The 112,774-nt window shown below is 42.5% G+C and overlaps 6 protein-coding genes and 1 long non-coding RNA gene across 8 annotated transcripts; 4 read left to right on the forward strand and 3 right to left on the reverse strand.

Annotated features, from left to right (window-relative positions):
* Positions 1-1,943: 1,943 nt before the first annotated feature.
* Positions 1,944-22,185, reverse strand: bin2b (bridging integrator 2b). Its single transcript, XM_079509857.1, has 14 exons — positions 21,901-22,185; positions 19,892-19,972; positions 18,179-18,233; positions 16,200-16,294; positions 15,810-15,905; positions 14,855-14,962; positions 10,999-11,084; positions 10,065-10,140; positions 9,492-9,577; positions 8,941-9,167; positions 6,929-7,148; positions 6,066-6,297; positions 5,805-5,897; positions 1,944-2,380 (listed from the first exon to the last, which is right to left on the reverse strand). The coding sequence occupies exons 1-14, from the start codon at positions 22,006-22,008 to the stop codon at positions 2,270-2,272; spliced, it is 1,674 nt and encodes a 557-aa protein (XP_079365983.1). The 5' UTR covers positions 22,009-22,185; the 3' UTR covers positions 1,944-2,269.
* Positions 22,186-35,362: 13,177 nt separating this feature from the next.
* On the forward strand, positions 35,363-53,571 carry LOC306929403 (thioredoxin reductase 1, cytoplasmic-like). Of its 2 annotated transcripts, XR_013790781.1 has the most exons (17): positions 35,363-35,733; positions 37,152-37,212; positions 37,945-38,054; positions 41,445-41,555; positions 41,793-41,865; positions 42,993-43,112; positions 43,698-43,840; positions 44,939-45,054; positions 45,636-45,861; positions 46,252-46,344; positions 46,457-46,533; positions 49,655-49,811; positions 50,284-50,391; positions 50,846-50,941; positions 51,089-51,223; positions 51,776-52,457; positions 52,513-53,571. XR_013790781.1 is itself a non-coding variant. In XM_079509927.1 (16 exons), the coding sequence occupies exons 1-16, from the start codon at positions 35,617-35,619 to the stop codon at positions 51,836-51,838; spliced, it is 1,806 nt and encodes a 601-aa protein (XP_079366053.1). In that variant the 5' UTR covers positions 35,363-35,616; the 3' UTR covers positions 51,839-53,571. The 2 variants fall into 2 exon arrangements, 1 of the variants encoding a protein (XP_079366053.1); XM_079509927.1 differs by having other exon boundaries at positions 51,776-53,571.
* Positions 53,572-60,460: 6,889 nt separating this feature from the next.
* On the forward strand, positions 60,461-69,411 carry LOC306929621 (carbohydrate sulfotransferase 11-like). Its single transcript, XM_079510232.1, has 5 exons — positions 60,461-60,512; positions 61,551-61,662; positions 64,992-65,071; positions 66,616-67,185; positions 68,979-69,411. Exons 2-5 carry the CDS (start codon positions 61,569-61,571, stop codon positions 69,252-69,254), a joined length of 1,020 nt encoding a protein of 339 aa, XP_079366358.1. The 5' UTR covers positions 60,461-60,512; positions 61,551-61,568; the 3' UTR covers positions 69,255-69,411.
* A 1,026-nt stretch (positions 69,412-70,437) lies between these two features.
* LOC306929950 (solute carrier family 41 member 3-like) lies at positions 70,438-106,832 on the reverse strand. The gene is given in 10 exon segments (XM_079510688.1): positions 70,438-71,101; positions 78,439-78,573; positions 82,331-82,410; positions 82,699-82,846; positions 83,629-83,775; positions 102,266-102,295; positions 102,298-102,403; positions 103,638-103,709; positions 103,779-103,886; positions 106,776-106,832. Coding segments are annotated over 10 exon segments (987 nt in total). The 5' UTR covers positions 106,818-106,832; the 3' UTR covers positions 70,438-70,982.
* On the forward strand, positions 74,961-75,948 carry LOC306929559. The gene is made up of 3 exons (XR_013790807.1): positions 74,961-75,021; positions 75,120-75,187; positions 75,715-75,948. It is a non-coding gene; the product is annotated as an uncharacterized lncRNA (long non-coding RNA).
* LOC306929235 (E3 ubiquitin-protein ligase TRIM35-like) lies at positions 92,789-93,853 on the forward strand (the record flags this gene model as incomplete). The annotated part of the gene is made up of 1 exon (XM_079509677.1): positions 92,789-93,853. One exon carries the CDS (start codon positions 92,789-92,791, stop codon positions 93,851-93,853), a length of 1,065 nt encoding a protein of 354 aa, XP_079365803.1.
* A 3,359-nt stretch (positions 106,833-110,191) lies between the features above and the next one.
* Positions 110,192-111,169, reverse strand: LOC306929951 (polyprenol dehydrogenase-like; the record flags this gene model as incomplete). Its single annotated transcript, XM_079510689.1, has 1 exon — positions 110,192-111,169. One exon carries the CDS (start codon positions 111,167-111,169, stop codon positions 110,192-110,194), a length of 978 nt encoding a protein of 325 aa, XP_079366815.1.
* Between the last annotated feature and the right edge of the window lie 1,605 nt (positions 111,170-112,774).

Below are 112,774 nucleotides of genomic sequence, written 5' to 3' on the forward strand. Positions count from 1 at the left end.
TCATTTTATGCTTGGTTGCATGCTGAAAATAGCAGATCTACAAGCTCACAACGCGTTGTAATGACACGTTGTGAGCTTGTCGATCTGCTATTTTCAGCCTGCAACAAAGTGTAAAATCAGGCATTATGATGCCATAAAGTCTCACCATGCAAAACACATTTTAGTAGAGTTGACTAATATCATATTGTATTTAGTCGACTAAAACTAGACAGTTCAGATGACAAAGATTTGACCAAAACTAAATTACATTTTATCCAAAGACTGTGAGAAAAACTAAATCAAAAATACAATCTGTCCATAGTGAATTGTTATTTTCCATGTCAGTTTATGAATCAATTGTCTTGAATGGAAGAAAAAAAACGTCACTATTGACGTTGCAATTGAAATCTGAATAGCCTCATCATCATGATTCATCATCGTTATTCAAAACTATAAATGTATAGCCTATCTGCCTAATATGTAACATCTGTCTGTCTGTCTGTCTGTCTAATAAACTACTGACACTGCGATCAAAATATCATCATCATAATCTGATCATATGATGATATTTCGATCTGTACAATTGATTCATAAACTGACATGGAAAATAACGTATTAGTTACGTAAGGTTTGTTCAGTGACGGCTACAAATAACACGGGAGAGGATAAATATAATCTTCAGTGAATCCACGCGATGAGGCTGGCCAAGCCATGCAAAAATATCCCCGCAACTCCTCCAGGCGAGGCGGAGGCGATCATTTTTCACGGGTTCCCTGACAAGATTTCTCTGCCCGCCAGTTCGGGGTAACGTCTGGCCTGACCGGGGATTATGGCCTCGGGGAATCCAGCGGACTATGGGGTCCCGATTTCGGGGTAATCTATCCCGATAGACCGGGGCTCGTCTAGGCAGCTTGGCGAGCCGATCACTGGGACAACTGGTTTGAACTAAGGCTACAAATACAATATAATAATACTACAGTACATGCATGAATCACATACCTGGACGAACTGGTAATTCTTCCGTCTGGGTTTTTTTTATAATCCACACTGGCGGTGGGGATCAGCATCCCTCCATCTGGCGGTGGGGATCAGCATCCCTCCATCTTCTGCTCACTGGCGGTGGGGATCAGCATTCCTCCATCTTCTGCGGTGGGGATCAGCATCCCTCCATCTCACTGGCGGTGGGGATCAGCATCCCTCCATCTTCTGCTCACTGGCGGTGGGGATCAGCATCCCTCCATCTTCTGGTGGGGATCAGCATCCCTCCATCTTCTGGTGGGGATCAGCATCCCTCCATCTTCTGCTCAATTGTTTGTCAAACTCACACTTGGGGGAGGGTGGTTTTGCGCCTCGGTTTTCTTTTTTCTTTCTTGACTGACTGGACGATCGTGCAAATTCCTTGTCTTTGTGGTGACTCTTCCGTCTGTGGGGGGACTCCTGATTATAATAATAATAATACAATAACAATACAAACTGCAGCGAGCTCACTTCCTCCATGGTGTGGAGAGTCCCTCCATGTAATCTTACTCCTGCGTGGTCGCTGTGGTGTCAACGTGGAGCCTCCTTGGGGAGAGGGGGTTCTTATTCTTTTTTTCCCCTCAAAGAAAGTCAGGACTCACACGACCGGGCACGATCAAACTTTGTATTTCTCTCTCTCTCTCTCTCTCTCAACACCACAGAGTACCCCCCCTCCCCAACAGAGAACAGGGGTGGGGTGGGGGGGTTATGGGGGCTGTTGTTTTGATCACGTGATATCTGGCTGTCCTCATATGAGCCAGTAGATGGATCTAAACGGGCCTGAAGCGCAAGAGCGCAAGAGTGGATTTTATTTGAAAAATGAAAGACAGATTTATGAAGTCTCCGTCCTGGGCATCCGACGGAACTATTTTCCAGGACGGAAGTCTACGTCCTGGGCTTTCAAGGTGTTAACCAGCCTCTGTCCCAATCATACAACACACTATACATTCCTGTTTAAATTTCAACTTTATTATGAAAATCAGTAAAAAATAAACAACATTCTTTTGTTTCACAGTGTTTCATATAAAGACGCAAACAAGACCAGAATACTGCATACCACATATAACCAAACATTCCATAAAAATTCAGACTGCCCTTACAATCCAAATGTTCCAGGACTCAATCGCCATTGTCCAACAAGTTGTGAAGTCATGTCCTGTGTCCGTGTGCGTCACCAACAGCAGGATGGAGTGTGTTGTTCCCTCAGTCTTTGTGCAGTGGCTAGGTTGAGGTGTGTGTGTGTGTGTGTGTGTGTGTGTGTGTGTGTGTGGCCTCAGTCTTGGTGCAGTGGTTGAATGAGTTTCTCCATAAGGACACCACAGTGGTTTTTAACATCTCTATGCTGCTTCCAGCTCTCCTCCCTGAGCCCCGTCACCAAGCCTTCCTAATACACCAACCAACAAAACAGCTTGATTAGTATGGTGGCTAAGTCGCATGTTGAACATCATTTAAAATAGTCTTAGTTAGGGATGTCCCGATCTGATCACATTATCGGAAATCGGGGCAAATCACGCCATTTTCAAATGATCCCGTCCCTAGTAGTATCAATATTATATCCATATCATGGATCCATTAAACTGGATATTGTCTGTGATTTTGGATATTGTACTATTGTGATATGGCACAAACATGTTATATAAAAATCTAAATATCGGATCGGGTAAAATCGGTATCGGCAGATACTGAAAATCAAATCGAATCGGATCCTGAGCAAAAAAACATGATCGGGACATCCCTAGTCTTAGTATGCATGTTGAACATCATTTATGAATAGTCTTTGTATGCATGTTGAACGAATAGTCTTTGTATGTGTAGGAGTAGTCTCTCAGAGCCTTTGCCGGATGACCAAAAGTAATATCTACCCCGGTTAACACTTTATTTGCCCGGGGTTATTTAATCCATTACATTATAGCGCCCATTCGATTTATAAACACGGACCCCTTTTCCGGACGGACTTCCGGTCCGTGTTGATGTGTGTGTAGCAGCTAACAATAGCCACTATCTAGAGTCGATCGACAACAACGGGAGACAAGAATAAATCTATCGCGACTAGCGACTGGACCGCGGTCTAACACAGGATCTTTTTTCATAATTAGACGGGTTGATTTAGATCGCGAGTTAATGAAGATTTGTTTTCATCAGCTAAACAGGGGAGGGAGTTTTTCGATGACGTCTCACTCTTGCGCGTCACCGAGGATTGCCCAACAGGCGCTCCCAGGCTGTGGAGCCATGCGATCCGTTCTCATATCAATAAACTTCGTCTTTTGGACAAGACTTCGTCTTGAGCGTCGGGCGTTACTAATAGAAAGGACAAAGAACTTCGTCCTGGGCGATGAGTGTTAAGAGGAATCCCCCTTTAGGCTGGTGGATAAGATGTCTTTCCATGCGGAATTTATACATTGATTGAAGTATTTATTAACAGATTGGAGATTTACAGTACATTTCAAGCACAACACAATACAAAACTGTTAACTGTGGACGACACCATAAAGCATTACACTTGTTTACAATAGGGTCCACCATGTTCAATTCATCATAACATTTAGAGACGTACTACAAATGTATATACTTCTATATAGCCAAAAACAAGAAATCATCATAGAGGTAAAAAGGGAAAAAAACATATACAGTGAAGGGAAAAGGGGTTGGTGGGGGATTCGGATTTTACGGGGGGCAGTTTTGAATTGCAGCCGTCCATAGGTGCCCTTTGAGAGCGGTTTTGAAGGAGTCAAGGGATTCACATGTCTTAATGACTGTTGGTAGGGCAGTCCACATAGGAGCGAAAATAATTTAGTCCCTCGTTTGTGCCGAATCTGGGTTGCACATGGTTTGTTGTTGAACATCACTCTATAGTAGCGGCCTTCAGTCTTGAGAGATAATGGCACAAGCGCACTTGGATAGGATCAGATGGTGCTGAGGGAGCAGTGCTTTGCTTGTCTGAGCAGCCCAACATGTGAGTGGCAGTCTCTTTGGCAGTGATAGCATTTGAATGCGCTGCCGTCACCTGTTGACGCTGAATGAGGTGCCTTTCGCCTAGCTCTCCTTTCTGCTGCTTTGTTCAGCTCCGCTTCGCTCTTCTGGATTCCATTCCAGACCTCCTGCCTCCAGCAGGCACGATCACACTATCCTCCCAGTTGTCCACTCCTATGCCCATGGATTTCATGTCACGCTTGCAAACGTCTTTGAACCGCAAGTTGGGGCGGCCTGGTGCCAGTGGCAAGCGGTCCATAGAGCAGGTCCTTGGGGATCCTCCAGTCTGCCATGCGGCGGACATGGCCGAGCCATCGGCGTCGCTGGCGTAACATGGTAGAAGCTGGGCATCTGAGCCTGTTTGAGGACTCCCTCATTTGTGACACGATCTTGCCATTTGATGTTAAAGATGCGTCTGAGGTTTCGCATGTGAAATGCGTTGAGTATGTGATCCAAGACTCACACCCATACAGCAGGACACTGATGATGCATGCACCGTAAACAGCCATCTTGGTGTGGGTCGATAGTATACTTTTGGTCCATACTCTCTGGTTTAGCCTAGCAAAAGTTGTTGCAGCTCGACCAATCCTCCGATCGATTACAGGGTCTAAGCAGAGGTTATCGGTGATTGTGGAGCCAAGGTAGATAAACAGGTGCACTGCTTCCAGCGTGTAGTCTGATATGGTGATTGAAGGGGGGTTCTCAACACCTTGTTTTTTTCAAGCTGATGCTTAGTCTGAAGTCTGTGCATGCATTTTAGAGCTGATCCATGAGCGTTTGCAGCTGCTCTTGTGAGTGGGCTATCAGTCCAGTGTCATCTGCAAAGAGCATGTCCCTGATGAGGACTTTCCTGACTTTAGTCTTCGCCCTCAGGCGTGAGATGCTGAACAGCTTTCCATCTGATCTTGTATGGAGGTATATGCCATCAGTTGACTGTCCAAAAGCATGTTGCAGCATTACAGCAAAGTAAATGCCAAAAAGGGTTGGAGCAAGGACACAGCCCTGCTTCACACCACTGCGGATGTTGAAAGCATCAGAGGAAGCTCCATCGAACTGGATAATGCCTCTCATATCTGTGAAGAAAGACTGGATCAGCTTTAGGAGCTTCGATGGGCATCATATGTTGTTAAAAATCTTGAAGAGGCCATCACGACTTATCAGATCAAAGTCCTTGGTCAGGTCAACAAAGACAACATACAGAGGCATCCTCTGTTCCCTGCATTTCTCTTGCAGTTGGCGTAGAGAGAAGATCATATCGATCGTGGATCGCTCCGACCTGAAGCCATACTGCGACTCTGGGTAGATTCTCTCTGCAAGCTTCTGGAGCCCGTTCAGTACAACACGGGCGAAGAGCTTCCCAACTATGCTGAGCAGAGAGATACCTCTATAATTGTTACAGTCGCTTCTATCCCCTTTGTTCTTGTAGAGGGTGACAATGCTGCAGTCCCGTATGTCTTGTGGTACTTGTTAACCAGTATGGAGTGGTTCACGGTGCCAAAAGCCTTTTGGAGGTCCAGCATGACCATGCCACAGCATTTGCCAGCATCCACCTCGTGTTTGATGTGGTCACTCAAATAGAGGAGGCTGAAGCTAGATTGGAATCAATTGTTTTGTGGTAAGATACTTTTCAACCGGTTCATAGACTATTTTTTCCCATCACTTTCGAGATGGAGCTTAGAATAGAAATAGGGCGGTAGTTGCCGGGGTCTAATTTGCTCCCTTTTGTGCAGGGGGGTTACTTTGGCCAGTTTGAAATAAAGAAGAAGACCCAGGTTCGATTCCCGGTCATTACAATTGAACATATGAATAGTGTTACTATACACGTTGAACACACCAACCTCATGAGTGTCTTTAAGCACAAGGATGACATCTCCCTCTTCAAACTGCAACAGGCCATCTTCTGATGCTGCTTGACTCTGTAGGGCCACAGCCTGGTGGTGTATACAAACTCACATCAATACAATGTCCAGCTAGAAGTGAAAATATCAACACTCATAATGACAAATGGCATCATATTATGACAAATAGCAATAACAGCATGCCCACAATAGGTTGTTCGTCAGGCTGAAAGTGGTTCAACCTGATTATTATCATTGTACCGTGTAAAGGAAGCCGGGCGGTTTCTGTAGAGAGTCGTCACAGTTACTCATCCTCGGGTCTTCCGCTGGCGTGTCTTCCTTCTCCTCCACCTGGCTGGCCTCAGCAGCAGCAGCAGGGATTACACATCGTTCTGATGGTCCGGCGGAGCGGCGTGGAGCAGGAACCGGCGGAGGCTTAGTACTCTTGGCCTGCTGGGGCGGTGGATCAGCAGCGCTCTCCTGCTGCTCCGGGCTGTGAAGGACGCATAAAGAAATAACAAAATAACGAAAAACTAATTTGACAAAAAAAATAACATTTTTGTAGAAAGTAAAAAATGTCATTTTAAGTTTTAGTCTTTGTCCAATAGTTCATACTGTACATAAGCTTAATATTTTGGGTGGCTTCCAATATTATAGCTCAAAAATGGTCAAATATCGTCCTGAACCTTTTTTGGTCTACCCCATATTACAATAAAAACAAAAACTAACACTAAAACTAATAAAAACTAAACTAAAACAAAGAAAAAAAAACACCTTGACAAACGCAAATTGAAAACAAAAAGCCTAAGCAAAATAAATAAATAAAATAAATGAATAATTGCAATACTACTAGCCTGGCATGGCCAGACTAATATCACTGCGTAGATATTAGTCTGGAAAGATTCATTTCCAAGGGGCGGTTAGTCGGTTACAAACGCATTCAAACATCACAGCAAAAAACTCTCACTTTGAATAGTGGGCTCTGATTGGTCAATGGTCACCCATAACTCTGGGGCGAAATGTAATTCAAACTGAGGAGTGCCAGACCAATCTTGCCAGAGGATTTTTTCCCTGTGGCAGATTCGTCTGGTTTCCAGGCTACAGTACATTACAACAATAATAACCTTGGTAGGACGATGCATTCCTCAGAGTCAGAAGGGCCAATGGCTTCCTGAGGTGTGCCCTCTGACCTGGGATCCCCCACCCCGGAGTCATCCGAGTGGACGGTGGTGGTCTCCTCCTCTGCGTTCTCAGGGTTCTGACTGCCCGTGCTCCGGTTGCTGCTTTCGCTGTCGCACACCGACTGCCTCTTAGGTGTGTCGGCGCCGCCGGAGCTGAGCTCCTCTGAATCAAGTATTAAAATGAAAACGATTATACTAATTAAAAACTAACTTAACCCATTTAGACCCGAGGACGATTCTACAAAGGCCTTCTAAATCAGTTTTCAGAAAAACCTACATTTCTATGTCACTGGTTCTCAAAGTTTTTCATGTCAAGGACCCCAAAAACTATATGTAATTGGCCGCCGACCCCCATCTGAAAATATGTTGTTCCAGGGACCCCCCAGAAGCAAAGATTTGAGTTAAAAACGAAAGAACACATATTCAAAGATTTGCGCCACATTTTCCCAATTTTAAAAAAATGTAATGGGTTAAACTGCATTGTGCGTTTACAAGACTAAAACAGACAAAACATCACAGAGAAAATGTCTTTAGTTATAATGTGTGTCAATATTTGATACATAAGCAAGCCTAAAATTAGGCCTATATAGCAGCTTGTAGATCTGCTATTTTAGAAATAGTGAAAAATGGCGCAAATCTTTGAATATACAGTGTATTTTTAAAGCAAACATTTTTAACTCAAATCTTTCATTTTTGAGTGGTGCAACCACTCCAAGGAACAGCAATGTCCTAACCTACCTATGTGACTATGTCCTAACCCAGTGTTTCCCAACCTTTTTTGTCCCAGGGCACACTTTTCATAGCCTAAAAATCTCAGGGCACACCTAGATATACGGTGTATAGGCCTATCTATATACATATACATACATATGTGTATGTATGTATGTATATATATATATATATATATATATATATATATATATATTCATATATTCATCATTCAATATTTTGAACTAAAGTTCATGGTTCCAAAAAATGAACAATTGTAGTTCTTTTTCGTTCTTTCTTTTTTGAATTATTATTATTACCACAGTACCACAGCCCATAGCCATATAGAACCTCAGACTTTATTGAATAAAACAAACTTTGGGGGATTTAATAATAAAAACATAATTCCTTTAAAAAAAATACATTTTGGAGAAAAAATAGCTCATATGCAATGTGAAATGCCACCTAATTCTTAATCCTTTTCCTTGTCTTTATTATGGGCCAACTTGTGAAAGCTGCATGCTTTTATTGTGAAGGGTCTCAGTTCTCACAGCCTGCATATTTCCACGTGCTGAAAATAGCTGATCGACAAGCTCACAACGCGTTGCGTCCGCAACGACGCAAAAATAGGAAGCCTGCAGCCCAGTAGCTATAATATTGCTTTCGGGGGAGGGTTAGTGTTATTTTCGGTCAAATCAGGCGGCACACCTGGACACATCAAATGGCACAGTAAAGTGCCGCGGCACACAGGTTGGGAAACACTGTCCTAACCTATAACCTATATCCTAACCTATGTTTAGAGTACCAGTAGGGGCAAAAGTGGTGCTCTGTCCAGAAACAGAGAGAGAGAGATAGTGTTGCACTGTTGCCTGCTAATAGGCCTATCTCACAGAATCTCCCCGCCCCCTTTCCACGCCCCCTTTCGGAGCTAGTGGTGATAGCGTGACGTCACTCCATAGACACTACATGTTAACAGAGGTCATTTAAGAAGTCTACAACTGGGGGCTGTGAGATAGGCCTATTACAGAGAGAGAGAGAGAGAGAGAGAGAGAGAAGCTGGGGGAGAGGGGAGTTGCACCACTCAGTTCACACAGGTGTTTTCCAAAATGTTCAAGAATAGCAGCTGTGAGCTAAGCTTGTATAGCTGCAATTTTTCAATAGCCAATGCAAAAATATAAAATGGCATAGATGCTTTCCCGGTTTAAATGGGTTAAAGATACGAATGAAAAACTAAAATCTGTAACAACCTTGCTCTGAATCGGACGTGGTGACGTCTTTGGCAGGGACTTCGGTAGTGCCGTCGACATTCTGCTGTTCCGGCTCCTCTGAGATGTGATGAGTGTGCGAGAGGGGGGCCGAGGGTCCAGACGTGTCCGTGGACGCATGCACGCTGATGTGGTCGGCTGGGAAGGCCGTGTTGCAAGGGATGGGGTTGGAGATGACCAGGGACTTCCTCTTTTTGCACTTGCTGGTGCTGTGGGAAAAAGCCAAAACATATAGCATGGAAGGTGTAACTCATACATTCTGCAGTAAGGCAAGTGATTTTCAACCTTTTTCATTTCAACGACCCTCAGTCTGACATGCATTAGCCCACGGATAATTATTCAAATACTCAAGTGTTATTTTAACTGAGAGTGTACAAATGGAACCTTGAATTTGGTTAAATTTGTACGCTCTAATTCGAGCACGGCACTGGTTGAACACACGTTGCAGGTGTTAATAAGAGTTGCATGCAAGCACTATGAACAGGATTTCCAAAGTGCTCCTCCACTCATAAAACGCTCTCTGTAATTATTACCTGCTATTAAGACCCTTGATGATGAAAGCCTTCCCTGAGTGTTGAGTCTCCAGTTTCTTCATTATGTTGTACAACTCATGGTTCAGCTGAAAATGTGCACACGCACACGCACACACACACACACACACACACACACACACACACACACACACACACACACACACACACACACACACACACACACACACACACACACACACACACACACACACACACACACACAGTTTAGCTGAGTCAGATACACAGAAATTTCAATCACAATCTCTCTACAAGCTGTATTACCACTACTGGTTCAATTTAGGTGCGTATATAGAAAGAGTCCTCTCAGGATGGTAGGAAGAACTCAACATAAAAGAAGGAGAAGTCTGTCTTCACTTACAAAAGTTTTTTTTATTGGATACAGAAAACATTTCAGTCTAACTGACCTTAACTAACTGAAACGTTCATAAGTGAAGACAGTGTGCAGGAGCCTCTTTTCAAACTAGTTATACAAACATGGTATAATAGTGTACTCATGTAATACAGTAATTTACACCAGTAACATAAACAACGTGAAGGAGGATGTTATCTTACCACACTCATTTCCTTATAGAAGACGTCTCTCAGATTTGATATGTTTTGGAACACAGTCACGTAGCAACCTATTCGACTACAGAGAGGACAGCAAATTAGTCCCTGGTAGAGAACAGAAGATGTGATGCTTCTTTTTGAGGGGCGGTAGCCCCTCCTATGCCCAGCTTTGTGTGTTTATGTGAATAATAGCGATGATGGCAGCGGTGGCCGAACGGATTGCCACCGGAGTGGTCTTGATACCGGAAGGTCGCCAGTTCGAATCAGCGGTCCGACACGTTAAAATTACCACCGCTGAAATGCCCTTGAACAAGGCATTGAACCACTACGATGAAATGTTCTATGAGCAGGGCCTGGCTGGAAACAAGTTCTTGAGCTTAGCCCAGATACCCTGGGTAAATATAGTAATCATTTCATTTCATCATTTCATTTCATTCGATTGGCTGATCACCCCATATTGATTGGCTGAGCAAAGTACGTATTGAGGATAAAAAGTGAGGGCAGAAAAGTGAAGACGCATATTGCCTAGAATGAGATGATGTATAAGAGCGCCCCTCACTTCACACGGGTGTGATTATTCTTTTTTAATTTAGTTTATTATTTTTTCCCCTTTGTCTCGCCAATGTAGTCGTTATGCCAATTGATTCCTCCCCACACACATTTCGTTCTACTCCTCCCGCCCCACAGTCCACACCCCCTACTACTACAGGTGACGCCCCATCCCGTAGGAGCATGTATGTTCAATGACCAATATCACTCTCCCCGCCCGGCTTCCATCCCCCAAACACGAGCCAATTGTGTTTGTGTAGACGCTCGACAAAGCCGGATACACCACGGTGGATTTGAACCCAGAACCTCCGAGGTGGTATGGTGGGACTTTACCACTGTGCCACCTGAGCTAGATGTGATGCTTCTAACAGAAGGAGTGAAGTTCTACCTCTGATAAAGAACCGGCAGCTCCTCTCTCAGCTCATTGTTGATTTCTTCAAAGACATTCTGGGTTGTATTGAACTCCTCCTCCGCCTGGTGGGAAGATTTCTGACGTGTTAGTCCATTTTGATGGGACAAATAAATCCCTAATGACTGACTTTTACTGTTATATTGGATGAATAAAATACACACTAAAGAGTCGCCCTCATATTTTATGCATCTGCCACAATTATAATAAACTTCATTTCGGAGTTCATTGTCCATCATCATTGTAGATTTAGAAATCTATCCATCCATCCATCCAGATGCGCACAACACCTAACAAAATCAAGTCAATACCTATTTATTAAAGTTTTTGCAACTGTAGGTCGCAGATCACTATGAAAACCTGCGAAACCTGTCAGTGACTCCGTCACGTGACCATATAGAGGGTATGCGCATGACATCATCATCATACACCAAAGTTATGCGGGAACGCCTACTGAGTGGCAAAAAACTACTTTGCTGGTCTTGATAGCCCATACAGCCAAACAGAAAAGTCCTGATTGTATTAAACGACGTTAAACGACATTAAACTAACTTTGTCAAGTGCGCATACCCTCTATATGGCCGTCAATCCGTCACGCCTTGTGACACGTCACACCACCATATACTGTATGGTTGTTAGTCCGTCATTCCTCGAGACACGCTCCATATATGGCCGTCTCCATATGTCACGATAATTGTTGACCCGTCCCCACCTGTCCTTTCCCCATGTCTCCCTTTTGACTGATACCTGTCATTCAAACTCTAGACGGTCCCACCACAAAGTTATTAGTGCAGCCGTGCACGGCAGCCGGCGATAACTAGGGTTCTCAACAGGCCCGAAAATTAACTCAATGGTCGCCAAGGACTTATTTAACTTCTTTTTCATGATGTCCTGGAGCGCCAAGGACGTGTTTTTCGTGTTTTTTAACATATATATATAAAATAAAATAAAATAAAAGATATATGGTGGCGGTCTGGGACTTTTGGCGCCCCCTGGTGGCGGTTAAGGCCCGGCCATACCTGGGCCGTCATAGAACCCTGTACACTCAAGACACTGCCCCCACTGCCACCCTTATATCTCCATATATGATCTGACCTGTTTTGACATTCCATATGTTGATCTGACCTCATCAAACCCTGTACACTCAAGACACGCTCCATATATGGCCAGACCTCATCAAACCCTGTACACTCAAGACACCTCCCCCGCTGCCACCCTTAGATCTCCATATGTGGAGGTGACCTGTACTGACATTCCATATGTTGATCTGACCTCATCAAACCCTGTACACTCAACACACGCTCCATACATGGAGCGCCCATGCCAAAGCGCTCGCTCAGCAGTCTGCTGTCACCCAGACGGATGCGTGCCCTCAGGGCATCTTACTGGTGTTATTTACTATGAATAATATAGCTATTTTCCCCCATCTTGTCTTGCTGCTCTAATGTGGAACTGAAACCTTTTACCTGTATGGCATGTAATATACTGTAGCAGGAACGGAAACGCACACCAAGGGTTTCGTAAGGTGCAGAGTCTGACCTTTGGGAACAATCAAAAAGGAGTGAAACCCCCTGCTTTAGAGACATGCAGAGTGCACAAAACCGCCTGGGTTTTAATGGGTAAGCTTAAAAAAAGAAAAAAACATCAGCACATTTTTGGAAAGTGGGTCTGTATTCAAGCATATGGGGCCCGGGCTATTTTTAAGAATTGTCACCTGTGTAAAACACCCCAAATAGTGAGGTTAAAGTGGTTAAGGTGTGTCAGCTGTCCTGGAAGAGACCACTTCCTTCACTGCAGGATCAGACTGAGCTCTCACAATGAGTTTGTTTTCATTTGTCTTGCTGTGATGAAGTGATTTTTGTTACAGTATATTACATAAAAGGGAGGGGGGAAAGTTGCACGCTACGGCTCCATATGTATGCATATAGTTTTCAGCTGGTGGTCCATGAAGCACTGGTGGTCCTTGGAGGTATTCAATGTGGTCTGGTCTGTTTTTGGAGAAACAGAGACCACAGCTGTTGGTATTTGTGTGCTATGAGAACAGTAGCATTTAATACATTAAAGAGGATGCTTGTGCTTCAATTCCCAAAGTACTTCAAGCTGAACTTCATCAGCTCATTAAGATCCACATATCACAGTCCCTTGTGAAGTTCTGGATGAGTCATCAGGCAGAATTCACAGAACTTACAGCTTGGCTAATAGTGTCCAACACAATCGGCAAGAATCGACAGAACTCTGTGCAACTCAAGAAAAAACCCAATCTTAACCCAGATCCCCACCCAACAGAACAGTGGTCCCGGGTTTACTTCTTAGTCAGGATGGTGGTCCCTGGCTCACAATGAGCGGAAAACCCCTGCTCTAAAGTCTACTCTAAAGCATTAATATAGACTTTTACAACCAAAATCTGGTTCAGATCTCTCAATGGAGAACGGGTTCGACGCAGGGCACCCAAACAAGCACCACACACACACACACCAGTCAAAGTTTTATCAAAGATAAGCATCAACACCAGCTCAGTGGCCTGACTGACTCAGTGGCCTGACTCAGATTGGGAGGTCAGGTCAGGTCAGGGTTTAATCCCTAGCCGATTCATACCAGACAACAAATCGTACCAAATGCCTCCCTGCTTGACACAATTACAAGCGTCATGTCCAGGGGCCCAGGGGGTGTACAGTACTTAACTACATGATGTGGCATACAGTAGCCTACTAGCGTCATGTCCAGGAGGTGTATATACAGTACTGTATATTGAAATGTATTTCAAGGATAGCCCCTTGAGATGCATCATCTCGTTTTAGAGGGGGTCCTCGGGCACAACACAATGAATCCAGTACATAGACAAAACAATACATCAAACATGTCAACACACAACAATACACAACATCAACAACATAGAGGCTCTCCAAACCACTCAAAACACTACATCTAAGACCAGTAGCATCTGCACTGAAACTTCTTACAAAATACTAACACTAATACTACTACTAATAATAATAATAATAATAATAATAATAAAAAGATAAAAATAATAATCAAGCATTAAAGTACACACCTCTCCCCCAAACAATAAATAAATCAAATCAAGATTTAAAAAATCTTGAATCTTGAAAAAGTACAAATGGGTTTCAGGTCTGCAAACAAAGCTTGTATTTGTAAATCATACTAACATGATGTCCAGGGGGTGAACTGGTACAGTACATCATGTGACATACTAGTGTCATGTCCAGGGGAATGTACAGTACTGTAATTGTATATCAAGCTGCTTCTACAGAAACAGGAGATAGGCTCCTGACCTATGGGCCACATAGCTCTGGAACTGTTGGTTCCCAAGGCTACTGTACTCACTGGCTGCACTCGGTGAGGACTCAGTGAGCACTCACTGAAAGAGAGGTGATTGCAATGATGTCCGAACTACAATAAAAACGGCAGTGCATCTTTGTTAAATCTAGTGTGCTGTCTGTTAAATCTAGTGTGCTGTCTTTTTCAATTAACTTCATACACACAGGGCCCTATCTTGCACGCCCCCTTACCCCTTATTCCTAAACGTATTAGCCATGTTGTACTATTTTGAAAAGAATTTTAAGATAGTTCAACTAGCCGATCTACATTGACACATTGTGAGCTTGTAGATCAGCTATTTTAACTATTTTAACTTTTTTTCAAAATGGGGAAAAACAATTGCATAAAGGTTTAGGGATAAGGGGTAAGGTAGCGGGCCGGATATGTTTCAATGGAAGAGCAGGGAGAACAGCTCCAACCCCTGCACTCAATATACCGGTACTTTATATCCTTCATTTACTAAGTTAATGTTGTTTTGTAGAGAGTAACTGAATACCTTGACTGTTTTGGCGTCATCTTTTTTCTTGGCACTCTGCAGCGCCTCCAAGTGATGACGGGCTGAATCGTAGTCCACTAGCTTGCGACCACGTTTGGCCACACGCTCCTGAAAAACAGGGCTCAATCCTTAATAAGGTGCAAATGACAATTTGTCTCTGTCAGTGTGTGTGTGTGTGTGTGTGTGTGTGTGTGTGTGTGTGTGTGCGCGCGTGTGTGTTTTTTTCCAGTGCCAATGTGTCAGGAACAGAGCATGGTAAGCGGAAAGCATTGTTTGGTTTTAGCGAGTGCACACTGCCACGTATGCACTGTGTGGAAAGAGAGAGAAAGAGAGAGAGAGTTTTTGTTGATCTTGGATGGATTAAGCTGTGAGTGAGGTCTTCCACACTGTTTAATCCATATCCAACATTTCTCCTCTTGTGTGTTTGACTTTGGAAAAAAAAGGGAAAAACACAACACACCCACCCTCTAAACTTTGAGAGTATCTGATGTCAGACTACTAGCACATTGCATATCTTTGCTGTCGGGCCTCAACCTTGCATCTCAAAAAAGTTACTTTTCAGGAAGATATTTCGGAATGAGTTAAAATAGGCAATCTACAAGCTCGTAACTTGGCTATATTTGGCAACTTTTTGCACGGCACCGTCAATTTAAAATATGGCACTACAAATAACATAAAAAGATGAAATATGGAGGTACAAGGTTTCTGGCCGATACTACCGATAGCGAGAATATGCACACTGCTTCGGTGTTTTCTCTTGTACCGAAAGCTTGACAGACCTCCCTCACCTAGTTACAGTTGCTTTAATATGTAGGATTGGACAGTGTCTTGGCAAAGCACGAAATCATTAAGGTGTTTTATTGTGTCATCATTGTTGTATCCAGTCTAAATCTATTATATTCTAAAACATACACTTCAGAATTTGTTGGACAGAAAAATGAAATGATCACGCTACCTTAACTTCTGGGAACTGACTTGTGTAGTTCTCCATGGTGCGAACAATCTGGTCAGTTAGTTTCTCCTCATAATCGTTCCATAACAAGTCCTCACTCTGCAAGTAGACATTACCAGTTAGCATCACTTTAAAAACACACACACCCTCTATTCTTAGTGAAACCGTTATACACTTAGTTTAATCAAAAGATATCACTTACACCTCCTTTGAATTGATTAGAAAATGTTGTACCATTTGACAAAATATGGGTCAAAATATGACCCATATTTTGTAGTCAATGTCTAGATCTCTACAAAAATGTGGATCAGCATCATATCCAAAAATCTGGCATTGATTTTCACCAAATACACATGCACACACGTGCACGCATATGCACAAACGTGCACGCACCTCCATGATGACAGACAGGTCTTCTCCTCCATTCCAGTCAGATTCGTAGACATCTTTCAATGTCTGTGACAGACGTTTAGATGATTCATGCATTGCTGGGGAAAAAGACAAAATATTAAATGATTAGACTTTAATCAGTAACCTACAGTAGATCAGCATTATTTGATCATCAATATCACGATCATCAATATGATTTATGATATTGCGTAGTGTACATTTTATATAGTTTCTAGAGATTTATGCATAATGCTAACCTTTGTTGCTTATGTTTAGATTGTGTGTGACAATAACTGTAAATAACCCAAATGTTTGTCTGTCCCCCACATATCTTGAGAACCGTCCAACTGATCGTCTGCAAACTGTGTGTGCATTGCCGAACACACGAGGGAGTGATGTGCGGGAGCAGTGGTTGTGCAGAAATATCTGTGCATCTGCCTGTTCTGTGATACTGGACAAAGTACTCTGACAACAGGTACAACGGTACTATGACAGCATGTACAACATAACGGGGGGGGCGGGGTGGGGGTACATGATGTTCCCAATGGGTAACGACCTAGTTCAGCATAATGCACCTTCCTCCCAGAGTCCCTGGCAATCAACATTATTGTGATTCATTTAACCCAAAAAAACTGTCAAACAATGTCAACAATCTTTAAGTAAGGGGGGGTCCAGGGTGTCCGCAGCTAAACGATTGATAGTTTATAGGAACCAAATGGGCCTCTAGTCTAAGGGTAAAGTCTCTTAGTTAAAAGAACACTGTGGATTTAATTTTGCAGTATAGATTGGGGTCCCAGAGATACAACTAATATCAAATGGAGGTCTGTGGCTTAATGCAGCCATATCAAACTGTAGCCATATCAAACAAATAGCTTGTGAGCCAGGTCAGGATTATGGTACTGATATCATGCTAGCCCAACCTCCTGTCTGCCATTTTGATTCTACAGTATGTTTATATAAATTCACCTCTCATCCATCTATGTCTCATGTCAGCCAGAAATGCAAAAGACAGCACATCTTCTAAAATTAGACACAAGCCACTTCCTTCTTCACTTTCACTCCTGAGCAGCCCGCAAGAGAGGATTTGTCACTTATCAGAAAACTCTGTGTTGTTTTTAGCGTTATACAGCAGAGAATAAATGTGTAACCGTTTGAACTTTTAAAACCAGTTTCAAGCTGACATCCCCCTTTTGGGCTAGTCATTCTAGGTGAACATTTTCAAAGCTTTTCCAAGTTTACAAAAAATACAAAATATAAACATTTTGAATTCTACAAAATACATATAGTATACAAATAGGCTATATCAGTTTCTTCCACTAATCCATCTGTAAGTGTGTGTTTTCTTTTAGAACATCGTCAGTGGAGTCAAGATATTGAGAACCTACCTTTGATTAACACTTTGACTCCTGAACACAAGTTACACAAGTTAATTGACTGTAGAACTCTTTCCCTCCTGTTTGTGAGTTACCCGAGTTATGTTTTCATTGTTTAATCCGCATTTTTTATACGTTTTAAGTCATACAGGCTTTCCGCAGGACAGTGGGATAGGTGACGCGTTTTGATGACGTCATCGCAAAAAGGTCCATCGCTCTGGCGTGCAAAGGGTTATGGGAAATTGAGGGCAATGCATTACAACGGCGGCTGTGCTGTGTGTGGTGTGGGCGCTTTCTTCCTCCGCTCTGTTGTGATCGCCACTTTGGAATATTTTTGAACACTACAACAAGCGATTACACCGTTTTAAAGTGGATTTTCATGACAAGCAACTCGGTGGTCAGCGCAGTGGCTCCTCAAAGGTTAGTGAAAACACGGCAGGGAGATCTGGAACACGATTGTTTAATCACGGCATAAAAACTGTTAAGTAGTGAGTTGAGATGATAACGTACAGTAAGTAGTGAGTTGAGAATACATTTGACTACAGTAAGTAGTGAGTTGTGTGAACCCACCTAGCGTACCTAGTAAAGTAGTGAGTTGTGTGAACATACCTTTCACTGCATTAAAGTAGGCTCTGACGTCTTTGTATAACTTGCTTCCATCGACCTGTGTGGGGAAGTATGGAGAACTAGGTTTAGACTAAATAACAAGAGTTACTGTAAGATAAATAGGATAAATAGTTAACATCAGTGTGTCGCCTTGTTCTTCTTTTTACTCTGGTCCCTTCCATCTCATTTGACATTACATTAACAACTGGCAAGTACACTGTAAAATCCTTATGCCATGTGTCCAACAAAGTGTTTTTTTGTGCTTTCGTCTGAACGCCCAGAGTTGAAAATATTTCAACTCTTGGTGACAAGATAGAAAACACCAGATGTGAACGGACAGAATAGACACAAGTGCCTCACCATGCTAGCATGGTGTAAATACACTGTGCTCTCATTGAAAACTATTTCAAACGTACGCTCAGGGGGAGAAACAAACAACAACTCAGTGGACACAGCCTTATAGTGTTAATGTAAGATTAAGGGATTGTTACTAGTAACGTCAAATGAGATGGAACCAGAGTAAAAGGACACCAAACACCATTACAGTAAAGTCTACTTTAAACTCGCTATTGTCATTTCAGCAAGTGACACCTTCATACGATGGAGTATAAATGAACAGAACGGAATTATGTACAAAAGACATAAGAAAACTGATTGAGAAGTGTCTTATGAAAACAACAACATATCCAGTTTGTCAGAGCTACATGGATTCGCTGAGCTTGCAGCTTGACCTCTAAAACCGAATAACAGTGTCAGACTAAACTTGTTTGAGAAGGGTTCTGTTTTTCTGAGGGTGAATGAGGCCAGGGCCAGGCAGATAAGAGCTTTTTAACACAATGTGACTTCAATTTGAATCCTGGTAACAAAACAGTTGCTGATAACTTTGACTGTTCATGAATACTCTTGAACCGGGACCAGTGGTTTCCAGGGACTCCCAGGGGTCCTTGAGGGGGTTCCAAATGTATTTATTAATTCTAATCATATAAGAGTGACAATTCTAAGAATGTTTTAGCATCACTGCTATGAATCTATTGCTTATTCACAATGTATGACTTTAGACAATTCAATTTAAACCCTTCTTTTCATATCAGAATCATTTGAAATGTGGGTCCATGGCCTGATAAAAGTAATAAAAATGTTTCAAAGTTGCCGGCCTAGACCTTACACTATAAAACCCTCATTGTTTATTTATCCATGTGTAACTCTTGATAGTGCACAAAGATGTAACCAAATGGGTCCATTTGGTTTAGACAGTATGTTGTTTACACAGATGCTAGGTTCACTCACTGTTCTTTGAGGTGCGACATTGTTCTCTCTGCACTCTACTTGAGTGATTATTTAGTATTTACCTCTTGTTTGCCTAGATAGAATTTCTGCTTACTCACACTTCTCGGGATCTGAGGCCCCTTTTCCGAACTGGTTCAATAATATTGAACCAGTTCAGAGTGTTTCCACCGAAGATGAATTCGTTCAGAACCCCAAAAGTTGGTTCGGAACTTAAACCCAAAAATGGTTCCCTGAAAGCACCAAAGGTTCCAAGAATCTAGAACAGAACCATTCTAGAACCAAAGTTATTTTGGTGGAAAGGGGGCCTCTGTCTGCTAAATGCCTACACTACATTGTAATTGAACGCACTTTTTCACTGTGCATCACAGGATTTCACTGTAGTGATGGAATGCTACATGAAGAAAGGCTGTCATATTTTAGTACAGATACCTGCTGTTTGTTGAGGTTGAGGAAACACTGTTCAAATTGTTCATCCTTGGTTTCCATGGTTTTTCCCAGTTTTTGGAGGACCTGTATGAGAGAGAATGTCAGCTATGAGAAGTCACGTACGTATATGTGTGTGTATAACAGGATTGATGGTTTATTGAAGTGGAGGTCCAGGGGTACTTGAAGGAGGTTCCAGGGCGTCCCTCCTCAGCATAAAGAGGTTTAAACACTTTAATCCTATTTTATACTTCAGCTATTTGAAAACAGCAGATCTGCCAGCTCACAATGCATCGCAACACGCTGTGAGCTTGTAGATCTGCTATTTTCAAAGCAATTTTTGACAAATCTTCTCTTATGGGGGTCCCTGGCACAAGACCTGTGTCCTTTACATAGGCTGCCTACTAGTGTTTGAGAAGTAATGGTTTATATGGTATGTTCTATAAGCCTGAAGAGATGGCAAACAAACAAACACTTAACAGTGGTTCTCAACATGGGGTCCAGGGACCCCCCGGGGATCCTTGAGGGGGGTCCCAGTAGATACAGTCGATGACTGCTAGTAAATCTTCACCATAATTACTAGAATGATGATAGAATGATAATGTACTAGAAGCTTGACAAATTCAAAAAAGTAGGTATTGCGCAATAATGTATTTTCATAAAAGTACGAAGTGTACGTACAGTAAATAGGACATACCAGTTGCATGGATGCAATGTAGTGCGTTGTACTTCCTATAGCATGCATTACAATTTGTGTATGGGTAGATTTGTGCAAACAGAGCGGTTTGGTAGAAGAATACAAACGGCTAAACGGGTCCCCCTTTACTACGTAAATGCAACAGTAGAGTAGATGTTATCTCCATACAGTACAGAAGAAGACAGACAGACAAGACAGACAGACCCCCACATATACTTTTATTGCTCCTAGTGTTCCTTATCTTGTATGTTATTGTAGGTCTTTAAAAGTCTTGATGAATTAAATACATAGGACCACAATGGAAACAACAAGCCCTCAGGGCTTTTTATGTCATGCTTTTATAATCATACCACTGCACTTTTTGCAAAATGTTAAAGTATTCAATCAATCAATTACAATACAAACATTTATTATATTGGGGTCCAATATATGAAAGCTGTGTCAAATGGGCGTCCATGGTCTATCTATGTGTCACACTGGGGGGTGTCCTCCTTGAAATGAAAACTGTTCCATGATTCTAGTGGACATGATTCTAGTGGATTTTCTTCAGCCAGGTTTGGTCAAGCTGACATTATCATGTTGATGACTGACTCCATGATAGAAATATGTTACCTTGGCAACCCTACAGACCAGTAAACCACAATCAGACTGCAGGAGGTGCAGCTATGATGACGGGAAGTCAAATGCAAACTCAGGAAGTTGCAACATGTGTTATATTGTGCACTGTATAGTCAGAGAAAAACTGGAAAAACAGAAAACACAATGTTATTATACTGTGTGTGTGTGTGTGTGTGTGTGTGTGTGTGTGTGTGTGTGTGTGTGTGTGTGTGTGTGGGGACAGACAGACAGACAGACATTTGGTGTCTGTCTGGTGGTGAGTGAGAACACTGATCTAGTCACAAAACACAAGTAAAAAAAAAGTGTAATCCATAAAGATGTAACAATGTTTAAAAACACACAACAAAGCAAGGGCATGTTTAGACTAGGCCTACATATTTTATCGAATCTGACTTTTACTTTCGTAAGCCGTATATGCATGCAAAAGTAAAATAGTCTTGATCCAAGGTTAGGGTGTGCTGTGCCAAATGCCAATGCAAAACAGTACAACACTAATCTGAGTTCCCAGAAGTTTAGTACAACACAAACATCCCCTAATTATCCTAGAGGCGTATAACGGTGTTAAAGCCTGTTGTTTGTGTTGTCATCATAATGATGGCAGTTTTCGCCTGTCGAAAATAGCGACCCATGTAGGGCTTGTAGATCCGTTATTTTCGGAGTTTGAGACTCTTTAAATGTAAACTGAAGTACTTAAACCTACTTTCTCCTGGGCTCGATTCAGTGATTTCTGGAAGCGTTTGGCGAAGACCCCTGCTCCCTGCTGGAGGTTCTGCCCCGAGGTCCTGCTGTTGTTGTTCTCTGATGCCATGTCGTTACTTTGTTTCCAGCGTATTGTTCTTTCTTTCTTCTGATCTCTGCTCCTTCTTGTCAAAAGGATTCGCTGCTGTTTGATTCAATTCGGTTCAATTGAACTCACAAGGCGGACAGGGCAGGGGAGGGAGGGTGGAGCCACTGGAGCGATGACACACGTGCACGCGCGCACTCATGCGCGAACACACACGGAACATTCAAAATAAAAGCTCCTATAAGTAGAGCAGTGTGGAAGACTGTGGTTCTCAAACGTTTTCATGTCATGCATGGATCATCATGGACTGCCCAAATTAACGAATTTATAATTCGGCTGCCGACCCCCATCTGAAAATATTTTATTAAAATATATTTTTAAATATACCATTACATTTATTATTTATTGTTTTTTTATTGTACATTTGTAAAATATAGCAGATCATGCTTAAAACGCATCGCGACACACATTGTTATTGTAGATCGGCAATTTTCAAATAACCAAGGGGTTAAACTGGTGGAATGGACTAGATTTTATACCGAACTAATTTAGCTGGGGGCCCCCTGCAGGAGCCACCCGTCCCCAAGTTGGGGACGGGTGGCTCCTGCAGGGGGGTAAAGGACCCCACTTTGAGAACCACTGTCATGGAGTAACCATGAATAAACAGCGACGCTGTCAAAACATGATTGAAACTCGTGCACGCACACACAACATTGTGTGGAATGCCAGTAGTGTCATAAGCAGCGCTCAGCAAAATTCTGTTCGTGTTACAGCTTGTCAGAGAGCAGTGTTGCCTAATAATTACAATGATAATGACTAGATAGTCGCTAAATTACGTTTGTGATGTGTCACAGGATAGGTGCGGCCGTGTGACTCCCGGTCCGGTCCGGGACCCCTAGGGGTTCTCAGAGTTTTGTGTGATAGATAGGAACCATTTGTATTTGTATTTTATTTTTATTTTTACATTAACCACTTGTCTTGAACCCTAGCATCCCTATTCTGGGATGCTCCGATCTACACATGAGCTTGTATATCTAAGAGATTTGGTATAGGGCTATGTATATAGGGCATGTATTAAGTATTGAGGATATAAGGGTTAAATGTCTGAAAAACAGTGTGAATCTGACATTAATTTACGATAATGTGTACATTTGTGTGTAACTTCATAGGCTATGTTGTGGGGATCCCTGCTTCCTCTTTCTCCCAGTTAAGGGCTGAAAAACATTGAAGGCCCCTGGCCCTAATAAGGTTAATTATTATATATAATCAATCTTTATAATATAAAGATTGATTGATTGATTGATTGATTGATTGATTGTACGAGGTATATACATTCAGATATTTGAGCTAAAAGGAAAACTCAAAAAGTCCATAGGGACTTGTCTTAACTGCTACCCTCCCAGTATGCAGCTGGCAGGTGAGCCTGTAGGGTACGACAGCAGTGGCAACACAGGAATGTGAGGGGTGGAATTAATTGGCATAATGACTAAATTGGGAGAAAGAAAATCGTCAAAGCTGAACAAGTTCAACTTTGACACTTCCAGACAAGCCAATCAGAAGTATAGGTGTAGAGTAGTAGGCACACACTTGACACCACAGAGACTACTGAAACATCCATCCATCCATCTTCAACCGTTTATCCGTAGTCGGGTCGCAGGAGCAACAGCTCCACCTGAGAGCTCCAGATTTCCCTCTCCAGAGCAACATTAGTAACTTCCTCCAGGGGGATCCTGAGGCGTTCCAAGGCAAGTGAGTCAAGTGAGTAATCCCTCCATCTCATCCTTGGTTTGCCCGGGGGTTTTCTCCCAGTGGGACGTGTCTCGAGGACCTCCCTAGAAACTCGAGGACCTCCCTGAAACATATTCATAACAAAGTTAAGCTGGTCGTTGTAGGTGTTAAATTAATCAAGCTTGAGCAACTATGGCCTGTTTATTATGAATCGTTTACAAATAATTTTCCAGATACAATAATCTATTGTTCTCCTACCTGTTAGTGAGCTCTGCTGCCAGGCACAGCTGCTGGCTTTAATCCACTCTCACTGGAGCACAACTCACTTATTTGTGGCTGTCAGTGTCACTCATGACCTCTGACACACCTAATTTATTGCATTGTGTTGATCTACAAGCACGTGCACAACATGTAAAGCTGTGATCCGTTGTAAGCTTGGAGATCGGCGCACAAATAAGTGTATAGGCCTACAGTAAATCAGGCAGAACTCTAACCCAAACAATAAACCTAACCTCTAAATGCTCTGACATACTGAAAGCACCAGAAGCTCACGCCATCAAACACACCCATTGCTTACAAAGGCTGCAGCCACACTGGAGGCAGGGTTCCCACTCACCTTTACCAATGAATTATTCCAAAACACTTTTCCAAAATATTTAACATGATTTCCAGGCCTATATAAAAATCACACCCGTGTGAAGTGAGGGGCGCTCTTATCATCCGACATACATCATCATCATCATCTCATTCCGGCCAATCACAATTTATGTCCTCACTTTTGTCTTCAATGTTTGTGTTTACAAAATGTTTGTTGTTTACACAAACACTCAAAACTGGCCATTCATTGTTAATGGCATTCAATGTTTGTGTTTGCAGACTTTGCACAAACACTTAAAGGAGAATTACATACTAGAAGGCTTTCTTACCTTTATTTGTAGTTGTTACGTCCCCACCAAAAAGATCAAGGTGTTATTTTGTGCAAAAGCGCATTATTGGCTATTTCCCCTACCATAAGCCCTCAATGCATTTCATTGAATTGAATGGGGCTATGGGGTGTTGTGCCATCGCTCAAAAATCATTTTTTTTAAAATATATCCTCTCTTCATAATGTAAATAGTATCCCAAGCGGCACACTTTACTACTTATTTTGATGGAAATAAGCGAATTAGGACAAAAACCCAACCCCCATTGAGGGCTTATGGTAGGGGAAATAGCCAATAATGCACTTTTGCACAAAATAACACCTGGACCTCTTTGGTGGGGATGTAACGACTACAAATAAAGGTAAGCAAGCCTTCTAGTATGGAATTCTCCTTTAAAACAGGCCATTCAAATCATTGTCAATAGCATTCAATGTTTGTGTTAGGACAATGTTTGTGTTTTCACAAATCCTCAAAGCTGGACATAGGAGGGGCTAGCGCCCCTCAATGATATTCTGCGCAATATTGAGCCTCTTACTCCAGTGTGCAATGCCCAAAGAAGCAAAAATAAGCAGGACAGTGGTCAACATAGATATAAGAAGGAGGCACTGGAGCAACTAATTGTCATCAGGACCTGACAAATATGTAATTTGCAAGAGAGTGGCTGCACACACTGATAGCCAAAGAGCCGATTATTTATTAGGATGCAGAGTACTGTACTGCCGAAACGTTGGTTTTTACTCTGCATCCTAATAAATAATCGGCTCTTTGGCTATCAGTGTGTGCAGCCACTCTTTTGTCTTTTTAAGACTCAACTCTTTAGATGTTTCTGCCGTGAGCTGGCACCACTACTAAGACTGGTGTGCGTTTAGCATCCTCCTGCAAAATATGTAATTTGCATCAAAATATTGTCCCTTTTTTATACTCTGCACCTACAAAAAGGCAGTTAAATACATAGGTTGCTCCAGTGCCTCTTTTTTACCTCTATAGAATGGTATAGAATGTTAACTAAACATGCAGTAGGTTACTAGACTGAGATAATTTAATTCCAAATTAAACCACCTATCCTAGGGGCTAGGGCAGACTCATTATGGCATTCAACCATGTTATTATTCTTTTTTACTCGAACAACGTAAACAGACATTCACTCAAACAGTACTGACTGAGACCACCTCACATTTGAGATGGTTTCGGTCAGTATTGTTCCTGATTCAGTGAGAGGGAATGAACTGCCAGTCCAGTGAGTGTCAGCGCAAATGTACTTGTTTTTTAACATGTTTTTGATTAAACAAAATCAATAGCCCAAAACAATGTATAGTCAAATATTTTTCAAGATCACTTGATAAATGCCAAAGCTTTTCCAGGACTGGAAAACAGTTTTTGTCATTTCTAAATATTTCCAGGAATTTCATGACCGTGGGAACCAAAGCTTTTCCAGGACTGGAAAACTGTTTTTCTAATTTAAAAATATTTCCAGGAATTTCATGACCGGGAACCCAGTGGAGGTATCAAGTGTTAAAACATGTTCAGAGCTCGGTTCTATTTTGGAATATCAACATGCGGCTCAGATCATCCAAAGTTAGTTGGAGCAATACAGAAAGGTAACCTCTTTTTATTTCAAACTCGTATTGCAATGCATAATGTATGTTTGTTTTCACTTTATTGACCGTTCTAGAAAAGTATATATATATTTTTTCTTTTATTAAATCGACAATTTGAACAGTCAGACTATAATGTGACTCGTGCCAATGACTCGTTCAGTGTGTCAGGGGCCAGAGCCTTAACCCCAATCCTGCATTATATTATTTTTCCTGAATTGTAAGCTTTATTCTATTTTTGAGTGGTTTAAACCACTCCTACAACTGGCTTTGTTAGTCTGTCTGTCTGTCTGTCTGTCTGTGCTCAAAAAATGAGCACGGTCCCTTTTTTATACTCTGCACCTACAAAAAGGCAGTTAAATACATAGGTTGCTCCAGTGCCTCTTTTTTACCTCTATAGAATGGTATAGAATGTTAACTAAACATGCAGTAGGTTACTAGACTGAGATAATTTAATTCCAAATTAAACCACCTATCCTAGGGGCTAGGGCAGACTCATTATGGCATTCAACCATGTTATTATTCTTTTTTACTCGAACAACGTAAACAGACATTCACTCAAACAGTACTGACTGAGACCACCTCACATTTGAGATGGTTTCGGTCAGTATTGTTCCTGATTCAGTGAGAGGGAATGAACTGCCAGTCCAGTGAGTGTCAGCGCAAATGTACTTGTTTTTTAACATGTTTTTGATTAAACAAAATCAATAGCCCAAAACAATGTATAGTCAAATATTTTTCAAGATCACTTGATAAATGCCAAAGCTTTTCCAGGACTGGAAAACAGTTTTTGTCATTTCTAAATATTTCCAGGAATTTCATGACCGTGGGAACCAAAGCTTTTCCAGGACTGGAAAACTGTTTTTCTAATTTAAAAATATTTCCAGGAATTTCATGACCGGGAACCCAGTGGAGGTATCAAGTGTTAAAACATGTTCAGAGCTCGGTTCTATTTTGGAATATCAACATGCGGCTCAGATCATCCAAAGTTAGTTGGAGCAATACAGAAAGGTAACCTCTTTTTATTTCAAACTCGTATTGCAATGCATAATGTATGTTTGTTTTCACTTTATTGACCGTTCTAGAAAAGTATATATATATTTTTTCTTTTATTAAATCGACAATTTGAACAGTCAGACTATAATGTGACTCGTGCCAATGACTCGTTCAGTGTGTCAGGGGCCAGAGCCTTAACCCCAATCCTGCATTATATTATTTTTCCTGAATTGTAAGCTTTATTCTATTTTTGAGTGGTTTAAACCACTCCTACAACTGGCTTTGTTAGTCTGTCTGTCTGTCTGTCTGTCTGTGCTCAAAAAATGAGCACGGTCCCTTTTTTATACTCTGCACCTACAAAAAGGCAGTTAAATACATAGGTTGCTCCAGTGCCTCTTTTTTACCTCTATAGAATGGTATAGAATGTTAACTAAACATGCAGTAGGTTACTAGACTGAGATAATTTAATTCCAAATTAAACCACCTATCCTAGGGGCTAGGGCAGACTCATTATGGCATTCAACCATGTTATTATTCTTTTTTACTCGAACAACGTAAACAGACATTCACTCAAACAGTACTGACTGAGACCACCTCACATTTGAGATGGTTTCGGTCAGTATTGTTCCTGATTCAGTGAGAGGGAATGAACTGCCAGTCCAGTGAGTGTCAGCGCAAATGTACTTGTTTTTTAACATGTTTTTGATTAAACAAAATCAATAGCCCAAAACAATGTATAGTCAAATATTTTTCAAGATCACTTGATAAATGCCAAAGCTTTTCCAGGACTGGAAAACAGTTTTTGTCATTTCTAAATATTTCCAGGAATTTCATGACCGTGGGAACCAAAGCTTTTCCAGGACTGGAAAACTGTTTTTCTAATTTAAAAATATTTCCAGGAATTTCATGACCGTGGGAACCCAGTGGAGGTATCAAGTGTTAAAACATGTTCAGAGCTCGGTTCTATTTTGGAATATCAACATGCGGCTCAGATCATCCAAAGTTAGTTGGAGCAATACAGAAAGGTAACCTCTTTTTATTTCAAACTCGTATTGCAATGCATAATGTATGTTTGTTTTCACTTTATTGACCGTTCTAGAAAAGTATATATATTTTTTTTCTTTTATTAAATCGACAATTTGAACAGTCAGACTATAATGTGACTCGTGCCAATGACTCGTTCAGTGTGTCAGGGGCCAGAGCCTTAACCCCAATCCTGCATTATATTATTTTTCCTGAATTGTAAGCTTTATTCTATTTTTGAGTGGTGTAAACCACTCCTACAACTGGCTTTGTTAGTCTGTCTGTCTGTCTGTCTGTGCTCAAAAAATGAGCACGGTTGCTATGGTCACCCAGTTCACACGGGTGTGATTTCATTACGTCAGACATTACGTCAGACCACAGCTGATCAGTCTATATAAGACCTTACACCACCCACGTAAATCATGATATTCTATTAGAATAGAGCAGGTGTTTTCAACTGATTATAAATATGAACCAGGGATAGGACCACCACCACCCTGACTAAGTTTTACCTGGCGACACAGTTGTGTTGGGAGGGGAAATATGGGTATATTGTTGAGGGAAAAGCTTGAAATTAAATAAAGACTGTTCAGGGTTTAATTTAATTCGTTAATTCAAGGTAAATTATATCAAGCCCTTAAACAGTCATTATTTAACTGAGATATACTAGTGGTCCAGAGCTCACAAAATATTGAGAACCATTGATCTATATGTATAACCTACTTTCCCATGGTTGCCCTTATTCTTTTTTTTTAATAATTTTTATCCCACGATTTTGTAACCCATTTTTTCACCCCTGTGTCAATTATCTAATGTGATCCTGGGCTCTACACACCCTCCGCCAACCTAGTCCCCATATATGGGGGTCATGGGGAGAGCAACGGACTTGAACTCATGCTTCCTTCATGCCTGAGTGTCCAAGTTGCTCCTTTACACCTGACAGGGGGGAGTTTCCCTGGTTGGACGTAGCGTGTGGAAGGAACACGTTATTCCAACCAGTTCCTTTCCCCTCCATCAGGCGCCCCGGCTGGCCAGGGGGAGGCAGTTTTAGAGACCAGGATTACTGCATGTTTTTTGTGAGGGTACCTACCCTAGGGGACACGGGGAGAACATGCAAACTCCACACAGAAAGGCCCTTATTCTGTTCTCTTAACCTTCCATATAACTCATGTTAACTGATTCATTGCACCTCATGTATGAGTGAACAGACACATGCAATTGATTCTATGGGCACATTACCTAACTAGAAAAAGTGCCCTTCTGGGCACAGGTCTCCACCAGGAGGATAGGACTGTGTGAGATGTTTAGGAGTAATATAAACATGTTTGCCTTTGATGGCAATTGGATGATTTGAGGCATTTTGTTCCAAAAATGTGTTTTGCAAAAATCAACCGGTTGGTGGCGCTATAACAGGCCAATGTGAAAAGGGTGGGATATATTCCTCAGCCCAGTAAGAGAATGTGTGAAAGATTTCACGTAAATTGCATGCTGCGTTCATGATTTGAGGCTTTTGTTCAAAACGGGGCAATCTTGCAAACTGTGAAAGCCAATTATAGCCAATTATGATGGAATATGAAATATCGGACAGATCCGACTTGAGCACATGACCATAGAGATACTGTGTAACGATTTGTGAGATTTTTGGACAGAATCTGGAGGAGTAATATCAAAAAATGTGTTTTACAAAAGTCGGCCTCCTGGTGGCGCTATAAAAGGCAGATGCGGAAAATGCAGGTCAAAGGTTTGTCCTTGGCCTCTAGGGAGTGTGCCTGCAACGTTTCACGCAGATCGGTGCAGTTTTAGGTAAAACATGTGAAAAGCCGGCCTGGTGGAGACAATAATGGTGACTCAACCAGGCAATCCGGTATATTTTCCCTCCCTTTTCTTTTTTTAAGATATTTTTTGGGGCTTTTGCCCTTATTGATAGGGTACAGTATTTAGACAGGAAAGGGGGAAAGAGATGGGGGGAAGACAACATGTGGCAAAGGCCGACAGGCTCGGGACTCGAACCCGCGGCATGCCGCTCAGCCGTGGCCCAGGCCCTAACTCCCTTTTCTGTGGAAGTTCTTTTTGCTGATGGTTCCAGCTCCATAGTGTATTGGAGACACATTACTGTCATAACAGTGTTATTTTTGTTGACTAAGACTAAGTCGACTAAGGTTTTTCAGAAGACTAAATAGGACTAAGACTAAATCAAAATATTGTTAAAATATTAACACTGCATAACAAAATAATTGAAACGCACGCACGCACACGCACACGCATGCACGCACGCACGCACACCCCCCCCCCCCCCCCCACACACACACACACACACAGAGTTGTGTGGGATGTGAGTTGCGTCACCAACAGCAGGAACACTGTTCTTGTTCCAACATGTCAGATCAGCACTGCATACTCACTTCCGGGTAGAATTTGTTACTAAAAGTTGCTAAATTATATAACACACATTCCTTGTTTGTTTATTATCACATCTTGTTGTTTGTAAAAGTAACATAAACACAACATAATGTTTTACAATCAGATATTTGTATTATTTTTTGGCCCCTACCGTTGACAATATAGATACCTTTATTGATCCCGTGGGGGAAATCAGTCGCCCAGAGGCAGCACAGCAGTTAAGAGATACACACGCTCATGCACGCACGCACGCACACACACACACACACACACGCACACGCACACGAGCACACACACACGCACGCACGCACGCACGCACGCACACACGCGCACACACACACACACACACACACACACACACACACACACACACACACACACACACACACACACACACACACACACACACACACACACACACACACCAGGAGGGCACACAGCCCCCACTGCTGGTGAAGAGGCGGACAGCATACTGTAAGTACCAGTGGGCTACTATACTGTATACTTTTGAGTATCTACACTTACTGTACATTTAAAAGACAAGTATTGTACTTTGGAAATGGAGTAACTCCCGGGACCAAATTTACAAAAATCTTAAGCACTTTTCAAAAAATAATGAATAACGAATTAATCTACAAGCTCACAGTGTTGGGAGGTATAGTAGATCTGCAAATTTTACTATATTTGAATATTTTTGGAAGATTTGTGAAAACTACAGTATTTGGGCATGCATTGATAATAAAAATGTAAATTGTACTTTTTAATTCATACGTATTTTTAAAGCAAGTACCCCTTCTCTTTACACCTAGAAATTTGTCCATAACTGATTGGTTAATGGAGAAATGGCAACCTCCCGGAGGACCTTCTCACCTTCCAATCTCTCATTTCTACTTTTTCCTCCTCTCTATCAGCTGCTAAAGCTGCTTTTTTCTGCACTAAAATTCAGGCTTCTGCTTCCAACCCTAAAAAACTCTTTGAAACTTTCTCCTCTCTCCTACAACCACCACCCCCTCCTCCCTCCTCGTCCCTCCTCCCTGACGACTTCGCCAACTTCTTTGACAAGAAGGTGAACGATATCCGATCCTCCTTCCCTCCTCCCCCGGCTGGTGCCCTGCGCACTACCCACCCCCGTCTGCCTGCCACCCCCCCCTCTCTACCTTCATCTACTCCTCTTCCCCCCCCCATCCCCTCTCTATCCCACTTCTCTCCCCTCTCCCCTAACGAGGTCCTTCTCCTTGTTACCTCTAGTCGCCCCACCTCATGCTCTCTGGACCCGGTCCCATCCACTCTGTTGCAGTCTATTGCACCTGAACTTCTTCCCTTCTTAACCCACCTTATCAACACCTCTCTGACATCTGGCTACTTTCCCTCTACTTTCAAGACTGCCAGAGTCACCCCCCTCCTGAAGAAACCGACACTTGACCCCTCTGAGATCAAGAACTACAGACCGGTTTCCCTTCTATCCTTCCTATCTAAAACTCTTGAACGTGCTGTCTTTAAACAACTGTCCTCCTATCTCCACCAGAACAACCTCCTGGACTCCAACCAGTCTGGGTTCAAAGTGGGTCACTCGACAGAGACTGCCCTGCTGGCAGTGACGGAGTCGCTCCATGCCGCTAGAGCGAACTCTCTCTCCTCCGTCCTGATACTCCTGGACCTGTCTGCAGCGTTCGACACGGTGAACCATCAGATCCTCCTCTCCACCCTCGAGGGGATGGGTGTCTCAGGCTCTGCACTCTCCCTGTTTGCATCCTACCTGACGGGTCGCTCCTACCAGGTGATGCTGAGAGGGTCTGTGTCAGAACCACACAGGCTCACAACTGGGGTTCCCCAAGGCTCGGTTCTGGGTCCTCTTCTTTTCTCTCTCTACACTACATCTCTGGGTGCTGTCATCCACTCCCATGGCTTTTCCTACCACTGCTATGCCGATGACACCCAGCTGATCCTCTCATTCCCCCCCTCTGATACCCAAGTGGAGGCACGCATTGCTGCTTGTCTGGCTGACATCTCGGCGTGGATGTCGACAAACCACCTGAAGCTCAACCTGGACAAGACCGAGCTGATGTTCCTCCCGGGGAAGGGCTGTCCGCACCGAGACATGGCCATCACCATTGATAATGCTGTGGTGACCTCAACTCGGACTGCGAAAAATCTGGGTGTGACCCTGGACGATCAACTGACGTTCTCGGCAAACATCGCATCAGTGACAAGGTCCTGCAGATTCCTCCTCTACAACATCAGGAGGATTCGCCCCTTCCTCACGGAGAAGGCAGCCCAGGTGCTCATCCAGGCTCTCGTCATCTCCCGCCTGGACTACTGCAACTCCCTCCTTGCTGGTGCTCCGGCATCTGCCATCAGACCTCTGGAGCTTGTTCAGAAAGCTGCGGCTCGTCTGGTGTTCAACCGCCCCAAGTTCTCCCACACAACCATCCTTCTCCGTTCTCTACACTGGCTCCCCGTAGCGGCCCGCATCCAGTTCAAAACCCTGGTGTTAGCCTATAGGGCAGTGAAAGGAACAGCTCCTTCCTACCTCCGGGCTATGGTCGATGCCTACACCCCTGCCCGACCACTTCGGTCTGCCACCTCGGGGCGACTGATTGCCTCGTCACTCAAGGGTCCTTCTGGCCGATCCACACGGTCACGACTCTTTTCTGTTCTGGCCCCACAGTGGTGGAATGAACTCCCCACTGATGTTAGGACAGCAGAGTCACTGCCCATATTTCGCCGCAGGTTGAAAACCCACCTCTTCAGGAAACACTACCCTTCCTCTCTGCCTGACCTACTTGTTGTTAACTAGTTGTACGAACGCTTGTTTTCTATTGTTGTATTGTTTATTGGATCTTGTTTAGTCGATACACTTAATTGTTTTAGCTCATGCTCATTTGATTTAGCTATTTTGTCTCATCTGGTTAAGGAAATAGGTAGCTGATATATTGCACTTTTACTTTAGCGCTAGGTATACTCTTGGTTGCTTGTTTTTGCAGAAAATGCACTAAAGACTTCTGGTGATTAGTAGTTTTTGTTCCCTACCTATGTTGAATACACTTATTGTAAGTCGCTTTGGATAAAAGCGTCTGCTAAATGACTGTAATGTAATGTAATGTAATGTTAGAAAGGTCCCAGGTTCAATTCCTGGCCTCAGCAATTGTGTCCCTGAGCAAGAAATGTAACCCCTAATGGACAAATTTCACATAATATGTGCACATATAGGCTACAGTGACAAAAAACACAGGAGTGGGGATTAAATTATTATTGTTAAGTGTTGTGTTGGGGTTAAGTATTTTTTAATGTCTTTCTCTGCTGTTTCATGGTCAGAGACATTGTGGGGGGAGGACATCACTTCTCCTCCACCAGGTTCTTCTTTCGTGACGGTGAGATGTAAGGTGCCAGCCGTCCCAGTGAAGGGCCATCTCACCTGATAGACCGTTTACAATACCTTCCCCAGGACAGTACATGGTCAAGTCCACTCCTTGTGGACTTGACCATGCACTGTCCTGGGGAAGGTGCACCTTAAGGTGCTCTAAAATGATAGTTTAATTAAGTGTTAAATAATATATATTCTGATAGTAATCATTGCCATATAGTGTAGACTAGAGTAAGTGTTTTTGCACGGTAGTGTTTTGTACAGTTACAGTAACATACCTCTCTCCAGTTCTTTAGTAAACAGAAATATACAGGATACAGATAAGGACACTAATTGCATACAATCAAGAGAGATCTCATACAGTATATAAGATAAAAATTAGTGAGCCACCTGATAATTTATTTTCTGTTTATTAAAGAGCTATAGATCATGCAGGACATCCCTGTTACTGAACATACTATAGCAACAAACACTGATTATTGCTATCAGAAGAATACAGAGCTTTAACATTTTAACAATTTGCCTTTTTGCTTTAACCAAAGAATATGACTTACAGCACCTTTAAAAAGAACCAAAACACATTATAGTACTATTCCTATACCAGCTCTGGTTTTCATTCAGTGGAACATAATGTATTAGGCCTATAAACAGATTGAAAGGCAAGGCAAAGCAAGTTTATTTGTATTTTACATTTTACTCCCAAGGACTAGCATAAAAAGTGTTTTGCATGAATTAAATCGAATAAATAGATAGGCCTAAACGAATGAATTAATGAATGAAGGAAGGAAGGAAAGGAACATTAATAACTTGCGTTGCCATGCTATTCGTTTTTATGCCAGGAGGTGGCGATAAAGTCATAGTAATTGATGATCCAAAAATGTAACCCAAGTAAAGTAGCCTACAAAAAGTAGAAAGAATTACTCATTAATATAGAATAATATAGCCTATATTTGTATTATGATTGTTGATGCCTTTATGGGGTTTTTTCCACCACTTCAATGATGCAGCTTGTAAAGGAGTAATCGTATTATAAGCATTTATCCTATTTTTGTCTAACTGTGCTTTAAGTTTGCTGTCTGGTGGTTGCACCCGTTGCACCATGGTCCATATAATACATAATGCGCGCATATATATATATATGGCGTTAATTACCTATGGTTAATTACCGGATACGGTAGGCGGGCCCTATACCGGATATGAGCACCGAACGGCCAATAGAAAACGGGTGCTTCGGAAAGCCCGTTGACGCAATGTTACGTTGGTTCCGCTCATAGGTTTTGCGCAAGCTAAAATAGCAGACCTACAAGCTCACAGCCCATTGCCGAAGCGCCACGCCGTGAGCTTGTAAATCTGACATTTTCGGCGCGTGACCATCACCGACGCGCAACCAAACCAGCCCCAAGAACCCGAAGACGTAGTGGTGAAAGACACTTGGACCGGCTCGGTCACACAGGGACAAGACCCGAAGCCTTCCAGACGTTTCTGTCGTTTGACCAAGTTTTACACGGAGCTATTAACGTACTGTGCCCGTGTTAACGGAGGGATTGGACCCGGTCACAACGCGTTTTTATCCCGGGTTTGGTCCGTTCATAACGCGGATATCATGCCTCCCATCGAGAAGGACTCGGGGAGGAATGAACTCAAACTCCGCATCCAGGAGCTCATAGACACCAACCAGGTGGTGGTGTTCAGTAAAAGCTACTGTCCTTATTGCGTGAAGGTACGTACGTTGCTACTTTTTGTATTATTATATAAATTATGTTATTATACATCACGATAATTTCTCCCGCGAAACGGGCCATGTCTATTTTCTGGGCTGCCTCCCTTCCTTCCGCAGTGTACCTGTGGAATGGTGTACTTCTGCTGTCCGGTGCTCATATCCGGCCCAGAGTCCGCCCCCGTATCCGGTTGATTTCCACAATACGAATGCACGAGCTTTATACTGGCGTTCCCGTATCCGCTCTAGACCCGGATGTGCAAACCGCACGGAGGCTTGATCCCTAGTCTCACGTTACCCGACTGTTGCCTCTCGCAATTTCCGAATGCTTTCATCATAGCATTCGGAGATTGTGGAATAGTTGTCTGGCTACGCGAGACTAATTGATCCCGAACCCGGTCTAACGGCAATAATACGTAGGGATGAAGCAGAAGTGGTACGTCGGATGACTGTCGCTTGCCGGGGGAAAAAAAGTTTATATACAGGCTGATAAAGTTGTCCTCTGTGGAATCAGCATTTTCCGGCAAGCGACACCACTCTACGATGGAATTGAAAGCTTAATAATAATAAAATGTGTCGGTGAATACTGCCGCTGATGCTAAAATAACTTGTATCTGAAATCTGCAACCAATAAACTGGCATGAGGCTGATTATAATCAATGGTTCTCAAACTTTTTTTCTTTCTTCCAAATTTCGTATGCATTAAGCCACGGACAGAGTACAGGTCCAGTTTGATGTCATTTGTATGCATTGCTCTTAGAGTTGCAGACTAGTAAGGGTCCACTTGGTTTTTAAGTATAAAAGGTGGGAACCCCCTCAAGGACCCCTTGGGCTCCCCAGACGCCTTTTTTGAGAACCACTGACTGATCTAAACAATCATGCCTCACATCAAGCAGAGCAAAATACTTCTCTTCATTTTCTCCTCAATTATGCCCAGTCATTCACAGTTGACTAACTTACTCTTTGACATATGGGTCACGGTGAGATAAGCTGATCTTAATCCAATAGAAATGCTGCAGGGGCCTTGAAGCACGTAGTAGGGGTTTAGATCTGCTATTGTCAAAAAAGAATCTTGGAAAAATTTAACATTGTTTAGACCTTTTTAAGTAATCTTGAATGGGGGGGTCTCTGACACATTTCCGGGGGGGGGGTCGGGGTCTGTGGCCAAATGCAATAACTTGGGGGGGTCTTTGATGACATGAAATTTTTTGAGAAACACTGTTCTACTACCATACAGATCTGTTAAAATAACTTTTTTTTTAAATTAGCCCTGGACTGTGGCTTTAATTCCAATTCCCCTTGCTTACCATCAGGCGATCTGTTTATGGCACTAGATGTTTCAAATTCAACTAGTCTATTTTTGTTTTATATTTATTTGTGAGGATGTGTTTAAGAACTGAATCCACTGTTTTCACTTCCAGGTGAAGGATCTGTTCAAAGAGCTGAATGTCAAGTGTAATGTGGTGGAGTTGGATCATATTGGTAAGAATGTTTTGATCAGCAATGGTGGTTACTTGGTATATGTCACAATGCAATATTATAATTTATCTCTCACACACACACAATGATGTACCTTACTACCTTTGGGTTATAGCATCACTTAGAGTTCCACAAATGTATCGAACTCTATATCAGTATCGGCCGACACTTGCCTTATATTGACCGCCATCGGTGTACCAGCAACTAAGATTATATTCACAGATTCCAGTGGCCAATCTGTTCTTCCATAAATCCATATGATTTAATTTGTGTTCATTAAAATGTAGTGATGTCGGTTTACATCTATGATTTATTTGTTTTCCTCACCCTCAAATGGTGAAAAAAGATCGGCCCAGCATTTCACAATCGATGCATCGCTAGTAATGTATTCACACGTCATACTACGGATGCGTCATCATGTGCTGTATTTGTAAAGACTGTAAGACAGTGATTGAATTCCTCGCATAGCCTGCGTGTTAATGTTTTACTGCATAACACGTCTCCCTTTACAACGGTGCAAATGTGCCGAGTCATCCACCGTATACTGTATATACGACACTGCAAAACCTGTTTAAGGGTGATTTTCTTTTTAATCCACATGTTCTGGTTTGAATCCACGTAGTTGATGTTTGAATAAACAAGTTCTGGTTTGAATCCACACAGCTGATTTGTGAATAAACAAGTTCTGGTTTGCATGTATCTAACAATTTGTATAATGGTGGTGTTTGTGTCCAGAGGATGGACCCAACTACCAGGAGCTGTTGTTGGAGATGACGGGTCAGAAAACCGTTCCTAGCGTTTTCATCAACAAGACACATCTTGGTGGATGTGACAAAACGATGAAGGTAGGCAAAAGGTTTTGTTCGACTCTGTGGTTCATTACAAAGGGGTTTCTTTCATTTACCACTGATATCAGAGTTTTCCTCTGACTAGCGGAGAAGATTCTTCAACAAACCCACAGAAGTATTTCATTGCTGTCGGGCAGAAACCTTGTACTTCCATATGTCAACAAGTTCACAACATGTTTACATCATGACGCTTTGTGTACTTGTAGATGGAGTATTCTTTTCTATTTTTGAACCGTCGGCAGTTGTAAGGTTGCATTAATAGTTGGTTCTAAAAGCATGTCTTTTTTACGGGGATCACTATTGATATGACTGCTGTCAGCTGATTTTAATAGTAGGCTAGACCACTAGACCACTTCCATGTAGGAGGCGCAGCGCAAATGTAATGGCAGCGTATACGGTTCACATGTGCAAAAATAACAGATGTACAAGTTATCGACACAGAATGTTATGTACGGTATGGTACAGGATGTAAGCTTGTAGATCTCCTTTTTTCTGTCAGAATCTGTCATAAAAGTGTGACAGAGACATAGAGAAATATTTAAAATCATCCTGTCTCATCTCACAGCCGCATGTATAGAGCGAATTTATTTTAAATAAGCTACACAGGTGGTCCCTACATCACTATAGCAAAAGATGTGAAACTGGGTCAACTCAATTAGCTGCAGTGGAGCTGTTCTGACTTGAAGCTCAATACTTACTGACCACCAGCATGGCTTCAAGTTTAAACCATAATATGACATGTAATTGCCTGCCGATTTGATGCGCAGAAATAACATATCAGATCTAATCGGGTTCAGGTGCACACATGGAAGAAAAGTATTATTTTTTTTATCGGGGATACCTTGTTGTAGGTTATACGTCTCCGGTGAATTGCATGCAGCAGCAGCAAGTACTGTACATTATTGTTCAAACACCTGCTCCTCTGTTCATCTGTTGCTCTTATTTGGTTTATAAAATAATTATTAAGAATTAATGCAATAGCAAGTTGTTGCTGTCGTTCCATGTTGCTGTTCTCTTCTCTCTGTGTGAATGACGGTTGTGCCCAAACATGTAGACAGTGATTTCCCCTCATGTTCTTTTTCCCTCGATCGTAAAATGACCTTTTTTTTCACCATTTGGTTTGCTTAACGTGTCCACGGGTCATTTGTTTACATATTTGGTTCGCTTTACAAAGTCCTGTGTGAACTTGATCCGGACCTTCTAAGCCGTCTTGTCTGCCTGTGTGAGTTTTATAATGGACAAGACCTTGTGACTAAATGATGAATACGGTAAAACAAAGAGGTCCAAGTTACTCTGTTACAGTCAAGTAAAAAGCCTTTATTGAAACGGCATAATATAAGCTTGGCAAATGCCGACCATTATTGAACCCTCGCCAACGAGCACCTGTTTACAGTTTGTACAACCACACAGACCACGGCAGCGCTTCTTCCTTCTATTTAACGTAAATAATTAATACATTGGCTCCATTGGAACACAAGTTATTTTTTTTCCCCCATTACCTCAAAAGTAAATTATCTGAACGTACAAGGTTTTTCACCAGACAGCGATGTGTCTCCTTCACCTGCTGTCTCCTTCACCTGCTTCAGAGATCATCGTCTCTCTTTGGTCCCTGTTTTCCATTAATTATTATTTAAACCCAGTCCACACCAATGATTTGCAACGCAACTAGTTGCAACTTGCAACCAGTTTGACCCCGACCTGAATTGACCCGTTGCAGGTTGGGGTAATGTTGAGAGTGGATGTGCGTTGTGACTATAGTTGCCTTGCAATTTTGTGAATCATTGGTGTAGACTGTGCTTTACAGTAGATGTTGCACATCTCCTGAACCATCTTGATTGTTAATGTTACCCAATCAAGTGGCTTATATGCAATTATGCACATATCGGGATATAAGCCACAAGCCAAAAAGTGGCACTCTGTGTGTACACACACACTTCCCGTTTCTCTGGCAGGCACATAAAGACTGTGTTAACGTATCTGATCTGAACAGCAGAATTTGTCAGCTACACTTACCTAAACATGTATGTTTGGGTTTCCTGCACAATGTTGTTGGCATGGCACTGCGCCATGCTTGAGGGGGCTAGTGAATCATGGTGTGTGTGTGATATGAAATGTCCAGTGCCACCCCAGTGCCACCCCAGTGTCTGCCCAGTGTGCCTCCCCAGTGCCTCCCCAGTGTCCCCCCAGTGTCTCCCCAGTAGAGACCAGCGGGTGGCGGATTTAGCCGCGGTTGCCGCGGGTGAACCGCAGTTTAGGGTGGATTAGGGTCAATTCAATATATTATAAATTAATATCGGATAAACCGCGGGTGAAATAATGCTGGAAATAAATGAATGGCATCTATCTATAGGCTTTATAACTTTTAAAACGGAAATAAATTAATGATATCTATCTATAGTCTTATAATATAGTTTTTAAAAGGCACAAAATCTCAGCATGCGTGCGTTAGTAGTATTTTAATATTTTTTATCAGGAACAAATTAGACACCTACTGTATATTGGCTAAGAAGGACCACAACAACGAGTGGGCTGCTAGCTGCTAGGCTAACAGGCAGCTGAGAGTATGAAAGAAACTTACAACTAACTGAAACAGAAGGGAAGAATATAAGTTTGGCGTGGGACTCTGTGCCATGGGACTGCATGGGAGGGCTGGATATATGCCACATGAAAAGACGTTTTGTTTGCGATGTGCGAACGTGACTGACTGAACGGACGGCAGCCTTGTTGCCATGGAAATGGGAATATACAACCGTAACTTTGGTGAACTGTCGGCAGTGGTGAGTGACACAATTTATAAATAGCCGATCTACAAGCTCACAACGCGTCGCAGCGAGCCAGCGACCCGTTGTGAGCTTGTAGATTGGCTATCCCTGCAGCGGATTTCGGGTGGTTGCGGATATATAAATTGGATTAATTAATTAATGCGGTCGGATAACGGGCGGATTATAAATATGCACACTCTGATTCGGGTGACAAAAAAGCTCATCCGCTGATCTCTACTCCCCAGTGTCTCCCCAGTGCCTCCCCAGTGCCTCCCCAGTGCCTGCCCAGTGCCTCCCCAGTGTCCCCCAGTGTCCGCCCAGTGCCTCCCCAGTGTACCCCTGAGTGCCTCCCCAGTGTCTCCAATAGCAATACAAGAGCAATAATACAAATTAATCTTAATTTATTAATCAAATTAATTAATTAATCAAATTAATTAATTAATCAAATTAATTAATTAATCAAATTAATTAATTAATCAAATTTTTCTGCGCGCCAGAAGGCCCCCCCCCCGTGCCCAGCGCCATGCCAAAGCATTTTCCTGCAGGAAACACTGGCTGATTCTGATACCCATCCGGACTGGGTTCCCAGATTGCTTTGTCTTACCTGTGCACGTTTCTTCGGCAGGCACACAAAGATGGTGTTCTGCAACAGCTGCTGAATGGAGACGCAAGCGAGACGTACGACTATGACCTCATTGTTATTGGTGGTGGCTCTGGAGGCCTGGCCTGCTCAAAGGTGAGCGCTGATGACAAACTTAACCTATTTAACCTTAACTAGTCTAGTAGTGTGAGATCTGAATTATGGTTAATGGGGAGCAGCAATCTGCCTGCTGAGCCCTAGTGTTGTCACCATTATGAGATGTTGGCTGACGGATAATTAGCCTAATTGCAGCTAATGATTTTAATTGTGTTTTTAGTATTGCATTTTTGTTTCTGTTTTATGCTTGTTGCTGATTCCTTGTTTTTCCAACAGGAAGCTGCTGCTCTGGGGAAGAAAGTGATGGTATTGGACTATGTGGTGCCCACACCCAGAGGAACAACCTGGGGTAATACAAATAAATCAACGACCACAACAAAAAGTTCCTTATGGCACAGCAGGGATTCTCAACCATTTTAGACCTCCATTTTTGAGCTGCCAGTACCTTTCCGCCATGCAATTTTATCTTAAGACAAGCTGGTGTGTTCCTCTTCCCAGTGCAGAGCATCGTGCTTTAGCGCTCCGAGTCTAGCTTTTTTTTGGCAGAGCGACATGACTGCATTGAGCAGAAAATAGTTACATTAAATACACAAAATACACAAAATACACAAAATAGTTCAATTTCAACTGAAGAGGAGCACTGCTCATCAATGTCATGTTCAACTGGAGAGGAGCACCGCTCATCAATGTCATGTTTGGTCGTCCTGGCTGTGTGTGATAACCTGGTCATTTACCACCACATTACCATACCATAACTCCGTGTTTACCATTATTTTTTTGGTGCACGATTATGAAATTATGACTGATATCAGATCTCCGATTATTTGCAAGGTCATATCTGCCGATACCGATTCCGATATTATGCAGAGGACCACAATGGAAACGAGCCTAGGCCCAAAGCCTGTTAATAAAGTATTCAATCAATAAATAGCCTATACTCTTTTCCAAGTGTCTGAAGGATGAGTATACAAACTAAATGTAGAAAAATCTTAAGTAAAAAAACTCATATTTAATCATATTTGATTTGGCTTTTGTTCTAGACTAGGGGTACTAGAAACGTTTGATTTATATTGAACTCATTGATTCATTTTTTTATTTTTTTTGCTGGTGAAAACCGATTAAATAACCTGGATTATTTTGAGACTGTTCCGATACCGATATGGCATTTTTATGTACGATTATGCTACCGACTATTTGTGCAAAAATACACAGATGATTCAAGGGTTGAGCACAGCAACTGTTGATAGGTTTCAATGTTGCAGGCGTAAATTCATACCCTACAAGTGGCTCTGGACGAGATATTTAAAGTTTTCCACTCAAAAAAACTCCATTGCACAATGATGACACATGCTGACAAGATGGCTTGAAGATCATTTGTCATCGTTGGCAACTGAAACTGTCAAACGACATACTATATAAACTAGTTTCTCAGTTTATTCCGGATGGTGTTTTATTGCAATTTGTGTTTGTGATCAGGTCTGGGAGGAACATGTGTGAACGTGGGCTGTATCCCCAAGAAACTGATGCACCAGGCTGGCGTGCTAGGCACGTCCATGCAGGATGCACGCAAGTTCGGCTGGGAGTTTGAAGAGACAGGTGAGGGCTTTTTGACAGGCTGGAGAACTACACCAGTGTTTCTCAAACGTAGTCATTTCAAGCAGTGTTGATTTTGACAGCAAATGTTGATTTAATTGTCTTTTGAATAAAATGTAATTTACTTTTAAGACTAAGTTTTTAGGCGACTAAATCTGCAGTTGATTTTGTCGACTAATGTAGTTTGGCAGGCCTTGATGGCATCTTAATGCTTGATTTTACACTTGTACTTGCTGAAAATAGCTGATCTGCAAGCTTGCAGATCAGCTATTTTCAGCTGAGCGCAAACCAAACCTAAAAGGATTTGTCGTAGTTCTACTGGATCTATTCTCCACTAGTCTCCTAACATTTTAGTCTAGTTTTTAGTTGATGAAATTGTCTTGGTTTTAGTCATCTTAGCTTAGTTTTTATTTAGTAGTTTACGACATTTTTTGTCGTGGTTATGAGCCAACGAAATTAACACTCATTTCAAGGACCACCCCAGTTTGTGTGTCAGTATGGCCATTTTTAATTAAATGCAGTTTAGCTTCAAGAATGTTGTAGTCATTTGTGCTCATTTATTTATGATATTATATATTTTGTTACTAGTGAAACATAACTGGGAGACGATGACGGCAGCGATCAACAGCTACATCGGCTCGCTCAACTGGGGCTACAGGGTGGCACTGAGAGACAAAAGTGTCAACTACGACAATTCATACGCATCATTCGTCGAGCCACACAAAATCAAGGTTGGTGCTTTTTGGCTGGCCCCAATGACCAAAATGACGCTTAACTAGAAATACTGCATTGTGATTCTACGCCTCCACCATGACAGGTGCTGTTTACATCCGCCTCTGTCCAGGCTCGTAGTACATCGACTGTAGTGAAGACTTTGAAGGAATTTAATTTGTTTAGTGAGGTCACAGTGACCATGACCACCTACTTCCTAGCTTACAGAAGGAAAAGTCAATACATTGCACTGAGGCAGTGAATGGAGCCGGCTGGACCAGCTCATGAACAAACACCCTTTATGAAACATTGAGACCTTTGTCATATAATCGGTTCAGGAATATAAAAGACATATTTTTCGATGTGTACACTGTCATTTTATAGAGGTATCTAAAGAGCACAAACTACTTTCTGAATGTACTAAAGACAAGCTGGCAATCCGAGCACTCAAAGTTAAAAATAAGGAGAGGGTGGATCAAATAGATGTACTTTATTTATAAAAAATTAAAATAAGTTTGGCTTCTTAACTTTTATAAATCTATTTTATCCACCCTTACTTACTTTATTTATAAAAGTTAAAAGAAGCCTTTGGCTTGCCATAAAGTGCCATAAAATAGATTTACTTTATTTATAAAAGTTAAAAGAAGCCTTTGGCTTCTTTTAGCCTTTGGCTTCTTTTAACTAAATAAAGTACATCTATTTTATCCACCCTCTCCTCATTTTTACATTGAGTGCTCTGTAGCCGCCTTGTCTTTAGTATTCCAGTCCCACTGATCTTTGAAGCAGCAGTCTACTTTTCTTTATTACTTTTTGCATCTCCATCGAGCACCTGGTTGATATGTCTTTTATATTCCTGAACCTATTATATGACAAAGGTCTTAATGTTTCACAAATAGTTTTGGTTCATGAGCTGGTCCAGCCGGCTCCATCCACTGCCATGTATTTCAGCGAACTTCTTGTGCGAGATTTGCCACAGAGAGTGTCATGGCGCAGCTCAGTCATGTGACCATGACTTTTCCTTCTGTAAGCGTCCTTGCCCCAGTGGACTTGTGTGCCAAATACATTGTTTATATTCACCTTCAGCCAGTATCTCAATGATATTCTGTGTTTCCTTGTAGGCAGTTAATAAGCGAGGTAAGGAGAAATTTCACACGGCAGACAAATTTGTCCTGGCTACTGGAGAGAGACCTCGCTATCTGGGTATCCCTGGCGACAAGGAGTTCTGCATCACCAGGTTGGAACAGAACACCATGTGTCATTGATCTGAAAAACATTTAAATCCCAATAGTGGCTGCAGCCATGTTCAATATTCATGAGGGTGCAGTGTTTTTATCTGAGTCAAAGGCTGCCATCTAAAACATTTCTGCCTGCTTGTAGAATCTTTGGTCAGCACTGTGGAATATTTTTAATTATGCTCATCTCCAGTCCCTAAATTGCTCCCCCCCTTAAGTGAGCACTTCATCCATTTTCAACCTTATCTTCATATAATTGGTCCTCACTCATTCTGTCCGCTTGCGCCGTGCCTCAGGCTGTGGACAGTACAGACATCGTTTGTTGGGTTCCAAGCTATATATATATATATATACACACACACACACACACACTTACTTTTATTTATTTTTAAATTACCACTGATCTCATTGGAGGAAATCCGATTGGGTTTCTGAAATGGCCACAGCCCACCTCTGAGATCTAGGGCAAGTAGACAAATGATAGAACATAAAACATTATTACTAATCTGAATTTGTCTGCATTACAGCCAAACCTTGTTTTGTAATCTCCATGTCATTGACCCTGATCTCTGTCACCCGCCAGTGATGACTTGTTCTCGTTGCCCTACTGTCCCGGGAAGACGCTGGTCATCGGGGCGTCCTATGTGGCCCTAGAGTGTGGTGGCTTCCTGGCCGGCATCGGCCTGGACGTGACTGTCATGGTGAGGTCCATTCTGCTGAGAGGCTTCGACCAGGACATGGCCAACCGCGCCGGGAAGCACATGGAGGAGCACGGCGTGAAGTTCCTTCGCAAATACGTTCCCGTAAAGGTGCGTTGACACAAGTTGAAGATGTGCCGCTGTCAGTATGTTGAGCTTAATTTATAGGCCTATAGGCTTCACACAATGTTATAGTAACTTATTATTACAAGGTTTGTAATACAATGCGTTTTTTGGTGTGGTCACATTTGCCAACTCTGCTGAAGTAGAGCAAGCCATGTTGGATTCACTATGGGGTCGTCGTGAATATTAGTTATAATAAATTGGCCATCAAATCAAGGCTCTTTGTGATTTGGTGCTTTCGGTCCACTTTCTGAACGGCTGGTGGTGTAAGCAAACTATTGATATTTTACATTTTATACACAAATGGAGGGTTAAATTAACACTCAAAACGTATTGACAGTGTCAATGTTTTGTGTGTGTGTGTGTGCATGTTAACAGATAGAGCAGTTGGAAGCAGGAACTCCGGGCAAGCTGAAAGTAACGTCCCGTTCCACAGAGGGTGACGAAGTCATCGAGGGGGAGTACAACACTGTATGTATAAGAAATACTATAACATGCTGTATATATGAAATACTATAACATGCTGTATATATACAACGGTTTGTAAAATGCTATACCATACGCTAATGTCCTTGTTTCTCAGGTGTTGGTAGCAGTAGGGCGAGATGCCTGCACAGACAAGATCGGCTTAGACAAGGCAGGGGTCAAAGTCAATACCAAGTAAGTTCAATATGTTGTGTCATACTTCCTTCTCTCACAATAACTGTATTGTCTCGTGAAACATCTTATTGTCTGTACTGCTGGTAAACATAAACGTCATTCGCTGCACTTGTGAAATGTGGTGGTTCAAGTTCTCTTTTTTTTTTTTTTAAGGTTCACATCACACACACAACAATGCCAGGTGTAGGGGCAGAGTCGTAATTTCATGCATGGAAAGTCTTCCCTTTTCCTCACTCATGGCTCCTCAGTGATGCCTTGAGTTTTATTTGTTTACCCAGTGCAACATCACCCCAATGGTGACGTTGTTTCAACTTGCGTCTCCCTCAGTCAAAACAACATCAGTCACCCCTTCAAAACAAAACATCACCCCTGCAAAATTATCAAACGTGAAGACCCAGTCGAGTGCTCCAGTATTTTATTTAGATGGTGGCCCAGGTATCTTTCTTCTTATTCAAGTTGTCCCTGTTGAGCACTGAGCCCAGCTACATTTAACTGGCTGAAGCTGGTTGGACTTCGCTCACCCCAAGGGGTCTCTGTACACTGATGCCCTTTCATTCTTTCTCCTCTACTGTACCTCCTCCCTCTAGAGGTCACATGATTCAGTGGGGTGTGTGTACCTTTAAGACTGTGTTCATACTAGTCATGGTGATTCAGCAGTATCTACAGCGCATGGCTCGGTGCGTGTGTCTCTTTGTTTTACAACATGTAAGATGAGTAAGGCCCTTTAGGTTATTAGACACTGACTGTTCTTCCATTCTGAATGACATTGCATGTTTTACAACAAGCCACTTCATTGTATTATATTATAATAGATTGAAAGTTCATCATGAAAAGCAGGTTTTAGATTGAAAGTTCATCATGAAAAGCAGGTTTGAACCACAATGTGTTTTCATAAACTTCATTGTATTTTTTATATATATATATATATATATATATATATATATATATATATATATATATAAAATTACATTGTTTTTTCCCCTTTACATTGTCATAATATTAAAATCTTAGTATTAAATACTAAGATTTTAATATTATGACAGTGGGCCCCCAAACAATTGGCAAATTTTGCCAATTGTTTGGGGGCCCACTTGCAATACCCTCGAGGCCCACCAGTGGTCCCTGGCCCACAGGTTGAGAACCAGTGCTATGAGCAGGGTTAACTAGGCTCATGGAGTCATATGACCGTACTGTACTAGGATTTACATGAGGCTGTTGGGGGTCACCAGGAGGTCATTCCTTCACACTATTGACTTTGCTGACCAGTTTACCCTCTATATGGTGGTTAGTCCCTCAGGGCTCTACACTAGTATCTTTTCTGTTTTCGCACTACATGAAATATCTTCTCTGAAAATGGCCGATCCACAAGCTCACAGCAGTCCGTGTTGTGAGCTTGGAATTGTGTAGATGTCCGTTTTCACCAGATTAGTTACAGATGCTGCGGTTTCAGTGTTTGAAGGTGTATTGAATGACCTGTCAATGGATCTGTGTTGCGGATTGTGTTTCCTCAGATAAACTGTTTGTTTACAGTAACCTAATTTGAGTGACTCAACAAGAATGTTACTCGGAATACAACCAAGTTAGATTTGTCTCTCTCTCTCTCTCGTTGTGTTTGTTCGTTCCTTGTTGGGAGTAAACTCGACACATTATTAGGAGACGGGAAGAATGTTGGACTCTATTCATTTCCAATGGGAGAGTGAACGTGAACACAACTTATGATCCGTCACTTAACTAAATACTGGACCCGATCATCACAAGGCACACAATATTTCCAAGATATTCATACTAAAATGGCTCTTCTTTTAGCGAGACAAATCAGGAGAAAATCTACTTTGTTATCGACCTTTTCTTTATCCCAGCAACAAACACTCGCGAGATTTGAGGAGTTCGGAAGAGTCGCTGTCCATCTGCAATTTGATGGACGACACTTTGGGCACCTTATTTAAGATGAGAATATGTGAATTTTCACATTATGATATTCATATATTCTCATCTTAAATATGGTGCCAGAGCCCAAAGTGTCGTCCGTCTAATTGCAGATGGACAGAGACTCTAACGAAAACGTTTCTCCTCTGGTGAAACTTTTTTTAATCCAAAATGAGTTAATGGCACAGGCAGACTCTTCACATGCCTGAGATAAGTGTCAGAGCTTAAATCGACATGTAAATATGAAATAAATGCTTAAACATGTAGCTAGGTGTAATGTTGGAGACCACAGAAGTGAACATTTCAAGCCTGTTTTCTCAACTCGCTGTTTTCTGCAAGACATTACTATAAGCCATATCTCCAAACCTAGTGGGTCAAACTGAACAACCAATCCATTTTAAGCTATGATTCACATGAAAAAACGAAAATTCAAAAAAATCCAATGCCAGTCCCTCAGTCAAATTTGGCCACATGTGTGTTCCAATGCTTTAATAATATAATTTTCCAGAACTGTCTTATCCTCTTGATGGAGGATGATTTGGGAAATCATGACATTTGCCATATAATGCTCATCCACATGATGTTGTCAGTGTTGTCAGCCTGGGAGAGGGGAGGGTGGTGGGGAGGTCGGGGGAGAAGCAAACCACCCCTACTTTATTTAGGAGACCATTTGTAGGCTTTGTGTACCATTTCGCCTCTAGTGGCTCCAATGAAGTTCGCCATCTTTATGAATTTGTTGTTGGTAATGTTAGCAGTTTGCATCTGACATTTTCAGTCCTAGTGGGTAAATATGGCATTAAAACAATTATGACTTTCTATCGAATATCTTTGTTATATTGAAATTGAGTTGACGTTTATATATTTCTTTTAAGGGTAACTGCATAATATCACACTCGACCCCCGGTCACTGAGCCCCTGTGTCCCCACTGGGATGCTTTAAACCCTGGCTAAAAGTTCATGCTCACAGGCTGAGAGACCCATGGTGCAGACCCAGGGAGACTAAAGGCTTCTGTCTGTGGTGGGAGGGGCCGTAGAGAGGCGATTACATGAGGACAGTCAATACAATAGGAGTACATTATAAATGTGGTGGGGGATTGTAAAATGCACCCTAGGCCTGCCACGTGACATCATCACGATCTTTTCTTTTTGGGTAAGTCATAAGGTCTTCGGTTAATCAAAATCACCCTCTTTCCAGGAATGGAAAGGTCCCCGTCAACGACGAGGAGCAGACCAACGTGCCTCACATCTACGCCATTGGTGACATCCTGGAGGGAAAGTGGGAGCTGACACCTGTGGCCATCCAAGCTGGCAGGCTGCTGGCACGACGTCTGTATGCCGGCTCAAACATCAAGGTATACAATGCTATGGCCACGTAAAAGTGCTTTGACATAATTATTGGTTGTTGGGGGAGGGGGGAGGGTGGGTTTGGACAGTCTGTTTTTTGAGTGGTGCAACCACTCCTTTACGGAGCGCGTGTGTGTGGCTGGCTGGCTGGCTGGGAGCACAAACAGCATGGTTGTTTTTCACCACCTGTGCGCAACCTAACACACACACACGCACGTATTAACTGTATAAATGCTTTCGGTTGTGCCAGTACAGTGACTGTACAGTAGAGGGACTGGCACACGGTAACTCTGTCATTTCTCAACTGTTTCGGACGCGGGGCGGCACACCGGAACCGGCCCGGCCCCCTGGGCGCGTTCCTGGGGGTCTGGAACTCCCCCCGGCAGCGGGATTCCGTCTCAGAGTGAGAGAAAGTTATCTCCCGGACTGGAACTTTGCCATTACATCTTTAACCCTGGTGTCTTGTCTTCCATCTTGCAGTGTGACTATGTCAACGTCCCCACCACAGTGTTCACACCGATGGAGTACGGCTCCTGTGGCCTTTCAGAGGAGAAGGCGGTCGAGCTGTATGGTCAGGAGAACATTGAGGTGAGACGCACGTGTACACACACACACACTTTCATCACTGGTTCACTTACATTGAGTTAAATGCTCGTTGTGCTTAACTGTAGTTTATATCAAAGTTATTTAAACTGCAGAGAAATTGGATATGTGGCGATCATAAGTCGACTTCGAGGTGATAATTTGAACAAACTATTAAAAGTACCTGGCTGTATTTGCCATCAAATATTTGACCATTTTCTCTTCCAACCATAACAGCCATCACCCTCAACTCGGCTAAAATGTATCAGTTTATGGTGAAGTTTACAGTCTCATCTATAAAGTGTGTGTGCACTAAAACATAAACTCACACGACGGTATCTCCGCTGGCCCAGGGTATTCCCTCTGGGATGAGCGGTAGAAATGTGGTCACATGTGGGAGACTGGTTCGAATCCTGGGACATAGAGGACCTTGACTAAAATGTATTTTCTTTGTTTGCAGGTGTACCACAGTCTGTTCTGGCCGCTGGAGTTCACTATTCCCAACAGAGACAACAACACATGCTACTCCAAGATCCTCTGCAATAAGCTGGACAATGTAAGCTGCTCTTATTCACTGCTTTCTTCTCAAACCTTTTCATGTCAAGGACCCCTGGCATTTTGCTGCACCCCCATCTGAAAACACTTTGTGCCAGGGACCCCATACAAGATTTGTGGTGTTCATCATCTCATCTTTTGTTATTAGGAGCGAGTTATCGGGTTCCACTACTTGGGTCCGAACGCTGGGGAAGTAACACAGGGTTTTGGTACGGCCATGAAATGTGGTGCAACCAAAGAACAACTGGACAACACCATCGGTATCCACCCCACCTGTGCTGAGGTAAGGGTAATGTGCATACGACCAAATGTTGTAGTTTTGAGTATCTGTGCATGGCTAATCTTGCTAACCATTGGACCGATCAGCATCACATTTGTTGTGCAGACTGCCAGTAGGCTAAATGGTTCATTATCTCACATACACGGCCTACTATCTCCATATTTGGGCAAGAATGACATCATCAATATGACATAATCAAAATGATCAGAGATCCACAGGGATCATTAGATGTGATGTGATGACCTACTAAAATGAAAAATCTATCACCATAGTGAAGCCAAAGTTACAGTAACTTATTTCCAAACGACACATGGATGGTAAACCCAAAATACTGTTTAATGTTTATTTGGAGTAAAATGGCAATTTTTAAATGCTCTAAACAAAAGTCCATAGACTTGGCTGCCATATTACGCAATTTCAAAAGCAAGATGTTGGAGCGGATAGCGCCCCTCAAAAGACATACAGAACTGTGTGACCTGCCTGTCCAATACTTGGCTATCGCTATGAAGTTACAGTTTGTGTCCAGTTTGTGAATTAATGTCCTGTTCTCTGCAGATCTTCACCACCATGGAGGTCACCAAGAGCTCCGGTGGAGATATCAAACAGTCTGGCTGCTGAGGTTAAACCCTGCTGGTTTAGCCAAGGCTGTCCTCGCCTTTAAAATCCATGTACATCTCTCCCTCCTAGAGAGCTCTTAGTTCTCCTAGCTGCTCCCTCGCTCACATTGATACACGCCAGGCGTTTCTCAGGAAAAAAAACCCTAATGGCATGAAACAAACTCATTTGGCATCGTTCAATCCTTGTACAGTATGTCCAATGAGCCATAACGCCCTGCGAGAGGTTGCTGTTGAGCTGAGAGGTAGGAGGGGACCTGGAGACTATGTTTTGTGTCTCCGGTTGATGTGAGGACAGCCTGCTAAACAAGCGGGGTTACTCTGCTAAGCCTTCTGGGTAAGCTCCAGCGTGTCTTTCTCCTGGGGAGCACTGTGCTTTGTCACATGCTGCTTTTTATGACGTCCCCGCCTTGAAACCCAAAACCGGGATGGGCGAGGATCGATGTCCCCTTGCGGAAGCACTAGAGTTTGTCCTTTTTTTTTCTTTTTTTTTTTTTTTATCCCTTCGTCCAACTCATGACTTCTCACCATCACGCTGCATGCCCCCCATTCAGCAGCTTCCACATTGGACCTGTGTTGAACTGTAGTCGCAGGATTTCAGAAGGTGTCATACCCGTTTTTCTGTTCCAGTTAACTTTCCCAGATAGGCATGGGAATTATCGATGAATGCATTAATAGTTAATTGATACGTTTTGATAAGCTTATCGATTGATTAACCGGTTAGTTGATAAGCGGTGTTTAAAAAATAATTGATTAGTTATTAACTGTTAAGTTTATTTATGATTAGTTATTAACTGTTAAGTTTAACCGACTAATTTCTTAATGCCGATTAATCGATTGACGATTAACTAACATCCCTATTCCCAAAGCATTGTTATATCGCGTCGGCATCAGGTTTGAACCAGAAATGCATATATACCTTCACACATTTCCAGTTCAAATCTCTTGCTGGGCCAATCAAATGTAAGCCATGAGAAAATTAACAAACGGGAAAACGTGTGTCACATTCTGTAAACTTACAGTCTATGAATACTGCTAGAATGTACAGTATGTATGTATAGTATGATGTAAAAATTGGCACTTAACCAGGGTTTGAATGGATGTACATGACTCTGTCCACACAGAACACAAACATGAGGCTTTATACTTTGGTGTCAAAGTTTCTTCTGTCTAACATTCCAAATGTTTTATTTCTCTTCATAAAATGTTTGAGTTTTGTACAGAGATATTGTCAAGATTTCTGCAGGGTGATGTCATTATTAATGTCAACATCTTGTTATATTTTAGTGTCATGATCTTGTCAGTTACTGTGCAAAATTACATTTGGATTTTTGGACCTTAAAGACACTTACGCACAACCACCAAAAAAACATTTAAGTCACTACTTTCACCACTAGCATCCAAATTTCAAACCTCTGGCTGGCGTGTGCTGCTTCAGAATATAATTCTTTCCAACCAGAGCTAAACTGAAAATATTTACAAAATAATGTACTTGATGTTCCTTGTCTAAGAAAATGAGTGTTCATATGTTTCGAGTCAAGATTTAAATTAGTACTTTATTTTATCTTGTCGTTTGCCTCTTCATTGCTTGTATGTAAGATATGTATGAATCTTCCTAGAGGCCAGTATTTTTATTCTACTGACCCTGGTCAAATGTATAAACCACTGCTTCTCTGGTGTCTTTGTTTGGAGACGGATTTCTCTGTGATGACTTAATTAAAATATGTATTCACCTGAGTTTGATTATTTTTATTAGACGATAACAAATGCAAAACAGTACACGGTACAGTCAAAGCACATTGATCCAAAAGGATAGCACCGAAAAAAGACCTTGCGGTCTTGTTTCCATTCGGGTCCCATGCATTCATTCACAACACTTCTTTTTTTTTTGTTTTTTCTGCCTCGATTTTTACTGTTTTCTTGATTTTACTGAAGTCCTCTCATCCGACTACCCCACAAACCCTGTGTAGGCAACCCGGCGTGGCAGAGCCGTGTTCTGAGGAGCACACTTTTCCAGTGGTTCATAAAACAATGACAAATTGGCCTTCTGCAGGACAATGTTCATAGTTTTATTTTATATTAAATTACCATTGTATAGGCCTACTGTTTAAAACAAACGGGCTTCTACAGAACGCTGTCTGTGTCAAGCCTCCATTCAGATCCAGTGGCCTGTTACATAATTAAGAGCTTATGAGTGGGCTATTTTTGAGGGGGTATTTTCCACTCAACAGCCCACATGGGTATTGTGATTCAAAAGGAAAAACACAACTACAGACGGACCACCTGGTTTGGACTGATTAGAAGTGTGTGTTCGTGAGACCATTCAGCTGCTATAAGAGGCAGACCGCATCAAGGGTGTCGGGATGGGGTGTGAAGCCTTTGCTTTTAAGAACCGTTACCCTCGCTTCTCATCACCTGCACGAGTTGCCACGACAACTCTGGCTTTGATTACTCTTAATTGCATGTGATTGTGATTCATTGAAGGACATATGGGAGACATGAGCAAACTGATTAAGAAAAAGACAACGGGGTGGTGAGTCAGCCCTGGTAGCCAGGGTACATTTAAAGATTCAATCTAATTTGTTTAGTAATAACAGGCCACAGACAAGACAGACTTGACCTTTACTGAACCCTGTGGTAGTAGAGGACCTGGCTAGATGTGTGCGCTTACTTTAGGAGAGAACTGTTCTCGGCTAATATGAGTGACCCCAAGGAACAACTTAGGAACTGAAGAATTCTCTCCTAAATGAAGTGCATACATATCTTAGCCATGTTCCAGACTATTGGGGGATTCAGTAGCAATGCAGTACAGGACAGATGCAGGTATGATTAGACAGATGCAACTAAGATTTTAAAAATGAAAATATGATTCATTTAAATTATAGTATGTAATAACTATGTGAGGCTGATATACTGTATACTGCCAGCTGCACAGTACAGTCCATATGAGCACTGGTTTCCAACAGTGGGTCAGGATTTGTGGGTTGTGGACATTTCTTTGGGTCACGAGTAAATACAGTAAGTACATTTTGTTTTTAATTGTTATAATTTCAAAACGAAAGGCTTTTTTTCATGTATTAGAATGATCTTTCAGAATTTCATAAATAAAATAAAAATCAATTAAAAACAAATCACATGTTTAGTGAAAATAGCTGATCTACAAGCTCACAACTGCTACTTTCACTAGTTTGGGTCCTAGGGAGACATCAAATGTATCTTTTGAGTCTCGAGCAAAACAATTAGGGAACCACTGATCTACACAGCATCCACACAATGGATGGAAGATGCACTTCAAGATGAGACTAACGGTAACAGCAATGATAAGACCTCTGCGTTGGCAGTCACCATTAACCACAGCATCTCTATTGGGAAATGAAGATATTTAGACCACACCTCAAACAGGCGGGCGTGAGTCGAGTTTGTTGAACTGCTTTTTTCACAATATTTATCTGTGGAACTGAGTCAAACAAAAGGCAATGCCTCAGCTCCTACAATTACAAGTACATGTCAGGGTGGGGGGGGTCTCCAGTTCAAATGATTATTTTGGCGGGTCAGCCTGAAAAGGTTAAGTGGTCAACACAAGTTCAAGTTTCCCAGGAATATTCCAACATTCCACAATTATGTTAACGGACTATCTTTTTATCTTTGAACTTAATGTAGGCATGGTTGACATGGTACCTTTAATATCCTCCTGAGATCTCTGCCATTGTTCCTTTAATATCCTCTTGATATCACTGCCATATTGCCTTATATATTACCTTTATCTCTGCCATATTGCCTTATATATATTACCTTTATCTCTGCCATATTGCCTTTGTTGTTACCTCGATCTGCTATATTGCGTCCAATGAAACACTAACCATCGGATGCAATTTAAATTAAGCAAAGCCTGAGTTTACTTTGACAACACCCATCCTGTTCCACAATGACTTGCTAGTTTTACTGTACACATAGCTTATCAACACCGCCCTACTTGATCACTTTGAAATATTCCATGTGATCTGTCCACCAGATTATTCTAATTAGCCTATACCTGATATTTGTCATTTTATGGTTGAACATAATTACAACAGGTCTTTCTTCACATTATGAAGGAGTAGGCCTACCATCAGAAACATATAATGTTAGAATCTATATATAGAAGATTATGGGTTATGTATTGTCATTTAATCAACATTTTGCATAATCATCTATACAAAGTGTGTGACTTCCCTTGATTCTAAAAACCTCATTATCAGAACATTCTGCCAGGTCATCATTACATTGTCAATGATGATGTTTGCTTTGTCTTAAACGTAAAAGGTTCAGCCAGAGTTCAACTATGATGTGGTGGTTAAAACATGAACAAAGGCACAACCTGGTGGACAATTTGTGTACTGCCTAAAGCCATATTGGTATCATTGTTTTATGAAAGAACTAGAAAAAGTGCCCTTCTGGGCACAGGTCTCCACCAGGAGGATAGGATTGTGTGTGATGTTTGGCAAAATGTTTAGGAGTAATATAAACATGTTTATTTGTTTGTGTGTGTGTGTGTGTGTGTGTGTGTGTGTGTGTGTGTGTGTGTGTGTGTGTGTGTGTGTGTGTGTGTGTGTGTGTGTGTTGTGTGTGTGTGTGTGTGTGACGCGACTTGGCCTGTTGTAGCGCCACCATGAGGCTGATTTGAAAACTGTCAAGTGGCATTTCTTTCTCAGCCTAGTAGTAGGAATAGGCATGCACAGTTTCACCGCAATCGGACGCTGCGTTGCGGAGTTGTGGCAATTTGTACAAAACGGGTACAAAACGGGCTACTCCTGAAAACTTTAGAAGCCAATCATAGCCAATCAGGATGGATAATTATGAGAAATCAAACAAATCACATGATCACATGATTATGGAGAGCATGTGTACCGATTTGCGTGAAATTTGGATAAAATCTGAAGGAGTAATATTAGAAAATGTGTTTTACATATGTCGGCCTCCTGGTGGCGCTATAAAGAGCAGATGTGAAAAATTCCAGGCAAAGGTTTTTCCTTGGCCTCTAGGGAGTGTGCATACATGGTTTTACACAGATCGGTGCAGTTATAGGTAAAAACACAAATCGGCCAGTTATAGCGCCACCATGAGGCTGAGTTGAAAATATTCAAGTGGCATTTCTTCCTCGACCTAGTGGGAATGTGCGTGCAAAATTTCACGAAAATCACACCATGTGTTCATGATTTGCAGCATTTTGTTTGAAACGGAGCACTCCTGCAAACTTTGGAAGGCAATCTTAGCCAATCAGGATGGAGTCTGAAAAATCTGAAAGACCCGTTTCGTTGAATGGCTCTAGAGAGACTGTGTACCAATGGCAATTTGCATAATGTTTGGACAAAATCTGTAGGTGTACTGTCAAAACATTTGTTTTGCACAAAGCGGCCTCCTGGTGGCGCTATAACAGGCCAATGTGAAAACTTTGGGGCAGAGGTTCAGCTCTGGCATTCAGGGAGTGTGTGTGCATGGTATGGCTGCGATCAAGCCAACGGTGCCAGAGATTAGCTGTTCACAGACGGACACACGGACGGACGGACGGACACACGGACGGACACACGGACGGACACACGGACAGACGGACGGAGTGCAAAACATACTCTCTCCCCATGCCTTCGGCCTGGTCCCCATGCCTTCGGCCTGGTGGAGACAATTAAATGACTTAAAGATATAATAGGAACAAACAGCTTGGAAAATAAAAGTAAGGTTGACTAGATCCTATATGATTAAAGCACAGTAACACTTGAGGGAAGATGTTTGACCTCCTTTGCTCTCCATGTTGTCCCCAGGTGTGGACAGCTCTGCGTTTCCTGGCGGGCCAGTGGCTCTGGGTGGACGGGGAACCACAGCAGTACCAGAACCTGCCACCTTGTCCGGCCTGGGGGCGGCACTGTGGAACCCTACCCAAAGACCACAGCACCCAGTGGCAGATCAGGGACTGCATGGAGAGAAGGAACTTCCTCTGCATCAAATCCCCAGCAGGATAGACAGAGGAGTAACCAGGGATTTTTCAGTAATTTGTGGTCATTTATATAAAGAATACAACTTAAGTACTGGTTGTTTATTTCTTCACATACTGTATGTTTGTTAGAGTGATACTGTTTACTTGACCACATGATAATAATTATATTTAGATTAATTTAGGTTTGATGTTATCTGGTGTCCTAGATACTTTACTATATTTACACTATGGTATATATATATATATATATATATATATATATATATATATATATATATATGAAATGGCTGCATGAGGCCCTATTTCATGTATTCTAGTCCGTCTTAATTTGGTTACAGTTACCCTATGTTTGTGCCTGCATCAGTCTCACCTTGCTGTCTCTCTCTCCTCTTAATATGCTCCTACACTACAGGTATCATGGTTGCAGAGGGGGGAGGTGGTGTTTGGTGGGATGGGTCAGGTATTGGTATGGTTCATAACTGTGAAGCTAAGTTAATATTACAGAGTTTGGTCTCCTCTTATGGGGGGGGATGTGATGACCCATCTTGTTTGTGTGATGTTGCTGTGTTCTGATAGTGTTGTTCTCTGTCAATGTGTAGGAGGAGGGGGCCAGCCTGCAGGGGTGTGCCTAGAGGAAGAGGCACACCTGACTCCAATCTAGCTAGGAGTATTTAAGCAGTCTGGTCAAGGCCTTTTTCCCTCTCTCCCCTGCCGAGGAAACATTGCTTGTTCTTTACTCCTTTGAGTTCGTTTTGACCTAAGTTACTGCACTTGCACATACACTACACTTTCACACATCCACACATGCACTACACTACTGATCCAACTGATGACTCACACTCCACTTTTAACAGTAAAGTATACTTTGTTTGAGTAGTTTAAAATAAATACATGTTTTTTGGCATTTACTCCTGTGTGTCGTCTCCCATATTTGTCATGATTGAGTCCGTTCATGACAATATATATAATTATTATTATTTTTATTTTTATTTTTTCTTATTGCCATACAAAAGTCTAACCTAAGTATGGTCCGTGCAATTGTAGTGATGCACAGGAGCGGGATTCGAACACCAGGCACCAACTCGTCAAATAAAGACACAACTTAGAAAATAGCAATATCTGCAAGCTCGCAAATTGTCGTATCATGACACATTGTGAGCTATGAGACAGATATACTTGCCATTCATCATACAACAAAGTTTAGGGCTTAAGTGGTTAAGATAAAACAAGAGTTGAAATACCGTATACACTGCATAAATCCTCCAGTCATATCCACTCATATCATTAAACCTATATCTATCTACGGTATCTGTACATAATCCTAGCTGACAGACTTCAGCATCTACCGTATAATCTGCTATGTTCATGTTAGATTATAGATACTAAAATGTCTAAACATTCTGCCTGCTCTCAGCTTCAACTTTGTTTTTTTATATAGTGTAATAAAAGTGGGTGAAATGCTTTGGTGTGCAAGTCATTATTTGCTTGAGGGAGTGTGTGCAGAGTATGGCTGCGATCAAGCCAACGGTGCCAGAGATTAGCTGTTCACAGACGGACGGACGGACACACGGACGGACGGACGGAGTGCAAAACATACTCTCTCCCCATGCCTTCGGCCTGGTGGAGACAATGAAGGTTTATAATGTGTAGTATTCACACTCCTTCACTTTTTTCACATTTTGTTTTGTTACAGCCTCATTTCAAAAGGGATGTGAAAGTGAAACGTATTTTCGAATATTTAATAGTTAATAGTTAATTTATAAAAAATAAGAAACTGGGAAAACACATGTACATAAGTATTCACACTCTTGATTTAGTACTTTGTTGAGGCACCTTTGCAGCAATTACAGCCTTAAGCCTTTTGGAAATGATGCTACAAGCTTGGCACACTTGAATTTGGGGTATTTTTCCCATTCTTCTCTGCAGATCCTCTCAAGCTCTGTCAGGTTAGACGGGGAGCGTCGCTGCACAGCTATTTTCAGTTCCTTCCAGAGATGCTCAATGTGGTTCAAGTCTGGGCTCTGGCTGGACCACTCCTTCGTTATCTTAGCTGTGTGCTTGGGGTCGTTGGAAGTTGAATAGTTGACCAAGTCTGAGGTCCTCAGCGCTCTGGAGCAGGTTTTCATTCAGGATGTCTCTGTACACTGCTCCATTCATCTTTCCCTCTATCATGTCTCCCAGTTCCTGCCGCTGAAAAACATCCCCACAGCATGATGCATGCCACCACCATGCTTCACCGTAGGGATGGTATTAGCTAGCTAGGTGATGAGCGGTGCCTGGTTTCCTCCAGCTTGGCATTCAGGCCAAAAAGGTCTATTTTGCTTTCATCAGACCAGAGAATCTTGTTAATCATGGTCTGAGAGTCGTTTAGGGGCCTTTTGGCAAACTCCAAGTGGGCTGTCATGTGCCTTTTACTGAGGAGAGGCTTCCGTCTGGCCACTCTACCATAAAGGCCTGATTGGTGGAGTGCTGCAGAGATGGTGCTGTGGAAGGTTCTCCCATTTCCTCTGAGTGACGCTGGAGCTCTGTCAGAGTGATCATGGGGTTCTTGGACACCTCCCTGACCAAGGCCCTTCTCCCCCGATTGCTCAGTTTGGACAGGCGACCAGGCGTTCTGAACTTCTTCCAATTTACGAATGATAGAGGCTACTGTGCTCTCCGGGACCTTCAATGCTGCAGCTCTGTGCCGTGATACAATTCTGTCTCGGAGGTCTACAAACAATTCCTTTGACTTCATGGCTTATTTTTTGCTCTGCCATGCACTATATATATATATATATATATATATATATATATATATATATATATATAAACGTATTATGTGGTTTTGTTTATTGTTTATATCAGAAAAAAAGATATACACTGTATGAAAACTAGCAATGACAAAATGGACAAATGTTAAATGTATGTCTCCTTGGCTGTGGAAGTGTGGATCTTAAGAGCTGTTGGGACAGAGTGAACTAAATAGGAATTTGCACTTTGGTAATTTGCACAGGATACATCACATTGTGCACAGTTATGCACATGTGCATGTTGTGAATTATGTATTTATGTTTAACATAAACACATAAATCACAACATGTGCATAACTTGTGCATAAATTTGATGGGGAACAAACTCAATGCTCAGTAACATAATATGTTACTTATCTCTCCATAGCCCCCTAATGCCCTTGCTGTTTCCTATATTCATCGGTAACATGACGAAAACCCATTTCTATTAATGTTATAGGCTATCTTAGTTTTTTGCCAATTATTTGGGGACCCACAGGTTGAGAAGATAGGCCTAGACCAGATTTAGGTCTGACACTAGGGGGTGCTAAAAACCCATCATTACTGTCTGGGCTATGCACCAAATTGAAGGTTGTAAAGAGTTAACAACAAAAAACATTTGGAAATACAAGCCCCCCCAGCCCCCCCCCCCCCCCCTTTTTTCCCCTTTTTTTAACTGACTGCTGCTGGTTCATGGACCTACACTGACAAACCCTCAGTGTTGTCAGTGTGTACAAATGCAACCAAATGGACACTTAAACAGTCATTCTTACCACTCTGACCCAGGGTTGTACAGTCAGTCTATTTCTACATTGCGGACTGAGGATTATAATTATTGTTTTATTTGTATTTTCCTTTGGGAGCTTCTTACCATGGACCAGATATGTAATGATAGGCTTTTCAGAGTTGGACCAAAGGTCATCAGCCGTTCCAAGCAGAAACAGATTTTGACTGCTGCCATGTGGATTTAAATGTAGGATTTCTGAGGTTCTAGGATGAGGAGATCTAAAGTGACTCGGCTGGTTGTGTCCATGATGTGTGTGGGATGTTTGGTCATGATCATCTATTTCCACAGCGATGTGACAGCAGGTGAGTTCAAATAACAACTAATAGCCTACAACTTTAAATTTAAATTAATTAAAAAAAATAACACATTTGTTTTGAATTTTTGTCATCTAGTAGGCTGAATTGCATCACAATAATAATGAACTGACTAATAACAATAACAACTAGAACTGCACTCTGTCGAGTGCCTACTTGCTTGTTGCACACTAGTAGGCCATAAATGGCCTACTAGTGCGCAAGCAGAGCGTGCAAATACTGTCGATCACTACAAACTGTCAAATCTCAGCTTCTCTGAATCTCCTACTTCATTTTATCTCCTACTTCATTTTATGTCATTAATCTCCTACTTCATTTTATCTCCTACTTCATTTCATGTCATTAATCTCCTACTTAATTTCATGTCATTACTCTCCTACTTAATTTCATGTCATTAATCTCCTACTTCATTTCACGTCATTAATCTCCTACTTCATTTTATCTCCTAATTAATTTTATGTCATTAATCTCCTACTTCATTATATCTCTTACTTCATTTTATGTCATTAATATCCTACTTCATTTTATCTCCTACTTCATTTTGTCATTAATCTCCTACTTCATTTTATCTCCTACTTCATTTTATCTCCTACTTCATTTTATGTCATTAATCTCCTACTTCATTTCATGTCATTAATCTCCTACTTCATTTCATGTCATTACTCTCCTACTTAATTTCATGTCATTAATCTCCTACTTCATTTCACGTCATTAATCTCCTACTTCATTTTATCTCCTAATTCATTTTATGTCATTAATCTCCTACTTCATTTTATCTCTTACTTCATTTTATGTCATTAATATCCTACTTCATTTTATCCCCTACTTCATTTTGTCATTAATCTCCTACTTCATTTTATCTCCTACTTCATTTTATCTCCTACTTCATTTTATGTCATTAATCTCCTACTTCATTTCATGTCATTAATCTCCTACTTCATTTCATGTCATTACTCTCCTACTTAATTTCATGTCATTAATCTCCTACTTCATTTCACGTCATTAATCTCCTACTTCATTTTATCTCTTACTTCATTTTATGTCATTAATCTCCTACTTCATTTTATCTCCTAATTCATTTTATGTCATTAATCTCCTACTTCATTATATCTCTTACTTCATTTTATGTCATTAATATCCTACTTCATTTTATCTCCTACTTCATTTTGTCATTAATCTCCTACTTCATTTTATCTCCTACTTCATTTTATCTCCTACTTCATTTTATGTCATTAATCTCCTACTTCATTTCATGTCATTAATCTCCTACTTCATTTCATGTCATTACTCTCCTACTTAATTTCATGTCATTAATCTCCTACTTCATTTCACGTCATTAATCTCCTACTTCATTTTATCTCCTAATTCATTTTATGTCATTAATCTCCTACTTCATTTTATCTCTTACTTCATTTTATGTCATTAATATCCTACTTCATTTTATCTCCTACTTCATTTTGTCATTAATCTCCTACTTCATTTTATCTCCTACTTCATTTTATCTCCTACTTCATTTTATGTCATTAATCTCCTACTTCATTTCATGTCATTAATCTCCTACTTCATTTCATGTCATTAATCTCCTACTTCATTTCACGTCATTAATCTCCTACTTCATTTCATGTCATTCATCTCCTACTTCATTTTATGTCATTAATCTCCTACTTCATTTCATGTCATTAATCTCCTACTTCATTTCATGTCATTAATCTCCTACTTCATTTCATGTCATTCATCTCCTACTTCATTTCATGTCATTAATCTCCTACTTCGTGTGTGTGTGTGTGTGTGTGTGTGTGTGTGTGTGTGTGTGTGTGTGTGTGTGTGTGTGTGTGTGTGTGTGTGTGCGTGCGTGCGTGCGTGCGTGCGTGCGTGCGTGCACGTGAGCGCATGCGTGTGTGTTTTCTCTGCAACGTGGAGGAAAGCAGGGGGAAGTACGTAGTATAGCTACTGTACATGCAGCATAATGGCTTCATTCAGCGTGCATGAGGCTTCCAGCTCATACTGTACTACCATGACAAACATACAGCTTCTCAAATTATAAGCTTGTAAATTACATTTAGGTTGTTGTGGTGTGATATACCCTGTCATGCACAACTTGCACCTCATTTTAACCACATCGGTCAGCTGAGTCCCATTCTTAATCTCATGTGCATATTCAGTGAAAAAAACATTATCTGCAATATCACAGTTGTACTGTAGATCTGATATTCACGGCAAAGAGATTTGGTAGAGGAACTTAGTACAAAGTATATAAGGATTAAAATAAAATAAAAAAGGTTGATTGACATGCAGTGTATGTTTGTCTCCAGGATTCAAATAATACACAAGCCCTAACTGTGTGTGTTACTGTAGGCCTAGTACTGTTTCCCAAAGAGTGGCTCGGGGACCTTGCTTGCAGACACATTTTTATGGATCGCCAGTAAATACCCTTTTATTTTTAGTTCCCTACATTTTGTTTTTAATTAGGCTTTTGGGTGTCGAGCTAAAACGTTTGGGAACCACTGCTGTAGCTATAGGCCTACTATACTCACAGACAGTCATCCATCCATGACCATGTTAGCTGCAGACTTCCAGCTCCATGACATCATTCTGCTTCACTGTAAAATGTGTTTGTTTAACTCTGAAAGCGTATACATTCCACCATCATGGTTACACAGTGTGTAACTCAGAGTGTGTGTGTAATACACACACACTCTGAGTTACAAATGGTGCATTTCCTGAAAGTAACAAGAAACGTATTGTTGGTGATGCAAATGTAATGTTTTAAATTTGGGATATTCAGACAGTGTTAATGGGGAACATTGTCCACTTAGGCCTTATCGGGGTGACCAAGGGGACTAAGCCCCATCATTGATTCACGCACGCACGCACGCACGCACGCACGCACGCACGCACGCACGCACGCACGCACGCACGCACGCACGCACTCACTCACTCACTCACTCACTCACTCACTCACTCACGCACGCACGCACGCACGCACGCACGCACGCACTCACTCACTCACTCACTCACTCACTCACTGTCTCACTCACTCACTGTGGGTCTCCGATGACTTTCTTGAAAATAAAAGTATTTATTACTGCTTTACAACTTCAACAATTAATTAATTAGAAGACGTTCTTTACTGGTTGAATAATATTAGTAGTGACAGGAGAGGCACAGCAACACCGAAAAAATGGAGTTGGTTTCTTCCGGACAACAAACGAAAATATACTTTTCAGAATGATGGAGCTAGCAGAAAACCAAATTGATTTACACCTGTAAACGTGTGTCATGTGACAATATTAATGATTGAGTCTCCTTGTCCGTAGTGTTGGAGCCAGTCAGAGATGGAAGCAGTCACAAATCCAGGAGGAGTCCACTACAGACCCTGTATGATGCTCATCATCAGGTCAGTCTCCTGTAGACCAGCAGTTCTCAAACATTTTCACATCAAGGACACCCATATTGATATGTTTGGCAGCAGACCCCCATCTGAAAAGATTGTGTGCCAGGGAGCCTCATAAGAGATTTGTCAGCATTAATCGAAAATAGTTACTGTACTACAGTACAAGCTCACAACACATCACAATGCCATGTGTTGTGAGCTTGAAGGTCGGCTATTTTCGAAAGCAAAAAATAGGCTTAAGTGATTAAGTATTTATACCGTTCTTCATTTTGCTGGGGAACCCCCGGAACCCCCTCAAGGACCACATGGGGGTCCTCAGACCTAAAATTGAGACCCAGTGCTATATAAACAACAAAGTCCAAGTCTTTATTGTAGACATGGAACCACCAACTGAACACAAATAAGATAAGATAAACCTTTATTGATCCCCTGGGGAATTAATTCAGGTGTCATAGCAACAACAGCAGTATAAATACAGGAACACAGTTCTAGTAAAGTGTGCTCCTCGGAGCATAGATCTTCGCCAGTCTGGGTTGCCTATACCCAGAGCTGTGTCAGTTGTGGGTTGCAACCGCCAGGACACGAGAAAGTTGTGGTGGAAACTGAGTTTGTACGACACACATTTCATTTTAGTGCTGCCCCCTAAGTGCGCAAGTGTGCAATAGCGTCAGCTCAACATGCATTGCAATTCCAATCTTATATGAAGAAATTGTCTTAAGGGAGGATGAAGTCATCACGCTCGCTCATGTCACTACGTTGTCACACTCAGCCATAACATATAGGACTTACTAACAGCTACTCCCAAATATGGAGTGTGTTGCCTAACCTCCATGTGTCGTCATGGCATCAGGTGCGAACAAATCAGTCATACTGTTGACTCAAAGGAAAAGACATACCAACTTCAAACTCGACGTGTGCAGCATCAGCATGGACTCAAGGGATATGACGTGGTGCCCACCAGTGCCGTATAGATGTGAGAGTTGTGACAACTCCGTTCACTTCACGGGGCCAGTCCAATGACGGCTCTTCTAGATAATATGTAGAAGAGCCGTATAGACTTCTATTGGCGAAGAGCATGGCGAAGTGTTGACAGAATGCACTGGACTCAGACAACAGCCCAGCTTTAATGATCTTAAATTATTTTATTTTAAATTGTGTTTTAGTAATAGTACATTACAGAGATTTTAGTTGTTACTGTACAATTAAAACAGTTGGCACCCACTCGCATTCATTATGACATACACCTGTGATCCTCTCATTTCAACCACGGACGCAACCCTTTCTGAATGTCGCAGGTTCAGCGTAGGGTATATACACACTCCTTTACACACTTCATTTACACCTGGTCTTATATTTCCGTTGTGAATTTGGCCCAATGTGTCTATTTTACATCATGATGATGTACGATGATAAGAGCGCCCCTCACTTCACACGGGTGTGATTTTTATGTAATAATTAACTGACCAACAGAGGTTGTACAAGTCAATGTAATTCATAATGCATGCACAACTCTGCCTGTTTAATCTCCTTTCTTAATGTCTATATAGGCAGAATCGGCAGTGCAGGAGATTCACAAAGGTCGGAGGGAGTCGTTGGAGGAAGCGTGCCGCTCGTACACACGTAAACGCCACATTCTTCTCCCTGAGGACCTGAAGCACATCATAGTGGACGACCAGCATGGGTTGTTGTACTGTTACGTACCAAAGGTGGCTTGCACCAACTGGAAGCGTGTTCTGATGGTGCTGACCGGTGATTCTGCGCCCCACCAAGACCCGTTGGCCATCCCTGCAAACGAGGCCCACGTCGCAGGGAACCTCCGCACCCTGTCAGAATACTCAACCACTCAGATCAACCAGCGCCTGCACTCCTACTTAAAGTTTGTGTTTGTGCGTGACCCCTTTGAGCGTCTGGTGTCAGCGTACCGCAACAAGTTCACGCAGAGCTATAACACAGCGTTTCATAAGCGCTATGGTACAAAGATAATCCAACGGCACAGACTACACCCGCAGCCAGAAGCCCTGGAGAGGGGCAACAGCGTTACCTTTGAGGAGTTTGTTTACTATCTGGTGGACCCGGCCACGCAGCGCGAAGAGCCCTTCAATGAGCACTGGGAGAGGGTATGTGAGGGAAATATTTAATGCTGACATTACTTTGCATCTTTGTCTGTATTGAGTTGATTTATACCGTGTATTTCTCTGGGCGTAAGCCCCAGGTTAAGGTGGCACCCACTGCTTTGGTCCACTTCGACATTCTTGAGAAAGTCAAAGGTGTCACCCAGTTGTGTAAACATCCTCCCAGTAAGCTCCACTGTTCGTATTGCACTCGCAATGTTTTGAGATTGCGATCCCCTGATGAAGATCGAACTAATTGAAACATTGGAGCACAATAAAAACAGTGTATTTAAAAAGAATGTAGGGATGTTATTGAATGAGAAGACATAGGCCTACTTCTTTACTGGTTGAATAATATTACTAGTGACAGGAGAGGCACAGCAACAATGTTCACTCGCAAGCTTTCTGACAAAGTGTCATGAAACTGCAACAACACTCTTGCGCATGCTCCGTGTGCTAGGAAGGCACTAGTCAACGGATATACAGGCATGAGTAATCAAGCAGGAAAATAAAATGTTTTGCTCATATCATTACACAGCTTACTTTTACAGTCTACTGCAGATTAAAAAAATCACACCTTTGTGAAGTGAGAGGTGCAACTGTACCATGTGGGGGTCCCCGGGGGGTCCCCACAACATCCAGACCCCCAGGAACGCGCCCAGGGGGGGCGGCCCGGTTCTGAGCCCCGCGTCCGAAACCGTAGAGAAATGACAGTTACCGTATGGGGGTCCCCAGGGTGTCCCCGGAACATCCAGACCCTCAGGAACGCGCCCGGCGAGCCTTCCCACGTCCGAAACGGTCGAGAAATGACAGAGTTACCGTGTTGCAGCTTTCCGTGCTCGGACATACAGACACAGGGACAGACACAGGGACATACACACATTGCTATATGGAGCAGTTATAGGCACCACTCAAAACATCTTGATCTTGAACTGCATTACCTGGTTATGACTTATTTCAATGACGTCGTGTGATTTCATGTTTGCGGCCTGGCTATTGTTTTCTTTGTAACAGGACTGTTCTAGCTAAAGCCCTATAGGAAAAAATCACACCTGTGTGAACTGAGTAACTCCCCTCTCCCCCTACCCCTCTCTCTCTCTCATTAGCAGGCAACAGTGCAGCACTATCTCTCTCTCTCTCTGTTTCTGGCACAACAGCGCCACTTTTTCCCCTACTGGTACTCATAGTCACATACATAGTCACATAGGTTAACACGGACATTGCTGTTCCTTGGAGTGGTTGCACCACCCAAAAATAAGAAAAAGGCGCACACTCGTAGCCACGATGCTGTTGCATCCTGGCTACGAGTGTGCGCCTTTTTCTTATTTTTTCCTTGTTTACTGCCTTCGGCCAGCACCTCACCAACACTGGTGTGCGCCCTTCCCTGTTTTGTCTAGCTAAAGCCCTAACCACGCCAAAGGGTCGCTATGCAACTCCTTGGGTTTAAACGGTTGCAAGGAGTTGCATGGTGACCCTTTTGTGTGGTTTGGGCCATTGAATTCCACACGTTGAATCACTTGGGACAACTTGGGACAACATGGGTCAACGTGCAACAGGACATATCACACCGTTGGGAGTCGGACAACGCTAAAACCGTCGCAACCCTTTGGTGTGGTTAGGGCATTAAATAAAAAGGATGACTCTGATACATGTAGGGACTAGGTAGTTGTTGAACAAAGAAGTGAAAAGAGCCAGCCAGGCTGTTATGCACTGCTGCATTGATTTTCTTTTTATAATAAACATAGTCTCTTCCTTCACACTGAGTGTAAATATAATAGATATTCTTTTTCCCATAACAGGTACACTCGCTGTGTCACCCATGCCTCGTTCACTACGACGTGGTGGGCAGGTACGAGACCCTGGAGCAGGACGCACGCTACATTCTGCAGCTAGCCAGTGTCGAGCACAAGGTCTCCTTCCCCGTCTTTTCCAAAGGCTCCAGGACTACTGGGGACATGGCGGCGCGGTTCTTCCACAATCTCAGCCCTTTCTATCAGAAGAAGCTTTATAACCTCTACCACATGGACTTCCACCTCTTTAATTACTCCACGCCAGCCTACCTCAAGTTCATATGAGGTTGGAACTTATTCCAGATACTGAACGTTTTGATAGTGACATGCATCTTGTCACAGTTTGTGTTGGGAGGATTAGCTCTACAGTGATTGTTTCATGTAGGCTACATCTCTTTCTTTACTGGGAACGTAAAGACTATTTGGTCGGGTCAACTCGACACATGAAAAATTTATCCTGTAAATGAATCCTGAAATCTCTACTGCAGCATATTTATAGTTAGTACAGATAGGACTAGCCTTGGGGAAATGTATTCGGAATTTCGGATACATTTCCAATCCAGATGTAAAGCTCCTCTGGAGAAGAATTCCGGTCAAAAGTGGGAAAAAAGTAAACAAGCCAGTGGAGGTTTTATGAAGTGACCTGTTTTATATGAACATAATGGCCTATATGAGTAAGTTACTCCTGGCCATGGTACATTGTCATTATGTCACAGCAAAGGGGTATTGTTCCCTATTTGAAGATTGAGACGGAATGTATGTTTGACCAAAATCTGATCACATCATTTTGAGCTGTCCCTGTAAATGTACAGCCATCAAGGGATGACCATCCATTTGCTGCAAGTCACACCCTGTGTTTTACATTGTTTTTGTATTAAATACTGTGAAGTCTGTTACCTTTCTTCCAGCCAAAACCCGTTTTTCTTGTCCACACAGGGACGCATAAACAGAGTTTAAAAGAATCTACACTGTGGCCGGCTTTTAAAAAGATTAGTTTTTTTATGGGCGACCATGCAACCCCCCCACGCCCACACGCATTAAGGAGCTATGTTTATTTATTTTTAAACTACCTGTGTGTACATGTGGACGGAGCCTAATTCAGCCACCCCACATCTCCATTTTACAATTAATCAGAATTAGCCCTTCACTAAGTCCCTCCCCAAACCCATCCTTGTCCAATAGGCATGTTAGCAGCGAAGAAAGCTTGACCTGCATAGCAACCGTTGCTAAACTATTTGGATTGGCATTGGACAATCACTTTTTGGGGTGGGATTTAGTGAAGGGCTAATTACACCTTGTTTCCACGAATCAGACTGATCAATCATATGAGCTGATCGATCATCATCATTGAGCTGACTGGGAACAAATAAACCTGCAATCCAGAACTTATTTTTATGAATAAAACTTTACTTTAATGTGTATAGAGTAAGTTAATACAATTTATTACACAGCTTGATTGGTGCTCAATTATTTGAATTCAGCGCTCGTTATTTCTCTATAGCAGACAGCTGCTATATGGACGGAGAGTGAGCACCTGAATCAATCAATCCATGGTGATTGTTTTTGTTTTTTTTACAGTATCCGATATGACAGCCATGTAAACAAACAAATTTATAGTTAACAAACAACAAAGAATGGTTTTGAAAACCAAATCAGTCTGCCATTGAGAAATATCCTACTGGTTGACGACCAGTAGTAGCCTACTCTACTGCTTATACTCCAGGCCTGGTAGGACCAACCATTAGAACACTGCTTCTCAATGTGGGGTCCGGGGAAGCTGTGCTTCAGGAGGTTCCCGCTATATTGATGAAAGGTTAGCAAGGAACCAAATGGACCCTTATAACTCTGAGAGTGTACAAATGGTTCCATTTGTACACTCTCAGCTGCGTTTTAACACTGAGAGATTGGGTCCCTGAGATAATGTTTTTGTTTAAGTATCAAATGAGGGTCCTTGCCGTGGCTGAATGGCTTGCATATCAAACTGGGGGTCCTTGAAATGAAAAGGGTTGAGAGTCACTGCGTTAGAATGTATGTGAAACACAGAGCCAGCAGGCTGGCCCCCAGCAGGTCCCCGAGCGCTGTCAGGTACGGGATGGAGAAGTTGTCTGGATCCATTCCCTGACGTTTAAGTTCTATGTACATATTGTTTTACTAAAAAATGATGTGTGCCCCCTCGCCATTTTCAACTCCCCCCTCAGTCATTTCATCCTGGAGCAGAGCCTGGACCATCAACTACTTTATCAGAGACTGATGCCTGTGCACAACGATACGATGTGCATGTTCATGCAACTGTAACATCACTCACCACCCCTTGTTAGAAGATGAATGCTCTTAAGGGACCACCCAGGTGGTCAACCAAAATCACAAGTAGTGACAGGCATTTGGGTATATTTTCGTGTCAACGTGTACATGTGGAGGGTAACACTTGCAGATAAGGGTCATGAAATAATGATTAACTCATGATTAACTAATACATTAGTTAAGCATTAGTTAATCATTATTTCATCATGAATTAATGATGACTTCATCATGAATTAACTGTAGTTAGTTAATCATGATTCATGGCATTCATGATTTCATTTATAGATCAGATTTTTTCGCCCAAATCTATGCCCACGATGAGTGCTCAAAGGCGGGTAGGTTTAGTCAGCAGACGGTCTCTCTGGAGGTCCTTCCTGGTTGTCCCCAAGGGTATTTTTTCTCAATTCTATGCCCACGATGAGTGCTCAAAGGTGGGTAGGGGTCCCTGGTGTTTTATGGATCATTTTTTGACTCACCCATTTTGCCCAAATCTATACCCAGGATGAGTGCTCATAGACGGGTAGGGTTAGTGAGCAGACTCGGCCTCTCTGGATGTAATTTTTCTCAATTCTATGCCCACGATGAGTGCTCAAAAGTGGGTAGGGGTCTGTCCGAAGCTCTCCCTGCATGGTGCTTTATGGATCATTTTTGGACTCCCCCATTTTGCCCAAATCTATACCCAGGATGAGTGCTCAAAGGTGGGTACCCCTACCCACCTAAACCACCTGGTGTTTTATGGATCATTTTTGGACTCCCCCATTTTGCCCAAATCTATACCCAGATTGAGTGCTCATAGACGGGTAGGGTTAGTGAGCAGACTCGGTCTCTCTGGAGGTAATTTTTCTCAATTCTATGCCCACGATGAGTGCTCAAAGGTGGGTAGGGGTCTGTCCGGAGCTCTCCCTGGTGCTTTATGGATCATTTTTGGACTCCCCCATTTTGCCCAAATCTATACCCAGGATGAGTGCTCATAGGTGGGTAGCGGTTAGTGAGCAGACTCTGTCTCTCTGGAGGTATTTTTTCTCAATTCTATGCCCACGGTGAGTGCTCAAATGTGGGTAGGGGTCTCTCTGGAGCTCTCCCTGGTGCTTTATGGATAATTTTGGACTCCCCTCTTCAGAGGTCTCCCTGGTAGTTTATGGGTCATTTCTGGACATTATCATCATCATGAACTAGCTGTAGTTAATAGTTAGTTAATGGTTATTTGTACCCCAAAGTAAAGTGACAACATTTTCATCATGAACTAATCATGAACTAGCTGTAGTTAATGGATATTTGCACCCCAAAGTAAAGTGACAACATTTTCATCATGAACTAGCTGTAGTTAATAGTTAGTTAATGGATATTTGTACCCCAAAGTAAAGTGACAAAATTTTCATCATGAACTAATCATGAACTAGCTGTAGTTAATGGATATTTGCACCCCAAATTAAAGTGACAACATTTTCATCATGAACTAGCTGTAGTTAATAGTTAGTTAATGGATATTTGCACCCCAAAGTAAAGTGACACCATTTTCATCATGAACTAGCTGTAGTTAATAGTTAGTTAATGGATATTTGTACCCCAAAGTAAAGTGACAACATTTTCATCATGAACTAGCTGTAGTTAATAGTTAGTTAATGGATATTTGTACCCCAAAGTAAAGTGACAACATTTTCATCATTAACTAATCATGAACTAGCTGTAGTTAAGGTTATTTGTACCCCAAAGTAAAGTGACAACATTTTCATCATGAACTAATCATGAACTAGCTGTAGTTAATGGATATTTGCACCCCAAAGTAAAGTGACAACATTTTCATCATGAACTAGCGTAGTTAATAGTTAGTTAATGGATATTTGTACCCCAAAGTAAAGTGACAACATTTTCATCATGAACTAGCTGTAGTTAATAGTTAGTTAATGGATATTTGTACCCCAAAGTAAAGTGACAACATTTTCATCATGAACTAATCATGAACTCTTGATTAACTAATCATGAAGTAATCATGAACTGGAAATTTGGACACAAAGTCACATCAATATAAATAATAGTGAAATGCAATACTAACAATACAATACAATCTGAATCCAAAATTACAATTACAAGCCACCTTTAATATTGCCATTTTTTATTTACAGCCACACCCTCCCCCCACACAGAAAACAAAAAACAAAATGTGATGTATATCAATAACAAAGTGTTAAATGGCCACTTATTACCAAATAGACAGCAGTAATATGAAAAATAACAAACAAAAAGAAAAGCCAGCAAAAATATGAAAACCCTTAGTTCCGTTGTCATTGGGGCTCTTTCATCTGAATTGTGACATTGTTCGATTGGTCTTTTTCCTACCACACAAACCGTGAGGGAGGGGAATCAATGTTGCACCATCAGTGTCCAGACTTGGATCCGTTAGCTTGCCATCCAATATGCACTGGGAATTTATCTGGGGAATTGTTGGGTATGGAGAATGTGGAGCCTCACATGGACCTGGGCTCCTCAGTGGATGGGAAGGGAAGCGCTGTCCTCTTCTCCATGTGCTCCAGGGGATGAAGATGGGGATCACCCAATCTAAAAAAAAAACTGACCTATGGTAGATCGGACAAGATCCAATAGCATGTTATTCACACACTCTGTGTAAAATGTTTTTAAATCCCCCATCAGGTGAGAGATGCACTAAAAATTTACATTCAATCACCATAACCCAAAATACTCATGTACAGAAATAAGTGTTTCAAAATGTAAAACACCATTTAAGATAACCATCTTTGTTCTACATTGTCTCACTCACCACTGATCAATGAATGAATGGGCTCAGACTGCAATGTCACCTGTACTACTGGCTGCTCAGTGATTTGCAATACTCGCTCTCACACTGCTCTGCAAAGTTCAAAATGACACAATATACAAATCAGGAGTTGTCTAACAACATTAAGAATGTGGATGATTTGAATTGGAAGATTATTTTTTAGTCTTACCAAGTGGATTGCAAAGATTGTTCCTCTGTGTGTGTTTACAACAACACATGAAGAACCAGCCATGTGTTCAATTGAACAGGAAAGGGGAGTTTTCCTGCTTAAATACTGACAGGAAGTGGAATCACTGGTAGGCTGGACATAAACGCTTACAGGCTCACTGATTGGCCACTTAGGTTAGCAATCACAGAGCCAGGTAATTTTAACCCTTTGCAAAAACGTGTTAGACATCCTGTTTGTTTGTTTGTTTCTTTTCCCTTTCATGTATATAGCTTCTTGGCATTTTAATCAGACTTGTAGAGCAACATTTTAGATATATTGTATATAACTTAAATGCATTCATTCACTGTAAAAAAAAAAATCACTGAAATGAACGTATGTATCCTATTAACTATTTTTTAATTCAGCCTACCCAGGCTTGAAAGCAGGCAGCCAATTTACAAGTGTTAAAAACGATCTAAAATGCTTTTGAAATAACACACATTTAAGTTCTAAAATGTTGCTCCACAAGTCTGTTTAAAATACAAAACAAGCTATTTACACGAAAGAGAAAAAATGCAAAACAAACAGGGTGTCTAACAGGTTTTAAAGGATTAAAATTACCTGGCTCTGTGATTGCCAGTGGCCAATCAGTGAGCCTGTAAGCATTTGTGTCCAGCCTACCAGTGATTCTACTTCCTGTTAGTATTTAAGCAGGAAAACGTCCTTTTCCTGTTCAATTGAACACATGGCTGGTTCTTCATGTGCTGTTGTAAACAAACACAGAGAGACAATCTTTTGCAATCTGCCTGGTAAGACTAAAACATAATCTTCCAATTCAAATCATTCACATTCTTAATGTTGTTAGGCAACTCCTGATTTGTGTATTGTGTCATTTTGAACTTTGCAGAGCAGTGTGAGAGTGTTGCAAATCACTGAGCAGCCAGGTGACATTGCAGTCTCAGCATTCATGAAGTGGTGAGTGAGACAATGTAGAACAAAGATGGTTATCTTAAATGGTGTTTAGCCACAATACATCCTGCCAATGATTTATTGTTACATTTAAGTTCATGTTACATTTTGAAAGACAGTTTGTTACTGAAGGAATACAATATGCATGTACATGAGAATTGTGGGTTATAGTGACTGAAGGTACATTTTAAGGGTACATACTAAGCACATTTGCGTCATAAATACCTCCTAGTTACTGCACAAAACACCCTGTAAACCTTTTGAATGTGCACTTTATGCAATTTAACTCATTACATTGTGATACTTAAAGGAGCATTTCATACTATTTTTATTTTTGTGGAAAAGGAACAGTTCATTGAATATTAAACATTGTAAAAGAAAATACGTGTTTTGAATTATTTTGAATGGTTTTCAATGTATTTTAAATACATGATTACTATAAAAAGAACATGATTAAGCTATCTAATGCAAGTTAAAAAGGTGTTAATTTATGCTAATTCGTGGGGTTTTGGATCTTGTCTGATCTATCATAGGTCAGGTTTTTTAGATCCCATCCTCATCCCTTGGAGCATCTCACGTGGAGAAGAGGACAGCGGTTCCCTTCCCATCCATCGAGGAGCCAAGGTGCATGTGAGGCTCCACTGTCTCCATACCCAACGTTTCCCCAGATAGATTCCCAGTGCATACTGGGTGGCGAGATCCATGGTTTGTGTGGTAGGACAAAGACCAATCGAACACTGTCACAGTTCAGATAAAAGAGCCCCAACGAGAACAAAAACAAACTTTGGGAACTAAGGGTTTTCATATTTTTTCTATGTCTATTTGGTAATAATAAGTGGCCATGTAACAATTACTATTCATTGTTGACTGTGTTATATTTATAAGAGCCAGGTCATTTTGTTTCATAGTTGTGTCAAACCATATTGGATAAGCAATGATCTTAACAAGTACTTTAGTTTTATAGTTGAGAGGAAACATTGTGCTGCTGATTTGGATAAGCACTGTTGTTGGCTTTGTTAAAGGCCTTGCCTTGGCGGGCAGCAGGTGGGCCAGATGTGTGGATGCCAGTCCATTGGCGTCTGCGCCAGGGCTGTATCTAGCTCACCCGCTGTTGGCCCGGGTGGCTGGTGTCGGCCTGCCCCTCGGCCTGTGTCCTCTGCCTACTTCCTTGCTTTTGTTTTGTTGTTATTTTGTATTTTACATTTGTATTTTGTATAATACTTTATTTATTTTGTGGTATATTTTTGTTTGTGTGAAGTGTTTTTATTTTATTTTTTAGTTTCTGTGTGGGGGGAGAGAGTGTGTGTGTGTGTGTGTGGGGGGGGGGGGGGGTTGCTGTAAATAAATAAAAAATGGCAAAAATTGGCAATATTGAAGGTGGCTTGTAATTGTACATTTGGATTCAGATTGTAATGTATTGTATTGTTTTGCATTCACTATTATTTATATTGATGTGACTTTGTGTCCATATATCCAGTTCATGATGAATTCATGATTAGTTAATCATGAGTTCATGATTAGTTCATGATGAAAATGTTGTCACTTTACTTTGGGGTGCAAATAACCATTAACTAACTGTTAACTACAGCTAGTTCATGATGAAAATGTTGCCACTTTACTTTGGTGTGCAAATATCAATTAACTAACTATTAACTAATGATAGTTAATCATTAATAGAGTCCAACTCTCTAGTAAGTAAGTAAGTACAATGTAATGGTAGTTCATGATGAAAATGTTGCCACTTTACTTTGGGGTGCAAATATCAATTAACTAACTATTAACTAATGATAGTTAATCATTAAGAGAGTCCAACTCTCTAGTAAGTAAGTACAATGTAATGGTAGTTCATGATGATAATGTTGCCACTTTACTTTGGGGTGCAAATATCAATTAACTAACTATTAACTAATGATAGTTAATCATTAATAGAGTCCAACTCTCTAGTAAGTAAAATGTAATGGTAGTTCATGATGATAATGTCCAGAAGTTACGCATAAACTACAAGGGAGACCTCTACAAGGGAGACCTACCCACCTTTGAGCACTCATCGTGGGCATAGAATTGAGGAAAAACTACCTCCAGAGAGACCGCGTCTGCTCACTAACCCTAACCGTCTATGAGCACTCATCCTGGGTATAGATTTGGGCAAAATGGGTGAGTCCAAAAATGATCCATGAAACACCAGGGACCCCTACCCACCTTTGAGCACTCATCGTGGGCATAGAATTGAGAAAAATTACCTCCAGAGAGACCGAGTCTGCTCACTAACCCTACCCGTCTATGAGCACTCATCCTGGGTATAGATTTGGGCAAAATGGGTGAGTCAAAAATTATCCATAAAACACCAGGGACCCCTACCCACCTTTGAGCACTCATCGTGGGCATAGAATTGAGAAAAATTACCTCCAGAGAGACCGAGTCTGCTCACTAACCCTACCCGTCTATGAGCACTCATCCTGGGTATAGATTTGGGCAAAATGGGGGGGTCCAAAAATGATCCATAAAGCACCAGAGAGAGCTCCGGACAGACCCCTACCAACCTTTGAGCACCCATCGTGGGCAAAGAATTGAGTAAAATGACCCATGGGTACAACCAGGAATGACCTCCAGAGAGACTGAGAGACCTACCCGCCTATGAGCACTCATCCTGGGCATAGATTTGGGCGGAAAAATTAGATCTATAAATCATCTACAAATCGTGGTTAACTAATGACGATTCATGATGAATCATCAGAATCATCATCATCATGAATCATGATGAATTCATCATGATTCATGATGAATTGTGATGAACTAATGATTAACTAATGCTTAACTAATGTATTAGTTAATCATTAGTTAATAATTAGTTCATGAACCGTATCTGCAAGTGTTACCATGTGGAGCATAGCTAGTTGTTTTGATTAGCGGGGGTGTCAGGGGGCACAAGTGGTGAGGGTGTCACCTGCGGCAAGGGAAAAATAAAAGGCCTAACACCGTTCTGGTGTGGACCCCATGGCAATTTGACAAAGCACGCGCAATCCGACCTTTATAATCTGTGGTTAAAAGTATAAGTGTGTCTGTGGGTTTAAATAAATGAAGTATTAACAATAGCTTGTGACTAAATCATAACTACATTTTGGATCTATTGGAGCACAGGTTCTTTTTTCCCATTGCCTGATAAGTAACATTTCATGGACATACAAGGTTTCCACCCAATTCGCCATTGATCAATGGCACAGAGAAAGTTATTCTCTGTGGGGTTGTGGTTATCTAACCTGAGGAGCAGAAGGTCACACAGGGGTCAGGCCACTTGTGAGCCACGTTGGAGGGCAGAGTTCCAGGACAGCTCCAGTAATGAAGGGAAGTGGAAATCCTGCTGGCCTGGATGGCTGCCAGGTTACCCCCTACACCTGAGGAGAATGCAAAAGTTAGGCTACTTAGCTATCCAGTAGGTATAACATTCTAAAGTGATTTCTTAGGCAGCCATGCAGACTATGCGTGCATGTACCCCAGACAGTTTGAATTGATTGATTCAATATTTAGATAGCCTACTTGTGTGCCAATAGGGTTTTACTTTTCAGTTGTGTTACCATACTCTCTCCCCAGGCCGAAGGCCTGGGGAGAGATGCCATGGGGAGATCCGTCCGTCCGTCCGTCCGTCCGTCCGTCCGTCCGTCCGTCCGTCCGTCTGTGAACAGCTAATCTCCGGCACCGTTAACCCGGACAATGCCAAATTGTGCACACACACTCCCTGGATGCCAACGATGAACCTCTGCCCCAAAATTTCCAGAACCGCCTGTTATAGCGCCACCAGGAGGCCGACTTTTGAAAAACATTTACTTTTTATTTTTTTTATTTTATTATTTATTACTCCTCCAGATTCTGTCCAAAAATCCCGCAAATCGTTACACACTATCTCTATAGTCATGTGTTCAAGATGGATCTGTCCGATATCTCATATTCCATCCTAATTGGCTAACATTTGCTTTCAAAGTTTGCAGGATTGGCCTTTTTGAAACAAAAAGCCTCAAATCATGAACGCAGCGTGCAATTTACGTGAAATCTTTCACAGACTTTCCTACTAGGCTGAGGAATATATCCCACCCCTTTTAGTCCATGAGCCAGACCCCCCTGATTTGCGCGTTAATTACGAAATGGGTGGGCAAATTCTTGTTTGAATTTTTAACTAGCTGTACATCTCTACTTCACATTTTTGTTTGATAACAATCGCAGACTAGCAGCAGTTATCATGCATTGAATACATTCACCACTATATTGCCACATGCAAATTGTGACAACACATATATGATCAACTTTTGAACCTTACTTTGTGCAGAGACCAATGAAACCACTTTTCTGCATAATTCAAATATGGGGAATTGATTGGAATGGTTATTTTACTTCCACAAAACTTCCATATATGCTTAAATGGGCTTTTAATGCAGTATGTTGCACACACATCTAAGAAATTTAAAATAAGGCTTGCAAATATCCCCATTTTGGAAGTGTGTGCTAAGAACCAACATGTTCCTAATGGCTATAGAAAACTGATCACCATTCTAAGCTTTAATATGAGTGGTAACATGTGTTTGTACGTTTTGTAACTCTAGAGATACAATCAGAAACACTATTATAGTGTGATAACACAAGCCAGGGCCACTATAGAATCAAATGGGTGGGCAAAGCTGGTGATTTTTTTGACTTGTTGACGTTGTTGTGCATCTCTACTTCACAGTTTGGCATGATAACCATTGCAGACACATAGCTTAGTGGTCATTATCATGCATTGAATATGTGGCCCCCTATATTACCACACACATTCTTACAAAAATATATGATCAACATTTGAGCCATTATTGTGTAGAGACCTATAATCACACCTTTCTGCATAATTCAAGTATGGGTAATTGATTGGAATAGTCATTTTACTTATTCAATACCTTCATATATGCTTAAATGGCTTTTTAATGCAAAACTCTGCACACAAATGGAATAATTCGAAAATAAGTGCTGAATGAGGACATCAACACATTACGCCACCAGCTTTTCTGTGCACAACGTGGGGCACTTGAGTCGAGCCAGCTGACACCATTTAAGGACTGTCTTTTCATGCATGCCATGCGTGCCAACTACCAAGCTGGCATTTGGAGAGGGAGTCTTCAACAACACCTGCAAGTCCCAAGCCTAGTTCAGCATGGCTGGGCCAGAAATGATGATGGTTGGCACACTGTCGAATGGATGCAGGGATCTCCAGCTCCTGATGTAGTGTTGCAGCTGCTGCAGTCGCAAATGCAAGCTCCCAGGATGCACGTGCTTGACATGGCTTGAAATGCACATCAATGTGCAAATTACAAACATGCAATAACCAACCCCAAGAAGAGGGCCTGATTATCACTCGGAAATAAAGGACTGAATTTACCAGTCCGTGGGAGCCTGGGCAGGGGCCCTGCACAGAGCCCGAGCAGAGGACCTTTGTGGCGGTTTTGGACAACCATGGGTCTGACCGACTCGACACCGGGCACTGCACTTATATTGTAAGGACCTCTTTAAAAACAACATTGCTGATAAACTGGCACTTCTTGTTTGTCTCTTCATCTCGAGCAAGAATGCCTGCTTGATTTGCTAACCCTACTGGCCGCCACATAGAACTGGCCATGGCTGAAGAAGTCCCTCATGCAGAAGACCCCAACATGGTGTAGTGTCTGGCCCTGAGACTTATTGACAGTCATGCCGAAGCAGGGTCTCACTGGAAACTGTTGGCCCCCGCCCCCGAGTGAATGGATAGATGATGTCGGTTGGACACAGGGTGATGCGTGCCGTGGACTGAGTGTGCAAATTTGACACCAACCACAGATCTTGCAGCTTTAGGCGTGCATCTCGTGCTTTGTCTGACTCAGCTCTCCGTGTACGTTGTTGTGCGTCATGCATCCGGTTGCGGTAGGCTCGGGTACCTTTGGGCATATTGGCATGTAAAAAAGGTGATCTGTAACTGCCATCTATTAGCCAATTTATAATTCTGTTGAGCTGGTGATGTCAGAAGTGATGTCAGCGGTATCACCATTTATGCCCATCTATGGGGCAAATATGGGGTCTATGCAGATGTCTATGCAGATGTCAGAAGTCGGTGGGACGAACCCGTATTTAGGCATGCCCAAATATGGAGTTGCAGAGGCAGAGGCCTTGTGATGTCAGCTGTGGCCCGGGAGAGGCCTTTTGTGGCGGTTCTGGACAACCATGGGTCCGACCAACTCGACACCGGGCACTGCACTCCCTGTGGGGGTGTGGAACGAGTGTGTCGAATTTGAAATAGGTGGGGCGAACGGTTCTCGAGTTACATGGATTACAGACGTACAGCTGTACAGACAGACTTTGCATTTATAGTTAGATGATACATTGGCTACTAAATGGACATTGAATATTCCCTAGTTTAAAACCTTTGACTTTGACATGTTAACACAATGAAATAAGAATGTTGACTGTCAATACAATATTCAATCCAATATTTGGATTGAATATTGATTCGGGAAAGTTAGGCGAAATCAGGCATATTTTCCTATATAATGCCTATTTTGCATATTTAAAGATACAATTTCAGAAAACTTGTAATACAATAAATCATTGTTTGTATGTAATTAATCAACTAGGGAAGTTTCATGGTGATCACTAGTTCTTAATTTTTTTTCATCCTATTCACCCATCATGTAGGTGAAAATAACAATGTGTGATAAATATGAAAAAGCTGCTCCTGTGGAAGTGTTATCATATATTAATTTACTTATATTGACCTTCTAAACAATTTAATATAGGTATGGTTTTGCCCACTCATTTCGTAATGAAAACTTGTCCGGCTCATGGACTATTTCACATTGGCCTGTTATAACGCCACCAACAGGTGGATTTTAGCAAAACACATTTTTGCAACAAAATGCCTCAAATCATCCAATTGCCATCAATGGTGTATGAACAAATGGCACCCTTTTCACATTGGCCTATTATAGCACCACCAGGAGGCCACAACCTGACCTGGCCTGGTGAAGACCTGTGCCCCGAGGGGCACTTTATCTAGTTTTGAATATCTTTTCCTCTGTCTCTCGTCCTGCTTTTGGGTCCTAAACGTCAAACCCTGTTTCTGATAACTGATGAGTGTGCTCCTGACCTGATGCTCACCATTTATTACTGGAGTGAACACTGCCATGCCTTCAAAGGCTGGATCGCTCACCATCTTCTCCAGGATTAGACCACCGATGCTGGGGAGTACAGTACAAAAGAGAGGTATGAGGTATTTTGGAGAGGTATGTACACTTGTACAGGTAAGTGTGTGTGTGTGTGTGTGTGTGTGTGTGTGTGTGTGTGTGTGTGTGTGTGTGTGTGTGTGTGCGAGCGCGCGCGCGCGTGCGCGCGCATGTGAGTGCGTGTGTGCGCACAGTAAACAAGTAAACAATTATTATGATAATGAGTACAACTGAATCAAGTTGAATCGAGAGGAGTGGTGTCAAGTGGAGTCAAGTGGAGTGGATGTAGCGTCATATAGTTACCTGCTGATGCACACGGCCACAATGACAGGCGTCCACCCTGACCTGAGGACCTCTCTGATTGGAGGAGAGCGGCGGGCGATGATGAGCCACACTGGGATCAGAATGATGAAGAAGAGGCATACTACAGGAGGGAGTGGGACCCACGTGCCTGATGAAGAAGAGGCATACTACAGGAGGGAGTGGGACCCACGTGCCTGCACAGCATACATACTACAGGAGGGAGTGGGACCCACGTGCCTGCACAGCATACATACTACAGGAGGGAGTGGGACCCACGTGCCTGCACAGCATACATACAATCAGAATGATGAAGAAGAGGCATACTACAGGAGGGAGTGGGACCCACGTGCCTGCACAGCATACATACTACAGGAGGGATTGGGACCCACGTGCCTGCACAGCATACATACTACAGGAGGGAGTGGGACCCACGTGCCTGCACAGCATACATACAATCAACCAATCAATCTACTACCATACTACAGGAGGGAGTGGGACCCACGTGCCTGCACAGCATACATACTACAGGAGGGAGTGGGACCCACGTGCCTGCACAGCATACATACTACAGGAGGGAGTGGGACCCACGTGCCTGCACAGCATACATACAATCAACCAATCAATCTACTACCATACAGGATATGTCTGCAGTAACACATTAATTCTTCTGGGAATTAGCCCTTCGTTAAACCCCCACCCCAAGAGCGATTGTCCAATGCCAATTCAATATAGTTTAGCAAACGTTGCTATGCTGGGCAAGCTTTCGTCACCTCATAGCTGTCAGTGTTATTTTGTGCACATCAGTGCACACTATATGAATCGTAACATAGACATGATTATGTGTGAATACAACTGTAGCCTATAGTCCCTAAACATTAAAACAGAGAAAAACAAATGATAACAGTAAAACACATTTTCACTTGAAGGGACCTTGGAAATGGAAGAGGAAACTGCTGATTCTGGCGAGCAGAGATAGGGTGATGAGGTCACCCAGGCTGGCAGCGATGGGCGTGGCCACGTTGTCGGGGTTGATGCCCGCCTTTCTGGAGCCCATGATCACAGCCACCATCACCAGCCCTGGCACAAAACACATGATCACAGCCACCATCACCAGCCCTGGCACAAAACACATGATCACAGCCACCATCACCAGCCCTGGCACAAAACAAATTAATGATCACTCTATCTTTGCCACGGACATACATTACAAAAGGAGTACACAAACGCATAAAGAGCATAAAGTGGATATGGCCAAATTTAGGCCAAGGAGTGTTTTTCGTGCAAAACTAATGCTTGGAATGAATTCAGAATCATGAAATGTTGCCTTATATTGGTTGTCTATGGTGGGGGATACAAAAATGGCCATAACTCATTCTGTGGACCTTAATGACCAAGTGAATAGAAAAAACACAAATAAAAAGTATGTCATGACATCACAGGTTAATCCTTAACCGTTGAGCTTTTGGACCTGTGGCTCCCCGGCTAAAGTGGATGTGCGCGCATCTTCAAAATGACAGCGGCCACTGTCCCACTTTGACTGTTATGCTATAGCGAGAGGCAGGTACAGATGCGATCCGATCAAAACATGGATTAAAGAATATAAACCCTGGAAAACGTAGGCTACGGTTCTGGCGGGCTGCACGACTAATTTAATCCTACGGTTTCTACGGTTCATGGCGGGCTCTGTGTTAATAGTGCGTTTTCCTTTTCCCTGATTCTCTCTGTTTCTTTTCAGTTTGTTCATGTATCTGATTGTTCGGGGTAAGAAGCTTTTTTTCGCCATTTATTTCCAGTGGCTTTGAGACTGCGAAACCGTTTTCCATGCGGCAGTATCTCAAACAGTCTGCGATTGCAATGGCTTGAATCCTTCATGATTCCTTGCGCTTTGCTACAGTGTTCATCGTACAGGGCTTGGATGTGGGGGAGAGCACATCTGCTGATGCGTTCGGCTGTCCGCACAACCCTCTGCAACACTTTGCAGTTTAGGTCGGTGCAGTTGCCATACCAGGCCGTGAAGCAACCAGTCAAGAATCTGCTCTCTGTGGTGCCTCTGTAGAAAGCTCTTAGAACCTTTGGACCTATGCCAGCTTTCTTCAGTTTTCGGGGAAAGAGGCGTTGTTGTGCTTTCTTCACCACCCACTCTGTTTGCACTGCCCAGGTGAGGTCCTCAGTGATATGCACTCCCAGAAATTTGAACGCTCTGACCCTTTCCACTGCAGCACCCCCGACCTGGATGGGAGAGTGGTCTTTGGGAGGCCTCCTGTAGTCAAATATCAGCTCTTTTGTTTTGTCAACGTTGAGAGCCAGGTTGTTCTCTTGACACCATTGTGCCAGGTTCTTCACTTCTTTCCTATTACGTCATTGTTTGTGATCCAGCCTATGACTGTGGTGTCGTTTGCAAACTTGATCACTTGGTTTGAGCTGAACAAAGCCACACAATCGTGGGTGTACAAGGAGTAGAGAAGGGGGCTCAAAACGCATTCCAAAATTTGAGGACGGAATGCGTCCACAGATATTGCAAGCTGTGATTAGCTGGAAGGTGTGCCATTCTGTGCGTTGATTGGCTGCATAACGAGTGTGCCACAGGGGACACCCGTTATATATAAGTGGCAGATAGAGGGTGGGGGGGGTCAGAGAGAGAGAGGGGAGAGAGGTAGGGATTGTGTCATATCCCCGAACGGGTATGGACCATAGAGTTATAAAGGATAGAGTGCAGACCGGAGTGACAGCCCCGCCCCCCGCTATTCATTTCAATAGAATTTGCTCAGTGGCGTTTGAAGCCTGCCGTAAGTACCATTATATCTCAAAGTTGGGTCTCAAAGTTGGGGTCAGGGTTGGCGCGTGCACGTTACGCACATGATGTCACTGAACCTCCGTCCACCTCCATGAACGTGCTGCAGTTCCATTTTTGGCCAGTAGGTTGTGGCTGGGGGCTTGGTATGTGCACTTAAGCCTCTCCAACTGATCCAAAATGCTGCAGCTCGCTTGGTCTTCAACCAGCCAAAATTCTCACATGTCTCCCCCCTGCTCCACTCCCTGCACTGGCTCCCGGTCGCTGCCCGCACAGAATACAAAACTCTGATGCTGGCATTCAAAGCAACCAAAGGTATGGCTCCCCCATATCTTGCAAGCATGATTGAACCCTACAAACCCTCCCGCGCACTCAGATCAGCCAACGCAGGAAAGCTGGAAGTACCCTCACTAAAAACGCCGGGACAACGCTCCACACGTCCCAAACTCTTCTCCCTTCTGGCCCCAAAACTGAGGAATGCACTTCCCGTTGCAATCAGAACTGCAGCATCACTCCCAATATTCTGCCGTAGTCTGAAAACCCACCTTTTCAGACTCCATCATGGCCCATAGCACTTACCCTACCCCCTTAGATAGCACTTTTTAGACTTAGCTTTGAAACAGACTTATAGCATGTCATGTAGACAGCACAATAATTGCATTGTATGTAGTCATAGCACTTCATAGTACATATGTATAGTGATGGATATATCTATTATACAATTGAAAAGGTGTGCCCAAAACGCTGTTCCCAACCCAGGAACAAAAGCCACCAGCTACTACGTCACTCCAAGAGTGTCTGACACACTGCAACACACACTGCAATAACCCACTAAACACACTAACACGTCACAGACTTACCCTCCGCGTCGATCCACGGCTATCTCCTCATGTCGCGCAGCACGCCCACACTGAACACCATCCGCGTAAAAATTGTCATCGCACTGCCACTACAGCCGGCTCCCGTCCAGACTCACAAACAACATCAATATCAATAATAAACACAAACACGCCACAAGCACCGACACCCCCGCCTAATTTGTTGCCACGTCTATGACAACAAGCACAGAAACAATGCCATTCAACACGCTACTTACACACACTACCACTCGCTTACAATACGCGGACCTGGCAACACTACATCCCCTCTCCCATTTGCTCAAAGCCAACCACGTGACCCACGAGAGCTTTTATGTTTCTGCAACACCGGAAGTTACACGCTACACACACACACATTAGAAGAACAACACGAACACAACACTACACACACACACACACACACGGGCCACTGTTGCCAGGTCTATCAAAACAGGCCCAGAAACAAGCAAACAGACCCAGAAACAAAGCCTTTCACCACGCTACTTACACACACTACAACTCGCTTACAATTCACGACCCTGGCAACATTGTTCCCCGTCTTCCACAACACACACAGTCCCACACAGACACACACACACTGATTCGGACTTGGATGGACAGCGGCGCGATTACATAAATACACCGTTTAATTCATGCAAACACGACAATTGCACCACCAGTTTCATTAATGTAAACACGACAATTGCGCGACCCGTTTAATTCATGGAAACATGACAACTGCGACGCACCGAGGCGCATGGATTCTGTGTGTGTGTGCGTGCGGGGTGACTCTGAATTGGAGTGTTTATGTCAGTCAGCGATGCGATCCGTTGTTATTCAGCCAGGAAAACAATCTAAACATTATATACTAACGTCAGCATCGGGCAGATTAACACACACAAGCGTTATTAGTTGAGTTTTCTTATTGAAGTGCCTCTGAATTGTAACGGTGTGTTTATGTCAGTCAGCGATGCGATCCGTACCAGCACCATATGCACGGACTGGAGAGAGGCGAAGTGTTTCTCTCCCTTCGGCTCATGTAGCCCTCATTGTAACTACAAATATTGTTCCCGAACAAACAATGTGGGGTCACTGCAATCCGCAATCCAAAATAATGTAGCCCTACTATAATGCAGTCAAGGTCCCCCAAAAAATATACTACAGTATGTTCTGCTCCATTCTCTACAGCTTTTGGTTTCCAAAAACAGTAATTTATTGTAAGCAAACAAAAACAGTAAACAGCAGTTTCATGTCTGCTTATTTTCATTTACATTAATTTCCTTTGATGTGAAAATACAACAAATAATAATAATACCCATCCGTTACTACATGTCAAGGGCACAATACTGGAGTGGAGTCTGTCAAATCCCGCTATTTCCTTCTTCCCATTGCGCTGCCCACGGAACTAGGATTCGCCGCCCAAAGGGCGGCGAAATTCTAGTTATAGACAGTTGATACACAGACTGTGCACAGGACACAGAACTATAAGTTGAGACAATGCGATACTGTGGTAACATAGAGTAAGCTTGCTAGAGTTATTTACAATCAGTCCGTAAAAACAAAGCCTTTTGTTAGAATGCTGCTAAAACACCCCAGGGGGGTCGGGGGTGCTGTTGCTGGCCTAATCTTAAGGACAGTGCCTATCTCCAACGGCTATACAACAGCTGTGGGGGTGTGTGTGTGTGTGTGCAGGGAGCTTCCTGCTCTCTGCTCCAGAATTGACATGAGTATACAATGTATTTGTGCTTAATCATTTTAGACTGGTTAACAATATAGTTTGAACTATTTAATTACATGTGTTCGGCATACTTCATATATAGTATAGATATTGAATTAGTCCTATTTGGTATAAAACATTTAGTTCATTACATGATTGGTATAGTGTGACACATGAGTTACATGTCATGTCCCTCCTCCCCTCCACCGGAAGATCCTGTGAGTAAACATTTGATTGGCTCCCATAGAAGCGGAGGTAGTTTGTTGTGTCCGGGGAGGCGGGATCTTGAAAGTTAGTAAATACGTTGACGCTGTGGAACTGCGGAGAGTTCACACGGATTAGCTACGATGTGAGACTACTGTCCACGGGGCATTCTGCCCGTGGTGCCTTGTACTGAGTTATTCTGTTCAATAAACCTGATCAGATGTGACGACAACCTGCTGCTTGCTTCCTTTCTTCCACTCTCGACCATCACTGCTAAGACACATTTCGGGTAACTTGGTGCATAAATATACATCAATAGCATAGTATAGTATATATGTATAGTTTATATGTATAGTGTCATTATATAGATATGTTCTAGTTACGTTCTTAGCTTATATGCATGTTTCATGATAAATACATTTTATATATGTGATGTATTCCCATGCTTTTTTGTTCTTGCTTAATGTAATTCGCTCTGGATTAAGAGAAGGCATCAGCACCGACCCAGATAAGATAGCTGTAGTGGAGCAGTGGCCAGTGCCTACTACTTGCAAGGATTTGAGGTCTTTCCTAGGGTTCGGTAGCTATCATAGGAAATTCATCCAGAACTTTTCCCAGCTAGCAGGACCTTTACATGATGTGGTAAATGCTTGCAGCAAAGAAAACATTTCAGTTAAATCCAAACGCTTGTTTGATTGCCTGTGGACACCAGAGTGTCAGGTGTCATTTAACCAAATTAAGGAGAAACTTACCAGTGCCCCGTTACTGGCTTACGCTGATTTCTCTGTCCCTTTTATTGTCGAGACAGACGCCAGTATGTTAGGGTTAGGGGCTGTTCTCTATCAAGAGCAGGGAGGGAAGAAAAGGGTAATAGCATATGCCAGTAGAAGACTGAGAGGCGCAGAAAGAAATGACAGAAATTACAGCAGCATGAAATTGGAGCTTCTGGCCCTCAAATGGGCTGTCTCAGATAAATTCAGGGGTTATCTGCTTGGGTGTAAGTTCACTGTCATAACGGACAACAATCCCCTGTGTCACCTTAACTCTGCTAAGTTGGGGGCTATTGAGCAGCGCTGGGTTGCTCAGCTGGCTGTTTTTGATTTTGAGGTGAAATACCGCCCTGGCCGATGTAACATTGTGGCAGATACACTCTCACAGCAGCCGTTAGCAGGGGAGCCACTGCCAGACCCAGATGATTTGGAGTTTGGTGGCTGTGTGTCTATCTGTAATTTCATCGGGTATGGAACAGCCCTTGATCCAGATTTAGTGGATGTAGGTATCAAATGTTGCAAGGTCAGCCAGGTCCGTGCCTCAGAAGTTGGTGATTGTACTTCTGCTGGTGATCCACAGGGTAATACGCCTACTCTGCCAGGTTATTCTGCAGGTGAGCTGCAGCAATTTCAGCACACTGATCCCACAATGAGGTCATTTAGACAGTTTTGGGACCAGAAGAGAAAGCCCACCTATCAGGATAGAGCAGGGTTGACCAAACCTGTACTCTCTCTACTCAGACAGTGGCATAGAGTGACAGAGATGAACGGGTTATTATACCGTGTCATTGACGATGGCCACGGGGGTGAATATCAGCAGCTCCTGGTACCGGCATGCCTACAGAAAGCGGTAATGGAGAGTGCACATGATCACCTAGGCCATCAGGGTATAGAGCGTACTCAGAACCTTTTGAGACAGCGCTGTTGCTGGCCAGGGATTTATGAGGATGTAGAGCAATGGGTAAAGCAGTGCCAGAGGTGTGTACTTACTAAGATGCCATCTCCCAAGATTCATGCTCCCATGAAGCCATTCTTAGCTACACGGCCCCTTGAAGTGGTGGCTGTTGATTACACACTGTTAGATCCTGCTTCAGATGGCCGTGAGAATGTATTAGTGATTACTGATGTGTTCACCAAGTTCACTCAGGCGTTCCCTAGTAAAGACCAGAAAGCTGACACAACTGCCAAGATCCTCCTCCGGGAGTGGTTTCTTAAGTATGGCGTGCCGGAACGTCTCCACTCAGATCAGGGAAGGACGTTTGAGAGTGAGGTCATTCAAGAACTCTGTAAGCTATATGGGGTTAAGAAAACTCGTACCACACCTCATCATCCCCAGGGTAATGCACAATGTGAACGGTATAATAGGACGCTGCATGACCTCCTGCGTACTCTACCACCACCTAAGAAACGCCGGTGGCCAGAACACTTGCCAGAGCTGGTTTACGCATACAATGTGACCCCTCATTCCTCTACAGGGTATTCACCGTACTACCTCCTATTTGGGGTACACCCACACCTGCCTGTAGATGCCTTATTAGGACAGAGACAAGTGTTGGATAGGAAACATGATTGGTTGGTGGTACACCAGGAGCGTCTGAAGGAGGCTCATGCTAGAGCGAGAGAGTATGCTGAACAGAAAGCATTAGAAAGGCTTGAACTAGCTAAGAACAAGGTTTACTGTCCTCCTGTGCAGGTGGGACAGCTAGTCTATCTCCGTCATTGGCCACAAGGTAGGAACAAAATTCAGGATGCTTGGGGCCCCACTGTTTACAGGGTAGTGGAGGTTCAGGGTAGCACACATACGGTAGAGCCAGTGGAGGGTGGCCCTATTAAGAGGGTCCACAGAGCTAACCTTAGGCCTTATGTAGGTCCTGTTCTGGGCCCCAGGGTAGATCAGGAGGGGATCTCAACCGTAACACCAGTCATTGCCCCTCCTGAAGTTACACCAGAGGACTTAGAGACGGATCCTGAGTATGTAATGTTGGATGAGGTTAATTACCCAAATACTGTCCATGATGAACATGGAGGGGGAAATGAAGTCCCCGGTTGGGACATGGAAGGACCAGGATGTCACAGGAGCTGAGAGTATTGATTCGGTTGTTGAAGTAAACAATCCAGAGTTAACGGTGGCTGATACCTCTAACATGCCGGTTAGGAACTCTGAGGTTATTGCACCAATTTCCCTACCACGACAAAGTCAGAGATTTAATGCAGGAAAGCACCACAACCCACATAACCTCCCTCAGTCGGTGTGTAATAAACGTATTATCAATTCTGGGGTGTTCTCGCAGTTGTCCACTGTCGGCATTGAATTTGGTAGAGAAGCTGAGAAGGCAGTCACCGAGGACGTTGACTGTTAAAAGCAGGGGAGTATGTAGCCAGGTGAAATACTGCCAATATGTAGCCAGGTCTAAAGCATACTGAAATACTGCCACTAGATGGTGCTAGTTCTCTTGTTAGTGCAATGCAGGAAGGTAGCATGCAGAAGCAGGAAGTAGGAAGTAAAGTCAGATGCTGAGAGACTATCCATGAGGTTATTTCATGCATGCTGTTGTGGACAGATACATATATATCATCAAGGTAACTATGTATACAAATGGTGATTGATTATCAACCATAGTGATGTATGGAGGTACACTGTTAAGTTTTACATTGTAATGTTTTGGTTTTCATTGGATGTTAACAGATTATTATTGTGAAGCTGCGATTGAGCTGGGAGCTGTAAACTGATCCTTTGGAGTCTGGGAACTAAGATACTGGATTGAATGTAGGTTTATTAACCACATGTATGATGTTTGACTATGTTGTGTTTTTGTTTACTTTTCTGAAGATGTGGTGTTTGATAGCACTTTGTAAATGCAACATGTGATTGATGTGGTGTTTGATAGCACTTTGTAAATGCAACATGTGATGGTATGTTCTTTTCTTGTTTGTGGCCATGTGTCAGTGAGGATTTCCAGTTGGTGTGTAACTGCAGTTATTTTTGCACTATAAAAGAAAGTCATGTTTTGATTGTTACGCTGCACTGTGAAACAATCGTCTTGCTCATTGAGCCACAAACAGACAAACACAGAAGTAGTTATTGCCCAGAATAAAAAACCCTCTATTTTAGTTTGTATCCGGTGCTTATCTCATTTTGCCTGGTTACATATAGTAGTCATTATATAGATATGTTCTAGTTACGTTCTTAGCTTATACGCATGTTTCATGATAAATACATTTTATATATGTGATGTATTCCCATGCTTTTTTGTTCTTGCTTAATGTAATTCGCTCTGGATTAAGAGCGTCTGCTAAATGCCTAAATTGTAAATTGTAAATTGTGGTATGGACTAGTTATTTTAATTGATATAATAAAGTCAGATCCAATCCATCCCGTATCCCACCGATCCACCGAATCACTGATACTTATTTGGATGTCAATATGATGTCATATTGATGATGTCAGAGTTGCCATGCTCATGCCAGCGCAACTGAATTTAAATCACTGCAACATCATCATCTCCACATCGAAACAGAGAACAGTGGCTTTGAGTCTTGAGTGTGGCTTGTACCTTCATTCAGAGACTAAATGGCTTTCCAATTGTCCTTCACTGAGGAGGATTTCTCCTGTCCTGTGTGTCATGACATATTCAAAGAACCTGTTCTCCTGTCATGTAGCCATAGCTTCTGTAAAGCCTGTCTGCAGGAATGGCTGAAAAGGAAGGAAAAATCTGTCCAATTCTGTCCAATTTGTAGTAAAAGGTCTTCAATGGATGATCCGCCCCGTATTCTGGTCCTGCGGGACCTGTGTGAGACCTTCTTACAGGAAAAACACAGGAAAATAGATCACAAGAAGGAAGTCCCTGAATCACTGAAGCTCTTGCAGGATAAACTGAAGCTCTTTAATAGAGTTAAAACACAATGTGAACAAGCAGCGGAACACATTAAGGTCCAGGCCCAGAAGACGGAGGGGCAGATGAAGGAACAGTTTGAGAAGCTTCATCAGTTTCTGCAACAGGAAGAAGAGGCTGGGATCACTGCACTGAGGGAGGAAGAGGAGCAGAAGAGTCAGTTGATGAACGAGAAGATTGAGGCAATGAACAGAGATATATCAACTCTTTCAAACACAATCAGAGCCATAGAAGAGGAGCTGAGAGCTGAACACGTGTCATATCTGCAGAACAATAAGACCAAAGTGGAAGGAGTCCAGCTCACACTGCAGGACCCACAGATGGATTCAGCAGCACTGATAGATGAGGCCAAACTCCTGGGCAACCTGTCCTTCAGAGTTTGGGACAAGATGAAGGACATTGTCTCGTACACTCCTGTGATTCTGGACCCCAACACTGCCCGTTGCGGACTGGTCCTGTCCGGTGATCTGACCAGTGTGACATGTGGAGAGGAACAGAGGCTTCCGGACAACCCAGAGAGGTTTGACTACTGGTACACTGTCTTTGGTTCCGAGGGCTTTAACTCGGGGACTCACAGATGGGATGTTGAGGTTGGAGAAAACAGACGCTGGTGTGTCGGTGTGGCGCAAGGCGTGAGGAAGGGAGACGGTGTGGGTGAATACTGGAAGCTGATGTCATATGATGGTGAATTCACAGCGAACTCCAAGCCACGGTCAGTCCCTCTCTCAGTGAAGCAGACACCCCGGAGTATCAGAGTCCAGCTGGACTGGAACCGAGGAAAGCTGTGCTTCTCTGATCCTGATACTAACATACACCTGCACACCTTCACACACACTTTCACTGACGCACTCTTTCCATTTCTTTATAATGTTGATGATAGTGTCCCTTTGAAGATGTTACCAAGGAAGATCAGTGTTAATTAAAGATGATGATGATGATGATCACAGTCCAGGCCGGTCTGGGCCAGCCGTTTCTTCTTTTTTTTTAATAAAAAAAAACTAAAACTAAAAAAAACATATTTAAATTCGAAGATACACAATTATCTTTTAACAAGGTAACAGCCTATATACTCATGTTGCTTTGTGACATAATGTTGTGCACAGCAGCCGCTGTCTCAGCCATCCTGGCTGCAGCGCAGCCTGTCAGTGTCACACACACGGCCGGCCGATGCAGGCTAATTGACGGCCACGTCGGCCAGTTATAACCGACTTTAGTATTTAATTCCAATGTCTTACAGAGAGGCTGAGATTTGAAAGTCCGTAGCAGCAAGCAGAGCACGCAAGTATTGTGGTCGTGTTGGGATGTATGCACGTGAGTGTTGGAAATATTTAAGATAAGACCAATTTGTTACATATAAAATGTAGAAGGGACAATTAATGATTCACTAATGATAAAAAGGACTGTATAACTATAAAAATACTTTTAAGAAAGTAATCAGAGTACCAAATAAATACTCAGCACCACAAATCTAGGCAAAGAGCCTCTAACAATTGGTAAAAATGGTTACCAAACCTTTCAGATGACAAAGTTAACAATTAGCTTTAACAGGAATACTATCCATATCCAAATGTTACCTTAAGCAGGAAATACTCTTTTAGAAAAATACCTTTAAATACCCAATAAAAAAAATGAGTCCACCAGAAAGAAGTGAGTCCAGTCAGAACATATATGGTTTTGTCAGTTCATTTTCAGTTCGGAGAGAGCAGAGAAGAGATCCCACATACAGCCAAATTACAAAATGTCTCTCCCTGACACATCATCAGGGACCATATTTTATACTACATGAAATCAAAACAATCTCATGACATGGGAAGTACTCAATTGGAGTTTAGAGGGTAACCAAAAGTGAATAATGGCGACACCTATTGCCGGGAGGTTAACTTGGGATACGTGGCAAATTTATACTATACAGCCCAAGTTACGTTAGTAGGAGACAATTTGTCTGCTACGGGACTGTACCAAGGCCGAATAACATGTTTTCCAACAGACACGCTGGGAAACAGGAGAAAACTATTCTTTTATCAGCACGCTGGCTGGGGGGAGAATTAATACTTATCCAAACACTGGGCTAGGGGAGAAGTGAAAACCGAAATCAGTGGGACACAGGGCATGAAAAATACATGGTCATTGGGAACATGGAAACTTCCATCCACAAAATAACAGATCTACAATAACTCAAAATTATCCATCAGTGAGCTTGGGAGGTATATATACTGGACGTTGATACCAACCAAGCATACGTAGGCCTACATAAAAAAGCCAGTCGACCACAGTATAGTACTTTCAACTTACATACATGTATACATACGTTACCTGTTACCCAACCAATATTGAAACATATCGTAATTATACGTCACCATTGACAGCCAGTTATAACCCGACATGCTTGGTAGGCATTGATGGTGACATAATTAAGATATGTATCAATGCCGGGTTATAATTGGCTTTTGATGGTGACGTAATAAAGATAGGTTTCAGATTGCGCACTAGGCCTACTTCTGTGCCACGCGCAAGTGGCACTCGACAGAGTACAGTTCTAGTTTATTTTCAGTTGACGCATTATCGAGCTGAATTCAGCGTTTGCCATTTCTGCAAGCGTGGCCACAGTTTCACTATTGAGCAGTAGGACAGTGGAGGATATGTTCACCAAAAGGACAGAATCCTCAGTAATCAATAAATCTCTGATACAAATTATCAGATATCTTTTTACCTTGGCAAAGGTGAGCGAGCAATTGTTCAGTAGAAAGGGCGTTTATAAAATCCTATGGTTCTTCCCTGTCATCAATGGTGCTCCCATGTAATATCAATAGGTGCTTCCCTGTCGTATCTCCTGTCTTCTATGGTGCATGTAATCTATATGGCGCTTCCCTGTAATCTATGGTTCTTTAGAGCAGTGGTTCCCAAACATTACAGCTCAAGACCCAATAGAGAGGTTAGAGCCATGTCAAACATACGGCCCGCGGGCTGGATCCGGCCCGCAAGATGATTTAATCCGGCCCCCCACTTGTAGAACATAAATGTATGAGTCTGTCAAAAAAAAGTAAGTCTCTAGCACATTCCTGTCAAAAGTTATGATTTCTTTAAAGAAATATAAACCAAAAGGCTCCTAAATCCCAGTTCTGAGCTGCCCTTCCTAACTAGTCTGATTGCTGTCAGCTGTGCTCAATAGAGGGTATGCGTGTGACATCATCAAACCAGGAACGCCTACTGAGTGGCAAAAAACTACTTTCTGGCCTTGACAGCCCATACATCCACACAGAAAAGTCATATCTGATTGCATTAAACAACATTAAACAATGTTAAACTCACTCTGCCTGTTGCTTTGCCACTCGATTTGCCACTCGATGTGCCATTCACTTTAAGCATGCGCATACTCTCTATTGAATGGACTGTTAATGCATGTCCCCCCCCCTCTCTCTCTGCTGCTGCGTGTCGAAGAGTACTATACTTCTCCAGTACAAGGGTCTATAACCGAGGGACCATTCAGATCACAGCTGACAAAGAAATTATCATATCCCACCACTGCAGATTATACATATTATTTAATGATGTTATGAAAATAACTTCTCGGAAACTGGTCCCTGATATTCAGGAAGCAAGTGAAAACAAGACAGAGATGAAATGTCATGGTTTTGGGCTTTTTTCCCCTTTGGCTTTTTTTGAGAAATAACAAATTAAGATTTTAAAAATAAATATTTTTTTGAAGTATTAGTTATTGTTATTCACTCATATTTTTTGAATGTTACTGTACATTGTTCATCACTTCAATAAAAAAGCAGGCCTGCATAAAACCAAGGGTTGTGTAGCCATTTACAAATTGAGACAGTATTTGAAATTTAAATATTCTATTTTCAAATGGTTTATTGGCGCTCCATAAATAAATAATAGCATCTCTCATAGCAAATGGCTTCTAGGCTACAGGTATAATACCAATAATGAAAGTCAATAATGTAAGTAGCTATTCTTATTAGAATTTGTGTGATGTAGTGTAGCTGTAACGAAGACTCTGACTAGGACGTTGGGCTATATGACATATGACATGTTTAGTATGACAATCCCTATATTTGGGCCCGAGCCGACCTAGTGCTGATATCAGATAGATATGGTAGAACCATATATGGATAGATCTAACTGGCTTAGTCATCGTGACAAGCCTGGTCGGACAATATATAGAGGGTCGGCTTCAGGGAGAAGGCAGAAGTCGAAGCATCCTGGTTTAAGTTCTAACCGGACACCACTGCGGGGGTCCTAACCTAAGTAATCAGCAATAGAGCCTTGAGCTATTTTATAGTAGCTATAGCATGCACAACAGGAAGAAAAACAAAGCCAAGTGACAGCTGTGTACGTAAACATGCGTGAGCATGCTTGCAATCCGGGACTGCATGGTTGCACCGCTCTGGCACCTCATGAAGTCACATTTCGTCCAATGCGGCCCCCACCCCAAAATGAGTTCGACATAGACGTTTGCCCAGTACCAAAACTAGTCAAAATAGCCAATCTACAAGCTCACAACATGGCGCGAAGTGACAGATCGGCTATTTACACAAATTTCACTATACTTCTTAAACATTTGTTTTCTAATTTATGGAATTTCTTAGATTTTTATTTGAATTTGTTTTTGAGGGGTACTAGCCCCTCCTATACAGGTTTAATGTTTGTCTTTAGTTCAATGTTTGTTTTGTAAACGCATTGACAATGAAGTTAATGGTGTTTAATAACCATTACATCACCTAATCAACATGAGTTAGACTTTAATATATTAGCGCCCCTCACTTCACATGGGTGTGATTTTTAATTCATGAAATGGTTAGCTTTTTTGGGAATGTTTTTGAAAATGTTTTTGAAATAATAATAATAATGAAAAACATAGGAAACAAAATAATAAAGGGACCCATAAAAATGTGTTTGCGCCCCACAAATGGGTCCCGACCCAATGTTTGGGAACCAGTGCTTTAGAGATCTTGAAGTGGGCCTGGATCCAGAAATATGATATGATATGATATGATATGATATGATATAGTACTGTATTGTCAGTTTGCACTGAAATTTGTTTTGCGACCCAGCGGCCTTAGTTACATAGAAACATAAGGGCAGAGAGCAATGTCCACAGCTCAGTCTAGCCCTGGCCAAAATCCTGATAAGCCTCAGAGTCGACTGATGGACAAAAGACCTCTTCAGTCTGACCTTATTGTATGCTGGTCTGGAACACCATATCTCCTTCCTGAAGGCAGCAACCTATACTCTCCATGCAAAACATGGCTATAGTATTAGAGGTGATATTCCTTGTTAACCTTAGGATGCTGTTATCATACGTGGATGTATAGAGCCTCTGAAGTGGTTGTCCAACAATCTTTGAACAAATGTTTAGTTGTTGCAGCAGTTGTGTCTTTAAGGCTACAGACAAACATCCATACCAGGTGGTACTACAGTACTGAAGAACACTCATAATAACAGAAGTGAAAAACAAAAGAAGAATCCGTCTACTAGCACCAAAGGATCTTAAACGGCGAAGGAAATAGATTATTTGCTTTGTTTTCTTACACACTGATTCAATCTGATCTTTCCACGACAGGAGATCTATTTCTACTCCTAGGTATTTATATGAACATACCTGGTTAATCTGTTCACTATGAATAGTGATGGGGGATCTGTGTGTCTCTAGTGGTGTACCAAAAATAATCTCTTATGTCTTTTTTTGTGTTAATGATGAGAGCGTTGTTCACTCCATTCAACCACCTTATTGTCTCCACCAGGCCGAAGGCATGGGGAGAGAGTATGTTTTGCACTCCGTCCGTCCGTCCGTGTGTCCGTGTGTGTGTGTGTGTGTGTCCGTCCGTCCATCCGTCTGTGAACAGCTAATCTCCGGCACCGTTAACCCGGTCGATGCCACATTTTGCACACACACTCCCTGGATGCCAACGATGAACCTCTGCCCCAAAATTTCCAGAACGGCCTGTTATAGCACCACCAGGAGGCCGCTTTGTGCAAAACAAGTTTTTGGACAGTACACCTACAGATTTGGTCCAAACATCACGCAAATTGGTACACAGTCTCTCTAGAGCCATTCAACGAAACGGGTGTTTCAGATTTCTCAGACTCCATCCTGATTGGCTAAGATTGGCTTCCAAAGTTCGCAGGAGTGCTCAGTTTCAAACAAAATGCTGCAAATCATGAACACATCGTGTGATATCCGTGAAATTGTGCACGCACATTCCCACTAGGCCGAGGAAGAAATGCCACATGAACATTTTCAACTCAGCCTCATGGTGGCGCTATAACTGGCCAAAAAGTGTTTTACCTCTAACTGCACGGATCTGTGGATAACTTTGTATGCCAACTCCCTAGAAGCCAAGGAAAAACCTTTGCCTGGAATTTTTCACATCTGCTCTTTATAGCGCCACCAGGAGGCCGACATATGTTAAACACATTTTCTAATATTACTCCTTCAGATTTTATCCAAATTTCACGCAAATCGGTACACATGCTCTCCATAGTCATGTGATCAAGACGGGTTTGTTTGATTTCTCATAATCCACCCTCATTGGCTACAATTGGCTTCTAAACTTTTCAGGAGTAGCCCGCCTTGTACCTGTTTTGTACAAATCGCCACAACTACTAAACGCAGCGTCCGGTGAGGTGAAACTGTGCATGCATATTCCCACTAGGCTTTGGAAGAAATGCCACTTGACAGTTTTCAAATCAGCCTCATGGTGGCGCTACAACAGGCCAAGCCGCGTCACACACACACACACACACACACACACACACACACACACACACACACACACACACACACACACACACACGCACGCACGTTTATATTGCTCCTAAACATTTTGCCAAGCATCACACACACACACTCCTATCCTCCTGGTGGAGACCTGTGCCCAGAAGGGCACTTTTTCTAGTTTACTCTAGTGTTGGTGCAGTCCAGGATCACTGGAACTATCTAGAAGAGAAATTAAAGTTGTATCATCTGAGTACTTTAGAATGTACTGATCTGGTGTGTCGGTGCGACAATCAGAAGCTGTCAATATAAAGGGTGAAAAGTAGCCTACAGCTGAGTTTACACACCCCTGGGGGGCACCAACATTCGTAGTTAATGCTGAGGAGAGGGTTGTGTTCACTTTCACCCTCTGTACTCTGTTAGTAAGAAAGGAAGCATACCAGTGAATTAAGTATGGATTCAGTTCCAACTGTACCATCTTTGACACTAGTATATCAGACTGTATTGTATTGAAAGCTGAAGAAAAGTCTAAGAACAGCACCCATGCGTAATTCTTATTTGACTTATCTAGGTGTTTCGTAATTAAGTGGACCAGTGTGACAACCGCATCCTCAACCCTTTTTATAAGCAAACTGACTGGGGTCGAATCTATCTTTGGTTATACTAACAAGATGTTGTAAAAGTATTCTTTCAAGTGATTTCATAATCACTGAAGTGAGAGCTATGGGTCTATAATCCTTATGTTCTTTTGGACATTGGATTTTGGGTAATGGCTTTATGTGTGAGGTTTTCCAAGACAGAGGAATTGTGTGTGTGTGTGTGTGTGTGTGTGTGTGTGTACAGAGGTTGAGAAGCACTGGCCCAACGTATATCAAACTGGTGATCTTTAAAGGGTTAGTTCAGATTTTTGGATTTAAAGCTGTATAGGAAATAGTTGCCATTAACCGATTACATGCCGCCATCTGGTGGCTAAACTCGGCGGTGTTGCCAGAATCCAGCTCTAAACTACAAAACTTGGACAGCTGTGAACTCTTTCGTTGAACCATAAGTAGTTGTGTGATGAGTCATAGCTTCACTCTGTGAAGTCTAGATCTGCATACATGGAGAGGACTGGATCATCACCTAGATCTGCATATATGGTCACTGCAGGAAGCTATGGAAGCAGTGGTGGTGAGTTGACACTGTGTATGAAGTCTTCAAGTCACATTACATTACATTACATTACAGTCATTTAGCAGACGCTTTTATCCAAAGCGACTTACAATAAGTGTATTCAACATAGGTAGGGAACAAAAACTACTAATCACCAAAAGTCTTTAGTGCATTTTCTGCAAAAACAAGCAACCAAGAGTATACCTAGCGCTAAGGTAAAAGTGCAATATATCAGCTACCTATTTCCTTAAACAGATGAGACAAAATAGCTAAATCAAATGAGCATGAGCTAAAACAATTAAGTGTATCGACTAAACAAGATCCAATAAACAATACAACAATAGAAAACAAGCGTTCGTACAACTAGTTAACAACAAGTAGGTCAGGCAGAGAGGAAGGGTAGTGTTTCCTGAAGAGGTGGGTTTTCAACCTGCGGCGAAATATGGGCAGTGACTCTGATGTCCTAACATCAGTGGGAAGTTCATTCCACCACTGTGGGGCCAGAACAGAAAAGAGTCGTGACCGTGTGGATCGGCCAGAAGGACCCTTGAGTGACGAGGCAATCAGTCGCCCCGAGGTGGCAGACCGAAGTGGTCGGGCAGGGGTGTAGGCATCGACCATAGCCCGGAGGTAGGAAGGAGCTGTTCCTTTCACTGCCCTATAGGCTAACACCAGGGTTTTGAACTGGATGCGAGCCGCTACGGGGAGCCAGTGTAGAGAACGGAGAAGGATGGTTGTGTGGGAGAACTTGGGGCGGTTGAACACCAGACGAGCCGCAGCTTTCTGAACAAGCTCCAGAGGTCTGATGGCAGATGCCGGAGCACCAGCAAGGAGGGAGTTGCAGTAGTCCAGGCGGGAGATGACGAGAGCCTGGATGAGCACCTGGGCTGCCTTCTCCGTGAGGAAGGGGCGAATCCTCCTGATGTTGTAGAGGAGGAATCTGCAGGACCTTGTCACTGATGCGATGTTTGCCAAGAACGTCAGTTGATCGTCCAGGGTCACACCCAGATTCTTCGCAGTCCGAGTTGAGGTCACCACAGCATTATCAATGGTGATGGCCATGTCTCGGTGTGGACAGCCCTTCCCCGGGAGGAACATCAGCTCGGTCTTGTCCAGGTTGAGCTTCAGGTGGTTTGTCGACATCCACTCCGAGATGTCAGCCAGACAAGCAGCAATGCGTGCCTCCACTTGGGTATCAGAGGGGGGGAATGAGAGGATCAGCTGGGTGTCATCGGCATAGCAGTGGTAGGAAAAGCCATGGGAGTGGATGACAGCACCCAGAGATGTAGTGTAGAGAGAGAAAAGAAGAGGACCCAGAACCGAGCCTTGGGGAACCCCAGTTGTGAGCCTGTGTGGTTCTGACACAGACCCTCTCAGCATCACCTGGTAGGAGCGACCCGTCAGGTAGGATGCAAACAGGGAGAGTGCAGAGCCTCTCCCTGTTTGCATCACTGACCTAGAGCCAGGGCAGCTATGGAAGCAGTGTGCTAGCACACAGCACGGCAGCCTGGCACAGGTCCACGGTGTCCTTGCTTAATGCCCCTAACCCCACTGCAAGCAGCGCAGCCAGGAAGCCCACCACCGTGGCCTGCACCTGCACGGGGAGGAGAGGAGCACACAAGAGTGCACTGGTGGAAAAAAGTTACCACATATTTTACTGTGAGTAAAAGTATCAGTTCAAAATGTACTTGAGTAAAAGTACAAAAGTACTGGCATCAAAATGTACTTGAAGTACCAAAAGGTACTCATTGTGCATGATCTCCCATTTCACGTTTTCAAATAAAATATTAATAGTATAACAATGTTTTGAAAATAACCGATCTACAAGCTCACAATGCGGCAGGGCTGAAGTGGGTAATGTATGTTTTGGAATAATAATCTTAAATCTATGAAGTAACTAGTTGCGAGGTCGCAGATTACTATGAAAACTTCAGTCTGTCAGTCAGTCTGTCCGTCCGTCACACCACCATATATGTACGTCAGTCCATCACGCCTTGTGACATGTCACGCCACCATATATGTCCGTCAGTCCATCATGCCTTGTGACACGCTCCATATATGGCCATCTCCATATATGAAGATCACAACACTGACCTCAAACCCTTAGATCTCCATATATGGAGCTGACCTGTTCTGACATTCTATATGTTGATCCTTCTCCACCCGTCCTTCCTCTTCGATGTCTCCCTTTTTAAGGATACCATTCCAACTCTAGACGGGCCCGCCCCAAAGTTATTAGTGCAGCCACGCCCGGCAGCCAGCGAAAACCGAAGTTCTCAACAAACAACAAATGACAACATTGTCGAAGAATGGTGGTCCCTTATTGGCTGTTGATGGTGACGTAACTAAGGCACGTTTCAAGGTTGGTATAAGGTCAATAACGGGTCCAAACTTGGCCTACAAGGCGCAAGTTGGCACCTCGACAGAGTGCATTTCTAGTTAAAAAATAGCCAATTTACAAGCTCACACAATGTGTCATCATGTGACGCATTGTGAGCATGTCGATCTGCTATTTTTGAAAATGTGTGACATTTTTTGGAAAAAATAATATATAATAATAAATTATGGATAAAGTTAGAATTTTAGACAAGAGTGGCATGCATGGTAGGTTTCTACAATAGTGGTTCTCAAATTAATTTTGAATCTCAACACGTCTTCTCTTTTGGGAACCACTGTCAGCAAATATTTTCAGATGAGGATCCATGCCAAAAAATAGATAAATACATATTATCAATGTGGGGTCCTTGACATGAACCACTGAACTAGATGATATAAAGCCATTGGGGACAACTAAACAAGGTTTAAGTCCTGAGTATCCATGTGTATACCTGAACGAGGGCCAGATTACTGCAGACCATCCTCCACCGCTGCTGGGGCTCATCCAGCTGACCTGTGTTGGCCTGGTAGGAAGACAATTGTGGTCAATGTCAGTTCAGCGGAAGATATTAGTAGTAATTTAAATTACTCACTGCTGTTGACAGTCTGGAGGCCAGTGTCATCTCCAGGTTACCCTTCAGCCCCACCAGAGCTGGCACCAAGATGAATACTTCTGTGATCTCCTTGAACACCTCCCATTGCTGAAACATACAATATTCCTTGAACACCTCCCAGTGCTGAAACATAAAGATATCTCCTTGAACATCTCCCAGTGCTGAAACATACAATATATTCCTTGAACACCTCCCAGTGCTGAAACATACAATATATTCCTTGAACACCTCCCAGTGCTGAAACATACAATATCTCCTTGAACACCTCCCAGTGCTGAAACATACAATATATTCCTTGAACACCTCCCAGTGCTGAAACATACAATATTCCTTGAACACCTCCCAGTGCTGAAACATACAATCTTCCTTGAACACCTCCCAGTGCTGAAACATACAATATTCCTTGAACACCTCCCAGTGTAGATCTGCTATTTTCAAACTCAAATACATTATGAATTTTGGACTTTTACTTGTAGGCTTGTAGTATTTCTATATTGCAATATTGATACTTTTACTTAAGTACAAAATGGGAGTACTTTGTACACCACTGTTAGTGATAAGCCTCTTCCTCGCTCACTCCAGCCACCCGCATGTCTTCTCTCACCAGCACTCCCATAAACCTCCTCTTTGGCCTTACTCTTTCTCCTTTTGCCTGGCACACTCTCAGAGTTACAGACCTGCTAAATGGTAAAATTTATATAGCCTTTACATAGATTTTGCATTACATTCACCCATTCACACACACATTCATACACCGATTGCGGCGGAAGCCATGCAAGGTACCAACCAGCACATCGGGAGCAATTTGGGGTTCAGTGTCTTGCCCAAGGACACTTCGACATGTAGACAGGAGGAGCCGGGATTCGAACCGCCGACCCATGGATCATTGGACGACCTGCTCTACCTCTTGAGCCACAGTCGCCCGAAAGCGTGCATTTGTGGACCCATGGATGTTGACTGAGAAACAGCGCCTTGACTCAATTATATTATGTAGCACAAGAGCATCGCTTGGTGGAAAGAACTGATCTTCAAGACAACAATGTGTGCAATGTTTGCAAGTGTTATACGCATTTTAAACAAATCTATTGACCAATGGCACTTAATTGTGCATTGCTTTGGAATTGGATTCTTATGTGTGCTTTTTCCATCATTTATTGTCTCCACCAGGCCGAAGGCATGGGGAGAGAGTATGTTTTGCACTCTAACTGCACCGATCTGCGTGATACGTTGCATGCACACTCCCTAGAGGCCAAGGACAAACCTTTGACCTGCATTTTCCGCATCTGCCTTTTATAGCGCCACCAGGAGGCCGACTTTTGTAAAACACATTTTTTGATATTACTCCTCCAGATTCTGTCCAAAAATCTCACAAATCGTTACACAGTATCTCTATGGTCATGTGCTCAAGTCGGATCTGTCCGATATTTCATATTCCATCCTAATTGGCTATAATTGGCTTTCACAGTTTGCAAGATTGCACCGTTTTGAACAAAAGCCTCAAATCATGAACGCAGCATGCAATTTACGTGAAATCTTTCACACATTTTCTTACTAGGCTGAGGAATATATCCCACCCTTTTCACATTGGCCTGTTATAGCGCCACCAACAGGTTGATTTTTGCAAAACACATTTTTGGAACAAAATGCTTCAAAAACATGTTTATATTAATCCTAAACATTTAGCCAAACATCTCACACAGTCCTATCCTCCTGGTGGAGACCTGTGCCCAGAAGGGCACTTTTTCTAGTTCTACTCTAAAACTGTACGATGTACTGTATGTATTGTATAGGTTATTTATTGTTGAGTATTGGAAGTAATTTATTGATGTGGGTCGGCACAAATGGCAAATAAACACTCTCTGAGAGACAGACAGACATGCAGACAGAGAGAGAGAGAGAGAGAGGGGGGGGGGGGGGGGAGCAAAGTCCTAGCTGAAAGTATTGATCTGGACAAAAAAAAGGACTTGTGGACAGTCCTGGTCACTCTGATACGATGCTGAAAGATTGTACACAAATGAATGAGTGATTCAGTCAGTGTCAGTGAGTACCATGACAGTGTCCTATAGTATCAAATCACTGCACAATCTGTACCCCTGCTAAATCACTAGGCCTCATTCACCTTTTTTAGATACTGAGACTATAGTGACACAGAGGGTGACATTCACCTTGTTTGAACAAATCAACCACATTAATTTAATTTACAGTTAATCAAACTAATTGATTTTAATAATTAAATAAAATTATCGAGCCATTTTGTGTGGCATGGAGTGTTGTACAACAAATAACAAATAATCAAATAAGTAATTATAAGTACGTATAAGTAAGTATAAGTAACATCCATGCCAACATATTTGTACGTATCTGTCAGAAACACAAAGGCTGGAGAGTTTATTTCCTTTGTGGTATCCATGAATAACCAAACTAGTTCTCAAAGCGGTGTCCAGGGAGGGACCCCCAGAGGCACTTGAGGGGTTCTTTGGGATCCCCAAATCTGTAACTCTGACAAATTAATACCAAGGATTACAGTTTAGACTGGGGTCCGATAAAACATCTTTGTCCATGGCCTAAACCCTAATCAAACTGGGCCTTCTTGAAATGGAAAGAGTCTGAGAAACACTGATTTACAAATGGACCAGTGGTGGAAAGTAACTAAGTACATAGCCTACTGGAGTATTTCCTATTTTCAATATTTTTACTTCTACTCCACTACATCTCAGGGGCAAATGTGGCGCATTGCGAGCTTAGATCTTTTACATTTTATGCATTTCAAAACTTGTGAAAAGGGACATTCTGCACAATGAGTACTTTCTACTTTCTGTATTTTAAGTAGGCTACTTTTGTATTTTTACTCAAGTACATTTTTAATTACAGACTTTTACTTGTATTTCTACATCGATTGCAGTATTTATTGATACTTTTACTCAGCGTAAAAATAAGCGTGAGTAATCTTTCCACCGATGAAACTGACTGACTGACCTGCACTGCATCCAGCACCATGCCTGCTGTTACCATCCCCATCCCTGCCAGTAGGTATGGAAGCTGCACCTGGAGCTGCAGCCCAGGAAGACTCTCTGCTGCTGGGCAACATGTTGGGCTTGGATCTGTCTTCCTCCATCTTGTCCTGACATGACAGCAGGACACTGTGGCTACAATGTGCTGCTGCTGCTGCAGTGTGTGCATGTGAGCCACTGCCAACTAAAAGACAGCCTGCCCAACTATTTGTTTTGCCAGCTTTTTGGTTTCCCTTGTGGTTGTTAGGGCTGAGACACTATTGAAAGTTCCCTTTCTTCACCATCTAGAACAACTGGTTGTTGATGGTAGCCTACATGCCTGGGCACGGAACCAGTGTCTTTAAATGTAGACCTGTCCCATACACTGCGTTTGCTGCATTTGGTTGTTATAATAACTTTGATGTCTATCACATTTTTATTTTGCCCTTTACCATTTTAAATGGGCAAAATGTGGTGGGTTTCATCCATGCTCATATGTAAAAACGTTGAAAATATGCTAGCCAAATTTGTTAACTATAGTCTATAGGCTACAACAAAACAAAACAATTACGGTACCTAATGCCGTAAGTTGATGTTGATGTTATTAATGCATGAATACTGTATGATGACATGCATTGCTGAGCTCATTGACTTGTCACTGAGCATCATTTGCACTGAATTATAAAAGTTATCTATGGATGGCAAACCACTGAGCGGAGCTGCCAAGTGTGATGATGACACATGTATTTGGTTTAAATCCTGTATGATGCACCACTCAACTATTAATAATTAAATAATAATACTTGGGTTTGTTCTCTGATGAACGCAAATAGACAGGCAGTTGTGTGTTGTGAACATCAATGTATGCGGAATCTTCCGACTGTGGCAGTGACATGTGTTTGTTTGTTGAGGGAGAGAGAAGGGGGGGGGGGCACATTCGACCATGCAAACTTCGTAACTTGTGACCCGACGCGACCAGTGAACCAACCGCCCATTCAACAGCAGATTTTCGGCAACAGACGCTTTCCAACACTTACCACCACCATTTTATTCTAAAACAAATAAATCAAAAATGCTGTAAGTTCCTATATTATCTGTATCACAATGAAAACTAATTGTTCAGGGATCAGTGGCATCACGTCGTTGTACTCTGCATGCCAAAGAGTACACCAACGTGATGGCACTGATCACATGACCCCAAGTTCTAGACCTCCAGTTCTAGGCTAAACAGGCTTCTTTGAGGGGCACTAGCCCCTCCTATAAACAGCTATAGTGTAGATTCTGTCTGAACACATTTACATTGGCATTTACATGCCATTGACAATGAATGGAGAATTTACGTCAATATGTGTCTGAGCAAATCGGCTGGGTATGTCGATGGCCACCCTTGGCCAATAAGAGACCACCATTCTTGATGATGATGTACGATGATGTACGATGATTAGAGCGCCCATCACTTCACATGGGTGTGATTTGTATTATTTCCAGCAACTTTAAGTAATATAATAATGACATAGTTCAATGTTGAAAATAAGTGGTATTCCCCTTTAAAAAAAAACAAACAAAAAAAACACCATGGGATTTGTTGTCTCCACCAGGCCGAAGGCATGGGGAGAGAGTATGTTTTGCACTCCGTCCGTGTGTCCGTCCGTCCGTGTGTGTGTCCGTCCGTCCTTCCTTCCGTCCGTCTGTGTACAGCTAATCTCCGGCACCGTTAACCCGGTCGATGCCAAACTTTGCACAAACACTCCCTGGATGCCAACGATGAACCTCTGCCCCACATTTTCCAGAACGGCCTGTTATAGCGCCACCATGAGGCAGCTTTTCACATTTTCACCTAAAACTGTACCGATCTGCGTGAAACGTTGCATGCACACTCCCTAGAGGCCAAGGACAAACCTTTTACCTGCATTTTCCGCATCTGCCTTTTATAGCGCCACCAGGAGGCCGACTTTTGTAAAACACAGTTTTTGATATTACTCCTCCAGATTCTGTCCAAAAATCTCACAAATCGTTACACAATATCTCTATGGTCATGTGCTCAAGTCGGATCTGTCTGATATTTCATATTCCATCCTAATTGGCTATAATTGGCTTTCACAGTTTGCAAGATTGCCCCGTTTTGAACAATAGCCTCAAATCATGAACGCAGCATGCAATTTACGTGAAATCTTTCACACATGTTCTTACTAGGCTGAGGAATATATCCCACCCTTTTCACATTGGCCTGTTATAGCGCCACCAACAGGTTGATTTTTGCAAAACACATTTTTCAAATCGGTACACATGATCTCTGTAGTCATGTGATCAAGACGAGTCTGTTGGATTTCTCAGATTGTACACTGATTGGCTAAGATTGCCTTCCAAAGTTTTCAGGAGTGGCCCGTTTTGTACAAAATGCTGCACATGTCCTGCTCATCCAGAATTCTATCCTCAGAGATGCTATGAGTGATCTGGCTCTGCATTTCCTCAACAAAATGAAGAAAAAAAAAACATCCTCCTAAACATTTTGCCAAACATCACACACACTCCTATCCTCCTGGTGGAGACCTGTGCCCGGAAGGGCACTTTTTCTAGTTTTACATGTATTTACTTGCGCAAGCAAAGCGCGCAAGTACTGTGATCTGCTGGGTATGTCGGTGTTGTCCACCGGCCAATAAGGGACCACCATTCTTGATGACGTAACTAAGGTACGTTTGGTGATCGGCTGGGTATGTACAGTGTATGTATGTACTGTATGTATGCATGTCGGGGTAGGAATGGTGGTCCATTATTGTCTGTTGATGGTAACGTAACTAAGTACGTTTCAAGGTTGGTATAAGGTCAATAACGGGTCTAAAGGAATTGGAACAGCTATAACAGAATAATTAGTTAGTATACTTGCGCGCTCTGCTTGCACACAAGTAGGCCATGTATGGCCTACTTGTGTGCAAGGTGCAAGTTGGCACCTCGGCAGAGTGCATTTCTAGTTTTTGAGGGGCACTAGCCCCTTCTATATACAGCTTTTGTCCGCACACGTCTCATATTTGCCATTGACAATGAAAGGAGAAATTAGGTAATTTGTGCCTCAAATATGACGTAAATTTGTGGAAACACAAACATTATTAAATGCCATTGACAATGAAGGGAAAATTTACAAGCAAATCGGCTAAACAATCACATAAATTCAGTTGTTCGTGAGATGATGTATGATGATGTATAATGATAAGAGCGCCCCTCACTTCACACAGGTGTGATTTTATATTATCAATAAAACTATTGATTGATGATTTGGCCATTTTTTGGTGGCCCACTCGTAATATCCTCATGCCATGGCCCACCGGGCCCACAGGTTGGGAAGCGTTAGTCTAGTTAGTCTATAACTGATGACGCAGAACCAGCATCCTGGCCCCGCTGAATCTCTTAATCCTGGGCCACGCCCACTAGTCTGCAGCTGGCGTCCCACAAACCCTGCTGCAGCCGGAGGTCGAGGGTCGGCGGTGATGTCATCTCCCTGCGCCCGTTGGCCCAGTAGCCCCCTCCTCCCCTCTCCTCCTCCTCCTCCAGGGCACAGTACAGTACCGTGGCAGCCCCCTCCGCGGGGGTCCTGAATAGCAGCTGTGCCACAGCACCCTGCGCCAGGCGCAGGGGTGGCCAGAGGTGGCGGTAAAGAGCAGTGTCCACCACACCCGGGTCCACGGCACACACGCTCACCGCCGATCCCTCGCGATCCAGCCGTCGCTGCAGGTGTGCGGTAAAGAACAGAAGTGCCAGCTTACTCTGACAGTAGGCCGTGTGGGCCGAGTAGCACCGGCCGCCGTTCAGGTCGTCCAGCCTGACCTCCCCGACGCGGTGAGCCGAGGAGGAGACGGTGACGACGCGGGAGCGGGAACCGCATTTCCCACAATCCCTCAGCTTTCCCAAGAGCAGCCGGGTCAACAGGAAGTGACCCAGGTAGTTGACCCCCAGGTGCCGCTCGAAGCCGTCCTCCGTACGACCCTGGGGAACGAGCATGACCGCCGCATTGTTGACAAGGATGTGCAGCGGAAGGCCCCGCCCATCAAAACCCTGAACAAATTGGCGGACAGACCGCAAAGAGGCTAGGTCCAGCTTCTGGAACTCCACATTAGCCTCTTTGTGCTCCTCGCGGATCCTTCTCACTGCCGTAAGGCCCTCCCTCTCGTCCGTACCACCTATGATGACGTGGGCCCCCAGGCTGGCCATGTGGCGGACCACCTCATAGCCGATCCCCCTGGATCCTCCTGTCACGATGGCAACCTTGCCATCTTGTCTGGGCATCACTGGCAACTTGAAGGGCCTGCTAAACAGTTGAGCTAGCAGCACCTTCAAACCGAGCAGGTATATCTTTAAAATAGGCAGAATGCAAGACAGAAAAGACATAGAGTAGCAGAAGAGTAGCTCTCTGGTGTTAATTAAAGACCAAGACCATTGTGGTGGTGTCCAACTTGTAGATGTCATCAGTGAATGCAGTGCAGTTGTATCCTCCAAAGACATATTACATGCCCTTCCCCAAGACAACGGGCTGAATGGTTGCACCTTGCCCCTGGTACCCAGAAACCATGGGCTTGAACCATATGGGTGTCAACAACAAAGATACAGCAAAAACACAGCCCTTTGCAGGAAGTACGTTGAGATGTATGGTGGGCGTAGTGCTAGGATGGGTCTGAAGGGGGACGTTCTCCTCTTCCAGCTGTCACTGGGGGCAACTTCATCCACATAGGACCACCATCAATCAATCAATCAATCAATCAATCAATCAATCAATCAAAAACCTGATATTAAATTAAAAGTCAATATGTTAAAGAAATGCTGTTTATTAATACATTTGAACAGACAGTTACACCGTTGTGATGACGGTGTGATTTCATTGCATTATGACATCATTAGGCGGAATAAACACTGATGCCGGAAATAATAACTATAGGCCTACCTAGAAAGGTGCAATTCTGGGAAATTGCAATTTTAGCTCGCTGAGTAGGCTACAGTATGATGACGTCACATGACGCCGCATGACGTCACAAAAAGCTAAAATGTTCTAAAAACTTTATTCACACTATGTAGAATGAGTAGCCTACATTTCACACTATGTAGAATGAGTAGCCTACATTTCACACTATGTAGAATGAGTAGCCTACATTTATTTATGTATTTAAAACTTTATTCACACTATGTAGAATGAGTAGCCTACATTTATTCACACTATGTAGAATGAGTAGCCTACATTTCACACTATGTAGAATGAGTAGCCTACATTTATTCACACTATGTAGAATGAGTAGCCTACATTTCACTATGTAGAATGAGTAGCCTACATTTCACTATGTAGAATGAGTAGCCTACATTTCACTATGTAGAATGAGTAGCCTACATTTCACTATGTAGAATGAGTACCCTACATTTCACTATGTAGAATGAGTAGCCTACATTTCACTATGTAGAATGAGTAGCATACATGTAGAATGAGTAGTCTACATGTAGAATGAGTAGCCTACATGTAGAATGAGTAGCCTACATGTAGAATGAGTAGCCTACATTTCACTATGTAGAATGAGTAGCCTACATGTAGAATGAGTAGCCTACATTTCACTATGTAGAATGAGTAGCCTACATTTCACTATGTAGAATGAGTAGCCTACATGTAGAATGAGTAGCCTACATGTAGAATGAGTAGCCTACATTTCACTATGTAGAATGAGTAGCCTATATTTCAAACAAAAGCACAAGTCAATTGCTACTTTGAGGATGAAACGATGAAAAACACTAAGACTTGTTTACATCATGGTCCTCCATTTTCAATTCATCAGAACATTTAAAGATGTACAAATATAGGCTACACTTATATGAAAAAACAGGAAATCATCATAATAAAAAAGTAGGACGTTCAACAACATTTTAGTGAAATGTATTTAATCCCGGCTGTTCTGGGTCTGGGTTACATGTGGTTTGTTGAACTCCCTCTGGTGTTGTGAGTGTGGACTTCGTTGA

The sequence above is a fragment of the Electrona antarctica genome (assembly GCF_951216825.1).
Source record: "Electrona antarctica genome assembly, chromosome: 9".
Lineage (NCBI taxonomy): Eukaryota > Metazoa > Chordata > Actinopteri > Myctophiformes > Myctophidae > Electrona > Electrona antarctica.

What these genes read in the sequence shown, in the direction of transcription:
- LOC306929403 (XM_079509927.1), top strand. Translation starts at nt 35,617, where the DNA reads ATGCCTCCCATCGAGAAGGACTCGGGGAGGAATGAACTCAAACTCCGC. An exon ending in ACCCAGAGGAACAACCTGGG is followed by an intron (nt 41,866 to 42,992) that starts GTAATACAAATA and finishes GTTTGTGATCAG; the next exon opens with GTCTGGGAGGAACATGTGTG. An exon ending in TCGAGCCACACAAAATCAAG is followed by an intron (nt 43,841 to 44,938) that starts GTTGGTGCTTTT and finishes GTTTCCTTGTAG; the next exon opens with GCAGTTAATAAGCGAGGTAA.
- LOC306929621 (XM_079510232.1), top strand. Translation starts at nt 61,569, where the DNA reads ATGAGGAGATCTAAAGTGACTCGGCTGGTTGTGTCCATGATGTGTGTG. An exon ending in CCACAGCGATGTGACAGCAG is followed by an intron (nt 61,663 to 64,991) that starts GTGAGTTCAAAT and finishes CCTTGTCCGTAG; the next exon opens with TGTTGGAGCCAGTCAGAGAT. An exon ending in TGTATGATGCTCATCATCAG is followed by an intron (nt 65,072 to 66,615) that starts GTCAGTCTCCTG and finishes ATGTCTATATAG; the next exon opens with GCAGAATCGGCAGTGCAGGA.
- bin2b (XM_079509857.1), bottom strand. Translation starts at nt 22,008, where the DNA reads ATGGCATCAGAGAACAACAACAGCAGGACCTCGGGGCAGAACCTCCAG. An exon ending in ACCTGTCTGTCATCATGGAG is followed by an intron (nt 15,906 to 16,199) that starts GTGCGTGCACGT and finishes GTCTACTTGCAG; the next exon opens with AGTGAGGACTTGTTATGGAA. An exon ending in CGCCCGGCTTCCTTTACACG is followed by an intron (nt 5,898 to 6,065) that starts GTACAATGATAA and finishes ATACACCACCAG; the next exon opens with GCTGTGGCCCTACAGAGTCA.